Source organism: Cetorhinus maximus, unplaced genomic scaffold (genome assembly GCF_964194155.1).
Source record: "Cetorhinus maximus unplaced genomic scaffold, sCetMax3.hap1.1 HAP1_SCAFFOLD_305, whole genome shotgun sequence".
NCBI classification, from domain to species: Eukaryota; Metazoa; Chordata; class Chondrichthyes; order Lamniformes; family Cetorhinidae; genus Cetorhinus; species Cetorhinus maximus.
The window spans coordinates 1-120861 of NW_027596258.1; the positions used below are offsets into that span (position 1 = coordinate 1).

General features: G+C 44.3%; 1 protein-coding gene, 4 non-coding genes and 3 pseudogenes across 5 annotated transcripts; 3 read left to right on the forward strand and 5 right to left on the reverse strand.

The window, feature by feature from the left end:
* Window positions 1-12104: 12104 nt before the first annotated feature.
* On the reverse strand, window positions 12105-23827 carry LOC144673144 (uncharacterized; annotated as a pseudogene).
* Window positions 23828-45731: 21904 nt separating this feature from the next.
* Window positions 45732-108196, forward strand: LOC144673145 (uncharacterized; annotated as a pseudogene).
* trnav-uac (transfer RNA valine (anticodon UAC)) lies at window positions 58764-58836 on the reverse strand. The gene has a single exon. It is a non-coding gene; the product is annotated as a tRNA-Val (tRNA).
* Window positions 64674-64755, reverse strand: trnal-aag (transfer RNA leucine (anticodon AAG)). The gene has a single exon. It is a non-coding gene; the product is annotated as a tRNA-Leu (tRNA).
* On the forward strand, window positions 66797-66870 carry trnan-guu (transfer RNA asparagine (anticodon GUU)). The gene has a single exon. It is a non-coding gene; the product is annotated as a tRNA-Asn (tRNA).
* Window positions 74699-74773, forward strand: trnat-ugu (transfer RNA threonine (anticodon UGU)). The gene has a single exon. It is a non-coding gene; the product is annotated as a tRNA-Thr (tRNA).
* On the reverse strand, window positions 83885-91612 carry LOC144673141 (uncharacterized; annotated as a pseudogene).
* A 1324-nt stretch (window positions 108197-109520) lies between the features above and the next one.
* LOC144673150 (uncharacterized) lies at window positions 109521-114399 on the reverse strand. The gene is made up of 4 exons (XM_078535136.1): window positions 114252-114399; window positions 113786-113926; window positions 112205-112311; window positions 109521-110379 (listed from the first exon to the last, which is right to left on the reverse strand). Exon 4 carries the CDS (start codon window positions 110296-110298, stop codon window positions 109915-109917), a length of 384 nt encoding a protein of 127 aa, XP_078391262.1. The 5' UTR covers window positions 110299-110379; window positions 112205-112311; window positions 113786-113926; window positions 114252-114399; the 3' UTR covers window positions 109521-109914.
* Between the last annotated feature and the right edge of the window lie 6462 nt (window positions 114400-120861).

Below are 120861 nucleotides of genomic sequence, written 5' to 3' on the forward strand. Positions count from 1 at the left end.
TTTTTATTTTTATTTCCGACCCCTTTCACCAGAGACATGTTTCAAATGAACATAAGAACATGAGATAAAGGAACAGGAGTCGACCGCTCGGCCCCTCAAGCCTGCCCCGCCATTCAATAAGATGATGGATGATCTGCCCCAGGCCTCAACTCCTCTTTTGTGCCAGCTCCTCATAGCCCCAACTCCCCGATATTTCAAAAATCTATCTACCTCCTCTTTAAATACATTCAGTGATCTAGCCTCTACAACTCTCTGGGGTAGAGAATTCCAGACATTTACTACCCTCTGAGAGAAGAAATTCCTTCGCATCTCAGTTTTAAATGAGTGCTCCCTTATTCTGTAACTATGTTCCCTAGATCGAGTGGAAAGGCCTTCTCTACATGAACCTGTCAAGCCTCCTCAGAATCTTGTAGGTTTCAATAAGATCACCCCTCATTCTTCTAAACTCTAATGAATAAAGGCTTAACCTGTTTCGCTGTTTTTCATCCCAAAAATGAGCCTGTTGAATCTATTTTGAACTGCCTCCAATGCCAGTATATCCTTTCTTAAATACGGGGGCCAAAATTGTACACAGTACTCCAGATGCGGCCTCACCAACACCCTGCACAGTTGTAACAAGACTTCTCTATTTTTAAACTCCAACCACGAGCAAAACAGGCCAACATTCCATTTACCTTCTTAATGACTTGCTGCACCTGCATGCTAACCTATTGTGTTTAATGCACAAGAACACCCAGATCCCTCTGTGCTGCACTTTTTGGAGTCTCTCTCCATTTAAATAATAGTCTGCCTTTTGATTCTTCCGTCCAAAGTGCATCACCTCACACTTTCCTACATTCAAGTACATCTGCCAAGTTTTTTGCCCACTCACTCAACCTATCGATACCCCCTTGCAGATTCCTTATGTCCTCATCACAAAATTCACTCCCACCTATTTTTGTATCCTCAGAAAATTTGGATACATTACACTCTGCCCCCTCCTCCATGTTATTAATATAGATAGTAAATAATTGAGGCCCTAGGATTGATCCTTGTGGCACTCCGCTAGTTACGTCTTTCCAACCTGAAAAATCCCGACTCTCTGTCTTCTGTGTGTTAAATTGGGCACTTTACATTGCAGGGTTTGTGTAGGGTAATAGGGATCACGGTCTCTCACACACGGAAAGTTTCCCCGCTTGAAGCATTAACTGTATTAAATGTAGGGAAAGGTTGCATCGTTCCCGTTTGTTGTTAAATAGTAACTGGATGCATCATCTCAAAACAAAGTGACATTTATACTTGTCCAGGTTTTGAATGATCTTCTGAAAAATGCATCGCTCGGAAATTAGAGGGAAAGATGGGGGCGGATTTGCTGTAAGGTTGTTCGCACATGTGTGAGGTGTTGAATGAGCTGCTGATGTGCTCTGTCACCTCATGATTCTAATGTTAGATCAATTTCTCTGCCGCATGGCTAAGGTTTTCCGCCGAATTATACTTCCACAAAACAAGGTCCTGCAGTGCAATAAGATAGCACAGTTTGATATTCTGCAAGGAGCTGCATGTTGCTTTCGTAGCCTAGTAGTTATCACATTTCCTTTACACGGGGAAGATTCTCTGGTTGGAAACTCACATTAGAACTGGCAACATTTGTGGAAAACTTTCCTGCCGCCATTGACAACCCGGATCCGTATGACAATGAGTGTTGATGGGGAAAAAAAAACATCGGAAGTTTCGTCCCCGAGTGGTTTTGAACCACCAAACTTTCAGTTGGAAGAACACGCTAATCAATTTTGCTGCAGGAACTGATACAACTTCCTGTCTTCCTTGTACAAGCACAGCCAAATCTCTTTGTAAATCAATGCACACGTTCTCACCTTTTGAAACATGTCCTGCTTTGTTGCTTTTTAAAAATTACTTTTACGACCAAGTGAGTTACTTCAGTCTTTGCTACATTTTCCTCCGTCTGCCGTCTTGTTAGCCAAGCACCTCTTATATATTATAAAAACAGGAAATTCTGGGAAAACTCAGCTGGTCTGACAGCATCTGTGGAGAGGGAAACAGTGTTAACTTTTCGATTCCATGTGACCCCTCTTCAGAGCTGAAGAGAAGTAAAAAGTGATGGGGTTTATACTGTTCAAGTGGGGCAGGGTGGGGAGGGGGCGGGGAGGGTAGAGCAGGTGAAGCTTGGTGGAAGGTCAGCGAGAGGTGGGAGCTAAGGAGAGACTGACAAACGTATCATGGACACAAGAAAAAGGGAGTGTTAATGGCTGTGGTGAGGGCTGAATAAGGTGCTGATAGTTGCATAAAAGTACGAAAGCAGAATGTGTGAATAGCAGAACAAGGGTCAGCACTCTGTGAAAGAACAACGTGGAACAAGTAACAGATGGTGCTTTTGGAGTTGGGGTTGGATGGAGTGAGAGGGAAGTAGTTGGGAAAAAATGATTAAAAAGGGGATAAAAAGGGGTATGAAATAACGAATAAATGAATAAAAAATAAGTAAATAAAATACATTTTTATAAAGGGATTTTAAAAAGTGTGAAAATGGAGGAGAGAGTTCATGGTCTGAAGTTGTTCAACTAAATGTTAAGTCCAGAAGGCTGCAAAGTGTCTAAGCGGAAGATGAGGTGCTGTTCCTCCAGTTTGTGTTGAGCTTCACTGGAACATTGCAGCAGGCCAAGGACAGACATGTGGGCATGAGAGCAGGATGGGGTGTTGAAATGGTAACCGACAGGAAGGCCTGGGTCATGCTTGTGGACAGACTGAAGGTGTTCTGCAAAGTGGTCACCCAGTCTCCGTTTGGTCTCCTCAATGTAATAGTTGCAGATGTACAACTTGCTATTTCCAAAACCCACCAACTTAATCAATGCGGCTTCTCTGAAACTTTCAATGCAAATATTGATCCTTTATAAGGTGCCATTCCCAGAACTATACACAGTCCTCCAGTTGTGACCTAACCAGGGCTTTGTATAGCTGTAGCAAACCTTTCCCTCTTTTCTATAACAGCCTCTGCAACAGGTTGTACAGCAAGAGGAATAAGAATATATATGTCGACTGAGAAAATGAGGAGATGCTTGATCGGAATAAATTTTGTTAAAAAAATTAAATCCAAATCAACAGTTTAAGTACTTTTTTTGTTCAAAAACTATGTAATAATCATAAGTGCAATTCTTGGTGTCATTGGGTGAAGGAAACTTTGGTAACGCTTCAGAATTTAGCAGACTGGGCACTGTAGAAGCTCCTTCTCATCTTTCAATATCATTTTTATTAAATCAGTATTTTCCAAGTGAAATTGGAGAATGAGTTGAGAGGGGGAAATCGGGATTATGCAGAGATGGAAGGAAAATCGGATGAATGAGGAGGCTCTTTGTAAAAAGCTTAGGCATGGAAAGGATGAGTGGGAGGATCTCTTACTGCGCTGTGCCATTTGATGATGACATTGTTGATCAGTCTGTCTCCAGCATTCCTAATGAGAACAGCCGAATTCCATTTCTTCAAAACAAAGACCCAAAGTGCTGCTGAATGACGTCACCGTTTAACATTCCATCCAGGTGCCTGCGCAGTTCAGAGGAGAAAAGTAACATCCGAGGTTTATCTGTAACTCAGGAAATTGAAGCGAGGGAAACTCAAGAAAATTACAATTGCCAGGGAAGTGATACCGAGTAAATTGTTGGAGGTGCGGGTTCACAAACCTTCGGGTCCTGATGGGATTTATCGTAGCATCTTAAAAGAAGTGCCAAGTAAGATATTTGATGTATTCGTTTTAATTTTCCAAATTCAATATATTTGGGCAAGATTCCATGAGATTGGAAAACAACAAATGTAATACGTTGGCTCAAAAAGTGAGAGAGACAGGAAACAGGAAACTGCAGGGCAGTCAGTTTAACATCTGTCAGAAGGAAAAGGTTCGATGCTATTTTTAGTGACGTTATGGCAGGACACATTAAAAAATTCAAGGTAATCAGGCAGAGTCAACATGGTTTTGTTAAAGGAAAATTGTCTTTGACCAATTTGTTAGAGTTCTTTGAACTAGCATATATTATGGATAATGGAGAATTGGTGGATGTGCTGTACTTAGGTTTCCAGAAGGCATTTGATAAAGTGACACATCAAGTGTTTTTTGCGGAAAGTAAAAGTTCATAGTGGAGGGGGTAATAGATTGGAATGGATAGAAGATTGGCTAGCTAACAGGAAGCAGAAATTAAGAAAAATGGCTCACTGTCTTGTTGGCAGGATCAGTGGTATGTCAAAGGGATCGGTGTTGGGGCCTCGGCTTTTTACAATGTGTATAAATGAGTTGGATGAATGGCCCAAGGAATGGTTGGTAAATATGCTGACGACAGAAAGATAGTTGGAAAAGTAATTTGTGGAGTTGACATAAGGACCTGAAAAGGGACATAGATAGATTAAGTGAATGGATAAAGATCTGGTAAATGGAATATAATGTGGGCAAATGTGAAATTGTCCATTTTGGCAGGAAGAATGAAAAAGCATATTATCTAAATGGTGAAAGATTTCCGGGCTCTGAGATGTAATGGTTAGCATGCAAACATAGCAAGTAATTAGGAAAGCTAATAAAATTATATTGTCGCTGGACTAATAGTCAAGGGAGCCAGGGTTACACTCCGGGTTCGAATCCCAAACAGCCCTTCTCTTCCTCTTTCATTCCCACACTGCCTCTGTGTTTGTTATCGACTGTGATATTTCCACTGTAATTGGTGAAACGAGTGTGGATTGCTGTGAAAAACCGTCTGGTTCACTAATGACCTTTAGGGAAAGAAATCTTACCTTGTCTGGCCACACGTGACTCCAGGCCCACAGCACTGTGGTTGACTCTTAAAATAGCCCCTGAAATGACCACTCAATTGTAACAAAGACACATAAAAGGATTGAACGGACTACCCAATATTTGACTAAGGCACTGGAAGCGACAATGGCAATTTCAGCCCTGTCGACCCTGCAAAGTACTCCTTACCAACATCTGCCTAACAGACTAGTCAAGCAAACAGCCTGACATATGGAATCGTGCCTTACAGATAATGCCTCAGACACCACCATCTCTGGGTATATCCTGTTCCACCGAGGACAGGCCCAGCAGAGGTGCCGGCACAGTCGGGAGGGAGTTGCCCTGGGAGTCCTCAATATTGATTCCGGACCCCATGAAGTCTCCAGGAAACAGGTCAAATGTGGGAAAGGAAAGCCTCGTGTTGATTAGCATGTATAATCTTCCCTCGGCTGATGAATCAGTGCTCCTCCATGTTGAACATCACTTGGAGGTGGCAAGGACGCACAATGTATTCTGGGTGGGAGACTTCAATGTCCATCGCCAAGCATGGCTCGGTAGTGCCACTACTGACCTAGCTGGCTTAGTCCTAAATAACATAGCTGCTAGACTGGGTCTACAGCAAGTGGTGAGCGAAAAACATACTTGACCTCATCCTCACCAACCTGCCTGCCTCAGATGCATCTGTCCATAACAGTATTGACAGGGGTAACTGCTGCACAGTCATTGCGGAGATGAAGTTCCGTCTTCACCTTAACAATGTCCTCCATCGTGTTGTGTGGCACGACCACCATGCTAAATGGGTTAGATTTCGAATAGATCTAGACTTGGCATCCAGGAGACGCTGTGGGCCATTGTACTTGAACATAATCTGTAACCTCATGGCCCTGCATATCCCCCACTGTAGCATCCCCAGCAAACCAGGGGATCAACCCTGGTTCAGTGAAGAGTGCAGGAGGCCATGTCAGGAGCGGCACCAGGCATACCTAAACATGAGGTGTCAACCTGGTGAAGATACAACAAAGGATTACTTGCATGCCAAAAAGCATAAGCAGCAAATGATGGACAGAGCTAAGTGATCCCACAACCAATGAATCGGATCTAAGCTCTGAATTCCTGTGACAATCAGTCGAGAATGGTGGTGGACAATTAAACGACTCACTGGAAATGGAGGTTCCACAAATATTCCCAAACTCAATGATGGGGGAGCCCAGTACATCAGTGGAAAAGATAAAGCATTTGCTACAATTTTCAGCCAGAAGTGCCGAGTGGATGGTCCATCTCGGCATCCCCCAGAGGTCCCCAGCATCACAGATGCCAGTCTTCAGCCAATTCGATTCACCCCACATGATGTAAAGAAGCGACTGAAGGCACTGGGTACTTCAAAGGCTATGGACCCTGACAATATTCTGGCAATAGTACTGAAAACTTGTTCTCCAGAGCTTACCGCGCCCTTAGCCAAGCTCTTCTTGTACAGCTATAACACTGGCATTTATCCGGCTATGTGGAAAATTGCCCAGGAATGTCCTGTACACAAAAAGCAAGACAAATCTGACTCAGCCAATTACCGCCCCATCAGTCTACTCTCTGCCATCAGTAAAGTAATGGAAGGGGTCACTGACAGTGCTATCAAGCAGCACTTACTTAGCCATAACCTGCTCACTGATGCCCGGTTTGGGTTCTGCCAGGGCCACTCAGCTCCTGATCTCATTACAGCCTTAGTTCAAACATGGACAAAAGAGCTGAACTCCAGAGGTGAGGTGAGAGTGACTGCCCTTGACATCAATGCAACATTTGGCCGAGTGTGGCATCAAGGAGCCCTAGCAAAACTGGAGTCAATGGGATCTGGGGGGAATACTCTCCACTGGTTGGAGTCATGCCGAGCACAAAGGAAAATGGTTGTGTTTGATCGAGGTCAGTCATCTCAGCTCCAGGTCATCACTGCAGGAGTTCCTCAGGGTACTGTCCTCAGCCCAACCATCTTCAGCTACTCCATCAATGATTTTCCACCCATCATAAGGTCAGAAGTGGGGATGTTCGCTGATGATTGCATAATGTTTAGTACCATTCACGACTCCTCAGATACTGAAGGAGTCTATGTCCAAATGCAGCAAGGCCTGGATAGTATCCAGGCTTGGGATGACAAGAGGCAGATAACATTCGTGCCACACAATTATCAGGCAATGACCATCTCCATCAAGAGAGAATCCATTCATCGCCCCTTGATGTTCAAGGCATTACCATCACTGAATCCCCCAGTGTCAATATCCTTGTTGTTACCATTGACCAGAAACCGAACTGGACTAGCCATATAAATACTGTGGCTACAAGAACAGGTCAGAGGCTAGGAGTCATGTGATGCGTAACTCATCTCCTGACTCTCCCAAAGCCATCTACAAGGCACAGGTCAGGTGTGTGATGGAATACTCTGCACTTGCTTTGCTGAGTGCAGCACCCACAACACTCAAGGAGCTTGAGACCATCCAGGACAAAGCAGCCCAATTGATTGCCACCGCATCCACAAACAATCACTCCCTCCACCACCGACGCACCGTAGCAGCATTCTAGATGCACTGCAGGAATTCACCAATGCTCCTTAGGCAGCACCTTCCAAACCCACGACCGTAACCATCTATAAGGACAAGGGCAGCAGGTAGATGGGAATGCCACCGCCTGGAAGTTCTCCTCCAAGTCACTCACCATCCTGCCTTGCAAATATATTGCCATTCCTTCACTGTCGCTGGGTCAAAATCCTGGAACTCCTTTTCTAACAGCACTGTGGGTGTACCTACACTACACAGACTGCAGCGGTTTAAGAAAGCAGTTCACCACTACCTTCTCAAGGACAACTAGGGACGGGCAATAAATGCTGGCCTAGCCAGCGATGCCCACACCCCGAGAATGGATAAAACAAAGAAAACTATCAGCATGAGAGATATAATAAGAGATTGGCCCTTTCTATGTATATCCTACAACAACAACTTATATTTATAAAGCGCCTTTAACCAAATGAAACGTCACGAGGCGCTCCCCAGGAGCATTATATAACAAAGTGTGACACTGAGCCACACATTCAGTCAGATGACTAAAATCTCGGTCAAAGGGGGAGACTTTAAGAACTGTCTTAATGTAGGAAAGTATCGACTTCATGTTCCAGCTAACAGCAATGGTGCTTCTCATTCGTGAAGAAGTCACTTGTGTTCAAGTTTAACAAGACATTTAGTCGGAGAAAGTTTTCTCTGGTGAAGAGATCGGGAATGAAACAAAAGCCAAATGTCCAGTTTATTGGTAGTTTCCCTGATGACAACTGACCAGGAATCGACGCTTCCATTGGACCAACAGCGAATAGGGTGGAGGGTTTTGGAAATTGAAAGTTACACGAATGTTGGTCCCACTGCACCAGGAGAACTCTCCTGTGGACAGGATGTGGAGTTGTTCAGCTCTCCTGAGCTGAGAGTGGAGCTGATTGAGCTGCCGGGCCTGCAGTGTACCTTGAAGAACCGCTGTCTGGGATATTTCCTCTTAATTCACTGGCTCCCAGCTGAAGTAGTTTCTGCAGTTAAATAGTTAACTTTGAATATCAATCGCAATTTAACCTTTGGAGCAAAATCTGCAACTTTAAATCAGCTGTAAAACAGAAAGCAAATTCATGCTAATGCATTTGGAGAGGGCAAACAAAGCTGGAGAATACACAATAAACAGGAGAATATTGGGAGGGGTAGAAAAAGTGAGAGACCTCGGAGTCCATGTCCACAGGTCCCTGAAGGTGGCAGGACAGGTGGATCAGGTGGTAAAGAAAGCATATATTTATCAGAACTCACCATACACCAGCACATTCACACTGGGGAGAGGCCATTCACCTGTACAGAGTGTGGGAAGGGATTCACTCAGTTATCCAGCCTGCTGAGACACGAACAAACTCACACTGAGGGGAGGCCATTCAGCTGCTCCATGTGTGGGAAAATATTCACCCATTCAAACAACCTTGTGAGACACCAACGAGTTCACACTGGAGAGAAGTTGTTCAGCTGCTCCGAGTGTGGCAAGAGATTTACTCAGTCATCCCACCTACAGACACATCAACAAATTCACACTGCCGAGTGGCCTTTTAAATGCCCAGACTGTGAGAAGTGCTTTAAAATTCCAGTGAACTGATGTCCCATCAACGTGTTCACACTGACGAGAGACCGTTCAGGTGCTCTCACTGTGGGACTGGGTTCAGGTGGTCATCTCAACTCACTGGACACCAATGAATTCACTCTGGAGAGAGGCCGTTCAGCTTTTCCGAGTGTGGGAAGGGATTCACTCAGTCGCTAACCTGCAGAGACACCAGCGAGTTCACAATTAACAAGTGATTGGATTTTGCTGTGAATCACATCATAATGTGATGTACATTCTGAACCATGTACATTAGGGTCTGTTTCTGCTGATGGTAATAAACTCCAGCCCAGTTATAGGGGTTATATTCTGTATGACAATCAGATTTGTGTTACACACATGGTGTATTAAGTCTTTTTAATATTTCTAACACAAATTAGTTCCTTTTGAACATAGGAACATGTCTCAGGACATTGGGACAGCAATGAACAAACTCAGGGGAATATTGGATACAGAGTCAAAACAACATTATATTCTTTCACCATGTGACCTATCTCAGAATTCTCTCATCAAACAGACCATCAACATGAGAGGAATTGACTTTTTCAGTCATTCCAAGAGGAAATTAGTGGCTGTAATTATCCAGGAATGTTGTTCTGAAATTTACACTACCTCCCACTGTCACCAAAGCTGGCAATAGACAGCTCATTGTTCTAATTGTGTTGTAGCCTCTGTCCCAGATGTTCTTCAATGTAGATTTAATGTTCAGAGAAAGGGGTGAGATTGGATGGTCAAAACCGCTCACAGGCTATGGAGGGTGATATTGACTTGAATGTGCCAAAAACAGTGTTCTTCACAGGCACTGATACTTTATCCCCAGTATTAGTCACTTTGGTTGGTGTTGTCCACCTGATAGGACAGGATGTGTCCTCATGTGTCTGGTTGTATGAGTGCGGGTGTGTCCCTGAGTGTGGAAGTGTGTGTAAATGTGTGGTGGATGTGGAGAGGATGTCTGAGTGTGTGTCAGACAGACAGAGAATGTGTGTGTGGGTCTCTGTGTGTGGTTGTCTGTGCTGCTTCTCATTAGCTATAACACAAACCTTCCTCTCCAAGCAGACAACAAGGCTCCTGAGAATCCCATCCAGTGATGTGAATGGTACGATTCGGAGTTCCTTCATCCAGGGTGAAACCACAGTCTGACTGTGTGCTGTGTTAAACCTGACATCTACACAACCAGGCCCCACTTCTCCTGGAGCAACATGAAGTATCTGCTGCTTTCCAGATCCATTCCTTTCCCCTCACCATTATCCTCAGGTAATTCACAAATTCCTTGTGTACATCATCCTCCAACACGCCTATGGTTTCCACTTGAAATATTTCCATTGGTCTTTTTCACAGAGAGCAATGGGATTGCTGCTATCACAGGAATCAGTTCTGAAATACTGTCCCTCTGATCTTCAGACTTCCTGGAGTAATACACTGATCCAGATCTTCCCACCTAACACAAATCCATATCCCCACCTGAGTTCCAGATTTTAATGTGATGTCATTTCACCCCTTTAAACCTGATTCAGCACACCCTCTCCACACGTCTCCAAGATCAGTTGTTCCTTTGTAACCTGGGTTGTTCTGAATGATGACAACATGAACCTTCCTCCTAACCTGTCCTAAACCTTAAAAGGGGGGAATGTGCCTTTAACACATATATGCTTCAAGTTAGTAATTCTGCTTAGCCTGACTGACATAATTAATTTAGGACTAACAGAAGGATTAGGGAATGGTCGAATGGACAGATGTCCAACGGAGACATAAGGGGACTTCTTGCTAATGTCGGGATTACAAGGTTAGACATTATTTTTACGTTGTTTTTTTTAACAATTTGCTGATTTTTGACGGATGGTGAGACACTGAGAAGGAGCTAGAAAGTCGAGGAAGTCAGAGGAAGTGCACTTGTGGTGTGAGGTTGGGAGGGGAATAACAGAGGAACCAGGTATGGGTGCAGACCATTTCTACATAGGCATGAACATATAGGATCGAAATTATAAACAAGGGCACACGGTTCATTCTGTAATCATGATCAATGCTGTAATGTCTACAAAATACTCCAAACGGACGGGAGAAACTTGTATCGATGAGATGTCTTTGGAGCTCTCCTGTATCCCCATATTTGTCGTTAATGTTGCTTTTCCATCACACAGCTGACTCATGTCGAGTGTCTTAGATTCTCCACAACACCCGTCTGTCGGTTCATTCACTGAAACCACGGACTCTCCTCGTTCTAACGGTGACATTCCCTGTCTGCCCGGTTATTTCTTGAAGTCAGTCAGCCTTTGAATTGTTTGTACATTGTTTCATCATGTCCCACCCAGCTGGCCACCAGTGTAGAGGCATTGGAGGAGGACGGTTTGGACAATGTTGTTAGAGGCTGCAGACAGGCCGAGAAGGACAATGAGGGAGTTTTCCTCAGTCACATTCACATCGGGTGTCATTGGTGACTTTGGGAAGAGCTATTTCGATACCGTGACAGGGACAGAGATCTTATTGGAGAGATTTAAACATGGAGTTCTGGGAAATGTGGACATGGATTTGGGAGGTGATCAGGACTTTGAAGAGCGAAAGGAGGTTGGAGCTGGAGCGGGAGTTTAATAGGATAGTGGGGTCAAGTGTTGGTTTTATTGAGGACAGGTGATGATGGCAGATTTGAAGGAGAGATGGGCAATACCAGGAGAGAGAGAACCGTTAATATCAGTGAACATGGGGAAATTGGGTGATCAGCAGTTTAGCGGGAATAGGGTCGATGGAACAGGAGGTGGGTCTCATGGACAAAGTGAGCTCTGAGAGGGCAAGAAGGGGAGATGGGAGAGAAACTGGAGAAAGATGTGGGTTCAGAGCTCGGACGTGGGGGATCTTTAGAGAAAGTTTGTCCCGATGGGCTAGTGGAAGGGAAGAAAGCAGCAGAGGCAGCTGATCGGATTGTCTCAATCTTAGTGACAAAGAAGCTCCATGAGCTCCTCACACTTGTTGCTGGAGGTGAGGATGGAGGAGACAGGGGAGAGGGAGAGCCCTTCAAAAGGAACTAATGTCTTAGGGATAGTAAAAAGATTCAACATCATCTATTTAATAGAAAGCTTAATGATTTTATTTTTATCCAGGACATTAACACCTATAACTGGGCTGGAGTTTGCTAACATCAGCAGAAACAGACCCCAGTGAAACATGGTTCAGTTGCAAAACTCAATCACTGTAGTTACTCATGAACCTGCTGGTGTCTCAGCAGGTTGGATGACTGAGTGAATCCTTTCCCAGACTCAAAGCAGGTGAAAGGTCTCTCCCCAGTGTGAACTCACTGGTGTGAAATCAGATTAGCTGATCGCCTGAACCCAGTCCCACAGTGAGAGCACCTGAACGGTCTCTCGTCAGAGTGAACACGTTGATGGGACATCAGGTCCCCGGAACTTTTATAGCACTTCCCGCAGTTTGGACATTGAAAAGGTCTCTCCTCACTGTGAACTCGCTGGTGCGTCAACAGATGGGATGAATCAGTGAATCTCTTCCCACATTCTGAACAGGTGAAATGCCTCTCTCCAGTGTGACCATGCTGGTGTCTCAGCAGGTTGGATGACTGAGTGTGTCCCTTCCCACACTTGGAACAGATAAATGGCTTCTCCCCAGTGTGAATTCGTTGGTGCACAGTCAGATGAGATGATCGCCTGAACCCAGTCCCACAGTAAGAGCAGCTGAACAGTCTCTCGTCAGTGTGAACACGTTGATGGGACATCAGTTCCCAGGAACTTTTGTAGCACTTCCCACAGTCCAAGCATTTAAAAGGTCTCTCATCAGTGTGAACTCGCTGGTGTTTCAGTAGGTAGGATGAACGAGTGAATCCCTTCCCACACTCGGAGCAGATGAACGGTCTCTCTGCTGTTTGACTGCACCGATGTCTTTCCATGTAATTGAATCCCTTCCCACAGTCCCCACATTTCCACGGTTTCTCCCTGTTGGGACTGCATTTATGTCCTGCCAGATTAGATGATTGGCTGAAGCCTTGTCCACACACACAACACGTGTACAGTTGCTCCCCACTGTGGACGGTGCTTTTTCCTTCCATGTTCAAAATCCGATGATATTCAGACTACGATAAACTGTGCAACTCCATCAGATCCTGATGTGATGTTTGGTTTCAGTTTCCTGACTGCAAATCCTCTCCTTCTAATATCCTGTGGAATTGATTTAAAACAGAAAGAGGGAGTGAGAGAGAACCCACAAAAACACAAAGGCAGGTTGTGAAACTGAGCTGAATGAATCTGGGAAATTGTGGGGCCGGCACGAGGAAAAAGTAACCACGAAAGATGCTGGATTGTCACAAAAACTCAACTGGTTCACTAAGGTCCACCAGAGAAAGGACCTTCTACACAGTCTGTGCCCATAAATTTCAAACTTGTGCCTGAACACTAAGGTCTAGGTCATAGGAGCAGGAGTCCTAACACTGACTCCTGGGGAAATCCACTTTCAACCTTCCTCCATTCTGAAAAATCATTACTCTCTGTTTCCTGTCACTCAGTCAATTTTGTACCCATGTTGCTGCTGCCCATTTTGTTCTATGAGCTATAACTTTGCTCACAAGTCTGTTATGTGGCACTTTACCTAATGCCATTTGGAAGACCATGTACACCACATTAACAGCATTACCCTCATCAACCACACTGTTAACTCTTGAAAAACCTTAAGCAAGTTAGTTTAACATGATTTTCCCTTAATAAACTTGTGCTGGGTTTCCTGAATTAGTCCACATTTGCTTAAGTGACTATTAATTTTGTCCAGAAATATCACTCCCAAGGCTAAACTGACTGGTCTGGTAGTTGCTGGGCTGATCATTACACCCTTTTTGAACAAAGGTGTATGATTTGCAATTCTCCTGTCCTCTGTCACCACTCATGGGTCTGAAGAAGATTGGAATAATATGGTCAGTGCCTCCACAATTTCCACTCTGAATTCCCTCAGTGTCCTTGGATACATCTCATCCAATCCTGGTGCCTTGTCAACTTTATCAGACAGCCTATATAATACCTTCTCCTTATCAATATTAAACACCACAAGTGTTTGAACTACCTCCTCTTTAACCATGACCTGTGCAGCATCATCTTCTTTGGTAGAGACAGATGCCAAATATTCAATTATACTTCATCCATGCCCCCTGTGCCAATGGGTAAATCACCTTTTTTTTAACTCCCTAATCAGCCCCTGTCTCCTTTTACCGCCCTGTTACTAGGTATAAGCCAGAGAAAGCGTTTTGATTTCCTTCCATGTTAACTGCCAGTTTCTTCTCATACTCTCTCTTTGCTTCTCTTACTTTCTTTTTCCAATTTCTCTCTGAATCTTCTTTCTTTATCCTGTCTCTCGGTTGTATTAGCCACCTGATATCTCTGTTAGCAGACTTATTCATCTTCATCTTAATCTCTTCTCTTATTTAGTGAGCTGTGGATATGTTAGCCACACCTTCCTCATTTGTAAGAATATGTCATTACTATGTCTGATCTATTTCCTCTTTAAGGCAGCCCATTCCTCAATTACAGTTTCTCCTGCCAACCTTTGATTCCACTTTACTGGGTCAGATCCATTCCCACCCTATTGAAGTTGGCTTTGCCCAGTTAATTATTCTTTCTCCTACAAGTAACCTTTGCCCACAGACAGACAGGCCAACTGTTTACCTTCCAGATTTAAAGGCCGATGATATTCAGATCCTCACGAATCGAGTGACTCTGCCAGATCTGAATTGATATTTGATTTGAGTTTCCCATCTGTCAACCCTTAACTTCTTAGATCCAGTATCAGAAATTTACAGAAACACTAACCGTCAGTACAAGATAGAAATTAAGAGACAAACATTTCTCCTGGTTTGAGTTTGCTGTGTGTAAATCCTCCCCTTCTAACCCCCTGTAAAAGGAGTTTCCAAAATCCATCCCTGTCAGTCCAGGATAGAAATTTACAACATCCTCTCCTCCTGCTACCTGCACCAGGATGGCCGCGCATGCGCCCTGCTGCACATTGCCCCTGTGAAGATGGCGGTTGTTAACTCGGGCCTGTCTCCGAGAGGAGACGCGGGTCAGAGTTGTCGCCTCTCCGTTCGGTGTACCCGCAGGACCGGTAGCTTCTTATTCAAGATTTCAGACCTTCGCAGGGTCTTCATGAAGCCTCCCCGCCCACTCCGCCGCCTCCATCCCTCCCCCACTCACCGGCTCCTTTTACTCGCCTGTGTTCGCCATTTTTCCGCGTCTTCCAACAGCTCCAGGTACAGATGGTACTGCGCATGCTCCAGTCAGAGATCGCAATGCGCATGTACCAGTCACTGCCAGCTACTGCGCCTGCGCGAGGACCGCCTGTCGTCAGGATAGAGCACATTCTGCCCCCCACTGAATGCTGGGTAAACGTACCGCCATTGAAAGGCCTTTTCTGATAAGATAATTATGTTTTATGATCCGATGATGATTGGCGCCATAGGGCCAATATATAAAATTATTAATATTGATATGGCAACCATAGTGCACGGCCCCTCCACCATAGTTCTGTCCTGGGTGTAATTAACAACAGATCAAACCCTGACAGTTAGATCTGAACTCACTGGAGTCTCAGCAGCGGCGCAGACAAGTGATTTTTCTTCCCATATTCTGACTACTGAAACTCTGTTTTGTCAGTTGGCATGTAGCAATTGTGGATCTAATCCTTTGACCTTCTCAAATTGGAGTGTTAGCAGGTGGGCAGTGAGCAAAGGGTTGCACACATGAAGTATCTGAATGGTCTCCCACAGGTATGACTGTGCTGCTGTGTCAGAAAATGGAATAACGAGGTGAATCCATTTCCACATTCAGCTGGTGTGATTTCATGGTGTGATTTTGCAACATGAGTTTCAGCTCACACTGGGATCTCAAACCCTTCTAAGAATGTGCTCTACATTCTCAACCACAGTTAGAGAAAGGTGGTGCTGTAAATCTGAAATAAAAAAACAAAATATTGGAATTTTCAGCAGATCTGGCAGTGTCTGTGGATAGTGAAAGATGTATTTAAATTTCAGGGCTGTGACTTTCCATCAGAACTGCACTGCATCAGTGAGCAGACTTGAAAACTTAACTCTATTTCTCAATTCACAGATTCTCCTGCATGTGCAGAGTATTTCCATGATTTTCTGCTTTTATCTCTGATTGAAGAAGTTGCATATGAATTGTGCATTAGATTTATTGATGACTAACGTATATTTATTCTCAACCATCTACGAGTGGAAAACTCTTCCACTTGTCTACCCTGTCAAACTCATTCATTATCTTAAAGGCCTTAGTCAAGTCATCCCTCACTTTCTTTTCCAGAGGAAAACTTTTCAATCTGTTAAATCTTTGTGAATTTGACATATTTTCCAATTCTGGCATCATTCCAGTAAATCATTTTTGCACCATACCCAGTGCTTCACTCCGTCCTATAATATGGAGGCAGAGCTAATCTGAGCATCAAAGTCACATTGTCCCAAATTCCTGTATGTTGTAAGGATCATTCTGGCAGTGGGAGAGGGAATGTGGTTTCGAGCTGTTATTCACCATCCCCTGTTTCAGCCATTCTCCCACGAGCTGAAAATAAGATTAGTTGAAATGAGCCAGTCTGTGACATGATCCATCAATTACAAAGTTGTCTCTCAGCCTTACAGTGAAGCAGAGGGTATTTTTCATTCTAAATTTGCTAATTATACCATTAAGAATACCTGTCAGAGAATGACTAGATTTCAGCATGGGGCCAGTGTAAATCTCATTTAACATGATTACCAAGCAGTGAAGAGGTGAATTTGTAATTCACATGCACCTTGTTTGTGCATTTCCCAGATTAATAGTTGCACTGAGTCTGTTGTTCTCCATCTTGATTTGTTCAAGATGAAAATCCATAAATATTTGGGCACTAAGGGATATGGTGATAGGATGGGAAAGTGGAGTTGAGCTGGAAGAACATTTAATGGTGGAGCAGGCTCAAGGGGCCTTTTGGTCCAACCCTGCTCCTATTTCTTCTGTTCTTATGAACATCAGTGTGTATCATTTCCATTCAAGCACAGCAGATGCAGCAGCACCCGTCCACCTCCTCCCTTCCCACATTCCAGGGCCCAAAACACTTTCCAAGGGGCACAGTGATTTACTTGTACTTCTTGCTATTCAGTATTGTCTATTCACTGACCACAGTGCGGTGTTCTCTACATTGAGGAGATTAAATCCCAATTGGGTAACTGCTTTGTGGAACATCGCCTTTCAGTCTCCAAGTGTGACCCTGAGGTCCTGGTCATTTACCAGTTTATTCTCCACCCACTCCCACTCTGACCTCGGCCTCCTGCACTGTTCCAATGAAGCTCAATGGAAGATCGAGGAACAGCAGCCCATCTTTCATTGGGCACTTTACATCCTTCTGGACTCAACATTCATTTTGACAATTTCAGATCATAACCACTGCTCCCATTTTTTCTGACAGTAGGTGCTGGTAATGGTTCTTCTTTTACCATTTATCCCTCCTCTGGGCCTGTGTTGTTTCTCCACTTGTCCCATTAGTTTATTTCCTTGTCTCATTATCACCCAATGCTGCCTTGCACCATCAACCCCTTCATCATTTAATCACGAGTTCAGGCTCGGACAAGGGGGATCTTTAGAGATAGTTTGTCCCGGTGGGCTAGTGGAAGGGAGGGAAGCAGCAGAGGCAGCTGATCAGATTGTCTCAATCTTAGTGACAAAGAAGCTCCATGAGCTCCTCACACTTGTTGCTGGAGGTGGGGATGGAGGAGACAGGGGAGAGGGAGAGCCCTTCAAAAGGAACTAACTTGTGCTAGAAATAGCAAAACGACTCAACTGTTCATCGCAAAGCTGGTTTATTCCAATTTTATACAGAATCTGTAACTGGGCTGGAGTTTATTAACATCAAAAAGGAACTAACTTGTTAAAAATAGTAAAAAGGTTCAACACATTGTGTTTTACACAATGCTGATTTATTTGACTTTTATCTAAGTGGGCTGGAGTTTATTAATGTCTACAGAAACACACTATTAATGAACATAATTCAGTCCTGAATGTTATTAAGAGCAAAATCCCATCACGACAGCTACTTGTGAACTTGCTGGTGTCTCAGCAGGTCGGATGACTGAATGAATCCCTTCCCACATTCGGAGCAGGTAAATGGCCTCTCTCCAGTGTGAACTCTCTGGTGCAACAGCAGGTTGGATGACTGACTGAATCCCTTCCCACATTTGGAGCAGGTAAATGGCCTCTCTCCAGTGTGAACTCTGTGGTGTCTCAGCAGGTGGGATGACTGAATGAATCCCTTCCCACATTCGGAGCAGGTAAATGGCCTCTCTCCAGTGTGAACTCTCTGGTGCAGCAGCAGGCTGGATGACTGAATGAATCCCTTCCCACACCTGGAACAGGTGAACGGTCTCTCTCCAGTGTGGACTCGCTGGTGTGCGATGAGTTGAGATGATCGTCTGAACCCAGTCCCACAGTGAGAGCACCTGAACGGTCTCTCATCAGTGTGAACACGTTGATGGGACTTTAGTTCCACAGAACTTTTGAAGCACGTCTCACACTGTGGGCATCTAAAAGGTCTCTCATCTGTGTTAACTCGCTGGTGTCCCATGAGGTTGGCTAATTGAGTGAATCCCTTCCCACGTTCAGAGCAAGTGAATGGTCTTTCCCCAGTGTGAGTGCACCAATGAGTTCCCAGTTCCAATGGGGATTTGAATCTCTTCCCACAGTCCCCACATTTCCACGGTTTCTCTCCATTGTGACAGCATTTATGTTCCATCAGGTCAGATGATCGGCTGAAGCCTCGTCCACACACAGAACACGTGTACGGTTTCTCCCCACTGTGAACGGTGCTTTTTCCTTCCATGTTCAAAATCTGAAGATACTCAGTTTAAGATAAATTAGGCGACTCCATCAGATCCTGATGTGATGTTTGGTTTCAGTTTCCCAACTGCAAATCCTCCCCCTCTAATACCCTGTGGAATTGATTTAAAACAGGAAAAAGGGAGTGAGAGAGAACTCACAAAAACACAAAGGCAGGTTGTGAAATTGAGCTGAATGAATCTGGGAATTTGTGGGGCCGGCACGAGGAAAAAGTGACCATGAAAACTGCTGGATTGTCATAAAAACCCAACTGGTTCACTAATGTCTATCAGGGAAGGGAACCTGCCACCCGGTCTGGGCCTACACAAGACTCTGGCCTCCATAAGAACATACAAAATAGGAACAAGAGAAGTCCTAACATCCTGTCGAGCCTGCTCCACCATTCAATACGATCGTGGCTGATCTTGGGCTTCAACACCACTTTCACACCCAATCCCCATATCCCTCGACTCCCTGAGAGACCAAAAATCTCCCCATCTCAGCCAGAAATATATTCAATGATGGAGCATCCACAACCCACTGGGCTGGAAAATTCAATGTGACAGAGAGAGAAAGAGAGAGGAGTGGGAGAGACAGAGAGAGAAGGTTACTAAACAAAGCACAGGCTGTCAGTAAACAGAATTCAAGTGCATGGGATTGGGGTAATATCCTGTTTTAGATTGAGAATTGGTGAACAGACAGAAAACAGAGGGTCGGAATAAATGTCTCATTCTCAGGATGACAGGCAGTTATTTGTGTGATACTGCAAGGATCGGTGCTTGGCCCACAGCCATTCACAAACTATACAAATGATTTGAAGGCACTCATTTAACGAAAACCTAAATTTTCACATTCTCATCCTTGTTTTCCTCCATGGTTGTGATCATTCCTATCTCTGTAACCTCCTCCAGCCTCACAATCACCCCGAGATATCTGCTCTTCTCGAATTCGAGAATTACTGATTTTAATAATTCCATCACTGGTTGCCATTCTGTCAGTTTCCAAGACTCTAGAATTCCCTCCCTAAACCACTCCGCCTCTCTACCTCATTTGCATCCTTTAAGATATTCCTTCAGACCGACCTCTTTGACCAAATTATTGGCCACTTGCCCGAGTATCTCACTGGTTTCTAACATTTCTGTGAAATGTCTTGGTAAACTATATAACAATAAATGTGTGATGTAAACACAAATTGTTGTTGTTGATTTGGAGATATATCAATGTCCCTTCCTCATTGCTGTGTGAATAACCTGTAGCTCCTTACCTAACAGCATTGTGCGAGCACCTTCGCCACACAGACTTAATTAGTAATGGGTTGAAAGGTTATGGGGAGAGGGAGGGAAATTGGAGTTGAGGCCAAAATGAGATCAGCCATGATCGTAATGAATGGCGGGGCAGGCTCGAGGGGCTGAATTGCCCACTCCTGCTCCTAGTTCTTTTGTTCTTATGTTCAAGGATCTATGGACACGCACACCAAGGGTCTGTACTTCCTCGGGTCCTACCATTCATCATGTACTCCCTTGCCCAGTTAGTCCTCCCAAAATGCATCACCTCACACTTTTTGGGATTAAATTCCATTTTCCACTGTGCTGCCCATCTGACCAGCCTGTCTATATCGTCCTGTTGTCTAAGGGTTTCCTCCTCGCTATTTACCACACTAGTGATTTTTTTGTGTTACCTGTGAACTTACTGATCATACCTCCTACATTCATGTCTACATCATTAATGTCCACTAAAAAAGGGACCCAACACCAAACCCTGCAGTACGCCACTGGACACAGGCTTCCAGTCACAAAAACAACCTTTGACCATCACCCTCTGCCTCCTGACACTGAGCTAATTCTGGATCCAATTTGCCAAATTGCCCTGGATCACATGGGCTCTTACCTTCTGGACCTGTCTCCCATGCCAGACCTTGTCAAAAGCCTTAGAGAATTCCATGTGGACTACATCAATTGAACTACCCTCATCTACAAACGTCGTCACCTCCTCCAAAAATTCAATCAAATTTGTTAGACATGATCTCTCACTGACAAAGCCATGCTGACTATCCTTGATTAATTCTTGCCTCTCCAGGTGGGGATTAATTCTGTCCCTCAATGTTACCAAAAGTTTTCCCTCCACTGATGTTTGACTCTCTGGCCTATAGTTCCCTGGTTTATCCTTACCATTCTTCTTTAATGGTACCACATTAGCTGTGCTCCAGTCCTCTGGCACACCTCCTGTGGCCAGAGAGGATTTGAAAATTAATGTCAGGGCCCCTGAAAGCTCCTCCCTTGCCTCCCACAGCACCTGGGATACATCTCATCTGGGCCTGGGGATTAATACACTTTTAAGGCCCAATAAAACCGCTAATACCTCCTCCCTCTCAATACTCATTTGTTCAAGTGTATCACAGTCCCCCTCCCTGATTTCTATACCTACATCGTCCTTCTGTGTAGTTAATACAGATGCAAAGTACTCATTTAAAACCTCACCTACATCTTCCAGCTCCTCACACAGATTGCCATTTTGGTCCCTGATGGGCCCTAATCTTTCCCTGGTTATCCTCTTGCCCTGAATATACTTATAAAATGCCTTTGGATTTTAATTTATTTCCCCCAGCTGTGTTTTTCATGCCCCCTCCTCGCCTTCCTAATTTCTTTTTTAAGTAACCCCCTGCACTTTCTCTACCCCTCAAGGGCTCCTGCTGTTTTGAGCCCTCGGTATGTACCATAAGCTTCCCTTCCCGCCCCCACCACCCCCCCCCCACCCACCCACCCCATCTAATCCTGTCAATTCCTCAACATTCCGGTTTCTCTGGACTTGTTGGTCCTTTGTGGGAAAACGTTGGCCCTGCACTCTCACTATTTCCTTTTTGAATGACTCCCACTGCTCCGATGTTGATTTTCCTACAAGTAGCTGCTCCCAGTCCACTTTGGCCAGGTCCTGTCTTCTCATATTGAAATTGGCCTTCCCCCAATTCAAAACCCTTAGTTTTGATCCATCTTCGTCCTTTTCCATAACTACTTAAATCTTACCGAGTTATGGTCATTATCACTGAACTGCTCCCCCACTGACACTTCTACAACTTGCCCAGCTTTGTTCTCTAAAAGGTCAAGCACCTCTCTTGTAGGACTTTCTATGTGCTGGCTTCAAAATCTCTCCTGGATACATTTGAAGAATTCAGCCCCCTCAAAGTCTTTCATACTTTGTCTATCCCAGTTAATATTGGGGAAGTTGAAATCCCCGACTATTATTACCCTATTATTTTAACACTTCTGAGATTTGCCTACGTATCTGCCCTTCTATCTCTCCCTGACTGTTTAGGGGTCTATAGTATGCTCCCAACAATGTGATTGTGCCCTTTTTGTTTTTTAGTTCTACCTATGCAGCCTGATTTAAGGAACCTTCTAAGATACCATCCCTCCTTACTGCAGTAATTGACTCCTTGATCAATATTGTGACACCACCATCTCTTTTTCAACCTCTGTCCCCTTCCTGTCTCACCTGAAGGTTCTATACCTCAGAATATTGAGCTGCCAGTCCTGCCCCTCCCTCAGCCATGTCACCGTGATAGCAATGATATCATATCCCCATGTGTTAATCAGCATCTGCAACTCATCTGCCTTACTCACAACACTCCTTACATTAAAATAAATGTCATCCAGCCTTGCCATGTTGCCTTGTGCCTTAACTTGACTATGTACACTCTGCCTTCCAGACTGACTTGTTTTTTCTTATATACTTGTATGTACATCACCCCCTACTATACCTCCACTCAGTATCCCACCCCCATGCCAAATTAGTTTAAGAGCCCACCGACAGCACTAGCAAATCTCCCCGCAAGGTTCCCCACACCTTTTAAAGGACTTCTCACACTTAAATTAAAAGGTCTCTTGTCAGTGTGAATGTGCTGGTGGCCCAGCAGGTAGGATGATGTCCTGAACCTTTACCACACTGTGAACAACTGAACAGCCCCTCGCCAGTGTTAATTCAATGTGTTTCAGCAGGTCAGTCCATGGAGACAAACATTTCTCTGGGTTGGAGTTTGCTGTGTGTAAATCCTCCCCTTCTAACCCCCTGTAAAAGGAGTTTCCAAACTCGGTGTAAACTGGGCTCCGGGAGTTTCTGATCCGGGTTTGGAGTCCTACACCGGGTGTTTGTGAACCCTCCCAGTCCACCCTCCGGCTCCATTCCTCTCCTGCACTCGGCCCTTTCTCACCCGCTGGACTTTAAATTCCACCGCAACAAAAACAAAAATACCTGGAAAAACTCAGCAGGTCTGACAGCATCTGCTGAGAGGAACACAATTAACGTCTCGAGTCCATATGACTCTTAAACAGAACTAAGTAAAAATAGAAGAGAGGTGAAATATAAGCTGGTTTAAAGAGGGTGGGACAAGTAGAGCTGGATAGAGGGCCAGTGATAGGTGGAGATAACCAAAAGATGTCACAGACAAAAGGTCAAAGAGGTGTTGAAGGTGGTGATATTATCTAAGGAATGTGCTAATTAAGGGTAGAAAGCAGGACGAGCAAGGTACAGATAGCCCTAGTGGGGGTGGGGTGGGGGGAAGGGATCGAAATAGGCTAAAAGGTAGAGATAAAACAATGGATGGAAATACATTTAAAAATAATGGAAATAGGCGGGAAAAGAAAAATCTATATCAATTATTGGGAAAAATCCACCGCCTTCGTCCCGGTCCCCCGCCCACACTGCGCATGCTCCACTCCCAGCAGGCTCCGCCCCTCTCACTCCAATTGGCTGGAGGACCAGTTGCTCCCGCTCTGTCCTCCAACCACGCCCTTTCTTGCTATTGGTCCGGAGCTGCCGCCAATCATTTGGAGTCGGAACATGCGCAGTCCGTGGAGACAGACGGTAAATGAACTCGAGCGAGCGGATTTAAAATGCGGGGTTTACAAAGACCGAGTGCAGATCCAGAACCGAAAATAAAAGCGTGAACAGAGATAGGGCCGGCGGATGAATTTGGAAGCTTCATAAACTCACGGTACCGGCCCCAATCCCTCAATAAGAAGCCACCATCCCCGGGTTTGCTCGGCGCTGCGGGAGAAAAGCCCGAGTTAACGGCCGCCATCTTTATAGGGGCAATGTGGAGACTGGCGCATGCGCGGCCGCCATCTTGATGGGTCAATGTGCTACAGGGCGCATGCGCAGCCGCCATCCTCACGGGGACAATGAGCAACAACCCGAGGGAGACGTCCATAAAATGTGTGTTCACCAGGAGTTTTAGATCAGCAACAATAGAATTATAAACCCATAGTCACTCAGCAGTACAGAATTTAAGTATTGCTGAAAAAGGGAGACATATTGCTGATATTTCATGTTGCACTCCTCTGGACAGATGCAAAAAAAACAAATTTCTGAGCGAATAACAATTTATGCTGCACAAGGAAAGGGTGTTGACTGGTTGGCCAGTCAGCTCTGATTGGTCAAGGCATTACCATGGAGAATTCACCAAAGAGCTATCATCCTCCATGCTTTTGTTTAATTCAACAAACGGCCCCATCCCTGGACATGCACCTTCTGTCTGCAGTGGACAGTTCCCTGTGTATGAATATATGCAGCTTCTAGCAAGCAAAAGTGAGCCACATTTTGAGCCCGACTTATAATCTTTGAAATTTGATGTTCTTGCGCCTGTCCTGATGAGTACAAGAGAAAAGGTTTCAACAGAATGTCTCTTTTTTTAGCAATACTCAAGTGTTTTCAAGGGGGAAAATGTGGTAGACAGAGGGAGAGGTGTAGGGAGAGAATTTCAGAATTTGGGAACGAGGGAACTTAAGGCAAGGTCATTAATGCTGGAGCGATTAAAATGGAGAATGTACAAGCTATCAGAATTCGAGCAGTGCAGATATCTCAGAGGGTTGTAGGGCTGGAGGAGATTACAGAGATAAGGAAGGGCGAGGCTATGGAGGGATTTGAAAAAAAGGATGAGAATTTTAAAATCAAGTTGTTGCTTGACCGGGATCCAAGACAGGTCAGGAAGCAAATGGGTGACAGAGGAACAGGACTTGCTACGAGTGACGACGTGGACAGCAGACTTTTGGATGGCTTCACATTTACGGAGAGTAGAATGTGGGAGACCAGCCAGGAGTGTGTTGGGATAGTCGTTCAAGTCTGGAGGTAACAACAGCAGTGATGAGGGTTTCAGCAGCAGATGCACTGAGACGGGGTGAGGGCGGGTGATGTTGCAGAGGTGATCTTAGTGACGGCACCGATATGAGGTCAGAACCTGATCTTGAGATCAAATGTAACACCGAGGTTATCAACAGACTGGTTTAATCTCAGACTGTTCCCAGGGAGAAGGATGGAGTTGGTATCTAGGGAATGGAGATTGGAGCAGGGACTGAAAACAGTGTCTTCAGTCTTCTCAGTGTTTAATTGGAGTTAATTAGTTATCAGGAAGAGAAGCAGTAACCAGAATGGACCATGAGACTGATCCCAGGTTTAACTTAGTTACAGAGGGAGAGAAGGAAGGAAGGAAACCCAGGGAGGTTTGGAGAAACCATCTTTACAATCACTCATTAAATCTCCACACAGTAAGTTTTGGACATAAGGTTAATGTCTGCTATTCTGTAAGGTCGGTCAGGGGGTTTCAGATTAATGTTTTGTCACGAGTAATGAGTGAAGTGAATGATGAAACATACTGTTATCTTCAGTTGGACAAATTTGTAACAAAGATACAGGAAGAATTATCCAAAATTCTGTTTGGCTTCAGCACAGGGAGGAGGGAGAGTGTGGGACGGGGATTTGCAGCTTTGGGAGAAGAAGACAGGAAATAATGTTCCATAGAAATGAGAATTGTCTGCTCTGAATTTCTATCCTGTTCTTATAGTGATCACTTTTGTAAACTCCTTTTACAGGGTATCGGAAGGGGAGGATTTACAGAGGGGAACTCAAACCAAACATCACATCAAGATCTGACAGAGTCACTTGATTCATCAGGACCTGAATATTATTGTCTTTGAATGTCGAAGGAGAAATATTTGTCTGTTCTGTCTGTGGGAAAAGATTTCAAACATCAGTGAGTCTGTAAAAGCACCGAGACACATACACCCCTGAATGAGAGTGTTCCAGTGAACTGACAGTGGAAAGAGCTTTAACCAGTTACACAGCCTGAAATAACATCACACCATTCACAGCAGGGGGACATTGTACACGTGTTCTATGTGTGGACAAGGATTCAACTGATCATCAAACCTGGAGAGACACAGGGACATCTGCACCATGGAGAAACCGTGGAAATGTGAGGACTGTGGGAAAGGATTCAATTACCCATCCCAGCTGGAAATCCATCGACGCAGTCACACTGGGGAGAGGCCGTTCATCTGCTCCGAGTGTGGGAAGGGATTCACTCTGTCAGCCAACCTTCTGAAACACCAGCGAATTCACACTGAGGAGAGACCATTCACCTGCTCTGAGTGTGGGAAGGGATTCAGTCAGTCGTCTGAGCTGCTGAGACACCAGCAGCTACACACTGGAGAGAGGCTGTTCACCGGCTCAGAGTGTGGGAAGAGTTTCAATCAGTCATCCCAACTGCTGATACACCAGCAGCTTCACAATGGGGAGAGGCCATTCACCTGCTCTGAGTGTGGGAAGGGTTCCACTCAGCCATCCCACTTGCAAACACACCAGCGGTTTCACAATGGGGAGAAATCATTCACCTGTTCTGAGTGTGGAAAGGAATTCACTCAGTCATTCCACCTGCGAATACACCTGCAGTTTCACACTAGAGAGAGACCATTCACTTGCTCTGAGTGTGGGAAGGGATTCACTCAGCCATCCGGCCTGCTGAGACACCAATGGTTTCATACTGGGGAAAGACCATTCACCTGCTCCGTGTGTGGGAAGGGATTCACTCAGTCATCCCACTTGCGAATACACCAGCGAATTCACACTGGAGAGAGACCATAAGAACATATGGAATAGGAACGGGAGCAGACCATTTGGCCTCTCAAGTTTGCTGTACCATTCAATAAGATCATGGCTGATCTTCTTGTCTTTGAATTTCCACATTCCCATCTAACCTCGATAACTTTTGATTCCCTTGCCGAACAAGAATCTATCTATCTCTGTCCTAAAAATATTCAATGACCCCGCCATCTGAGGCAGAGAGTTCCCATTTGCACATCCCTCTGAGAGAAAAATTTCTCCTTATCTCTGTCCTAAAAGGGCGACCCCCTAATTTTGAAACGGTGCCCCCCTAGTTCTGGACTCACCCACAAAAGGAAACATCCTTTCCACATCCACCTTGTCAAGGCCATTCAGGATCCTGTATACTTCAGTCAAATCACTCCTCCCTCTTCTAAACTCCAGTGGAAAAAAGCCCAGTCTGTCCAACCTTTCCTCATAAGACAGCCCGCTCATTCCAGGTAACAATCTAGTGAACATCCTTTGAACCACCTCCAATACATTTATATCCTTCCTTAAATAAGGAGACCAAAACTGCACACAGTATTCAAGGTGCAGTCCTGTATAACTGAAGCATAACATCCTTACTTTTATGTTCAACCCCTCTCGTAACAAAGGATAGCATTCCATTAGCCTTATTAATTACTTGCTGTACCTGCATACAAACTTTTTGTGACTCATTTACTCGAACACCTAGGTCCCCCTGCACCTCAAAATTATGCAGCCATTCTCCATTTAATCAGTACTCTGCTTTTTTGTTCTTCCTGCCAAAGTGACTAACTTCACATTTTCCCACATTTCACTCCATTTGCCAGATCTTTGGCCACTCATTCAACCTATCTACATCCATCTGCAACCTCCTCGTGTCCTCTTCACAACTTACTTTTCTACCTACCTTTGTGCCATCTGCCAATTTCGCTACCACGTCTTCACTCCCCTCAAATAAGTCATTGATGTAAATCATAAAAAGTTGAGGCCCCAGCACAGATCCCTGTGGGACTCCATTCATCACATCCTGCCAATCAGAAAAAGACCCATTTACACATACTCCCTGCTTTCAGCCATCCAGCCAATCTCCTATCCAGGCTAATAAGTTACCCCCTACACCATGCGCTTTTATTTTCCATAATAATCTTTGATGTGGCACCTTATCAAACGTCTTCTGGAAATCCAAGTCCAGTACATCTATAGGCTCTCCTTTATCCATTGCGCATGTTACTCCTTCAAAAAAACTCCAATCAGTTGATTAAACATGATTTTCCTTTCACAAAACCATGCTGACTCTTCCCGATTGCCTTGAGCTCTTCTAAGTGCCCAGCTATAACCTCCTTAATGATTGATTCTGATAACTTCCCCCCGACAGACGTCAAGCTAACTGGCCTATAGTTTCCTGTTTTCTGCCTCCCTCCCTTCTTGAATAGAGGGGTTATATTTGCTACTTTCCAATCTGATGGAACCTTTCCAGAATCTAGCGAATTTTGGAAAATTAACACCAGCGCACCAACTACCGCATTAGCCGCCTCTTTTAAGACCCTAGGATGTAGTTCATTGGGTCCCAGAGATTTGACATCAGCAGCTCCTTCAATTTGCTCAATACCATTTCCCCAGTGATTTCAATTTCAACAAGTTCCTTTCTCCTGTCACCTTCTGATTTGCAGCTATTACTGGAATGTTTTTTGTATCCTTTATATTGAACCCAGAAGCAAAATATTATTCATTTCTTCCACCATTTCCTTATCTACTATTAACTCCCCACTGTCACCCTCTAGAGGACCAACATTCACTTTGCTCACTCTTTTCCTTTTTAAGCACCTGTAGAAACACTTGCTATCCATATTTACATTTCTAGCAAACTTCCTCTCACACTCTAATTTCTTTCTCCTGATTAACCTTTTATGCATTTTCGACTGTTCTTTATATTCTGTCCAATCATCTGTCCTGCTGCTCATCTTTGTGGAGTCGTATGCTTTTTCCTTAAGCTTGATGCTTTTCTTAACTTCTTTAGTTAACCACAGATGGTGGGTCCTCCCCTTATAATTTTTCTTTATGGTCGGGATGTACTCATTCTGAATACTTTGAAATATCCCCTTAAATGTCTGCCACTGCTTCTCTAGTCATCTCTCCTCTAGCCTAGTTTCTCAGTTCACTTCGGCTAGCTCAGCTTTCATCCCCACATAGTTGCCCTTATTTAAGTTTAAGATACTAGTCTTTGACCCACTCTTCTCCCTTTCAAACTGGATGTAAAATTGAACCATATTGTGCTCGCTGCTACCTAGTAGTGCCCTTACTCTGAGGTCATTAATTAATCCTGTTACATTACACAATACCAAGTCAAATATAACCTGCTCTCTGATTGGCTCCTGAACATGCTGCTTCAAGAAACTATCTCAAAAGCATTCTAAGAACTCCTCATCCAGGCTATTACTGCCAATCTGATTTTTCCAGTTAATGTGTAGATTAAAATCACCCATGATTATTGCCGTCCCTTTATCACAAGCACATAATATTTTCTCTTGAGTACTTTGCCCTCCACTATGGCTGCTGTTAGGGGCCTGTCAACCACTCCCACTAATGACTATTTTTCCCCTACTAATCCTCATCCTGATCTCCTGATCCAAGGTCATCTCTAACTATTGCACCAATGCCCTCTTTGATTAACAATGCAACCCCTCCACCTTTACCGAGCTTCCTATTCTCCTTGAATGTCATGCACCCCTCAATATTAAGGACCCAATCTTAGTTGTCCTGCAGCCACGTCTCCATAATTACTATCAGATCATATGTGGGTCATCAATTCATTTACTTTGTTTTGAATGCTATGTGCATTCAGATAGAGAGCCTTCAGTCTTGTCTTATTGTTACCGTTGTAACATCTAGTCTTGACTGTTGATTTATTCTTAGGTTTTTTCTCTCAGTCCTTTCCTGCCTTTCTCTGACCTCATTTCTCATATTACTATTTTGCTCTCCTGTCTTGACTCTACACCTTGAATTGCTACCTCTACCCAAGCTTGATCCCTCACCGCTCTTGTTTAGTTTAAAGCCTTCTCTACTTCCCTAGCTATGCGATTTGCGAGGACACCCATCCCAGCACGGTTCAGGTGTAAACCGTCCCAACGGTACAGCCCCCACTGTCCCCAGCACTGATACCAGTGCCCCACAAACCGGAACCAAGTTCTCCCACCCCAGTCTTTGAGCCACGCATTGGTCTCGCTAATCTTATTTGCCCGATGCCAGTTTTGACTTGGCTCAGGTAATAATCCAGAGATTATTACCTTTGAGTTTCTGCTACATAATTTGGTACCTAGCTCCTTATACTGACTTTACAGAACCTGTTTCCTAGTTCTACCTATGTCATTGGTACGTACATGGACTATGACAACTGGATTCTCCCCCTCCCATTGCAAGTCCCTCTCCAGCACTGAGCAGATGTCCCGAACCCTGGCACTGGGCAGGCAACACAGCCGTCTGGACTCTCACTTTTTGCTGCAGAAAACAGTGTCAATGCCCTCACTATACTATCCCTTACTACCACTACATTCCTTTTTGCTCCCCCTGCGTGAATTGCTTCCTGTACCACAGTGTCATGGCCAGTCAGCTCATCCACCTTGCACATTTCACTTTCATCCACACAGGTTGTGAGCACCTCAAACCTGTTTGACACTTGCAAAGTCTGAGACCCCTCCACTACTGCCTGCTCAGTCCCATTACCTGCCTCACTGACAGTCACACCGTCCTGTCCCTCACTGCTGATCAAACAGATGACCCCCTTCTCAGAGGTGTGACTGTCTTCTGGAACAAAGTATCCAGGTATTTCTCCCCATCCCTTATGTTGCACAGTGTCTGCATTTCGGTTTCCAGATCAATAATCCTGATCCGGAATTCCTCAAGCTGCTTACACTTCCTGCAGACGTGTTTGTCATGGATCGCCTTGGCATCCAAAAGCTCCCACATCTCACAGCTGCAACAGAACCCCTGTCCTACCATTCTAACTTATGTTATTTAGTTAATTTACTTTAATTACTTTCTTCCTATGCATGCTACAATTTACTGTGTTTACTGAATGCTAGTACCACTGACAACTAAAGATTACATGCTTCTTAACAACAAGGTATGTGTATTAGATGTTTATTTAAGTAACTCTATTTTATTGCTTGTTTAAAATCTTTGTTGTTTTATTTGAATTTTAAAGTTTTCAAATTTTGGTTTATTATTGTAAAGTTATTTTTATTTATAGATCTACCTGAACTCGCCTGTCCTAAGCTGGTTTCTCACACACTGTCCCTTAGACTGAACACTTATCGACCAATCAACGTACCAGCTTCCTGTGACATCACAGTTGCCTCTTTCCCTCCCACTCCTGCTGCCTCACAGCAGCTGCAACAGTGAAACAGCCCATTCCTCACTGAAATATCCCGTCTGTATTTATAGACGTTCCTCACTCAAATCCCCCGTCTGTATTTATAGACGTTCCTCACTCAAATCCCTGGTCAGTATTTATAGACGTTCCTCACTCAATTACCCCATCTGTATTTATAAGCGTTCCTCTCTCAAATCCCCAATTGGTATTTATAGGCGTTCCTCACTCAAATACCCCATCTGTATTTATAGACGTTCCTCACTCAAACCCCCAATCTGTATTTATAGATGTTCCTCACTCAAATCCCCGGTCTGTATTTATAGACGTTCCTCACTCAAATCCCCCGTCTGTATTTATACACATTCCTCACTCCTCACTCAAATACCCCGTCTGTATTTATAGACGTTCCTCACTCAAACCCCCGTCTGTATTTATAGACGTTCCTCACTCAAAATCCCCATCTGTAGTTACGCTCCACACTCAAATCCCGGTCTGTATTTATAGGCATTCCTCACTCAAATCCCTGGCCTGTATTTATAGACACTCCTCACTCAAATCCCCGGTCTGTATTTATAGACGCTCCTCACTCAAATCCCCGGTCTGTATTTATAGGCGTTCCTCACTCAAATCCCTGGCCTGTATTTATAGACACTCCTCACTCAAATCCCCGGTCTGTATTTATAGACGCTCCTCACTCAAATCCCCGGTCTGTATTGATAGACGTTCCTCACTCAAATCCCCGACCTGTATTTATAGGCACTTCTCATCTCCCGAGTATCTCCCACAGGTCCGCTCCGCTCCAACTCCCAGCAAGGTAGAGGGATGGAGCCAGTGACTATGGAGTGGAGTTTGTAGCGAGGACTGAAGACAATGGCTTTAGTCTTCTCAATATTTAAATGGAGGAAATTTCTGTTAATCCAGTTCTCCCAGGATACTTGGGTGCATCTCATTTGGCTCAGGTGACTTCACAACTTTAAAGTCAAAGCAAAATACTGCGGATGTTGGAATTCTGAAACAAAAGCAGAAAATGCTGGAAAAACTCAGTAGGTCTAACAGCATCTGTGGAGTGAGAACAAAACAGTGAGTCACACGGACTCGAAACATTAATTGTTTCTTTTCATTCCACAGATGATGTCAGATCTGCTGAGTTTTTCCAGCAGTGACGGAGGAGTGGGCGGGGCTGGATGACCGAATGGGAGCAGCTGCTCCTCCAGCCAATCAGACTGAATGGGGGGCGGGGCTGATCTCGGTTCTCCCTCATTGGCTGAAACTCTGCATCATTCTGAAAACTGATTTGTCTCAAACTCCAGGAGAAAACTGGACCTTTCTGTTTGTGACTTTAAACAGATGAAACCCTGTGGATGTGGAGCAGACATTTCAACATTTGTTACTGAAATGTGGGAACATGATAAAACAACGTACAAATAATTCAAGGGCTCACTTCAAGGAATGACTGGCCAAGCAGGGAAAGTCACCATTAGAACAAGTAGAATCCCTGGTTTCAATAAATGACAGGGCAGAAGGGTTAGGACAGGTTACGGAGAAGGTTAATCCTGTCATCATTCAGAACATCACATGGAAGCCCAAGCCTGGAAGAGGGGGATCCACAGCAGACATAGGAACAGGGGAACAAAAACAAAAAATGCCGGAAAAACACAGCAGGTCTGAAAGCATCTGCGGAGAGAGAGACAGAGACAATGTTTCGAGTCCGTAAAACCCTTCTTCAGATCTAAAAGGAGGTGGAGATGTGGTGAAATATGTACTGATTAAGGTGGGTGAATTTGCCCAATCTCTCTTCATAAGACAGTCCCACCATCCCCGGAACAAGCCTGTGAACTTACATTGCACTCCCTCTATGGCAATAATATCCTTCTGAGGCAAGGTGACCAAAACTGCACACACTACTCCAGGTGCGGTCTAAACAAGATTCTAAACAATTGAAGCAAGACTTCACTCCTCCTGTACTCAAATCCTCTTGTGGCAAAAGCTAACATTGCACTAGCCTTCCGAATAGCTTGCTGCATCTGCATATTAGCCTTCAGCGACTTATGGACAAGGACACCCAGGTCCCTTTGTGCATCTACATTTTCTCATCTCTTATCATTTAGGAAATACTCTGAACGTTAGTTCCTTCTGCCATTTTTCCACAATATATTCCATCTGCCATGTTCTTGCCCACTCACTAAGTCAAATCCTCCCATAGCTGCTTTACATCTACCTCACAACACATTCCCACCTCGCTTTGTATCATTTGCGAACTTGGAAGGATTACATTTGGTCCCCACATCCATATCGTTAATATATATTGTGATCAACTGGGACCCAAGTACTGATCCTTGTGGTACCCCACTAATCACAGCTTACCAACACGAGAATTACCCATTTATTCCTACTCTCTGTTTTCTGCCTGTTCGCCAATCCTTAATCCATGTCAGTGTATTGCCTCCTATCCCATGTGGGTTTATTTTGCTAATTAATATGTCAGGTCCCAGTGACTTACCAACTTTCAATCCCATTCTTACTGATATTAATTTCCTTCAACTCCTTATTCTCCCTACTCCCTTGGATCTCTAAACCTGGGAGATTTCTTATATCTTCCCCGGTGAAGGCAGCCTCAGAATTATCATTTAGCTTCTCTGCCATTTCTCTACTTCCACGACTCTGCATGCAATAGACCCACATTTGCCTAATGCAGCTTTTAGAGTCTGTTTTTGTCTTTTCTCTAGATTGCATTCATATGCTATTCTCTCTTTCTTTACCAGTTTCCTGGTCTTCTTTTGTTGTGTTCTAAAAGCCTCCCAATCCTCAGGTTTACTACCACTTCTGACAACTTTATGAGCCTTATCTTTAAATCTTATACCATCCTTAACTTCATTTGTCAGCCACGGTTGACTGACATTTTGGGGCTTCTGCACCTTGATCGAAGGTGTATGTGCTGTAAGCTATGTAATAATTCTTTGAAGACTACCCATTGCCTCTGTACATTTTAATGTATTTTCACATTCTATCTCAGCCAATTTCTCCCACACGCCTTCATAATTTCCTTTATTCAACTTTAACACCCTTGCTTCAGAGTGAACTACCTCATTTTCAAACATAATATAAAATACTATAATATTGTGTTCACTCGCCCCTCAAGGTTCTTTTACAACAAGATTATTAATTAGTCCTTTTACATTACATAATGCTAGATCTAAAATAGCCTGTCCTCGAGTCAGCTCCTCAACATACTGCTGTAGAAAACCATTCCCAACATACTCCAGAAATTAATCTTCCACAGCATCAGTGCTCAATTGGTTTACCCAGTATACATGTAGATTGAAGTCATCCATGATCAATGTATAGCCTATGCTACATGCTTCTATTATCTTTTGTTTAATACATTACCATTACCCTTACTATTTGGTAGGCTATGAATAACTCCAACAAATGTCTGCTGTCTTTTGCTAATTCTTAGCTCCACCCAGATTCCACATTGTTCTTCCAAACTGAGATCCCCTTTACTAATGCACTGATCTCATCCCTTATTATGAGCACAACTCCACCTCCTTTTCTTCCTTTACTAAACTTCCAGTAACCATGAATATTCAGTTCCCAGTTTGTGTCACCATGCAGCCATGTTTCCATAATGGCAATAATATCTTACCCCGATAGTATCTTACTATTTGTGCCTTTTGATCATCGATTGCGAATGCTTTGTGCAGTCAGGGAGAGCACCTTTAATTTTGTCTTTTTAACATAATTCTGCATTCGAAGCAGACTCAATGCCCTGCTTTGTTTCTCCTGCCTTGTAGCCTCAGTACTACTTCCTGTTACCCATTTTACTTCCTTCTAATTTTACACTTAAAGTAAGGAGGATTAGTAAGAATAAATTAACAGTAACTTCACTTTGCGACACTTCTCCTAACTTTACCTTACTTTGGTTTACTTTATGACTCTATTTCACTTTGACTTGATTTAACGTTACTTCCCTATTGTTGGTGTTCCTTACTGAAATCCAGGCAGCTACCTCTTTATAAATGTTATGCTTTTTTTTTCTAGTTTTTAGCTATTTAAACACACTCCCTAACAGCAACGTCTCACCAACCAAGTTTTCCTGCGATGTCGCCCTTGGGTTTATTTTCAAACTCAGCCCGCTGCCCGATTGGAGGTGTTCCTCACAGGTCTGGCTGTCTCCTCTCCAAGAAGGTGAGACACGTCGGGAAGGACCAGAAGAGAAAGTATACCTGTGTCGCAGCCACATAGGATCTCACTTGTGGCTTTGATAAGAACTGTTTTTGAACAGAGGCAGGGCAGAAACCTGATTGGAGGGATTCAAACAGAGAGTTCTCAGAAAAATGGACACAGTTTTGGGAGATTACAAAATGTTTAAGGATTTTTGAAAGGAAAGAGAGGCTGGAGATGGGGCAGCAGCATGCAAAGATAGAAGAGTGAAGGGCTTGTTTTTATTTAAGGATGTTATAATGATGGAAGGTTTAAAGGAGAGCAGAACAGTATCTGAAAAGAGAGAACCATTGACAATGACGGTAAACATGGGGAAGTTGGATGGTCAGTAGTTTAGTGGGAATAGGGTCGATGGAGCAGGTGGTGCACACAGAGGGCATGAGAGGAGATGGGAGAGAAACTGGAAAAAGATGTGTTCACGGCTCAGACATTGGGGGAAATTTAGAGACAGTTTGTCCCGGTGGGTTAGTGGAAGGGAGGGAAGCAGCAGAGGCAGCTGATCGGATTGTCTCAATCTTAGTGACAAAGAAGCTCCATGAGCTCCTCACAATTGTTGTTGGGGCTGAGGATGGAGGAGACAGGGCAGAGGGAGAGCCCTTCAAAAGGAACTAACTTGTGCTAGAGATTTCAAAACGACTCAACACACTGTTTATCGCAAAGCTGATTTATTCCAATTTTATACAGAATCTGTAACTGGGCTGGAGTTTATTAACCTCAGCAGAAACACACTCTTATGAATATGCTTCAGACAAGAATATCATTGGGAACGAAATCCAACCACAGCAGTTACTTGTGAACCCACTGGTGTCTCAGCATATTGGATAACTGTATGAATCCCTTCCCACACTCTGAGCAGGTAAATGGCCTCTCCCCAGTGTGAACTCTCTGGTGTCTCAGTAGATGGAATGACCGAGTGAATCCCTTCCCACACTTGGAGCAGGTGAACGGTCTCTCCCCAGTGTGAACTCGCTGATGAAATGAAAGATGGAATGACCGAGTGAATCCCTTCCCACATTTGGAGCAGGTGAATGGTCTTTCCCCAGTGTGAACTCGCTGGTGTTCCAGGAGGTTGGATGGATCAGCAAATCCCTTTCCACATGTGGAGCAGGTAAATGGTCTCTCTCCAGTGTGAACTCTCTGGTGTCTCAGCAGGCTGGATGAATCAGTGAATCCCTTCCCACAATCAGAACAGGTAAATGGTCTTTCCCCAGTATGAACTCTCTGGTGTCTCAGCAGGGTGCATGAATCAGTGAATCCCTTCCCACAATCAGAACAGGTAAATGGTCTCTCCCCAGTATGAACTCGTTGGTGTCTCAGCAGGGTGCATGAATCAATGAATCCCTTCCCACAATCAGAACAAGTAAATGGTCTCTCCCCAGTGTGAACTCGCTGGTGTTTCAGTCGGTTGGATGAATCAGCAAATCCCTTTTTACACACAGTGCAGGTAAATGGTCTTTCCCCAGTGTGAACTCGCTTATGTTTCATTAGGGAGGATGAATCAGCAAATCCCTTCTTACACACAGAACAGGTAAACAGTCTCTCCCTAGTGTGAACTTGCTGGTGTCTCAGCAGGTGGAATGACTGAGTGAATCCCTTCCCACACTCGGAGCAGGTGAACGGCCTCTCCCTAGTGTGAACTCGCTGGTGTTTCAGTCGGTTGGATGAATCAGAAAATCCCTTTCCACACACTGAACATATGAATGGCCTCTCTCCAGTGCTTGTACACTGATGGATTTCCAGCTGGGATGGGTCATTGAATCCCTTCCCACAGTCCCCACATTTCCATGGATTCTCTCCATTGTGGCTGTGTTTCAATAGGTCAGATGACTGGCTGAAGCCTCGCCCACGCACAGAACATGCGTGTGGTTTCTCCCCACTGTGAACAGGGCTCTTAATCACCATATTCAAAATCCAATGGTATTTGGGTTACGATAAATTGGACAACACCGTCAGATCCTGATGTGATGTCGGGTATGTGATTCTGGACTGCAAACCCTGTGAAAATAGTACAAAACAAACAAAGGTGAATGAGGGAGAACTCACAAAGACACAAAGGCTGGGTGTGAAATTGAGCTCAACGTGTGGGACTGGCATTAGGAAAAAGTGACCATGAAATTTGCTGGATTATCCTAAAAACCCAACTGGTTCACTAATGTCCTTCAGGGAAGGGAACCTGCCTGCCAGTCTGGGCCTACACAACTCTACCAGAACTTTGGCAGCATTTCCCAATCCCTTATCCTCCAACCTCCATAAGGACCAGGGTAGCAGGTGAATGTGAACACCATCACCTCCAAGTCACACTCCACCCTGATTTGTCTGACATCCATTACTAGATGGACAGAAACTTCCTCCATTTAAATTTTGGGAAGACTGAAGCCATTGTTTTCATTCCTCGCTACAAACTCCACTCCCCAACCTTCAACGCCTTTCTGACAACTCTGAGGCCGAACCAGACTGTTCACAATCTTGGTGTCATATTTCACCCCAAACTGAGCTTCTGACTACATACCACTAAGGCCGTCCATTTCCACATCAGTCATTTTGCCAAATTTCATTCCTGCCTCAGCTCAGCTGCTGCTGAAACGCATCCATTCCTTTGCTACCTCTAAACTGGAATCTTCGTAGCCTGCCACAGAAACAATGGAGTCATTTAAAACTCCACTTCCCGTGTCTTTACTCGCACTTTGTCTCGTTCATCCAACGCCCCTGTTCTCATTGAGCTACATAGGCTCCTCGTTAAGCTGCGCCTCAATGTTCAAATTCTTATCCTTGTTTTGAAATCCTTCAGTGACTACGCCCCTTACTATCTCTATCATATCCTCCAATCTACATCCCTCCCAGATATCTGGACTCATTTCATTCAGGCCGATTGAGCATCCCTGGTTTTAATTGACTCACCATTGGTGACCGTGTCTTCAGCTGCTCAGGCTATAAGCTCTAGAATTCCCTATTTAGGCCTCTCTTTCTCATCCTTTAAGACTCTCCTTAAAACTTGCCTCTTTGACCAAGCTGTTGATCATGTGCCCCAATATCTCCTCATGTGCTTCAGTGTTAAATATTCCGGTATAATATTCCTGTGAAATACTTTGGAACGTTCTATTCTAATCAGTGTGCTACATAAATGCAACTTGTTGTTGTTGATTTGGACATTTATCATCGCTGAGTGAAAATCCTGTAACTCCTTACCAAACAGCATTGTTGGAACACCTTCACCACAGAGACTGCAGCGATTCAGGAAGAAGGCCCACCAACACCTGACCAACAGACAACTGGGGATTGACAATATCTGCTGCTCTTGTTAGTGACACCAAATACCAAGAATCGAGTTAACAAAAAATCTCGGAAAAAAAGGCACCGTGGAAATAGTTGTTACTAAAACAACACTCTTAAATTGAATGGACGTTTGTCACTCTGTTCTCCCCCAGGATCTAACTCCTTTAACAGCCTCACACTGGAAATTGCTGGGCCCGACTGGGTTGCAAAGTCCTCGGGGGTAATCCCAGCAGCTCCTCCTCCAATTCCACTCCAGCTCAAAACAGATGCAACAAAAAAGACCCCCATTCAACACCCACCCTAATTCAAACCGGCTCCTAATTGGTCTGTCTGTGTTTCCAGACTCGGCTGCATGAAACAATAAAATGAAAGCAAAGCTCTGCAAGACTGGAACTGAAGTTAAGACATAAAATATTTTAAATATCCAGCAGGTCAGGCAGCATGAACAGATTAAGGAACAGAAGTAGGGGCTCAGGTCGCTGACCTGCCTTCAGACTGCACGATAACTCTCGGCGATGGCGGCCGACTAATGGCGGGCAATATTCCCACAATGCAATGCGCTCCAGAAACCGCTCTATCTAAAAGTTGTTAACTTCCTGTTGGAAGGTCGGTTGCCGCAATCGGCAGGTGGCAACTATGGCGCCGGGAGAGTCAAGGAGGTGAAGAACTGCAGCAAAATACAGGAGGACGGTCACCCGCCATTATTACAGAACAATAAGCCGCGCATCTGCGCTTGCGCACCCACACCAGGGCCGGGACTAACAACTGTCCCGCATCCAGAATCACCGGGACCTGCAGCCTGGAACTGGGAGTGGGAGAAGCGGGAAGAATGAGGAGAAATAATATAATCCAACACTCACAACAACCTCCATTCCCGGGATAGTGAGACAGAGTTTAGAAACACTCACCAACACGATTCCAGTGAAACTTCCACGAGGAAAGGGGGAGCAGTGCCTGTGCCTGCTCTGACCTGTCACTCAAACACCTCAACTCCGCCCAGTTCACAGCTCAGCCTACCAGCTTGCAGCTTCCTGCACATTGACCCCGCCCGGCCCAGGTGTGGGACAGTCCAAGGTGAGTCCTTCGTGTAACCAGGACAGTGGGGGAGGGGTGACCTCCCACCCTGTGCTTTGTCCCAAATGGTTCCATCCCCCAAGGCCCACTATACACTGCATGCAGACGGCTGATGGACCTTGGATATCCTCACTGACCTGCACAGTTACACTATGCTGCTCCCCACCCCCGATACGCGTAAACATCTTGTTTCATACAAGTTTTGTTTAAGACTTGTTCAATCTTGTTTAATTGCAGGGCTATGGGGCAAAGGCAGGGACGTGGCATTAGGTAAATTGTCCCTTCAGGGGGCTAATACAGACACGACTGGCTGAACGGCCTCCTTCTTTGCTGCAACCATTCTATGATTCTTTGAATTGTCCCTATCCCGCTGCTCCATTCAAAGTGATTCCCAACTTCTGCTATTGTCCCTGGATCCCTGTTTAATCAAGTAATTCCTCCCCTTTCCCCTGCTCACCCTGTACAGTGTGTGTCAGACTTCCTCCGGACACCTCCCCCCACCACCATCCCGGCGCTATCAACCATCAGCCGATTTCTGCATGTCTGGTTTTAGTTTAAATTTACAGAATTCCTGGATTTAGCTTCAAACTCGCCTTAATTGAATCCAGTAAAACTGAAAAATTTTGTCCCACACAACAGGATAGATTCTTTTGTTTAAAGTCAGAGCGAAAAATGCAGTTACTGTCCTCAATTAAAGTGGCTCTTCATTTCATTCCGCACCAGACCAGCATCTAAAACAGTGAACATTATCCCCCAGACCCTAATATAAAACAGTAAACATTATCCCCCAGACCGGAATACAATACAGTGAACATTATTCCCCAGACCCGAATATAAAACAGAGAACATTATCCCCCAGACCTGAATATAAAACAGTGAACATTATCCCCCCAGTCCCGAATATAAAACAGAGAACATTATCCCCCAGACCCGAATTTAAAACAGTGAACATTATCATCCCAGGACCGAATATAAAACAGTGAACATTATCCCCCAGACCCGAATATAAAACAGCGAACATTCTCCCTCAGACCCAAATATAAAACAATGAGACTGGAGTTTCATGAGACCGAGACTTCTGTTATCGATGTGGCAAATTAATTTGGGACAATCTCTATCTTTACAAACTCTCACAGTCTACAATCCCGACATGAATCTGAAAATGCTGGAATTCCTCAGCAGGTCAGGCCTTCATCTGTGGCAAGAGAAACAGAGTTAACGTGACAGCTCTGTGACCATTCATCTGACCTGAGAATATATAGAAATGTTCATTACCAGATCAAAAGGAGATGCTTTACAGACTTCGGGGATCAAAATTTGAGTTCAACAATTTTCTATCCTAATCTCTGCCCTCATTTGTTCCTTATTTCTTTGAGTCCTAGTTTTCCTTTCTTATTTCTCTCATTTTCTTCACATTGCAATCAGACTGTTGTTATCGTGCCATTCACACCTAATCTAGAAGCAGCTTTTGTGTTTTTAACTGTCCCATTACCACTCCCTTTGACCTTGCATCATGAAACCTTTTGTCAGTTAATCTTTCCCGCCCTACAGCCTTTCATAGACCTTTCTTTCTGTTCCTCTTCCACCGCCCCCTTTCAATGGCTCACAGACCTGAAACGTTAATTCTCTTTCTCTCTCTGCAGATTCTTCCAGACCTGCTGAGTGTTTCCAGTTTTTACACTTTTCATTTCATGTTTTAAGCATTGCAGTAATTTTCGTTTCTCCATTCCAAGCACTCTACCTGACATTGTTAATAATTCAATTCAGTTATTTATAAATTAATTTATCTGTACTTTATGTCTTGAAAACTGATTATTTATTGAGCTATTTATCAGTTATCAGTGTCTTTAAATGTTCCAATTTCACAACTCCTCACGTTTTCCTCACACTTCCTGGCACTAATATTAATCTTTAGTAATCTTAAATGGAAGGGTCAGCCCAGCATTGACAGACCAGTCAGTTTAACCTCTTGTGTGTGAAAGCATTTAGAAGCGGCAATTCAGGTCAAAATTAGGTCACTTGTACAATTTGTTCAGGACAATCGTGTTGAACTAAATTTCTTGAGTTTTTGATCAGGCAACAGAGAATGTTGATGAGGGTAACACGGTTGATGTGCACATGAACTGCTAAACGGCATTTGATACAGTGCCAAGTAACAGGCTTGTCAGCAGAGTTAAAATTCATGGGGCAGAGGCAGCATTGGCTGTATGACAGGCAACAACATGCATGGTGAACGGTTGCTTTTTCAAATTGAGGAAAAGTATACAGTGGGATCAGCAGGGGTCGGTGGTCAGACCACTGACTTCTTGATATATATTAATGATTTAGACTTGTGTGTGCAGGGCTGCATTTCAAAATTTGCAAACGACACCAAAGTTTCAAGATGTGTTCACAGTAGGGAGGACGGTGATAAACCTCAAGAGGACATAGACACGATGGTGGAATAGGCAGACAGGTGGCAGATAAAATTTCATTCACAGAGGTGTGAAGTGATTCATTTCGGTAGGAAGTACAAGGAGAGGCATTATAAAATAAAGGATACAAGTGTAAAAAGGTGCAGGAGCAGCGTAATCTGGGGCTTTATGTGCACAAATCATTGAAGATGGCGGGGCAGGCTGAGAAAGCAGTGAATAAAGCATGTGGAATCCTGAGCTTTATGAATATGGGAATAAAGTACAAAATCAACCAAGTTAGAATAAACCTGAATAAAACACTGCTTTGGACACAACTGCAGTATTATGTCCAATTCTGAGCTTTAGGAAGAATGTGAGAGTGTGGAGGAAAGATTCACGAGAGATCGGAACTTCAATTAGGCGAGGTGAAGTTGGTTTGTTATCCTTGGAAGGGGAACTGTTTTCTTGCATCTTTTCTGGACCCTCTGTCTTCACTTCCTTCCGAAATTGTAGCCATTCAGTGGCGGTGGTGTTAAAAACTTTCTTTCATGGAATGTGGGCAGGGCCAGCATTTGTTGCCCTTGAAGCAAGTGCTTGCCACACCATTTCAGAGGGTATTTAACAGTAGCCACATTTCAATGTGGATCTGGAGTCACATGTAAGACCAGGTAAGGACGGCAGATTTCCTTCCCAAAAGGGCATTAGTGAACCAGGTGGGTTTTTATGACAATCGACAATGGCTGAATCGTCGCCCTTATTGAGACTCGCTTACAATTCCAGATTTAATAATTGATTTTTAATCCCGCCAGCTGTTGTGGTGGGATTTGAACCCCTGTCCCCAGAGCATCAAGCTGGTTTTCTGGATTATTATTCCAGTAATATTCTCACTGTGGCACCGTCTCCCCCAATATATATTTTTATTTATTTGTAGCCAACAGTTGAGTATTTGTCAGTATTTTGTTCCATGTGGTTTCTATTCTGAGTTTCAGACAGTTTCTGTGCCAAGTGGACGAGGTGTTTAAAGTTCATTCATTTGCCCCTTTTCCATCTCCAGGTCCGGGAAAGACACAGAGAATAATGTCCCCTCATTAAGTATCTATTGACGAGACTGAGATGGACAATTCCCGCTCCCCATCTTTCCGGTGGATAATGGATGTTCTGTTACATTCAGGTTTCTCTATCATTTCATCTCTAATTTTATTGAGTTTTTTTATTTTTATCCCCGAGACCCAGACCCAGGATAACGGCCGCCATCTTGTTTCAGTAGGTAGTAGGGCGCATGCGCGGCCTTGTTGCTGCAACAGTGAGTGGGCGGGGCTTCACGCTCCCGTTTCCCAACAGGGTCCTTGTACCCGGGATAGGCAAACATTTGGCGGAGGGACAGGGTTTGAAGCAGCTTTACCCACTCCCAGGCTGCAGGTGATGTTTGCGGCCTAGAGGAGTCCATGGGCCATGTATATGTTCAGAGTGAGAGGCTGCAGCCCCTATGGGGCTGATTCGCAGCCTTTGGTGACACTTCAGCCCCACAATCCTAATCTCTGGTTGCCCAGTGTAGGAGGGGTGGGGAGAGGGGCTGTGGTAAGACAGCAAATCTTTTCCTGTAACTGTTCATTGGCGTGTTTAAAACAGGAATTTGTAGATACAGTATGGGTGACACACATGGGGGTGGTCACACTGGCTGCTGATCTCTCTTCCGTGGTCCTGTCCATGTCCAGGTGTCCCTGGTGAGGGAACATGTGGTGTCCACCGGTACGCTTGATACATCCCACATCCAGTGGGCATCTCAGGGTACAGAGTGTCTCATAGACACTGGAAACAACATTCTGGTTTAGTTAGGAATGTTCCCTTTGCTTTTATTGGGACCTTGTTGCTGATTGGAACTTCTTTCTGTTTGATTGGACCACATGTTTGGGGAAAGAATGTTCCAAAGAAACTCGAATTGTCTGTTTTGAATTTCTATCCTGTACTTACGATGAAGATTTTTGTAAACTCCTTTTACCGGGTACAAGAGGGAGATGATTTGCAGATAGGAAACTAAAACCAAATATCACATCAAGATCTGACAGTGTCACTCGATTCACTAGGAAACATAGACATATAGAAACATAGAAATAGGAGCAGGAGTAGGTCATTCGGCCCTTCGAGTCTGCTTCTCCATTAATTATGATCATGGCTGATCATCCAACTCAATAGCCTGCTCCCGCTTTCTCCCCATATCCTTTGATCCCTTTCGCCCCAAGAGCTATATCGAACTCCTTCTTGAAAACATACACTGTTTTGGCCTCAGCTACGTTCTGTGGTACCGAATTCCACAGGCTCACCATTCTCTGGGTGAAGACATTTCTCCTAATCTCAGTCCTAAATGTATCCTGTATCCTCAGGCTGTGACCCCTGATTCTGGACTCCCCCACCAACTTCTTCCTGCATCTACCCTGTCTAGTCCTGATAGAATTTTATAAGTTTCCATGAGATCCCTCCTCATTCTTCTGAACTCCAGTGAATATAATCCTAAACGACTCAATCTCTCCTCATATGTCAGTCCCGCCATCCCAGGAATCAGTCTGGTAAACCTTCACTGCACTCCCTCTATAGTAACAACATCCTTCCTCGGACAAGGAGACCAAAACAGCACACAATATTCCAGGTGTGGTCTCACCAAGGCCCTGTATAACTGCAGCAAGACACCCACACCAAATCCTCTCACTATTGAAGGCCAACATACCATTTACCTCCTTTACCGCCTTCAGCACCTGCATGCTTACCTTCAGCGACTGGTGTACAAGGACACCCAGGTCTCGTTGCACATTCCCCTCACTCAATTTATAGCCATCCAGAGAATAATCTGCCTTACTGTTTTTGCTGCCAAAGTGGATAACTTCACATTTATCCACATTATACTGCATCTGCCATGCATCTGCCCACTCACCCAGCTTGTCCAAATCACACTGAAGCATCTCTGCATCCTCCTCACAGCTCATCCTCCCACCCAGCTTTGTGTCATCAGCAAATTTGGAGATATTACATTTAGTTCCCTCACCTAAATCATTAATATATATTGTGAAAGCTGGGACCCCAGCACAGAACCCTGTGGTACCCCACGAGTCACTGCCTGCCATTCGGAAAAAGACGTGTTTATTCCTACTCTTGTTTCCTGTCTGCCAATCAGTTTTCTATCCATCTCAATACACCATCCCCAATCCTATGTGCTCTAATTTTACACGCTAATCTCTTATGTGGGACTTTGTCAAAAGCTATCTGAAAGTACAAATAAACCACATCCACTGGCTCCCCCTCATCAACACTACAAGTTACATCCTCGAAAAATTCCAGTAGATTTGTCAAGCATGATTTCCCTTTCGTAAATCCATGTGGACTCTATCCCATTCTGCCACTGTTTTCCAAGTGCTCAGCTATTAAATCTTTTATAATGGACTCTAGAATTTTCCCTAAGACCGACGTCAGGCTGACTGGTCTATAATTCCCGACATGGGACCTGAATAACATTGATCTTTGACTGTGGAAGGAGAAATATTTGTCTGTTCTGTCTGTGGGAAAAGATTTCAAACATCAGTGTGACTGGAAAAGCACCGAGACACAGACACACCCAAGTGAAAGTGCTCCAGTGAACTGACTGTGGAAGGAGCTTTAACCTGTTACACCATCTGAAAAAAAAACATCTCACCATGCACAACGGGGAGAAACTGTGCAAGTGTTCTGTGTGTGGACAAGGATTCAACTGATCGTCCAACATGGAGAGACATGGGGACACTGACACCATGGCGAGACCATGGAAATGCTGGGACTGTGGTGGTGGGGGGGGATTCAGATCCTCATCTGAGCTGGAAACTCATCAGCGCAGTCACACTGGGGAGAGGCCGTTCACCTGCACTGACTGTGGGAAGGGATTCACTCAGATAAGTACCCTCACTTCATATCAACTTGTTCATTCTGACAACAGACCTTTTAAATGTTCTGACTGTGAAAAGTGCTTTAAAAGCAGAAAAATTCTGCTGACATATCAACGAGTTCACACTGGGTAGAAACCATTCAACTGCTCCAAGTGTGGGAAGAGATTCACTCAACTAACCCAGCTCACATCACATCAACGTGTTCACTCTGAAAAGAGACCTTTTAATTATGCCGACTGTGTGAAAAGCTATAAAAGCAAAATGGATCTGCTGACACACCAGCGAGTTCACACTGGAGAAAGACCATTGAACTGCTCCGTGTGGGAAGGGGTTCATTCACCCATCCCTCCAGCTGAAACACCAGCGAGTTCACACTGGAGAGAGACTGTTCACTTGCTCCGTGTGTGGGAAGGGATTCAATCATTCATCCACCCTGCAGACCCACCAGTGTATTCACAAGTGACTCCCAGGGTTGGATTCTGCTGTTATTGCTGCTGTTAATCACATCCAGGACTGAACCATGCTCTTTCTGAGAGTTGGGGTTTGTTTCTGCTGATGTTAATTATCCCTGTAACTGAGCTGGAGTTTAATATTCTGGATAAAGGTTAAATATACCAGCTTAGTGTCAGACATTGTCGACATATTAGTCGAGGCATTGAATGCAAGAGCAGGGACGTTATGATGGAGCAGTATAAAGAATTAGTTAGGCCACATCTGGAGTACTCTGTGCAGTTCTGTTTGCCACACTACAGGAAGGATGTGATTGCACTGGAGAGGGTGCAGAGGACATTCACTCAGGATGTTGCCTGGGCTGGAGAGTTTCAGCTATGAAGAGAGATTAGATAGGCTGGGGTTGTTTTCCTCAGAGCAGAGAAGGCTGAGGGGGGACCTGATAGAGGTGCACAAAATAATGAGGGGCATAGATAGGATGGATAGGTAGACATTTTTCTCTTTAGTGGAGGGGTCAATACTCAGGGGGCATAGATTTAAGTTAAGGGGCAGAAGGTTTAGAGGGGATTTGAGGATTTTCTTTTCACCCAGAGGGTGGGGGCTATCTGGAAAGTGCCAGCAAAGCCGATATCCCGTGAATGAATTTTAAAAGAAAGACAGCGCTTTCATCCAAGAAATCAACCGAATGTACCTTCCCTGAAATGCTTCTAATACAACTCTATCCATCCTCAAGATTATCCCATAACTATGTTATCATGAGGTGCGAATAGTACGAGCTGGAACTAGGTCTTTCTTATTTTTCAATCCATTTGCTAACAGAATCTGCCCCTCCCTTCCCCAGATTCAGACAATGATTAACTGAGACTCAGTCTCTAATGGCGGCCTTAAAAGTGGATAAATCCCCAGGCCCAGGTGAAATGTGGGACTCAGTGCCTGAGGGAGTGGTAGAGGCAGGAACCCTCACAACATTTATGAAGTATTTAGATGAACAGTTGAAACACCACAGCTTACAGGGCTACGGGCCAAGTGCTGGAAAATGGATGAGAGGAGATGGAGCTTGATGACAGGCACTGCAGGAATTCACCAAGGCTCCTTCGACAGCACCATCCAAACCCACGATCACTACCATCTAGAAGGACAAGGGCAGCAGATAGATGGGAACACCACCACCTGGAAATTCTCCTCCAAGTCACTCACCATCCTGATATGGAAATATATTGCCATTCCTTCACTGTCGTTGGGTCAAAATCCTGGAAGTCCCTTCCTAACAGCACTATGGGTGTACCTACACCACATGGACTGCAGCGGTTCAAGAAGGCAGCTCATCACACCCTTCTCATGTGCAACTAGGGTTGGGAAATTAATGCTGGCCCAGCCAGCGAAGCCCATATCCCATGAATGAATAAAAAAAAACAGAACATGAGTGATTATTGTGGCCAGTAGAATGAAACAACGCTTTAAATTATCAATACAGTAAGACCTATTCCAGATAAAAATTGTCTCTCAAACATTCAGGAAAGAATTAAACACATTGAACATATCAAAGTGAGTCAAATTAATTTGAAGAAGGAAATAGAATCTGGATTTAGAAAATATCCACAAAATGGTTGCAGGTGAACAGAGCTGGAGAATCTATAAAATCTGTGCATGAACTTTTCTTTGAACCAGATGTAATTACAACATGTCTATAGTTTAGAATTGTGTCAGATGATCAGCAGATGGGGAGGATGAATCTAAGTCGATAGTTATTATATTTTAGTGGGAAAGTTTTGACATTTATTCTTGGTGGCAGCTCAAGGGTTTGTGTTGCTGATTCTGATCATTCTAGTAGCTTTAGTATGTTATCTACAGTTTGTCATCAAGAAATTAGGAAAACAAGCTCGTAGCTTAGAAATAGTGAGGTTAGTCAGAAATCAGTTGTGAGAAATCAATAAGAATATTCCCTTCTCAAGGTGGGGAGATCTGTGCGAAATCACTGTCTAATAACCTTATAAAATCTTCAGAAATTTATTGAACATTACAGAAATAGCTCTCTCTCTCCCTTGTTTAGGAAGAAAGATTCCTGGCTTGATAAACATCGGACAATGTATCCCTTTGATAACTCATAGGGATGGTCTCAGTTGTTACAGGATGGAATTTGTAGTAGTTATTGAAGGCAATGGCTTTTGTCTTCAATTTTTAATTGGAGGAATTTTATGCTCATCCAGTACTGGGTGTGGGATAAGCAGTTTGATAATTTAGTAACAGTGGAGGAATGGAGAGGGATGGTGGTGAGGTAGAGCTGGGTGTTGTCAGTGTACATTGAAAACTAACACGGTGCTTTTGGATGATGTCACCTAGTGGTAGCATGTAGATGAGAAATAGGAGGGGCCTAAGATAGATCCCATTTTTAGGATGGGTCAGGGCAGTGGATTTAAAGGTGAAAGGGACAGTACCAGAAGAGAGAAAGACAAAACTGTGAATAATATCAGCTAACATGGAGAAGTTGGGTGATCAGTAGTTCAGTGAGAGTGGGGTCAGTACAGCAGAAAGTGGGTCTCATGGACAAGATGAGCAGCGAGAGGGCACGAGGGGAGGTGGGAGAGAAACTGGAGAAAGATGTGGGTTCAGGTCTCAGACAAGGGGGAATTTTAAAGGCAGTTTGTCCCGGTGGGTTAGTGGAAGGGAGGGAAGCAGCAGAGGCAGCTGATCGGATTGTCTCAATCTTAGTGACAAGGAAGCTCCATGGGCAGAATTTTGCCCTTGGTGTGCGGGCTTGGCGGGGGCGAGTGGGGCAGTCGGGAAGCTGACCACTGCCTGCAATCAGGCCCGGAAGGCAATTTCATGCTGGGGGCCAAGTAAGGCCTGCGCCACGTGAAACGTGAGCAGCAGTGCTCAGCGCTGCCTGTGCGGGAGGGGGGAGGAGTGCGAGCTGGGCAAGTGTGACCTTTGTACATGCACGCGAGAGCGAGCTACATAATCTCCCTGAGGCAGAGAGCTGTCTCAGGGAGGTGGAATGATTTGAAAAAATATATATTAAAGATTTTATACATGTTATGAAACATGTCCCCTCATGTCACTCTGTCACATGAGCAGGGAGATGTTTTTAATTAATAAGATAAAAGCAAAATACTGCAGAGCAGTACTTCTTCAAGGTCAGCACTCCTGGAAGAGAAGTGGCAGTGAATTAAATAAGATAAAAGCAAAATACTGCAGGGCAGTACTGCATCAAGGTCGGCATTCCTGGAAGAGAAGTGGCAGTGAATTAAATAAGATAAAAGCAAAATACTGCAGGGCAGTACTGCATCAAGGTCGGCATTCCAGGAAGAGAAGTGGCAGTGAATTAAATAAGATAAAAGCAAAATACTGCAGGGCAGTACTGCATCAAGGTAGGCATTCCTGGAAGAGAAGTGGCAGTGAATTAAATACGATAAAAGCAAAATACTGCAAAATAATTTTGCAAAGAAGCAAAACTCTGTTTGTCTCTCCAGAGATGCTGTCAGACCTGCTAAGTTTTTCCAGCATTTTCTGTTTTTGTTTCATGCTTTTAATTCAAGTGTAAAATTTGATTTGCTTCAGGTGACCTCATCCCGCCCGTGGATGAGGTTTCCTGAAAAAGGTAAAGGCCGCATGGCCTTTTCGCCCGCCCACCAACCATTAGGTTCGATGGGCAGCGTAAATTTGAATTTAATTAACTTCTTAGTGGCCTTAGAGGCTCCTTAATGGTTGGTGAAATATTGCGGGACTGTGCGATGACGTCGGGACTGACCTGATAACTGACCTGGAGTTTCTTAACATCAGCAGAAACAGACCCCAATAAATATGATTCAGTCCTGGATGTTATTAACAGCAAAATCCAATCACTGTAGTTACTTGTGAACTTGCTAGTGTCTCTGTAAATGGTATAAGTGAGTGAATCCCTTCCCACACACGGAACAGGTGAACGGCCTCTCCCCAGTGTGAACCCGCTGGTGTGTCAGCAGACGGGATGACTGAGTGAATCCCTTTCCACACTTGGAGCAGATGAATGGCCTTTCCCCAGTGTGAATTCGCTGGTGTTCAGTGAGTTGAGATGATTCCCTGAACCCAGTCCCACAGTGAGAGCACCTGAACGGTCTCTGATCAGTGTGAACAAGTTGATGGTGCATCAGTTCCCCAGAACTTTTATAGCACTTCCCACAGTCTGGACATTGAAAAGGCCTCTCCCCAGTGTGAACTCACTGGTGCATCAGTAGGTTGGATGAGGTAGTGAAACCCTTCCCACACACAAATGCAGGTGAACGGCCTCTCCCCAGTGTGAATTCGCTGGTGTACAGTGAGATGAGATGAACGTCTGAACCCAGTCCCACAGTGAGAGCCACCTCTAACATTCAATCTGATCAAAATATTTTTTCCACACTATCCGCATATCCCTGTATGTAATTGCTCAATCTGTCATCCATTCCATTCCTTTGTTCCCTCTGGACGTAACTATCCTAACGCACTCCCGGCTGACCTCCCACATTCAGCCTCCCTGTAATCCAAAACTCTGCTCACTTGAACCAAGTCTTATTCACTCCTGTACTCACCGACTTACAAGAGCTCTGGGTTAAGGAGAACCTCAATTTTAAATTTCTCATCCTCGTTTTCAAATCTCTCCATGGTCTCTCCCTCCCTACCTCTGTAATCTCCTCCAGCCTCACAGCCCTCCGAGATATCTACACTTCTCTAATTCCGACCTGCTCAGCATTCCTGATTTTAACTGCTCCACCTTTGGCGTCTCCCCCAATAGCTGCCAAGGCCACAAGCTCTGGGATTTCCCCCCTAAACCGCTCCACCTCACTTTCCTCCTTTAAGATAATACATAAAGCCTACCTCTTTGAGTAAACTTTTGTTCATCTGCCCTGATATCTCTTCATGTGGCTCAGTGTCAAATGTTGTTTTCTAACACTCCTGTACATTTCATTACACAATAGAATTAATTAATTTCCGTTTCAGGGTGGGCAGAATTTGATGGTCAACATAGGCACCAAAGTGAATGAGAAATGGACTATAGCTCAGGAAAAACAATTCCTGAAAGATACTGTGGGAAGATAAAGCTGGGAAGCCAGCAGCACATAGTCAGGGGATGGGCAGCAGTGGAAACCTCTTTTAGACACAGTTGGCAGAAGGAACATTAAAATCCTAAACATAATTAAAATACACCTATTATTAGAGACAGAGAAAGTTAGACAATGGCAGAGAGGTGATCAGGAAGGGCAGAGGTGAAACAGAGTAATAGATGGACATGGATTCAGATCCACAGTAAAGGAGTCACACCAGCCCCAGAGCCATGAAACCTCTCACAGATAACAGAGCACAGCACTAAAAGCTCTAAACTGTGGATGAATAGTCAAAAATACTCAACTCTGAAACAATTTCAGTTTTTAAATGTAAACTCTCCTGCTGGAGCCTGCAGCTGGAAAGATATCAGAAGCACTGGAGTCAGAGAAAAATCTCCCAGTTGAGGAAATACCCAGGGAGCGGGGTGATGTCACTGTGTAATTGTCGATGTGTGATGATGTCACAGTGTAATTGTCAATGTGTGATGATGTCACAGACATGGCCACAGAACATCTGGGTCTGTGCAAACCAATGATCACCACACATTATGAAGGATGGGAGGGTCCTTGAGAGGGTGCAGAGGAGATTTACCAGATTGGGTCGAGGGATGAGGGATTTTAGTTGTAAGGTTAGTTTGGAGAAACTGGTGTTGTTCTCCTTGGAGCAAAGTAGGTTGAGGGGAGATTTTATGGAGGTGTATAAGTTTATGATAGGTTGAGATAAGGTAGATAAAGATGTTCACATTAGTTGATCATAAAAGGATTACAGACACAGGTTTAAAATTTGAGGCAAGATCAACAGGACGGGTGTGAGGAAAGGAATTTACAGAGTGAGTGGTTGAATGAGCTGGAACACAATGCTTACAGTCAGAGGCCAATAATATTCAGATCCTGATGAATCGAGTGACATTGTGGTGATGTTTGGTTTGAGTTTCCCCTTTGCAAATCCTTCCCATTTTACATCCTGTAAAAAGAGTATTAAAAAAATCCATCACTGTCAGCCCAGGATAGAAATTGCGAAGAGACAAACATTGGTTTGAGCTTACTGTGTGTAAATCTTCCCCTTCTAACCCACTGTAAACGGAGTTTGCAAAATCCATCCCTGTCAATCCAGGATAGAAATGCATAATATTCTCTCCTCCTGCTACCTGGACCAGGATCACCGCGCATGCGCCTTGCTGCACAGCCGCTCCCCCGGGCCGATCAGAGGGATATTCAGCTATTTCCGGTCTGTTTGCTACAAACACGGGACCGGTAGTTTCCTATTAAGCGTCTGGGGCCTGCACCAAGTGTTTATGAAGCCTCCCTGCCCACTCCACTAGCTCCATTCCTCCTGCTCACCCACCCACATCTTTGTTATTCTGCTGCAGTCGCCATTTTCTCACCCACTGCCGCTCTGGTCACAGGATAGCACTGCGCGTGCTCAGACAGGAAATAGCAATGCGCAGGTGCCAACTACACACTGCAATGCGCATGCTCATATCTCTGGGGCTCTGGATAGGGCACATTCTCTGCCGCTGTGAATGCTGGGTGACAGGTCCGCCATTAGAAGCCGATGCTGTTGCATCTAAAATTATTTTTGATGATCCGATGATGACTAAAGATTTAGTGTCAAGGTATAAAATTATTAAATCAATTGAGGCAACAAGGTGCACACGCCTGTACCGTACTTCTGTCTTTGGTGTAATTAACAGCAGAACAAACCCCTACAGTTAGATGTCAATTCACTGGATTCATAGCAGGTGAGGTGAAGAAGTTATTTTTCTTTCCACACACTGAACATTTAAACTCTGTCTTGCCAGTAAGAATGTGCCTATTGCGGATTTAATCTTTGAACTTTTAAAGCCTCTGGTGACTGGTGACCAAACTTTGTACACATGAACTACTTGAATTTTCTCCATCAGATCTGACTGCTGCTGTGTCAACTCATCAGATGATCGAGTGAATCATTTCCACATTCAGCTGGTGAATGATGTTTTCACTGTGTGACTTTACCCAGGAGTGTGCAGCTCAGACTTGGATCTCAAATCCTTCTTGAAATGAGTTCTACATTCTCATCCAAGGAAAAGAGAAAAGCGATGCTGTAAATCTGAAATAGAAATAGAACATTTTGGAATTCGAAACAGGCCTGGTAGCGTCAGTGGAGAGAGACATATTTTTCCTTTCAGGCCTGTGACTTTTCAGCAGAACTGTACTGAGTCAGTGCACAGACCTGAAAACATAACTCTGAATCTCAATCCAAAGAAATTTCCAGATATGCCAAGTATTTCTATCATTTTCAGCCTTTCTCTCTGGTCAAAGACGTTGCTTCTGAAATGGACATTGGATTTATTGATGACTAAGTTATATTGATTCTTGTCTGTCTGCAAGTGGAAACATCTTCCAAACACTTTTCTAACATTCACAGCTTCGATCAAGTCATCCCTCACACTGTTTTCCAGAGAACACCTGTTGTACCTGTTCAATCGTTCTTGAAAGTTATAACTTTTCAGTTCTGGCATCACTCCAGTAAATATTTCTTGCACCTTTAACAGGGCTTCTGGATAAACATAATGATATGGAGATGGAGCATCCTTTTCAAAACAGGCACTTTTATCATGAGCCTGTTGTGTACCTTCTTGCAGTACATCGACTGAACACATTGAAATCCAGTGTGAAAATATTAACAATTTCAAAGCTTAACAAGCTGCACAAGACTGGAAGGAGAGTGTGGCTGTGGATAATTGATACTGTGCACTGTAATCAGTATCTCAGACAATTAGGAAAATGAGCTCCTGTAAACCCATCCCAACTCAAAGCCTCGTGTCTTACATTTCCTGTCCCTGCTTTCCAGGGAAAAATTGGATTTGCTAACTAATTTTTCCTGCATCAAGCAACCAATTGACATGGGAGCTTGACGGGCAGAGGGAGCTGGAGGCGAGGCAGGGACAGAAGCAGAAACAGCTGCAGCATGGAAGTGTTTAGAATTTGATGTGTTTAACTTACTTTCAGTGATGAATTTCTGCCGTGTGTTCCCTTGTCAGCTTCACAGGAGCCACAGTGATGAGGTTTGTGAGCTTTGGAAATTGAAAGTTGTACATGAGCAGTTTGAACAGCAGGTCGAACAAGTGCCAGCTCAAATTTTATTTTGGGGTATGTGTGCGGTCATTCATTTTAACAGGAAGGACGTGGAGGGACAGAATTGATATATATTGCTGTGGGTGAAAAGGTGGGATTATGTAATTAGTTAAATGGCTCTTCCAGATATCCGACACGGACACGATGGGCCGAATGTGCTCCTTTTCTGCTGTAGGCATTTATGATTTCATACCAACAACATTAAACTGTGCAGAGGGTCAGTTGTCGTGGCCGAGTGGTTAAGGCTTTGGAGTTCAAATCCCTTGGGGTTTTCCGCTTCCCATTTTCCCTGGTTTTAACTCTCTGTCTGCAGAGTTAATTATCAGTTAAATTGAATCTAATCCATTCAAACACTCGAGAATTTTCGAATTTCCGTTCATTCAGGAAAACATTCACGAAACCTGCACTGGGAAATAGAACAAAAACAGAACCAGGCTGGTGTCATTCTTGCTTCCCTAAATGACATTAGTGAAGCAGATGGGTTCTTATGACAGTCGTTCCATGGTCACCATTAGACTTTCAATTCTAGGTGGGATTCCAACCCTGGCCCCCAAAGGATTACCCTGTGTCTCTGGATTACTAGCCCAGTGACAATACCACTAAGCCACCACCTCCCAGAGTCTTCACTCTTTCTCAAAATAAAATTCAGCAAAATAATAATAGTTTTAAAGGATGTTTCTTCTGGCAGCGGCTGATTGGAGAGTGTTGGGCTGGATAATTGGTGCATTTCCCTGTCTCACTCGCTGTGGAGCTGAGGAAGAGAGAAAAATTGATGCGTTTGTTTGATCCAATAACTTCATAGATTTCTACTGGGCTAGATGGAGGTACATGATCGTTTATTTTCTTTAAAATGAATATTCAGAATATTCTTTGAAATGAAAGTTCAGAAATGAAGGTTGTTGTCGGAACTCAGAGGGCAAAAGTCGAGCTTGCAACGTTGGGCGATATTTTCCTGTAGTTTCAGATCCACAGAGCCAGCCAGACCTGTGTGGTAATGAATGTTGATGGGGAGAAAACGACGAGGGATTCGCCCCTGGGTGTCCTCAAACCACCGATTTTTTTCAGTTCTCAGCTGAATGCACTGATAAATTGTACAACAAAGACTGATGAAAGTTGACTCTTCGAGATACCCTAAAGCAGGGGGTCAGTGAGTTAAAGCTTCAGATTGCTGCTACCAGAATGACAATTGTTCCCTATCAGTTTCATTCTCCCAAAATTAAATTCGGGACATTCATCGTGGATACATGGAAACTGCCTGATCCCACCCACTGCAGACACATCCATGTCACCGGGAACCAGCTCTCCTACAACAATTGCCTTCTCCCTTTGAAACTTTCAGTGTTTTGTCTGTTACCAAATATTCTGATTGTCCTGAGGCCAATAATTCTAAAGGGGTTTCTCTGTTACACAGCGAGTGGTTAGGATCTGGAATGCACTACCTGAGAGTGTGGGGGAGGCAGATCTAATCATGGATTTCAAAAGAGGATTGGACAGAAAATCCAGGTCTCCGGGGAAAAGGCGAGGGAGTGGGACCAGGCGAGTTGGTTTCCAGAAGAGTAAGAGGTCTCCCTTTTCAGACGGAGATGAGAAGATTTTTTTTTCTCTCTCGGGGGGTTGTTAGTCTGTGGAATTATTTTTCCCAGAAAGCATTGGAGGCTGAGTCATTGAATTTATTCAAGGCAGACTTAGACAGATTTTTGATAGACAAGGGAGTCAAGGGTTATGGCGGGCTGACAGGAAATTAGAGTTGAGCCCACAACAAGATCAGCCATGACCTTATTGAACAGCAGAACAGACTCAAAGGGCTGAATGGCCTATTCCTGCTTCTGTTCCTGAGCCCTATGTTGCTATGACACGGGCTGAATGGCCTCTATCTGTGGGGTAACTTTGGAGCTGATACTATGAGGGGCTCAGGAGGTAAAATGGACTATCTTGGTTATGTTGGAATTCAGTGCAAACACCACTCAAGGCAATGGTTAGTGTGCATTGAGTGGAGATAGCATGGCCGAACGGTCTCAGGGGGTTGGGTTTAGACTCCAGTCTCCTGTGTGTGTTGCCCTTTCAGTCACATCATCTCAGAATCGGCTCGAAGTCGGTGTCCTTTTAAGATCTTCATTTTGGTAGGAAGAACAAGGAGAGTCAGTGTAAATTGTAGGGTGACCGGGAAGGTGTGGAGCCGAATACTCTCTGTCGCTGCTAGAACCGTTCTGGGATGTTATATGAACAACATTAAAATCACCATAAGGCCTGTAGTTGGGGCCAAGTGTTTAAAGTAATGGGCTTGAAATCCATTGGGGTATCCTGAAGCAGGTTTGAGTCTGGCTGACTGCACATCTTCCTTTAGATGCCTCCAGGGTTAGTTATTGGTTAAATTGAATAAAAACCTTCCAACACTCCCGTGTGCTTTATCTGTTTCCCTTCCGCGTTTCTTCATTTCCATTCATCTGCAAACATTTACTCAATTTGGAGTCTGGAAAGGAACAATAATTGGCCAAGTTGGTGTCGCCCTTGCTTTCTTGGTGTTTGCCTCTCCTTTGGTCTCTGTCACTCTCAGTGTAAATGTCTATCTGTAATCAACTGTTTGTGTCAATGTACTTCGGTTCCCTGAGGGGATGAAAACATTTTTATCATCACAAGCTTTATTCACATGAGTTAAACTCAGAACAAGCTGAAACACCAACTTGAAATCAGGATTTCTACTGATATATTTTGGAATATGAACGGCTTTAAATGCTAGTCCGGTTAGCTTAATCGATACAGCATGAAGCTCTAAATTCCGGGGCCATGTATTTGAGCCCCACGCTAGGCGCCATTTTTCCTGAAAACTTTGCAGCTTCCATGGGTGATTCCCAACTCTCCATTGCTCCAGCAGTATCACCGCTCAAACTGAGTCTTTCTCCGTCCCACTTTGTGAAAAATCGATTTGGTTGTTTCTGAGTTAAAATTGCCCTCTGCTTCACTGGAAGTTGTGACTGTTCAGTGCTGAGGATTTGGTGCTTTCACTGGCAATTCCCGGTCAAGGAAATCCTTTTCCTTACCACTGTGTGAACTGTCACAATGAACAGAAATTCCTGATTAAATGAAACCAGGTTTGGCAGCGTCTGTGGAGTGAGAAACTGAGTTAATCTTCCAGCTGGATGATCTTTCATCAGAGCTGGAAAAGTCACAGATGTAACAGGTGGAAAACAAGTCCAGAGGCGAAGGGGAGTGAAAGGACAAAAGGGAAGGACTGTGATAGGTTACAAGGCCTGAGACAGAAACTGACGAAAGGGATGATGGTGCAAAATGTGGGTGGAAATGGGACAGATTTATCTTCCTGCTGTTCAAACTGACAAAAATATCACTCTTGATCAACCAATCACAACTACCCTTTCAAAGTAACTTTCTATAATTGTTTCATTTCCATCCCCACTGCTGCTGCCTTCACAGTCATTCCATCATCTTCAACCCATTCTAGCAAAATCCACCTTCTTCCCTTGTGTTCAGCTCTTCTGACTGAGTAAATTCAGTGAGAATTTTTTTGTCATTTGGCACAAGATTCGGAACCAGACCTGGGAGAGGTTTGTGTCGGTGTAAACAGTGAAATCTCCCCTATTACCGCTATATTTAGCCGTGAACCACCGTCTCTATAGTCAGTGATCTGCAGCCTGCCATGCCCTTCTCTCATTCCTTATCTTCACCTCTGAATTTGTTCGCTACCTGTTGCACGGGTGACATTTCCGGCGCTGATGCAATACTCCAGCTCTCACTCCACTGATTCAGGTGGAACTGATATGCGTTTTCAGTTTTCAATCAAGAAGTAATGCATATTTATATTAATCATTCTCATGACATTTATAAGCGCCGAACCCTAACCACTAGACCCCCAGATTTGCAGCTTTACAGCCCGGCTTATCCATGCTTTCTGTGCCTTTTATTTTCATTTCAAACCTCTTTCAACAGAGACACTTTTCTCCGACAAAATGACACGTTTCTCTAGAACACAACCGACTTCTTCAGCCAATGACAACAGCGATTGCTGTTAGCTGGAGCAGCATTCATTGTCTCACAGTCCCGGATTGTCATTGGATCATTAAACAACAAAAAAAGACAGATATCGCCAACTCTCCTGTTACCCGGCGAGTTCCAACAGATAAGGCGAAAAGCAAGTGCAATACGGCTGTGAGACACTGCATTAAGCTAACATTCAACAACAAGAAGGAGCAACGCAGCTTTTCCTGTTACTTAAATGTGAAAGTTGCGGTAAAGTTTCTGCCCGGTTTCGAACCGAGGACCTTTCGCGTGTAAGGCGAACGGGATAACCACTACACTACAGAAACTCCACTGATAAGTGCATCTGACTACAATGCAGTTCCGCAATAGCATTTTTGGGTCTTTGTTTTGAAGAAATGGAATTCGGCTGTTCTCATTAGGAATGCTGGAGACAGACTGATCAACAATGTCATCATCAAATGGTACAGCAGGTTGGATGGCCATTAGATCATCTCTTCTGTGCCAGCTTCTTTTTTAAAGAGGAACCAATTCGTCTCAATATAATTCTCTCTCTCCATAAGACTAATTTTTCTCTATTTCAAGTAACTGTCTAATTCACATTTGAAGAAGGAGTTTCTGCAGAATCCATGCACAGTTTCCCTTAATTAACAAAGTTTTCCCGACCAAGTAACATGAAGATTTGGACTTGGGTTTCTTCCAGTCCCTCGAGGGGTGGATCTGAATCCCAGCGCTGCCACAGTTTAAGTCACATTGCCACTTTGGGGAACTTTAGGAATTCCCTTTCAGAGAATAAGAGGAGATTCTAGATTACTATAGGGCGGGTTGTGAACTTTATTTTGTTTGGAAAAACGCGGAGAGTCAACACAAATATAAATTGTTGTGGGGGGAAGGCAGGTGTGTGGAATTGGTTGAGTTGTTCTTCCAGAGATCCAGCACAGGCACGACGGGCCGAGTGACTTATTTTGCAGCCATTTCTGATTGGACAAGAACACATTTGAGCTCGAAAGCTGTTGTTAGTCGTGGCTGAATGTTTAAGGTGATGGATTTCAAATCCATTGGTCCCTCCCGCTGTAGGTTTGAATCCTGCTGACTACGGTTCTCATTCCTCATTTTAACCAGGTGTCACCAACCTCATCCCTGCGGCTCCTGTGAAACTGACAAGGCGACACGCGGCAGAAATTCATCACTGAAAGTAACTGACACACATCAAATTCTGCCGCTTTCATGTCGCATCTTTTAATTTCCTGTTCTCCCTCTCAGACATTTCCAGGTCTATCAAATGTCATCCACCTGGAACTTCAGCCTCCACCTCGTTTTACTGAATATGGTCGATTTTCCGTTAGCTTAAGTTAATAGGTGGCTCCATAGCTCAGTGGTTACAGCACTTGCCTTGTAAGTCAAGGGGCGCGAGTTCAATCCTTTCTAGAACCTATGGGTAACCTTCAGCTGAAATGGCAAAATTATGTGGAAAGCTGAGAGACTGCAGACCAATGTCGAAGAAGCAATTTAATAAGTTAAAATACTGTGGATGCTGGAAATCTGTATTAAAAACAGAAAATGCTGCAAAAACCCACCATCTGACAGCATCTGTGGAGAGAGAAACAGAGTCAATGTCTCGAGTCCTTGTGACTCTTCAGAGAAGCATAAATGTTATGGCATTTGTACTGTTGTACGAGGGGTTGAGTGGAGCAGGTGGGAAGGTCAGCGATAGGTGGGGGCTCAGGAAGGGTTGACAAAGGAGTGAGGGACACAAGACAAAGGGAGTGTTAATGATAGCGGTAAGGGCGAAAAAAGATACTGATTGTGGCATAAAGGCAAGAAAGCAGAATGTGTGAATAGCAGAACAAGGTTCAGCACTCTGTGAAAGAACAGCTGACAGTTGGCCCTTTAGGGGCCTTCCTCCTCACTTTCCAAGGGCCGAAACGCTTCTTTCAGGTGAAGCAGTGCTTCACTTGCACCCCCTTTAATTTGGTCCAGTGCATTCGCTGTTCCCAATGCGGTCTCCTCTACATTGGAGAGACAAAACACAGACTGGGTGACCACTTTGTGGAACACCTTCGGTCTGTCTGCAAGTATGACCCAGACCTTCCTGTCGCTTGCCATTTCAGCACTCCACCCTGCCCTCAAGTCCACATGTCCGTCCTTGGCCTGCTGCAATGTTCCAGTGAAGCTCAACGCCAACTGGAGGAACAACAACACATCTTCCGATTAGGCACTTTACAGCCTTCCAGACTTAACGTTGATTTCAATAGCTTCAGACCGCGAACTCTCTCCTCTAATTTCACCCTTATTAAAATCTCGCTATAAAAATGTATTTTTATTTTTATTTACTTATTTTTATTAGTTTATTCATTATTTTATCCCCCCTTTTATCCCCTTTTCTATCCTTTTTTCCCAACCACCGCACTTCCCCCCACCCCAGCCCAAAATAGAGCCATCTGTTACTTGTTCCATGTTGCTCTTTCACAAAGTGCTGACCCTTGTTCTTCTATTAACACATTCTGCTTCCTGACTTTTATGCCACTATCCGCACCTTCTTCAGCCCTGACCACTGCCATTAACACTCCCTTTGTCTTGTGTCCATGACACATTTGTCAATCTCTCCTCAGCCCCCACCTATCACTGACCTTCTATCCAATCTCGCCTGCTCTACCCTCCTCACACCGCCCCCCTCCCCGCCCCCTCCCCGCCCCGCTTGAATAGCATAAAGTCTATCACTTTCTATTTCTTTTCACTTCTGTAGGAGAGTCATACGGACTCGAAACGTTAACTCGGATTCCCTCTCCACAGATTATGTCAGACCTGCTGAGTTTTGCCAGAATTTTCTGTTTTTATAATATATAAGAGGTGATTGGCTAACAAAATGACAGACGGAGAAAAATGTAGCAAATTCTGAAGTTACTCACTTGGTCGTAAAAATAGTTTTAAAAAAACGACAAAGCAGAACATGTTTGAAGAGGTGAGAAAGTTGTGCTGATGTTCAAAAAGACTTGGCTGTACCTGTACAAAGAACACAGAAAGTTGCATCAGTCTCTGTAGCACAATTGGTCAGCGCGTTCGGCTGTTAACTGTAAAGTTTGGTGGTTCAGAGGCGAAGCTGTTAATATTTTTCTCCTATCAACATTCAGTGTCACTCAGATCCGGGTTGTCAATGGCGGTAAGAACATTTCCCACAAATGTTGCCAGTTCTACTGTTCTTCAATGAGTTTCGATTCAGGAAATCTTCGGCGGGTAAAGCAAATGTGAGAATCACTAGACGACAAAAACAACACGCAGCTCCTTGCAGAACGACCTAGAATGTCAAACTGTGCTGTCTTATTGCACTTCTGAACCTTGTTTTGTGGAAGTACAATTTGGCTGAAAACCTTAGCCATGCGGCAGAGAAATTGATCTAACATTAGAATCATCAGATGACACAACACATCAGCAGCTCATTCAACACCTCACACATGTGCGAACGGCCTTACAGCAAATCCGTCCCCATCTTTCTCTTTTTCTTCCAAGCCATGCATTTTTCAGAATATCATTCGAAACCTGGAGAGGTATAAATGTCACATGGTTTTGAGATGATGCATCCAGTTACTATTTAACAACAAACGCGAAAGATGCAACCTTTCATCACACTTAATTCTGTTAATGCTTCTACCCCTTTTCGAGCGGGGAAACTTTCCGTGTGTGAGAGACTGTGATCCCTATTACCCTACACAAACCCTGCAATGTAGCGGGGAAACTTTCTGTGTGTGAGAGAACGTGATCCCTATTACCCTACACAAACCCTGCAATGTAAAGAGCCCAATTTAACACATAAAAGGCAGAGAGCCGGGAATTTTCAGATTGGAAAGCCGTAAGTAGTGGAGTGCCACAAGGATCAGACCCAGGGACTCAATTATTTACTATCTATATTAATGACACGGAGGAGGGGACAGAGTGTAATGTATCCAAATTTTCTGACGATACAAAATAGGTGGGAGGTCAAGTTGTGATGAGGACCTGAGGAATCTTCAAAGGGTTATAGATAAGTTGAGTGAGTGGGCGAAAGTTGGCAGATGGAGTTTAATGTAGGAAAGTTTGAGATCATACACATTGTTAGGAAGAATCAAAAGGCAGAATATTATTTTAATGGAGGGAGACTCCAAAAAAGTGCAGCACAGAGGGATCTGGGTGTTCCTATGCATGAAACACAAAAATGGCATGTAGGTGCAGCAAGTAATTAAGAAGGCAAATGGAATTTTGGCCTGTTTTGCTCGTGGTCGGAGTTTAAAAATCGGGAAGTCTTGTTACAGCTGTACAGAGTGTTGGTGAGGTCGCACCTGGAGTCGTGTGTACAGTTTTGTTCCCCATATTTAGGGAAGCATATATTGCCATTGCCGGCAGTTCAAAAGAGATTCACTAGGCTGATTCCTGGGATGAACGGGTCGACTAATCAAGAACTGTGAAGCAGGTGAAGCCTTTATTCAATAGAGTTTAGAATATTGAGGGGTGATCTTATTGAAACGTGCAAGATTCTGAGGGGGTTGACAGGGTGGATGTTGAGAAGATGTTTCCACTCATGGGGGAACCTACAACTAGGGGACATAGTTACAGAATAAGGGGCCACTCATTTAAAACTGAGATGCGAAGGAATTTCTTCTTCCAGAGGGTACTGAATGTTTGGAATTCTGTAACCAAGAGAGTTGTGGAGGGTAGCTCACAGAGTATTTAAAGAGGAGGTAGATAGATTTTTGAAATATTGGGGATTGAGGGCTATGAGGAGCTGGCAGGAAAGAGGAGTTGAGGCCTGGGGCAGAGTAGCCATGATAATATTGAACAGCAGGGCAGGCTTGAGGGGCCGAATGGACGACTCCTGCTCCTATTTATAATGTTCTTCTGTTCTTATGAAACGTGTCTCTGGTGAAAGAGGTCTGAAACAAAACTAAAAGGCCCAGGTAGCATAGATAAGCCACGTGGTGAGGTTTCTGAGCAGCTTTCTTGGTGGCCTAGTGGTCAGGATTCAGCGCTTTCACTGCTGTGGTCCAGGTTTAATTCCCAGTCAGGGAATGAAGATTTACTGACCTCGTGAAAAGTGTTACAATGAGTCTGGGTTGTTTCTTGATGAAAAACAGAAGACGCTCATCTCTGCCAGAATCAGTGGAGTGAGAGCTGGAGATCTGCCTCAGAGCTGGAAATGTCACCCGTGCAACAGGTCGGGAACAAATATAGAGGTGAAGATAGGGAATGAGAGAAGGGCTGCGATAGGTTACAAAACCCTAACCAGAGAGATGTTTGTGCAAGACAAAATATAGCGGAAATAAGGGAGGTTTTACTGTTTACACCGACACAAATACCTCCCAGATCTGGTTCCAAATCTCGTGTTAAATGAGAACAAAACTTCTCGCTGAATTTTCCACTTTTTAGCTGCACCTCCTTACAAATATTGCAAACTCCTCATGCATCTTCCATCTTGATATTTTTCTCTGTGACAATTTGATATGAAACTGCACAACCAATGTGAATAAAGTTTGTGATGGGAAAAAGATGTTCATGCCCTTGGAGAACTGAACCACAATGACACACACAGAGGAACAAACACAGACATATAGACCGAGAGTGACAAAGAGCAAGGGAATGTCTCTTAGGAGAGACAAACACCCAGAAATCAAGCCTGACACCAACCTGTTTCCGTTTTTGTTCCATTTCTCGCTGCAACTTTTGTGAATGTTTGCAGGCGAATAGACATTCGAGAACGCTGGAGGTTTTAGATGGTTTTATTCAACTTATTCGGACAATTAATTGTGCAGGTACACTGTAAAATTCAGGAATGATAAGAAGCGTAATTGGCAGGATTCCAGCATACCTGTGGAGATCCCAATGCATTCAAAACATGCCGCCTTAAACACTCAGTCACAAATCCAAGCCCCAGATTTGTATTAATAATGTTTGTATAAATTCATAGACGGCTACATCTGACGGTCATTCAGCATGTCGACACTCTGGAAGAGCAACTCAACTACTGTAATTCCGCACCCCGCCTTTTCCCTACAGCAATTCATATTTATATTGCCTCTCCTCGTTCTTCCGATCAAAATAAAACACCGCACACTCCACTGGTGTGAAGTGGTATCTGTTGACCTGTTGGTTTGAAAGGGGCTGCTGCAGATCACAAAAGGTAGATCATCTGACCGCTTGGCAGTGGTGGGGTTCGAACCCACGCCTCCATAGAGACTGAAGCCTTAATCAAGCGCCTTAGACCGCTCGGCCACACTACCACGTTACCTATGGGCGCTCCTAATTCCCTTCACTGGTATTATCATCGAAATAGAACAGAAGCAAAGGAGCAGGGACAGGTCATTGGGAAACTCGAACCAGCTCCGCCAGTTAATCAGATCATTCTGCACTTTGTAACATACAGAAATCATCTCCACTATTAACTTCATTATTTCAGTGTTTCACTATTTCAATGTTTCAAATGATGTGTTTTTTGCCCCTGTGGTGACTGTGCGTGTTTGCTCAATGAAATGCTGGTAAAAGGTATCGACTGAGAAAAATGAGGAGATGATTGGTCAGAATAAACATTTGTTTTCTGAAAATTCGATTTGAAATCAACTATTTTTAAAATTTGAATAATTGTAAAAGAATTCCGAGTCCAACCCTTCATCTCAATGAGTCAGGGAATCTTTGTTAATTTTCACACATTGAGCATGGACACGGCAGCAGCTCCTGCACCTCTTTCAATATTGTTTCTCTTAACTCAGAGTTTTCAAAAGGGAATTGGACAATGAGTTGAAAGAGGAAAATAAATCATAGTTATGGAAAGAGACAAAGAAATTGAGATTAAGTCGAAAGCTCTTTGTGGAAATCTGATATCGATACTATGGGCCCCTTGTTGATCTGTGCCCTTTGATGATGACATTATTGGATCAGTCTGTCTCCCAGCATTCCCAAAGAGAGCAGCCGAATTCCATTTCTTCAAAATAAAGACTCAAAGTTTTGCTGCATGATGTCACCACTTAACATTTTAGTGAGGCCCATTGAGCTTTTCTCCTGTCCCCTGTTTCTGCAGGGCAGTGGTTATCATGTTTACCAAAGATGTGAAGAGTTAACTCGTTCGAAACTGGCCAGAACCATCATCATAACTTGCAGATTGAAGTTTGCTGAAGACAGCAGGATGTAGATATGTGTCCTGGTCACTGTTTATCCTTCAACCAAGATTATAAGATCTGCGTATTGTAAAGTCTCTCGCTTTGTGTGTTTGTTGAGCAGCGATTGGCTGCCGTGTTCCCTGCATGAAAACAATGACTCTCCTTCAGAAAGTACTTCAATAAAACCAAAATACTGGAAATCTGAAATAAAAACATTAAATGCAGGTAGAACTCAGCAGGTCTGACAACTTCCGTGGAAAGCGAAACCTGCTGAGTTTCTCCAGTATTTTCTGTTTTAATTTCAAAAAGTGCTTAGTTGGCTTGAAAGTGGTTTCAGACATCCGCTGGTCAGGAAAAGCGCTGTTTAAATGCAAGTCTGTCTTTCCTTAACTATCTTTAAATCACAGTCCTCTGGTTACTGACCCCCGTCAGTGGAAACAGTTTCTCCCTATCGGCACCATCAAGCCGCCCGTCCCCACTGCCCTCACCCACATTATTTCGAATAGCTCCATGAAATCTCCACTTAAACGTCTTTGCTCTAAAAAGAACAATCCCGGTCTCTATAATCTCTCCACAAAACTGAATTTCCTCATCCCTGGACAGGATGCGCCTTGCATTGAGGGATTGAGATGAGATTTTGGAAAATATTGTCAGTTAGCAGGTGGGAAAATGGAGAAGGAACCAAAACAGAAAACGCAGTCTCCAGCTTTGTGAATCTTTAGAAACTCTTTGGGAACCGGAATCAGAGGAGAATGAAGGGTGAACTGTCCGACTGACCAGAGACAGTCAAGGCACCTTTCCCTTCTTTAAGACGCTGGAACATTGACTCTGATGTTATCAGTGAAATTAACTGATCTGAGACTTTGAAAGGATTCTCGTTACTGCACATCAGGAATTCAAACCTAATTTCGGCTTCGGGACAATCAGAATACTTGGTAACAGACAAGACACGCAAAGGCTCGAAGGGAGACGGCACCGGTTGTAGGAGAGCTGGTTCCCGGTGGCAGGAATGTGTCTGCATGTGGGTGGGATCGGACTGTTTCCTTGTATCCACAATGAATGTCCCACCCTTTATTTTGGAAGAGTAAAACTGATAGAAACAATTGACATTGCGGTAGCAGCAATCTGACGATTTAACTCACTGATATCCTGGATAAAAACTTCATCAGTCTCTGTGGCGCAATTGGTCAGCGCGTTCGGCTGTTAACCGAAAGGTTGGTGGTTCGGGACCACCCAGGGACGAAGCTGCCCTTTTTTTTCCCCCATCAGCCTTCATTGTCACTCAGTTCCCGGTTGTCATTGGCTACTTGAGCTGAATGTCAAGACCCCGGAAATGTTGCCGGCTCCACTGTTATTAAGTGAGCTCCCAGGTAAGCGGCTTTTTTTCGAATATTCATTTCAAATATAATGAGAAAACATTTAGACCTACCATGCACTGATATCCAACACACTGGAAATTTATGAAGTTATTGGATTCAAACAAACCCATCAATGATCCCCTCTTCCTCAGCTCCACAGTGAGTGAGACAGAGAAAAGCAGACAAGCAGCAATATTCCATCCCCGCACTCTCCAATCACCCGCTGCCAGCAGAAAGCGGCGACTGCAGCTTCAATCAGCGGGTTACTGCCCATCCCTGGGACGCAAGATACTCCAACTCGGTCCAAACCTCCCAATACACCGAGCACAGGCTCAGGAAAACACAGGTAGATTATATCCTGGTCACAAAACCTCCGAGCAGCATTTACAGAATACCCGAGTGAGCGAGTCACAAATAAAAGTCACAGAAACTTTCTAAATCGTTTCACTCTAAAATTCCTTCATTTTATTGAAAAGCTAACTGTTGTTAATCTGAAAATGAGCACCATGGGATTTGTGTTACCGAGTGACATTTTTCCATTGTTTATCCATTAGGTTTGTAATTCAAATTGTGTTGGATATTGAAGCGAATCTGATTTCAAAATGAGGTCACAAAGCAGCTAAACATTAAATCCAGGAGAAAATCCTGAGGAAAATGGATCACAATGTTTGGAAGGAGGTGCAGCTGAGAAGCGGAAGCTGTGAATGTTGTTATTGATGATTGAGTGGAAAGCACTGGGGCCCTTGGTCAATCAGCGTGTCCCAGTGGTGAAAACGATTCTTTTAAAATCCACTGGGGTTTCCCCAGGAAAGTTCCAATCTTACCGACTGTGCTTATTATTGCTGATTTCAACCAGGTGTCCACTGAACTCCTGGATCAATGGAAGAAAAAACATCCAAAAATTCTCCTGATTTTTGGACTCTGAGGGAATGAATGGCTATCGGGATCGGGTGGGAAATTGGTGTTGAGGCTGGAGATTCGCCATGATCTTGTTAAGTGATGGAAGAGGCTTGTGGGGCCTTATGAAGTATTTCTGCTGTTTTGCTCCTGTTCTATTTGAGTAGCCATACCAGTCAAGGTGATGGGCACTAATAGTCTGAGCTCGGTAGAGTGGCTATAGGTGTTTGAAGGTGTCACTCTTCTTTGAATGGTGAAAACGATGCCTTTAAAATCCACTGGGGTTTCCCCAGGAAAGTTCCAATCTTACCGACTGTGCTTCTTATTAATGCTTATTTCAACCAGGTGTCCACAGAACTCTCGGATCAATGGAAGAAAAAACATCCAAAAATTCTCCTGATTTTTGAACTCTAAGGAACGAAGGGCAATCGGGATCGGGTGGGAAATTGGTGTTGAGGTTGGGGATCCGCCATGATCTTATTAAGTGACGGAGGAGGCTTGTGGGTCCTTATGACGTATTGTTGCCGCTTTGGTTCTGTTCTGTTTCAGTAACAGCATCAGATAAAGCAATGGGCAGTAGCATCCTGAGCTCGGTAATTCAGCTGAGTTGTTGTATGTGCTGGTTTAAGGTTTCACTCTTTATTGAGGCGTGGTTTCTAATCCCACTGCTGCTAAATTGTCCTCTTGGTCGAAAAGATGCCAGCTCACAGTTAAAGCAGGTATGTGCGGTGTTTCACTTTAATGGGAAGAACGAGGAGACACAATAAAAATATAAATGACTGTGGAGAAAATGTGGGGTTGTCGAATGAGCTGAATTCCTCTTCCATAAGCTGGCATGGACAGACTGGGCCGAATTTCCTCCTCCTTTGCTATAGCCATCTATAATTTTATACCAACAACACTAACCTATCCATGGGACCGGTCATCGTGGCCGAGTGGTTCAGGCCATGGAGTCCAGATCCAGTCAAGGCGATGTGGAATAGCATCATGAGCTTGGTAGCGCAGCTGTTGTTGTTGTCTATGGTTTAAGGTCTCATTCTTAATTGAGGCGTGATTTCAAATTCCACTGCTGCTAAAATTGCCCTGTTAGTCGAAAAGGTGCCAGCTGACAGTTAAAGCAGGTGTATGCCATGTTTCACTTTAACAGTAATACTGAGGAGAGACAATAAAAATAAAAATGGCTGTGGAGAAAAGGCGGGATTGTTGAATTACCTAAATTCCTTTTCCATGAGCTGGCACGGACACAATGGGCCGAATGTACTCCTTCCCTGCTGTGGCCGCCTATAATTTTATAACAACAAAATTACCCTGTGCATAGGGGCAGTCATCGTAGTCGAGTGGTTTAGGCGATGGAGTCCAAATCCATTGGGGATTCCTGCATCTCATTATTCCTGGTTTTAACTCTGTGTCTACGGAGTTAATTATCGGTTACATTGAATAAAACCCATCAAAACAAGCGGGCGTTTTCCTCTTTCTGTTCATTCACAAAACCTACCATGGAAACGAAGCAAAACTTGGTGTCATGTTTGCTTTCTGGGCGCTTGTCTCTCCTTAGAGACAAACCCTTGCCCTCTGTCAGTCTCGGTGTATATCCCTGTGTGGGTTCCTTTGTGTGTGTCAAAGTGATTCAGTTTCCCGAGGAGGTGAACACATTTTTACCATCACAAACTTTATTCACATTAGTTGTGCAGCTTCAGATGAAAATGTTACAGAGAAAAATATCAGGATGAAAGATGCAAGAGGAGTTTGCGATGTTTGGAAGGAGGTGCAGCTAAGAAGAGGAAGATGTGAATGATGTTATTGATGATTGAGAGGAAAATATTGCAACCTTGGGACTTGTGTAGTTCGATACCTTCCACACTTTGAAATTCAGAACAAGCTGAGGCTGCAGGTGGAAAGCAACAGTTGTCTCCATGAATGTTGGGATATGGGATACATATGTCATGTGTGCCCGGCTACTTCAACTGGTACATCAAAGGATCTTCATCTCAGGGTCGTGGGTTCGGCGCACGTTGAGTGCAGCTTCTTTCAAACAAATAACCACCAACCTATTTTCCTTTGAAACTGGACGACGGATATTCACCACTGATTCAAAGCACTTCCATGTCCCATCTCTTTCTGTCTCACCTCCAGCTCTCTCCGCCCTTCCAGGAGCTGTTTGACCACACACAGTCAGTTAGTGCGAACGTTAAACAGAACGTGGTCGGTTTATAGGTAACAGGCTAAAGAGACACCAGGATCTTCCTGATTCCCCCCAGGTATTGATTACAGGAATGTGCACAGTGCCGATTATCCACAGTCACACGCTCCTTCCAGTCTTGTCTACGTTGCTCAGCTTTGAAATTTCTCGTATTTTCGCACTGGATTTCAATGTGAAGAAAGCAGAGCTGTGATAAGCTTATATTGTTCAGCAGATATACTGCAAGAAGTTACATAACAGGCTAAAGATAACAGTGCTCTTTAGTCGCGGTGAGCTCCAGTGAAGGATTGGAACCATTAATGTGTCGTTCAATTAGTCTCGTGACAAATCTCGTGCTATAAATGACAACTCGCTGAATTTGCTGCATGTTTTGGTTTCAAAAGAGCCGAATACAAGGTAAGAAAGTACATCTTGCTAGAGTGGGTTATGAAATGGCAGAATGACTGTGAAAGAAGCACCCGTGCTGTTGGGCAACATAAAATTATAGAACGTTACAGCATAGAAAAAGGCCATTCAGCCTCAATGAGCTAATGAGCTGCTTTTCAAGAGTAGTTGTGATTGGTTGATCCATCAGGAGTGATATGTTTGTCAATGCAAACAGTAGGCACCAGAATTTGCCCTTCTCTCACCCATATTTTTCTTGGCACCAGCATCCCTATGGTCAGTGCTTTTCAAACAGCCCTTCTCTTGTCCTTCTTTCACTCCGCTCCTGTCTTTGTCCCCGACCTCTTCCAAGTGTGATATTTCCAGCTCTGAGGCGAAACTTCAACTGATTATGGTGGAGCTGATAAATGTTATCAATCAATAAGTAATTAACACTCACTTTAACAATTTCACAAGATCAATAAATTTGCATTCCCTGACCGGGAATCGAACTCGGGCCGCGGCGGTGAAAGCGCTGAATCCTGACCACTATACCACCAGGGAAACTGGCTAGTTCGTTTCAGTTTGCTTTATTGACGCTGCTTTTATCCATGTTTCCATTTTAAATGGAATGAATTCTTCAGTCAATTACAACAACGGTTTCTGTGAGCTGGAACATGAAATTGACAGTGAGGTGAAATAGCCCCACAAGCTGCTCATGTGTAACTGTCAATTTCCAAAACCCACCAACCTCATCACTGCGGCTCCTGTGAAACTGACAAGGGAACACACGGCAGACATTCATCACTGAAAGTAACGGAGACACATCCAATTCAAAACACTGTCATTTCGCATCTGTTTCTGCTTCTGTCCCTGCCTCACCTCCAGCTCCCTCTGCCCGTCCAGCTCCCAGGTCAATTAGCTGCTTGATGCAGACACAGTCAGTTCATGAACCCAAGCTTTCCCTGGAAATCAGAGACAGAGAATGTGGGACCCAAGGATTTTCGAAAGAATGCGTTTGCAGATTACATGGTAAAGATAATCTGGGATCTCATCTTCCTGATTCTCCCATATACGGATTACAGGAATGTGCACAGGGCCGATTATCCACAGTCGCAGGTTCCTTCCAGTCTTGTGCACGTAGTTGAGCTTTGAACCCACTCGCAAGAGTGGATTATAAAATGGCAGAATGAGTGTGAAAGAAGTGGTGTTGTGAAATATCAAAGTATAGAGAAGCAAAGAAAGAGGCCATTCGGCCCTGTGTGCTGCTTTCAAAGAACTCTGAAGAGTTATATGGAATCGAAATATTAACTCTCTTCCTTTCTCCAGAGATGCTGCCAGATATGCTGAAATTTTTTTACAGCGTTTTGTGTTTTTTTTTGTTCAGATTTCCAGCATCCATAGTATTTTGCTTTTATCCCTGGATTCCTAGCCCAGCAACAATACCACTGCGCCAATGCTGACCACTGAATAAGAAAATACGGACATGTTTGATCGTGTTTTCTCCTATTTAAATGATATGTCCTTCGACGGCAGGATTCGAACCCTTGTGTTCATTATTAACAACAAATGTAAATGATTGAACATTCACTCACACTTAAATGAGCAAGCTTGGATAATGTTGTTGCCCAGTTTCAAACCGCTGCTCTGCCACATGTGAAATGACCGTGAACCCCACTGCCCTGCACAAACCCTGAGCTGTAAAGATCCCAATGGAGCTGTCTGGAATGTTAAGCGGTGACGTCATGCAGCAGCACTTTGGGTCTTTGTTTTGAAGAAATGAAATTCGGCTGTTCTCATTAGGAATGCTGGAGACAGACTGATCAACAATGTCCTCATCAAATGGCACAGCGCAGCAAGAGGCCCTAAGATGGAAGCAAAATAATGTAGATACTGGAAATCTGAAATAAAAACAGAAAGTGCTGGGAAAAATTCATCAGGCCTGGCAACATCTGTGGGGAGAGAAGCTGAGTTAACGTTCTGAGTCCGTATGTCTCTTCTTCAGATTCAGGCCGACTCGAAGCATTAACTCTGCTTCTCTCTCCACAGGTGTTGTCAGACCTGTTGAGTTTTTCCAGCATTTCCTGTTTTTACTACAACGTGAAGCCCTTCACCCCATCGTATCTGTGCCAGCTATTTTTAAAGAGCTAACCAATTCGTCTCAAATTCCTTCTCTCTTTCCTTAAACCTGAGTATTCTCCCTTTCAATCATTGTCCATTTCTCGCTTGAAGAAGGAGTTTCTGCAGAATCCATGCACAGTTTGCCTTAGTTAACAAAGTTTCCCTGACCCAATGACATGAAGAGTTGGTCTAAGATTCCTTATACAGTTTTTGATACAAACATTATTTATTTATGCAATTGATTTCATATCGAATTACAAAAGAACTTTACCCTGATCAAACAGGTCATTACTATTTCTGAGCTGATATCTACAATCTAATTCCATTTGCTCTACAAACGGGAGAGCTGGATTCAGGTTCCAGTCTCTGGAGGAGTGGGTCCGAATCCCACCGCTCCCAAATTTTCAGTTGCTTCCCACTTTCGGGCACATTAGGAATTCCCTTTGGGTGAGCAAGAGACAACTCCAGTTTAATACGGGGGGTGGGGGTTGGGGCGGGTTGTGGTCCTTTATTTTGACAGGGTGAACGAGGAGAGACAATGTCAATAGAAATTGCTGTGGGAGAAAGGCGTGTGAGTGGAATTGGTTTAGTCGCTCTTCCTGAGAGCCAGCACAGATACGACGGGCCGTACGACTTACTTCATAGTCATCTCTGATTTGATATGAACATGTTTTCCCTCAGGAAGTGCTGTTAGTCGCGGTCGAATGTTGAGGGCGATGGTACTGACATCCATCGGGGTTTCCCCAATGTTGGTTTGCTGACTGCGGTTCTCGTTATTCCCGATTTTAACCAGGTGCCAACAGAATTAGTTGTCGGATAAATGGAATCAAACAAAAACTCCCGCGTTTTCATCTGCAAGGATTTGCAAAATCTGCATATGGAAATGGAACAAAACTGAGCCGGTTTGATGACATCCTTTCTTTCTGGCTGTTTGTCTCTCCTTAGCCCTCTGTCACTCTCGGTTTATATGTGTGTGTGTGTTCCTGTGTGTGTCAATGTGCTTCAGTTCCTCATTTTTACCGATCCACACTTTATTCACCTTAGTTGTGTGGCTTCATATTAAAATCGTAGAGAGAAAATAAAAACAGGTTTAAAAGGTTCAGGAGGAATTTTCTTTCTGTATTTCTGAGTGGAGACTGTTGAGTTATTAAGTGTCCGTATGTTACAAAGCGGAGGGCGATTGAAATTTTCACATTTAAACAGACACCGAGTCCTTGTGGTCGAGTGGTTAAGGCAATGGACACATCGAGAGAATGAATTTGTAAATACAAACAGTCCAAACTGAAATCCCTCGGACACTAGGGACTGTATTTCTTCTCGAAGCTGTTCCACGTGTGATATTTGCAGCTCTGATGTGAAACTTCAACTCTCACTCCACTGATTCGGGCGGAGCTGTTTTCTGTTTTCAATCAATAAGTAAATCAGGCCTGTTTTAACAGTTTGTACCAGATCAATAAACCTTCATTGCCTGGCCGGGAATCGAGTCCGGGCCACGGCGGCGAAAGGGCCGAATCCTCACCTCGAAATCACGAGGAAAGCTGTCTATAACTCTTGCAACGTGCTTTGTCTGGGCCACGTTTGCCATTTTTCAGACACTTTCACCAGAGGTGTTTTTAAGGGGTAGCTGTAGTGAAGGATTGGCACCAATACAGTGTCGTTCACCTGGTCTGGTTCCAAATCCTGCTCAGGAATTCAAGAAAAACTTTGAGTTTGCTCAGTGTCTTGACTTCAAAAGCGAGGATGTAAGAAAGTACATTCCCCCAAGCGTGTAATAAAATGTCGGAATGACTGGGAAATTATGCTGGGAAACATCAAATTGTAGACAGTTACAGCAAAGAAAGAGGCCATTCGGCCTGGCGCGCTGCTTTCAAAGAGCAGTTGTGATTGATTGGTCAGGAGTGATATTTGTGTCAGTGTAAACAGTCGGCAGTAAAATCTCTCACATTACCACGGCAGACATTCATCACTGAAAGCAACTGACACACGTCAAATTCTGCCGCTTTCATGTCGCATCTTTAACTTCCTGTTCTCCCTTTCAGGCATTTCCAGATCTATCAAATATTATCCATGCAGAACGTTGTCCTGTTCCTCGTTCCACTAGGAGACTTACTGTGAGCGGGATAGAGCAAGTGGCTCCATAGCTCAGTGGTTTAGAGCTCTGGTCTTGTAAACCAGGGGTCGTGAGTTCAATTCTCACTTGGAGCCTGCGATTAATGTTTATGAAATTTGGTAACAAGGTAACCTTTGAGCAGAGCACTGTAAAAAGATAAAAGCTGGAAATCCGAAACAAAAAAAAAAATACCTGGAAAAACTCAGCAGGTCCGACAGCATCTGCGGAGAGGAACATAGTTAACGTTTCGAGTCCGTATGGCAACAAGATGGCAGATGGATTATAATGTCGGCAGGTGCGATTATGTTCACTTGGTTATAAAAATGAGAATAACAGAATGCTTTTAAAATGTGAGAAATTTGTTAGCATGCAGGATCAGCATGTTGGCCTTTATTGCAAGGGGATTGGAGAGCAAGAATAAAGAAGTCTTGCTACAGGGTTTTGTGAGACGGCATCTGGAATCCCATGTGCTGTTTTCATCTCCACATTTATAAAAGCATTGGGGACGGTGCAGGGAAGGTTCACTAAATTGGTCTCTGGAATGTGCTGGTTGTCCTAAGATGAAAGGCTTTTATTCTCTGGAGTTTAGAAGAATGAAAGCCAATCTGATTGAAACCTGTAAAATTCTGAGGGGGCTTGATAGGGTGGACACAGGGATTGTTTCCGCTGGTCAGGGAATCTAAAACACTGGGGCACAGTCTCAGGGTAAAGGGTCGATAATTTCGGGCTGAGATGAGTAGAAATTACTTCATCCAAAGGGTTGTGAATCTTTGAATTCTCTACCCAGAGGGTTGTGGATGTTCCATCATTGAATACATTTAAGGCCGGGATGGATATATGTTTGGTCTCTCGGGGAATTAAGGGATATGGGGAATGGGCAGGATAATGGAGTTGAAGCCAAAGATCAGCCATGATCGAATTGAATGATGTGACAAGCTCGATGAGCCGTGTGGTCTACTCCTGCTTCTATTTCTTGTGATCATATGTATAATAAAGACAGTAATTCATGTTATAATAAAAACAGAAAGTATTGGAAGTTCTCAGCAGGTCTGACAACAAATATGAAGGGAGAAACAGAGTGAAGGTTTCGAGTCTAATTTGACACCTTTTCAAACCATAAATTGGCTGCTAGTTACGATATTTTGAACAACATCAAGACAGAATTGAACCCAGGCGGTGAAAGCACCGAGGCTGAACCACTAGAGTGTTAGCTTCCAACTGAAGGTTTAATGGTTTAAGAAAACCTAGGGTCAAGTAGACTCCCTCTCTTCCTGCTTCTACTCATATTACTGACATAATTTTGCTTTGTGTCATTTGGCTACAAGGAAATGTTGTCCAAACTTTGCCAACCCTGCTGTTATTCGGTAAATTCTCACATAAGTATTGCATGTCTCCAAATATTGCGTGCAGTTCTGGAATCCGCATCATAAGAAGGGTGTGATTGCACTGGAGAGAGTGCAGAGGAGATTTACCAAGTTGTTGCCTGGACTGGAGAGTTTTAGTTATGAGGAGAGATTAGATAGGCTGGGGTTATTTTCCTTGGAGCAGTGGAGATTGAGTGGGGGCAAGATTGAGGTGTATAAAATTATGAGGGGCATAGATAGAGTAGACAGGAAGGAACATTTCCCCTTGGTGGAGGGATCAATAACCAGGGAGCATATATTTAAGATAAGGGGAAGGAGGTTTAGCGGGGATGTGAGGAAGATTTATTTCACCCAGAGATTAGTGGAAATATGGAACTCACTGCCTGAAATGGTGGTAGAGGCAGAAACCCTCATAACATTCGAAAAGTATTTGAATGTGCACTTGCAATGCCATGGCATAGAAGACTATGGGCCTAGTGCTGGAAAATGGGATTAGAACAGTTAGGAACTTGTTTGACGGCGCAGATTCGATGGGCTGAAGGGCCTCTTTCTGTGCTGTAGACCTCTATGACTCTATGACTAAATATATTTATGAATATTCATTTCAAATAACGCGAGAAACTGAAACAAACATGTGCATAACATCCAACCTATTAGAAAGATTGGGTTCAAAGCAATGAATAGAAATTGACTGTCAAATTGCATATATAGAACTGGAATACACCATCACAATGAATGAATCCATTGTCTGTTAAAATGTTGCTCAGTGAAAATTTCAATCATCCTCCCCTGTGTAACATACAGGCACTGAGTCAATAAGCAGTCTCCACTCAAATAAACACAAAGGGTCAATCTCCTCTTGCAACTTTTCAACCTGTTGTTATTCTCTGTACCATTTACCATGAAGATATATAACGAAAGTGAATAAGGTTTGCGATGGTAAAAAATGTGTTCACCCCTCGGGGAACTGAACCAAATTGACACAGACAGAAATATACAATGTGAGTGGTAGCGAGCAAGGATTTGTCTCTAAGGACAGAAAAACTCTCAGAAAGCAAGTATGGCACAAATTAGTTCAGTTTTGTATCATTTCTGACTGCAAATTCCGTGAATTCATATGGACCAACAGAAATGAAGCAACACGGAAGTGAAGCAGGAAAACCAGACGGGAGTGTTTGGAAGCTGCTGATTCCATTTAACCAATAGTTCATTCTGGAGGCAGCAAAACGAAGGAACAGCGAGAAGTACAGTCAGCAGGACTCTAACCCACGTGGGGAGGCCACAATGGATTTTAAATCCATCCCTTGAACCACAGAGTCGCGGCTGCAGGCCTTATACTAGCGTCATTGTTGTTCCTGTAAAATCCTGGAATGGTTACAGCAGAGAATGAGGGCATTCTATTCCCAGTCACCCTGAAATTCCTACAGCCTCCCTTGTTCTACCTACCAAGACGAACCACGTCATATGTCAAATACCCCGAGCCTATTCTAAGGGATTTGATGAAACGTCTGAAAGACAAACCAACTGAAATTTGGCAAAAGTGGGATTAAAATCCATGACTTAATGGGAACTGGTGCTTAAATCCAGAGCCTGAGACCACTTGCATACGCTACTGCTGGCAATATGATAGTAACCATCGCCTTGATTGGTAACGGTACTGAATTAGAACATAACAAATAGCAACAGGAATAGACCATTTTGTCTTTCGAGCCCCTCACTGTACCATAAAATCAGACCCCAAAACAACATATAGAGACCATTCAGCCGGGTCAGAGGAACATAGGCCATTCAGGCCTTTGACACTGCTCCACCATTCAATAAGATCAAGGCTGATCTTGTGGTCTCAACTCCACTTTCCTGTCTGTCTGTCCGTACCCACCTCCACCCTCACCGCCCCCCATAACCCTTGACTCCCTTGACCATCAAAAATCTGTCTAAATCAGCCTTGAATAAATTCAGTGACCCAGCCTCCACTGCTTTCTGGAGAAAATTCCTGAGACTGACGACCCTCTGAAAAAAGAGAAAAAAACTCTTCATCTGAGTCAGTAAAGGGAGACCTCTTACTCTTCTGGAATTTACTCACCTGGCCCCTCTCCCCTACCTTTTCCCTGGACATGTTGCAGTATTTGGTCCAATTCCCTTTTGAATTCCGCTGCTGAATCTGCCATCCCCACACTCTCTATCTAACCCAGCCGCCGGATCCATCCCTCCCAGGTCGCCATGTGGAAATGCATGGTTACCCTGCACTGAAGAACAGGTCCCAGGCACACTCAGCTACTTGACAACAGAACAACATAAAGTGACTATTGTGGAAAATTGAATGAGACAACATTTTAAATCATTCAGATATTGACACACACTCCATAGAGAAACTGGCTTTCAAACTATCAGGATAGAATTAGACACACCAGTACCTATCAGAGGGAGTAAAATTAAAGTGAAGAGGGAAACAAACTCTAGATTTAGAAAATATCCACAAGGTGAATGAAGGCGAATACTGAGCTAGAGAATCTTAAAAGTCCGTGCATGAACTTCTGTTTGAACCAGATGTATTTACCACATGTCAATAATTTAAAATTGTGTGAGATGATCTGCAGGTGGGGAGGATGAATCTCTGTCGATAGTTATCACATTTAGTGGATAAAGTTTTCACATTTACTCTTGGTGGCAGCTCAAGGGTTTGTGTTGCTGATTCTGATCATTCTAGTAGCTTTAGTATGTTATCCACGGTTTGTCATAAAGAAATTAGGAAAACAAGCTCGTAGCTTAGAAATAGTGAGGTTAGTCAGAAATCAGTTGTGAGAAATCAATAAGGATATTCCCTTCTCAAGGTGGGGAGATCTGTAAGAAATCACTGTCAAATATTCTTATAAAATCTTCAGAAGTGTATTGAATATTGTACGAATGGCTCTCCCTCCCCCTCTCTCTCGCTTAGGAACAAAGATTGCTGGCTTGACAAACATCGGAAAACATATCCCAATGTTACCTCATAGGGATGGACTCGGGAGTTAAGGAACGGAATTTGTACTGGTGACTGATGACAATGGCTTTGATCTACCCAATTCTTCAAAGGAGCACATTTATGCTCATCCTGTATGGAATGTTGGATAAGCAGTTTGATAATTTAGTAACAGTGGAGGAATGGAAAGGGATGGTGGTGAGGTAGAGCTGGGTGTTGTCAGTGTACATGTGAAAACTAACATGGTGCTTTTGGATGATGTCACCCAGTGGCAGCATGTAGATGAGAAATAGGAGGTATCAAGGATAGATTCTTTTTTTAGGATGGATGATGACGGTGGATTTAAAGGTGAGAGGGACAGTACCAGAAGAGAGGGAAAAAAACATGAACAATATCAGCCAACATGCAGAAGTTGAATGGTCAGCAGTTCAGTGGGAATAGGGTCACTGGAGCAGAAGGCGAGTCTCATGGACAAGATGAACACTGAAAGGTTATGAAGGGAAATAGGAAACTGGAGAAAGATCTGAGTTCAGAGCTCGGGCATGGGGGATCTTTATAGACAGTTGACCCGGTGAACTAGTGGAAGGGAGGGAAGCAGCAGAGGCAACTGATCGGATTGACTCAACCTTAGGGACAAAGAAGCTCCATGAGCTCCTCACACTTGCTGTTGGAGGTGAGAACAGAACAGGCAGGGGAGAGAGAGAGAGCACTTCAAAATGAACTAACTTCTGTAGAGAAATGAAAAAAGACTCGACACACGGTGTGTTTGACACAAAGCTAGTTTATCTGACTTTTATCCAGAATTTTAACCCCTATAACTGGGTTGGAGTTCATTAACATCAGCAGAAACAGACCCCATAGAACATGGTTCAGTCTCAAATGTGATTAACAGCAAAATCCAATCACTGTAGTTACTTGTCATCTTGAGTTAATGTTTCGAGTCCATGTGACTCTTCTGAAGAAGAGTCTATGTGGACTCAAAACGTAAACTTTGTTTTTCTGTTCACAGATGCTGCCAGACCTGCCGAGTCTTTCTACAATTTGTTTTATTTCAGATTTCCAGCATCTGCAGTATTTTGTCTTTATACTTGTGAACTGGTTGTTATTTCTGCAGTGTGGATGAACACCCAAATGACTTGCCACACTCGGAGCGTGAGAACAGCCTCTCCCCAGTGTAAATTCACTGGTGTACAGTGAGGTCAGAGGATTGCCTGAACCCAGGCCCATTTAGGAGAGCACCTCAACGGTCTTTCGTCAGTCTGAACATGTTAATAAGGCACCAGTTGCCTGGAACATTTCAAGCACTTCCCACAGTCCGGGCATTTAAAAGGCCTCATCAGTGTGAACTCACTAGTGTGTCTGCAGATGGGATAACTGAGTGAATCCCTTTCCACAGTTGGAGCAGTTGAATGGTCTCTCGTCAGTGTGAACATGTTGATGGGAACCACTCTCCACTCTCACAATCCGCCGCTTTCGGCTTCTCTCCGGTACCAACCTCAAGCAAAGAGAGCAGGAGACTCCGAGCATGCGCCATCCACCCGGACAACCCGCGGCAGATAGAGCTGTTTCTGAGGCGCAGGGAATTGTGGGTAATCCGACCGCCATTAGAGACCGCGTCTCAGTTTAATTTTGCCTGAAACTGGGAAAGCAAGGGGAAGGTTCTGTTCACATAGGGATAGAAAATAAGAAAGATCAAGTTACAACTCCTGCCATTCGGGAATGAGATGATAAGGGACGAAAAGGCGGATTTACACATGGGGGCAAATGGCATAGCCGAGAGTCTAAATGAATACTTTGCAACTGCCTTTACAAAGAAAGAAAATGCTACCCAGAACATGGTGAAAGAGGAGGTGATTCAGATTCAAAAAGGTTTAAAATTGAATTCGAGGAGATATTAGATAGGTTATCAATACTTAAAGTTGTGAAACAAAAACAGGGCATTCTGGAAAAACTCAGCCGGTCTTAAAGCATATTTGGAATGAAAAAATAAACAATTAATGTTTCGAGTCCGAATGACTTACTGTTTTGTTCTCCCTCCACAGATGCTGTTAGACCTACTAAGTTTTTCCAGCATTTTCTGCTTTTGTTTCAGAATTCCAGCATCCACAGTATTTTGCTTTTGCTTTAAAGTTGTGAAATCACCTGAGCCAAATGAGATGCACCCAAGGATCCTGGGAGAAATAAGAGTGAAATTAACAGAGGCGGTGGCCATAATATTTAATTGTGCCTTGGACTCAGGTGCCAAAGGACTCGAAAGTTGCAAAAGTTACACCCTTGTTCCAGAATAGGTGTAAGTATAAGCCCAGCAACTGCAGGCCAATTACTTTAACTTCAGTGGTGAGAAACTTCCAGAAACTATAATTTGGACGAAGTGAGCAGTCACATGGACAAATGCAGGTTAATAAAGGAAAAACAACATGGACTTCTTAAGAGAAAATCATGTTTAACTTCCTGGAGTTTTTTGAAGAGGTAACAGAGAGGTTTGATGAGGGCAATGCTCTTGATGTGGTGTACATGGTCTTTCAAAAGGCATTTGGTACAGGGCTGCTCAACAGACTTTTAAGCAAAGTTATAGCTCGTGGAATAAATGGGACAGTAGCCACATGGATACGGAATTGGCTCAGTGGAAGGAAACAGAAAGTAGTTAATGGATTTTTTCAGGCTGGTGGAAAGTTTGTAATGGGGTTCCCCAGGGGTCAGTGTTGGGACTCGAGCTTTTCCTGATATATATTAATGACCTAAATCTTGATGTAAAGGGAAAAATTTCAAAGTTTGCAGAAGATACAAAAGGGGTTGAAGGAGAAAGGGACCTGGGTGTATATGTCCATAAGTCATTGAATGTGGCAGGAGAGTGATTGAGAGAGTGGTTAATAAAATATACAGTATCCTGGGTTTTATTAATAGGGGAATAGAGTAGAAGAGCAAGGAGGTCATGTATAAGTCACTCGCTTGGCCTCAGGTGGCTTATTGCATCCATTTCTGGGCACCACACTTCAGGAAGGATGTGAAGGCATTGGAGAGGGTGCAGAAAAGATTCACAAGCTTGATTCCAGGGAGGAAGGACAGCACATCAGAAGATAAATTGGAAAAATTAGGACAGTTTTTATTAGAGAAAAGGAGGCTGGGAGGATATTTGGCAGAGTTATTCAAAATCAAGTGGGGGCTGCACAGAGTAGATTAGGAAAAGCTGTTCCCACTCATCAAAGGATTGAGAACAGGAGGGCATAGTTTTAAAGTGATCAGTAAAATAATCAACAATGATATGAGAAAAATCCTTTCATGCAGTATCTGGTTAGGGTCTGGAATGCTTTGTGTGGGAATGTGGTGGAGGCAGGTCCAATTGAAGCATTCAGGCAGGAATTAGGCTGTTATCTGAAAAGGAAGAATATACAGGTTTATGGGGAAAAGGCAGAAGAATAGGACTGGTTGAGTTGCTCATTCAGAGAGCCAGTGCAGACACGATGGGCCAAATGGCCTCCTTCAGCCCCAAACCAAATCTATAATGTGGTAGAAATTATTGGTTCATTCTGACAGTCAATCTCTATCCCCATGTTTGTAACAGAGCAACATCCCATTGTTCTCCCATTCTAACAGGAACTTCCAGGTGTTTGTAGCACTGTATTGTCCACACCACAAGATCACACATCAATCTTGTGGAAAGGGTCTGATACATCCAGAGTGATGTGGTCTGCAAAATACAATCTGTGTGAGTCATTGGAATATGATTGTGTAATAGTTCAATGATATCTGACCACTCACTGAGTCCGTATAAGTGTAACATAGATACACACAGCTTGTGTCATAGTTCAGTGAGATCTGACTACTTAATGAGTGAGTCTGTATGAGGGTGAGATTCTGCGAATATAGGCATTGCAAATTAAGAATGACAAGGTCCATCTCCTACCATTTGCATCCTGCAATAATGGACCTGTTGGCAAATTCTTGGTACTGAATCTGTTTCAATAAGTCTGTCACAAACTAACACCCTGTTGTTCTGCTGTGCTTTATATTTTAATGGGCATTAGCAGACATTTTTATTGCTATGAGCTTGGATAGTGGCTATGTCTTCACTCTTCTCTGTTGATCTTATCAAGAAGGGCTACTGCAGAAAGAAGGACTTGGTCTGTCAGAATGTGATAATGTAACATCTATGTGTCAAAGTTCATTGACACCTGATCACTTTATGAAAATGTAACTCAAATAATCTCAGCTCCTGCAGGTGATTCTCTGGCTACAATGACATAAATAAGAAAGGAATCAGGAGCATGTAGTCCCACCCAGTTGGACACCAGTGGAGAGGCATTGGGGGAGGATGGTTCAATCAGTGGTGCCAAAGACCACAGACAGGCCAAGAAGGACAATGAGGGAGAATTTACCTTTGTTACATTGACAGAGGATGTAATTTTTGACTTTGATGAGAGCTGTTTCAATATTGTGGCAGGGGCAGTTTTCTTATTGGAGGGATTGAACCATGGAGTTTCATAACAGATTGGCATGGATTTTGGAGGTGACCAGGATTTTGGAGAGAAAAGGGTGGATAAAAATGGGGAGATAGTTTGCAAGGGCATTGGGGTCAAGAATTGGTTTTATTGAGGAGGGAGTGATGATGGCAGATTTGAAGGAGAGGGAAAGTGCTTCAAAGGAACTAACTTGTGTTCGAGATATTAAAAAGACTCAACGCACTGTGTTTAACACAAAACTGATTTATTTGATTTTTATACAGAATATTAACCAGAATGACAGGGCTGGGGTTTATTAACATCAGCAGAAACAGACCCCAATGAACATGTCCTGGATGTGATTAACAGCAAAATCCAATCACTGCAGTTACTTATGAAATCACTGGTGTTTCACCCGGTTAGCTGGCCGAGTGTTGGAAGTGATTCACTCAGAGTAGGTGAACAGTCCCTCCCCAGTGTGAATTCGCTGGTGCGTCAGCAGGTGGGATGACTGAGTGAATCCTTTCCCACACATGGAGCATCTGAATGGCCACTCCCCAGTGTGAACTCACTGGTGTACAGCGAGTTGAGAGGATCACCTAAACCCAGGCCCACAGTGAAAGCACCTAAGCGGTCTCTCATCAGTGTGAACCAGTTGATGTGACACCAGTTCCCCAGAACTTTTAAAGCACTTCTTGCAGTCTGGACATTTAAAAGGTCTCTCATCAGTGTGAATTTATTGATGTGTCTTTAGGTGGGATGATCGAGTAAATCTCTTCCCACACTCGGAGCAGCTGAACAACTTCTCCCCAGTGTGAACTCGCTGGTGTCTCACCAGGTTGTTTGAATGGGTGAATCTTTTCCCACACTCATAGCAGCTGAATGACCTCCCCTCAGTGTGAGTTTGTTCATGTCTCAGCAGGGTGGATAACTGAGTGAATCCCTTCCCACACTCCGTACAGGTGAATAGTCTCTCCCCAGTGTGAATTTACTGGTGCCTCAGCAGGATGGATAATTGAGTGAATCCCTTCCCACACTCCGTACCGGTGAATAGTCTCCCCAGTGTGAATTTACTGGTGCCTCAGCAGGGCGGATAACTGAGTAAATCCCATCCCACGTACAGGTGAATGGCCTCTCCCCAGTGTGGACTCGCTGGTGTATGGTGAGCTCAGAAAAATGCCTGAACCCAGTCCCACAGTGAGAGCACCTGTACGGTCTCTTGTCAGTGTGAAGATGCTGGTGCGCCAGCAGGTTTGATGAGTCAGTTAATCCTCTCTCACACTCGGAGCAGGAGAACGGCTTTTCCCCAGTGTGGACACATTGGTGTATCACCTGGCTGGATGATTGAGTGAATCCTTTCCCACAAATGGAGCAAGTGAACGGTCTCTCCCCCGTGTGAACTCTCTGGTGCCTCAGCAGGTTGGATGTATTAATGAATCCCTTCCCACACTCTGGGCAGGAGAACAGCCTTTCCCCAGTGTGACTGTCTCGATGTGTTTCCAGCTGAACTGCATAAGTGAATCCCTTCCTACAATCTGCACATTTCCACAGCCTCTCCCTGTTGTGACTGTATTTATGTTCTGACAGGCCAGACGATTGGCTGAAGTCTCGTCCACACACAGAACACGTGTACGGTTTCTCCCCACTGTGAACGGTGCTTTTTCCTTCCATGTTCAAAATCCAATGATATTCAGGTTACCACAAATTTGGCAAGTCCATCAGACCCTGATGTGATGTTTTATTTCACTTCCCCAAATTAAAATCCTCCCCTTCTAATACCCTGTGAAATTGATTTAAAACAGAAAAAAGGGAGTGAGAGAGAACCCACAAAAACACAAAGGCAGGTTGTGAAATTGAGCTGAATGAATCTGGGAATTTGTGGGGCCGGCACGAGGAAAAAGTGACCATGAAAACTGCTGGATTGTCATAAAAACCCAACTGGTTCACTAATGTCCTTCAGGGAAGGGAACCTGCCACTCGGTCTGGGCCTACACAAGACTCTGGACTCCATCAGAGCAAATAGAGAGAGAGGTTGGAGAGGCATTGGATAAAACAGAGGGATAAACTCTAAATCGCCATCCCTAGAAGGACCAGGGTAACAGGTGTAGGTGAACACCATCACCTCCAAGTTCCCCTCCAAGTCACACACCGTCCTGACTTGTCTGACATCCAGTACTGGATTAACAGAAATTTCCTCCATTTAATTATTGAGAAGACGAAAGCCATTGTCTTCAGTCCTCGCTACAAACTCCACTCCATAGTCACTGGCTCCATCCCTCTACCTTGCTGGGAGTTGGAGTAGAGCCGACCTGTGGGAGATACTCGGGAGATGAGAAGCGCCTAGAAACACAGGTCGGGGATTCGAGTGAGGCCTACCTTGCTGGGAGTCAGAGCAGAGCAGACCTGCAGGAGACAGTGGAGAGCTGAGGAGCCCCTATAAATACAGACCGAGGATTCGAGTGAGGAGTGTCTATAAATACAGACAGGATATTTGAGTGAGGAACACATATAAATACAGGCTGGGGATTTGAGTGAGGAACGCCTAAAAATACAGACCGGGGATTTGAGTGAGGAGCGTCTATAAATACAGAGTGAGGATTTGAGTGAGAAGTGTCTATAAATACAGATCGGGGATTTGAGTGAGGAACGTCTATAAACACAGATGGGGTATTTGAGTGAGGAACATCTATAAATACAGACGGGGGATTTGAGTGAGGAGCATCTATAAATACAGATGGGGTATTTGAGTGAGGAATGTGTATAAATACAGACGGGGGATTTGAGTGAGGAATGGGCTGTTTCACTGTTGCAGCTGCTGTGAGGCAGCAGGAGTGGGGGGGAAAGAGGCAACTGTGATGTCACAGGAAGCTGGTACGTTGATTGGTCGGTAAATGCTCAGTCTAAGGGACAGTGTGTGAGAAACCAGCTTAGGACAGGCGAGTTCGGGTAGATCTATAAATAAAAATAACTAAAACTTTACAAACATAAACCAAAATTTGAACACTTTAAAATTCAAATAAAACAACAAAGATTTTAAACAAGCAATAAAATAGAGTAACTTAAATAAACATCTAATACACATCCATTGTAGTTAAGAAGCATCTTTAGTTGTCAGTGATACTAGCATTCAGTAAACACAGTAAATTGTAGCATACATAGGAAGAAAGTAATTAAAGTAAATTAACTAAATAACATAAGTTAGAATGGTGGGACAGGGGTTATGTTGCAGCTGTGAGATGTGGGATCTTTTGGACGCCAACGCGATCCATGACAAACACGTTTGCAGGAAGTGTAAGCAGCTTGAGGAATTCTGGATCAGGATTATTGATCTGGAAACCGAAATGCAGACACTGTGCAACATAAGGGATGGGGAGAAATACCTGGATACTTTGTTCCAGAAGACAGTCACACCTCTTAGAAGAGGGTCATCTGTTTTGATCAGCAGTGAGGGACAGGAGGATGTGACTGTCAGTGAGGCAGGTAATGGGACTGAGCAGGCAGTAGTGGAGGAGCCTCAGACTTTGCAAGTGTCAAACAGGTTTGAGGTGCTCACAACCTGTGTGGATGAAAGTGAAATGTGCAAGGTGGATGAGCTGGCTGGCCATGACACTGTGGTACAGGAAGCCATTCACGCAGGGGGAACAAAAAGGAATGTAGTGGTAGTAAGGGATAGTATAGTGAGGGCATTGACACTGTTTTCTGCAGCAAAAAGTGAGAGTCCAGACGGCTATGTTGCCTGCCCAGTGCCAGGGTTCCGGACATCTGCTCAGGGCTGGAGAGGGACTTGCAATGGGAGGGGGAGAATCCAGTTGTTGTGGTCCATGTACGTACCAATGACAAAGGTAGAACTAGGAAAGAGGTTCTGTAAAGTCAGTATAGGGAGCTAGGTACCAAATTATGTAGCAGAAACTCAAAGGTAATAATCTCTGGATTATTACCTGAGCCACGTGCAAATTGGCATCGGGCAAATAAGATTAGCGAGACCAATGCGTGGCTCAAAGATTGGTGTGGGAGAACTGAGTTCCAGTTTGTGGGGCACTGGTATCAGTGCTGGGGACAGTGGGGGCTGTACCGTTGGGACGGTTTACACCTGAACCGTGCTGGGATGAGTGTCCTCGCAAATCGCATAGCTAGGGAAGTAGAGAGGGCTTTAAACTAAACAAGAGCAGTGAGGGATTAAGCTTGGGTAGAGGTAGCAATTCAAGGTGTAGAGTCAAGACAGGAGAGCAAAATATTAACATGAGAAATGATGGTCAGAGAAAGGCAGGAAAGGACTGAGAGAAAAAACGTAAGAATGCATCAACAGTCAAGACTAGATGTTACAACGGTAACAAAAAGACAAGACTGAAGGCTCTCTATCTGAATGCACATAGCATTCAAAACAAAGTAAATGAATTGATGACCCAAACAGAAGTAAATAAATGTGATCTGATAGTAATTATGGAGGCGTGGCTGCAGGACAACTAAGATTGGGTCCTTAATATTGAGAGGTACATGACATTCAAGGAAAATAGGAAGCTCGGTAAAGGTGGAGGGGTAGCATTGTTAATCAAAGAGGGCATTTGGTGCAATAGTTAGAGATGACCTTGGATCAGGAGATCAGGATGAGGATTAGTAGGGGAAAAATAGTCATTAGTGGGAGTGGTTGACAGGTCCCTAACAGCAGCCATAGTGTAGGGCAAAGTACTCAAGAGAAAATATTATGTGCTTGTGATAAAGGGATGGCAATAATCATGGGTGATTTTAATCTACACATTAACTAGAAAAATCAGATTGGCAGTAATAGCCTGGATGAGGAGTTCTTAGAATGCTTTTGAGATAGTTTCTTAGAGCAGCATGTTCAGGAGCCAATCAGAGAGCAGGCTATATTTGACTTGGTATTGTGTAATGTAGCAGGATTAATTAATGACCTCAGAGTAAGGGCACTACTAGGTAGCAGCGAGCACAATATGGTTGAATTTTACATCCAGTTTGAAAGGGAGAAGAGTGGGTCAAAGACTAGAATCTTAAACTTAAATAGAGGCAACTATGTGGGGATGAAAGCTGAACTAGCTGAAGTGAAATGGGAAACTAGGCTAGAGGATAGATGAATAGAGAAGTGGTGGCAGACATTTAAGGGGATATTTCAGAGTATTCAGAATGAGTACATCCCGACCATAAAGAAAAATTATAAGGGGAGGACCCACCATCTGTGGTTAACTAAAGAAGTTAAAGAAAGCATCAGCTTAAGGAAAAAGCATACAACTCCGCAAACATGAGCAGCAGGACAGATGATTGGACAGAATATAAAGAACAGTCGAAAATGGCTAAAAGGTTAATCAGGAGAAAGAAATTAGAGTGTGAGAGGAAGTTTGCTAGAAATGTAAAAATGGAAAGCAAGTGTTTCTACAGGTGCTTAAAAAGGAAAAGAGTGAGCAAAGTGAGTGTTGGTCCTCTAGAGGGTGACAGTGGGGAGTTAATAGTAGATAAGGAAATGGTGGAAGAAATGAATAATATTTTGCTTCTGTGTTCAATATAGAGGATACAAAAAACATTCCAGTAATAGCTGCAAATCAGAAGGTGACAGGAGAAAGGAACTTGGTGAAATTGAAATCACTGGGGAAATGGGACTGAGCAAATTGAAGGAGCTGCCGATGTCAAGTCTCTGGGACCCAATGAACTACATCCTTGGGTCTTAAAAGAGGCGGCTAATGCGGCAGTTGGTGCGCTGGTGTTAATTTTCCAAAATTCGCTCGATTCTGGAAAGGTTCCATCAGATTGGAAAGCAGCAAATATAACCCCTCTATTCAAGAAGGGAGGGAGGCAGAAAACAGGAAACTATAGGCCAGTTAGCTTGATGTCTGTCGTGGGGAAGTTATGAGGATCAATCATTAAGGAGGCTATAGCTGGGCACTTAGAAGAGTTCAAGGAAATTGGGAAGAGTCAGCATGGTTTTGTGAAAGGAAAATCATGTTTAACCAACTGATTGGAGTTTTTTGAAGGAGTAACATGCGCAATGGATAAAGGGGAGCCTGTAGACGTACTCTACTTGGATTTCCAGAAGGCATTTGAGAAGGTGCCACATCAAAGATTATTATGGAAAATAAAAGCGCATGGTGTAGGGGGTAACTTATTAGCATGGATAGGGGATTGGCTGGCTGGCAGAAAGCAGAGAGTATGTGTAAATGGGTCTTTTTCTGATTGGCAGGATGTGACGAGTGGAGTCCCACAGGGGTCTGTGCTGGGGCCTCAACTTTTTATGATTTACATCAATGACTTAGATGAGGGGAGTGAAGACATGGTCGCTAAATTGGCACTTGGCACAAAGATAGGTAGGAAAGTATGTTGTGAAGAGGACATGAGGAGGTTGCAGATGGATATAGATAGGTTGAACGAGTGGCCAAAGATCTGGCAAATGGAGTGAAATGTGGGAAAATGTGAAGTTGGTCACTTTGGCAGGAAGAACAAAAAAGCAGAGTATTGCTTAAATGGAGAATGGTTGCTTAATTCTGAGGTCCAGAGGGACCTAGGTGTTCTAGTAAATGAGTCACAAAAAGTTTGTATGCAGGTACAGCAAGTAATTAATAAGGCTAATGGAATGCTATCCTTTGTTACGAGAGGGGTTGAACATAAAAGTAAGGATGTTATGCTTCAGTTGTACAGGACCGCATCTTGACTACTGTGTGCAGTTTTGGTCTCCTTATTTAAGGAAGGATATAAATGCATTGGAGGCAGTTCAAAGGATGTTCACTAGATTGATACCTGGAATGAGCGGGCTGTCTTATGAGGAAAGGTTGGACAGACTGGGCTTGTTTCCACTGGAGTTTAGAAGAGTGAGGGGTGATTTGATTGAAGTATACAAGATCCTGAATGGCCTTGACAAGGTGGACATGGAAAGGATGTTTCCTCTTGTGGGTGAGTCCAGAACTAGGGGGCACTGTTTCAAAATTAGGGGGTCGCCCTTTTAGGACAGAGACAAAGAGAATTTTTTTCTCTCAGAGGGATGTGCAGCTTTGGAATTCTCTGCCTCAGAAGGTGGTGGAGGCGCGATCATTGAATATTTTTAAGACACAGGTAGATAGATTCTTGTTAGGCAAGGGAATCAAAGGTTATTGAGGTTAGATGGGAATGTGGAAATTCAAACACAAGATGATCAGCCATGATCTTATTGAATGGCACAGCAAACTTGAGAGGCCAAATGGTCCGTTCCTATTCCATATGTTCTTATGGTCTCTCTCCAGTGTGAATTCGCTGGTGTGTTTGCAAGTGGGATGACTGAGTGAAACCCTTCCCACATTCGGAGCAGGTGAATGGTCTTTCCCCAGTATGAAACCGCTGGTGTATTCACATGTGGGATGGCTGAGTGAAACCCTTCCCACACTCGGAGCAGGTGAGTGGCCTTTCCCCATTGTGAAACCGCTGGTGTATCAGCAGTTGGGATGACTGAGTGAAACCTTTCCCATACTCGGAGCAGGTGAACGGCCTCTCTCCAGTCTGTAGCTGCTGGTGTCTCAGCAGGCTGGATAACTGAGGGAATCCCTTCCCACACTCAGAGCAGGTGAGTGGCTTCTTCCCATTGTGAACTCGCTTTTATCTCAGCAGCTCAGATGACTGAGTGAATCCCTTCCCACATTCAGAGCAAGTGAATGGTCTCTCCTCAGTGTGAATTCGCTGGTGTGTTCGCAGGTTGGCTGACAGAGTGAATCCCTTCCCACACTCGGAGCAGGTGAACGGCCTCTCCCCGGTGTGACTGCGTCGATGGATTTCCAGCTGGGATGGGTAATTGAATCCTTTCCCACAGTCCTCACATTTCCACGGTTTCTCCATGGTTCAAGTGTCCCTGTGTCTCTCCAGGTTTGATGATCAATTGAATCCTTGTCCAAACAGAGAACATTTGTACAGTCTCCCCCACTGTGAATGGTGTGATGTTATTTCAGGCTGTGTAACTGGTTAAAGCTCTTTCCACAGTCAGTTCACTGGAACACTCTCACTCGGGTGTGTGTGTGTCTCGGTGCTTTTCCAGTCACACTGATGTTTGAAATCTTTTCCCACAGACAGAATAGACAAACATTTCTCCTTCCACATTCAAAGACTGATGATATTCAGGTCCTGATGAATCGAGTGACTCTGTCAGATCTTGATGTGATGTTTGGTTTGAGTTCCCCCTCTGTAAATCCTCCCCTTCCGATACCCTGTAAAAGGAGTTTACAAAAGTCATCACTGTAAGAACAGGATAGAAATTCAGAGCAGACAATTCTCATTTCTATGGAACATTATTTCCTGTCTTCTTCTCCCAAAGCTGCAAATCCCTGTCCCACACACTCTCCCTCCTCCCTGTGCTGAATCCAAACAGCGTTTTGGATAATTCTTCCTGTATCTTTTTAACAAATTTGTCCAACTGAAGATAACAAAATGTTTGATCATTCACTCCAGTACTCGTGACAAAACATTAATCTGAAACCCCCTGACCGACCACACAGAATAGCAGATGTTAACCTTGTGTCCAAACCTTACTGTGTGGAGATTTAATGGGTGACTGTGAAGGTGGTTTCTCCAAACCTCCAAGGGTTTCCTTCCTTCCTTCTCTCCCTCTCTAACTAAGTTAAACCATGGGATCAGTCTCATGGCCCATTCTGGTTACTGCTTCTCTTCCTGATGACTAATTAACTCCAGTTAAATACTGAGAAGACTGAAGACACTGTTTTAAATCCCTGCTTCAATCTCCATTTCCCAGGTACAAACTCCATCTCTCTCCCTGGGAACAGTCTGAGATTAAACCAGTCTGTTCACAACCTCGGTGTTACATTTGATCTCGAGATGAGCTTCTGACCTCATATCTGTGCCATCACTAAGACGGCCTGTTTCCACTTGACCTCACCCTGTCTCAATGCTTCTGCTGCTGAAACCCTCACCCCTGCCGTTGTTACCTCCAGACCTGAATGACTATCCCAACACATTCCTGGCTGGTCTCCCACATTCTACGCTCCGTAAACATGAAGCCATCCAAAGATCTGCTGTCCATGTCTTCACTCGTAGCAAGTCCTGTTTCACTATCACCCCTCTGCTTCCTGACCTGCCTTGGCTCCCAGTCAAACAACAACTTGACTTTAAAATTCTCATCCTTGTTTTCAAATCCCTCCATGGCCTCGCCCCTCCCTTTCTCTGTAATCTCCTCCAGCCCCATTACCCTCTGAGATATCTGCACTGCTCGAATTCTGGCCTTGAACATTCCCTATTTTAATCACTCCAACATTAATGACCATGCCTGAAGTTCCCTTGTTCACAAACTCTGAAATTCTCTCCCTAAACAGTGCAGCAGATGTCGGGATGCTGAATAAATTTGAGGAGATAGACAGATTTTTAATTAGTAATGGATTGAAAGGTTATGGGGAGAGGGTGGGAAATTGGATTTGAGGCCGAAATGAGATCAGCCATGATCGTATTGAATGGTGGGGCAGCCTCGAGGGGCTGAATTGCCTATTTCTGCTCCTAGTTCTTTTGTACATCTCTCCCTCTGTCTGCCACATTTCCCCGCCTTTAAGTAACTTGAGTATTGCTTAAAAAAAAGACATTCTGTCAAAACTTTTATCTTGTACTCATCAGGACAGACGCAAGGACACTGAATTTCAAAGATTATCAGTCGGGCTCAAAATGTGGTTCACTTTTGCTTGTTAGAAGCTACATCTATTCATACACAGGGACCTGTCCACTGTAGGCAGAAGGTGCATGTCCAGGGATGGGGCCGTTTGTTGAATTAAACAAAAGCATGGAGGATGATAGCTCTTTGGTGCATTCTCCATGCTAATGCCTTGACCAATCAGAGCTGACTTGCCAAACCAAGTCAACACCCTTTCCTTGTGCAGCATAAATTGCTGTTCGCTGAGAAATTTGGTTTTTTTGCATCTGTCCAGAGGAGTGCAACATGAAATATCAGCAATATGTCTCCCTTTTTCAGCAATACTTAAATTCTGTGCTGCTGAGTGACTGTGGGTTTATAATTCTATTGCTGCTGATCTAAAACTCCTGGTGAACACACATTTTATTAATGTTTCCCTCGGGCTGTTGTTCATTGTCCCCGTGAGGTTGGCAGCCGCGCATGCGCCAGTGCCGTCTTTGCCCCTATAAAGATGGCGGCCGCGCATGCGCCCGTCCCGACATTACCCTATAAAGATGGCGGCCGTTAATTCGGGCCTACCTCTCGCAGCGCCGAGCAAACCCGAGACCGGTGGTTTCTTATTGAGGGTTTGGGGCCGGTACCGTAAGTTTATGAAATTTCCAAACTCACCCGCCGGCCCTATCTCTGTTCACAGGTTTATTTTCGGCCCTGGATCCTAACTCGGTATTTGTCAAACCCGGATTTTAAATCCGTTCGTTCCAGCTCTCTTCCCGTCTGTCTCCACGGACTGCGCATGCTCCGACTCCCAATGATAGGTGGCAGCCCCGGACCAATAGGGACAGGGGGCGGAATTGGAGGACCGAGCGGGAGCAGCTGGTCCTCCAGCCAATCGGAATGAATGAGGGACGGAGCCTGTTGGGCTTGAATTGGAGCATGCGCAGCGCGGGTGGGGATCGGGATGAAGGCGGTCGGGTTGAAAGTCCAGCGGGTGAGAAAGGGCCGAGTGCAGGAGAGGAATGGAGCCGGAGGGTGGACTGGGAGGATTCACAAACACCCGGTGTAGGACTCCAAACCCGGATTAGAAACTCCCGGAGCCCAGTTTACACCCAGTGTTTGGAAACTCCTTTTACAGGGGGTTAGAAGGGGAGGATTTACACACAGCAAACTCAAACCCAGAGAAATGTTTGTCCCTTTGGATTGACCTGCTGAAACACATTGAATTCACACTGGCGAGAGGCTGTTCAGTTGCTCACAGTGTGGTAAGAGGTTCAGGACATCATCCCACCTGCTGAGACACTAGCGCATTCACACTGACAAGAGACCTTTTAAATGTCCAGAGTATGAGAAGTGCTTTAAAAGGTGTGGGGAACCTTGCGGGGAGATTTGCTCGTGCTGTCGGTGGGCTCTTAAACTAATTTGGCATGGGGGTGGGATACTGAGTGGAGGTATAGTAGGGGGTGATGTACAGACAAGTATATAAGAAAAAACAAGTCAGTCTGGAAGGCAGGGTGTACATAGTCAAGTTAAGGCACAAGGCAACATGGCAAGGCTGGATGACATTTATTTTAATGTAAGGAGGGTTGTGAGTAAGGCAGATGAGTTGCAGATGCTGATTAACATATGGGGATATGATATCATTGCTATCACGGCGACATGGCTGAGGGAGGGGCAGGACTGACAGCTCAATATTCCAAGGTATAGAATCTTCAGGTGAGACAGGAAGGGGGCGGAGGTTGTAAAAGAGATGGTGGTGTCACAATATTGATCAAGGAGTCAATTACTGCAGTAAGGAGGGATGGTATCTTAGAAGGTTCCTTAAATCAGGCCGTATAGGTCGAACTTAAAAACAAAAAGGGGGCAATCACATTGTTGGGAGCATACTATAGATGCCCAAACAGTCAGGGAGAGATAGAAGGGCAGATATGTAGGCAAATCTCAGAAGTGTCAAAATAATAGGGTAATAATAGTCGGGTATTTCAACCTCCACAATATTAGCTAGGATAGACAAAGTGTGAAAGACTTTGAGGGGGCTGAATTCTTCAAATGTATCCAGGAGAGATTTTCAAGCAAGCACATAAAAAGTCCTACAAGAGAGGTGCTGGACCTTCTTTTAGAGAACAAAGCTGGGCAAGTTGTAGAAGTGTCAGTGGGGGAGCAGTTCAGGGTTTGGTGCTGGGTCCCTTGTTTTTAGTGGACATTAATGATGTAGACATAAATGTAGGAGGTATGATCAGTAAGTTCACAGGTAACACAAAAAAATCACTATTGTGGTAAATAGCGAGGAGGAAACCTTTAGACAACGGGACGGACTGGTCAGATGGGCAGAACACTGGAAAATGGAATTTAATCCCAAAAAAGTGTGAGGTGATGCATTTCGGGAGGACTAACTAGGCAAGGGAGTACATGATGAATGGTAGGACCCGGGAAGTACAAACCCTTGGTGTGCATGTCCATAGATCCTTGAACATAAGAACTAGGAGCAGGAGTGGGCAATTCAGCCCCTCAACCCTGCCCCGCCATTCATTACAATCATGGCTGATCTCATTTTGGCCTCAACTCCAATTTCTCTCCCTCTCCACATAACCTTTCAACCCATTACTAATTAAGTCCATGTGGTGAAGATGCTCGCACAATGCTGGTAGGTAAGGAGTTACAGGTTATTCACCCAGTGATGAGGAAGGGACATTGATATATCTCCAAATCAACAACAACCATTTGTGTTTATATCACACATTTATTGTTATTTAGTTTACCAAGACATTTCACAGAAATGTTAGAAACCATGGAGATACTCGTGCAGGTGGCCAATAATTTGGTCAAAGAGGTCGGTCTGAAGGAATATCTTAAAGGATGCAAATGAGGTAGAGAGGCGGAGAGGTTTAGGGAGGGAATTCTAGAGTCTTGGAAACTGACAGAATGGCAACCAGTGATGGAATTATTAAAATCAGTAATTCTCGAATTCGAGAAGAGCAGATATCTCGGGGGGATTGTGAGGCTGGAGGAGGTTACAGAGATAGGAATGATCACAACCATGGAGGAAAACAAGGATGAGAATGTGAAAATTTAGGTGCTGCTTAAATGAGTGCCTTCAAATCATTTGTATAGTTTGTGAATGGCTGTGGGCCAAGCACTGATCCTTGCAGTATCCCACAAATAACAGCCTGTCATCCTGAGAATGAGACATTTATTCCGACTCTCTGTTTTCTCTCTGTTCATCAATTCTCAATCTATAACAGGATATTATCCCAATCCCATGCACTTGAATTCTGTTTATTGACATCCTGTGCTTTGTTTAGTAACCTTCTCTCTCTGTCTCTCCCACTCCTCTCTCTCTTACTCTCTCTGTCACATTGAATTCTCCAGCCCAGTGAGTTGTGGATGCTCCATCATTGAATATATTTCCGGCTGATGTGGAGAGATTTTTGGTCTCTCAGGGAGTTGAGGGATATGGGGAGTGGGCGGGAAAGTGGAGTTGAAGCCCAAGATCAGCCACGATCGTATTGAATGATGGAGCAGGCTCGACGGGGTGTTAGGACTTCTCTTGTTCCTATTTCGTATGTTCTTATAGAGGCCAGAGTCTTGTGTTGGCCCAGACCGGGTGGCAGGTTCCCTTCCCTGTTGGACATTAGTGAACCAGTTAGGTTTTTATCACGATCCAGCAATTTTCATGGTCACTTTTTCCCAGTGCCGGCCCCACAAATTCCCAGATTGATTCAGCTCAATTTCACAACCTGCCTTTGTGTTTTTGTAGGTTCTCTCTCACTCCCTTTTTTCTGTTTTAAATCAATTTCACAGGGTATTAGAAGGGGAGGATTTGCATTCGGGAAACTGAAACCAAACATCACATCAGGATCTGACGGAGTCGCCCAATTTATCTTAAACTGAGTATCTTCAGATTTTGAACATGGAAGGAAAAAGCACCTCTCACAGTGGGGAGACACCGTACACGTGTTCTGTGTGTGGACGAGGCTTCAGCCAATCATCTGACCTGACGGAGCATAAATGCAGTCACAATGGAGAGAAACCGTGGAAATGTGGGGACTGTGGGAAGAGATTCAAATCCCCATTGGAACTGGGAACTCATTGGTGCACTCACACTGGGGAGAGACCATTCACTTGCTCTGAGCGTGGGAAGGGATTCACTCAATTAGCCAACCTCATGGGACATCAACGTGTTCACACTGATGAGAGACCATTCAGGTGCTCTCACTGTGGGACTGAGTTCAGACGATCATCTGAACTCATTGCACACCAGCGAGTTCACACTGGAGATAGACCGTTCACATGCTCCGAATGTGGGAAGGGATTCAGTCAGTCATCCCACCGTCTAAGACACCAGAGAGTTCACACTGGAGAGAGGCCATTTACCTGCTCTGAATGTGGGAAGGGATTCACTCAGTCATCCAACCTGCTGCTGCACCAGAGAGTTCACACTGGAGAGAGGCCATTTACCTGCTCCGAATGTGGGAAGGGATTCAGTCAGTCATCCGGCCTGCTGAGACACCAGAGAGTTCACACTGGAGAGAGGCCATTTACCTGCTCTGAATGTGGGAAGGGATTCACTCAGTCATCCAACCTGCTGCTGCACCAGAGAGTTCACACTGGAGAGAGGCCATTTACCTGCTCCGAATGTGGGAAGGGATTCACTCAGTCGTCCATCCTGCTGAGACACCAGAGAGTTCACACTGGAGAGAGGCCATTTACCTGCTCCGAATGTGGGAAGGGATTCACTCAGTCATCCAGCCTGCTGCTGCACCAGAGAGTTCACACTGGAGAGAGGCCATTTACCTGCTCCGAATGTGGGAAGGGATTCAGTCAGTCATCCAACCTGCTGCTGCACCAGAGAGTTCACACTGGAGAGAGGCCATTTACCTGCTCCGAATGTGGGAAGGGATTCAGTCAGTCATCCAACCTGCTGATACACCAGAGAGTTCACACTGGAGAGAGGCCATTTACCTGCTCTGAATGTGGGAAGGGATTCAGTCAGTCATCCAGCCTGCTGAGACACCAGAGAGTTCACAAGTAACTGTCGTGATGGGATTTTGCTCTTAATAACATTCAGGACTGAAGTATGTTCATTATAGTGTGTTTCTGTAGACACTAATAAACTCCAGCCCACTTAGATAAAAGTCAAATTAATCAGCATTGTGTTATACACAATGTGTTGAACCTTTTTACTATTTTTAACACGTTAGTTCCTTTTTGACGTTAATAAACTCCAGCTCTGTATAAAATTGGAATAAATCAGCTTTGCGATGAACAGTTGAGTCGTTTTGATATTTCTAGCACCAGTTAGTTCCTTTTGAAGGGCTCTCCCTCTCCCCTGTCTCCTCCATCCTCACCTCTAGCAACAAGTGTGAGGAGCTCACGGAGCATCTTTGTCACTAAGATTGAGACAATCTGATCAGCTGCCTCTGCTGTTTCCCTCCCTTTCACTAGCCCACCGGGATAAACTATCTCTAAAGATCCCCCTTGTCCGAGCCTGAACTCGTGATTAAATGACAAAGGGGATGATGGTGCAAGGCAGCATTGCGTGATAATGAGACAAGGAAATCAACTAATGGGACAAGTGGAGAAACAACACAGGCCCAGAGGAGGGATAAATGGTAAAAGAAGAACCATTACCAGCATCTACTGTCAGAAAAAATGGGAGCAGTGGTTATGATCTGAAATTGTCAAAAGGAATGTTGAGTCCAGAAGGATGTAAAGTGTCCAATGAAAGATGGGCTGCTGTTCCTCGAGCTTCCATTGAGCTTCATTGGAACAGTGCAGGAGGCCGAGGTCAAAATGGGAGTGGGTGGAGATTAAACTGGTAAATGACCAGAACCTCAAGGTCACACTTGGAGACTGCAAGGTGATGTTCCACACAGCAGTTACCCAATTGGGATTTAATCTCCTCAATGTAGAGAAAACCGCACTGCGAATAGACAATACTGAATAGCAAGAAGTACAAGTAAATCACTGTGCCCCTTGGAAAGTGTTTGGGGCCTTGGAATGTGGGAAGGGAGGAGGTGGATGGGTGCTGCTGCATCTGCTGTGCATGAATGGAAATAATTCACAGTGATGTTCATAAGAACACAAGAAATAGGAGCAGGGTTGGACCAAAAGGCCCCTTGAGCCTGCTCCACCATTAAATTTTCTTCCAGCTCAACTCCACTTTCCCATCCTATTACCATATCCCTTAGTGCCCAAATATTTATGGATTTCCATCTTGAACATATCAAGATGGAGAACAACAGACTCAGTGCAACTATTAATCTGGGAAATGCACAGACAAGGTGCATGTGTATTACAAATTCACCTCTTCACTGCTTGGTAATCATGTTAAATGAGCTTTACACTGACCCCATGCTGAAATCTAGTCATTCTCTGACAGGTATTCTTAATGGCATAATTAGCAAATTTAGAATGAAAAATACCCTCTGCTTCACTGTGAGAATGAGAGACAACTTTGTAATTGATTCATAATGTCACAGACTGGCTCATTAGATCTGCTCATTTCATCTAATCTTACTTTCAGCTAATGGGAGAATGGCTGAAACAGGGGGTGGTGAATAACAGCTCGAAACCACAGTCCCCTCTCCCACTGCCATAATGATCCTTACAACATACAGGAATTTGGGACAATGTGACTTTGATGCTCAGATTAGCTCTGCCTCCATATTATAGGAAGGAGCGAAGCACTGGGGATGGTGCAAAAAAGATTTACTGGAATGATGCCAGAATTGGAAAATATGTCAAATTCAGAAAGATTTAACAGATTGAAAAGTTTTTCTCTGGAAAAGAAAGTGAGGGATGACTTGACTAAGGCCTTTAAGATAATGAAAGTGGTTGACAGGGTAGACAAGTGGAAGAGTTTTCCACTTGTAGATGGTTGAGAATAAATATACGTTAGTCATCAATAAATCTAATGCACAATTCATTTGCAACTTCTTCAATCAGAGATAAAAGCAGAAAATCATGGAAATACTCAGCACATCCAGGAGAATCTGTGAATTGAGAAATAGAGTTCAGTTTTCACGTCTACTCACTGATGCAGTGCAGTTCTGATGGAAAGTCACAGCCCTGAAATTTAAATACATCTTTCACTCTCCACAGACACTGCCAGATCTGCTGAAAATTCCAATATTTTGTTTTTTTATTTCAGATTTGCAGCACCACCTTTCTCTAACTGTGGTTGAGAATGTACGGCTCATTCTCAGAAGGGTTTGAGATCCCAGTGTGAGCTGAACACTTATGTTGCAAAATCACACCATGAAATCACACCACCTGAATGTGGAAATGGATTCACCTCGTTATTCCATTTTCTGACACAGCAGCACAGTCATACCTGTGGGAGACCATTCAGATACTTCATGTGTGCAACCCTTTGCTCACTGCCCACCAGCTAACACTCCAGTTTTAGAAGGTCAAAGGATTAGATCCACAATTGCTACATTCCAACTGACAAGACAGAGTTTCAGTCGTCAGAATATGGGGAGAAAAATCACTTGTCTGCGCCGCTGCTGAGACTCCAGTGAGTTCATATCTAACTGTCAGGGTTTGATCTGTTGTTAATTACACCCAGGACAGAACTATGGTGGAGGTGCCGTGCACTATGGTTGCCATATCAATATTAATAATTTTATATATTGGCCCTATGGCGCCAATCATCATCGGATCATTAAACATAATTATCTTTACAGAAAAGGCCTTTCAATGGCGGTACGTTTACCCAGGATTCAGTGGGGGGCAGAATGTGCTCTATCCTCACGACAGGCGGTCCTTGCGCAGGCGCAGTAGCTGGCAGTGACTGGTACATGCGCATTGCGATCTCTGACTGAAGCATGCGCAGTCCCATCTGGAGCTGGTGGAAGACGTTGAGAAATGGCGAACACAGGCGAGTAAAAGGAGTCGGTGAGTGGGGAGAGATGGAGGCGGCGGAGTGGGCGGGGAGGCTTCATGAAGACCCTGCGAGGGTCTGAAATCTTGAATAAGAAGCTACTGGTCCTGCGGTTACACCGGACGGAGAGGAGACAATTCCGACCCGCGTCTCCTCTCGGAGACAGGCCCGAGTTAACAACCGCCATCTTCACAGGGGCAATGTGCAGCAGGGCGCATGCGTGGCCATCCTGGTCCAGGTAGCAGGAAGAGAGGATGTTGCGCATTTCTATCCTGGACTGACAGGGATGGATTTTGGAAACTCCTTTTACAGGGGTTTAGAAGGGGAGGATTTACACACAGCAAACTCAAACCAGGAGAAATGTTTGTCTCTTAATTTCTATCTTGGACTGACGGTTAGTGTTTCTGTAAATTTCTGATACTGGATCTTAGAAGTGGAGGGTTGACAGATGGGAAACTCAAATCAAATATCAATTCAGATCTGGCAGAGTCACTCGATTCGTGAGGATCTGAATATCATCGGCCTTTAAATCTGGAAGGTAAACAGTTGGCCTGTCTGTCTGTGGGCAAAGGTTACTTGTAGGAGAAAGAATAATTAACTAGGGAAAGCCAACTTCAATAGGGTGAGAATGGATCTGACGCAGTAAAGTGGAATCAAAGGTTGGCAGGAGAAACTGTAATTGAGGAATGGGCTGCCTTAAAGAGGAAATAGATCAGACATAGTAATGACATATTCTTACAAATGAGGAAGGTATGGCTAACATATCCACAGCTCACTAAATAAGAGAAGAGATTAAGATGAAGATGAATAAGTCTGCTAACAGAGATATCAGGTGGCTAATACAACCGAGAGACAGGATAAAGAAAGAATATTCAGAGAGAAATTGGAAAAAGAAAGTAAGAGAAGCAAAGAGAGAGTATGAGAAGAAACTGGCAGCTAACATGGAAGGAAATCAAAACGCTTTCTCTGGCTTATACCTAGTAACAGGCCGGTAAAAGGAGACAGGGGCTGATAAGGGATTTAAAAAAAGGTGATTTACCCATTGGCACAGGGGGCATGGATGAGGTATAAATGAATATTTGGCATCTGTCTTTACCAAAGAAGATGATGCTGCACAGGTCATGGTTAAAGAGGAGGTAGTTCAAACACTTGTGATGTTTAATATCGATAAGGAGAAGGTATTATATAGGTTGTCTGATAAAGTTGACAAGGCACCAGGATTGGATGAGATGTATCCAAGGATACTGAGGGAATTCAGAGTGGAAATTGTGGAGGCACTGACCATATTATTCCAATCTTCTTCAGACCCATGAGTGGTGACAGAGGACAGGAGAATTGCAAATCATACACCTTTGTTCAAAAAGGGTGTAATGATCAGCCCAGCAATTACCAGACCAGTCAGTTTATCCTTGGGAGTGATATTTCTGGACAAAATTAATAGTCACTTAAGCAAATGTGGGCTAATTCAGGAAAGCCAGCACAAGTTTATTAAGGGAAAATCATGTTAAACTAACTTGCTTAAGGTTTTTCAAGAGTTAACAGTGTGGTTGATGAGGGTAATGCTGTTAATGTGGTGTACATGTTCTTCCAAATGGCATTAGGTAAAGTGCCACATAACAGACTTGTGAGCAAAGTTATAGCTCACAGAACAAAATGGGCAGCAGCAACAATGGTACAAAATTAACTGAGTGACAGGAAACAGAGAGTAATGATTTTTCAGAATGGAGGAAGGTTGAAAGTGGATTTCCACAGGAGTCAGTGTTAGGACTCCTGCTCCTATGACCTAGACCTTAGTGTTCAGGCAGAATTTTGAAATTTATGGGCACAGACTGTGTAGAAGGTCCTTTCTCTGGTGGACCTTAGTGAACCAGTTGAGTTTTTGTGACAATCCAGCATCTTTCGTGATCACTTTTTCCTCGTGCCGGCCCCACAAATTCCCAGATTCATTCAGCTCAGTTTCACAACCTGCCTTTGTGTTTTTGTGGGTGTTCTCTCACTGCCTCTTTCTGTTTTAAATCAATTCCACAGGATATTAGAAGGAGAGGATTTGCAGTCAGGAAACTGAAACCAAACATCACATCAGGATCTCGTGGAGTTCCACAGTTTATCGTAACCTGAATGTCATCGGATTTTGAACATGGAAGGAAAAAGCACCGTTCACAGCGGGGAGAAACCGTACGTGTTCTGTGTGTGGACGCGGCTTCAGCCAATCATCTAATCTGGCAGGACATAAATGCATTCCCAACAGGGAGAAACCGTGGAAGTGTGGGGACTGTGGGAAGGGATTCAATTGAATGGAAAGACATCAGTGCAGTCAAACAGCAGAGAGACCGTTCATCTGCTCCGACTGTGGGAAGGGATTCACTCGTTCATCCTACCTACTGAAACACCAGCGAGTTCACACTGACGAGAGACCTTTTAAATGCTTGGACTGTGGGAAGTGCTACAAAAGTTCCTGGGAACTGATGTCCCATCAACGTGTTCACACTGACGAGAGACTGTTCAGCTGCTCTCACTGTGGGACTGGGTTCAGGCGATCAACTCATCTGACTGTGCACCAACGAATTCACACTGGGGAGAAGCCATTTATCTGTTCCAAGTGTGGGAAGGGATTCACTCAGTTATCCAACCTGCTGAGACACCAGCATGGTCACACTGGAGAGAGGCATTTCACCTGTTCAGAATGTGGGAAGGGATTCACTGATTCATCCCATCTGTTGACGCACCAGCGAGTTCACAGTGACGAGAGACCATTCAGGTGCTCTCACTGTGGGACTGGGTTCAGGCGATCAGCTAATCTTATTTCACACCAGCGAGTTCACACTGGGGAGAGGCCTTTCACCTGCTCTGTGTGTGGGAAGGGATTTACTCAATCATCCAACCCTCTGAGACACCAGCAAGTTCACACTGGGGAGAGACCGTTCACCTGCTTTGAGTGTGGGAAAGGTTTCACTCAGTCATCCAACCTTCTGAGACACCAGCGAGTTCACGAGTAACTACAGTGATTGAGTTTTGCAACTGAACCATGTTTCACTGGGGTCTGTTTCTGCTGATGTTCGTAAACTCCAGCCCAGTTATAGGTGTTAATGTTCTGGATAAAAATAAAATCAATAAGCTTTCTATTAAATAGATGATGTTGAATCTTTTTACTATCCCTAAGACATTAGTTCCTTTTGAAGGGCTCTCCCTCTCCCCTATCTCCTCCATCCTCCCCTCCAGCAACAAGTGTGAGGAGCTCATGGAGCTTCTTTGTCACTAAGATTGAGACAATCCGATCAGCTGCCTCTGCTGCTTTCTTCCCTTCCACTAGCCCATCGGGACAAACTTTCTCTAAAGATCCCCCATGTCTGAGCTCTGAACCCATATCTTTCTCCAGTTTCTCTCCCATCTCCCCTTCCTGCCCTCTCAGAGCTCACTTTGCCCATGAGACCCACCTCCTGCTCCATCAACCCTATTCCCACTGAACTGCTGATCACCCATTTTCCCCATGTTCACTGATATTAACGGTTCTCTCCTGGTACTGCCCATCTCTCCTTCAAATCTGCCATCATCACCTGTCCTCAATAAAACCAACACTTGACCCCACGATCCTATTAACTCCCGCTCCAGCTCCCACCTCCTTTCGCTCTCCAAAATCCTGATCACCTCCCAAACCCATACTCACATTTCCCAGAACTCCATGTTTAAATCCCTCCAATAAGATCTCTGTCTCTGTCACGGGATCGAAACAGCTCTTCCCAAAGTCACCAATGACACCCGATGTGAATGTGACAAAGGAAAACTCCCTCATTGTCCTTCTCGGCCTGTCTGCAGCCTCGAACAACGTGGACCAAACCGTCCTCCTCCAACGCCTCTGCACTGGTGGCCAGCTGGGTGGGACATGATGAAACAATGTACAAACTATTCAAGGGCTGACTGACTTCAAGAAATAACCGGTCAGACAGAGAATGTCACCGTTAAACAAGGAGAGTCCGTGGTTTCAGTGAATGAACCGACAGAAGGGTGTTGTGGAGAATCTAAAACACTCGACATGAGTCAGCTGTGTGATGGAAAAGCAACATTAACGACAAATATGGGGATACAGGAGAGCTCCAAAGACATCTCATCGATACAAGTTTCTCCCGTACGTTTGGAGTATTTTGTAGACATTACAGCATTGATCATGATTACAGAATGAACCGTGTGCCCTTGTTTATAATTTCGATCCTGTACGTTCATGCCTATGTAGAAATGGTCTGCACCCATAGCTGGTTCCTCTGTTACTCCCCTCCCACCCCACACCACAAGTGCACTTCCTCTGACCTTTTTGACTTTCTAGTTCCTTCTCACTGTCTCCCTTTCCATCAAAAATCAGCAAATTGTTAAAAAAATCAATGTAAAAATAATGTCCAACCTTGTAATCCTGACATTAGCAAGAAGTCACCTTATGTCCCCGTTGGACATCTGTCCATTCGACCATACCCTAATCCTTCTGTTAGTCCTAAATTAATTATGTCAGCCAGGCTAAGCAGAATTAATAACTTGAAGCATGTATGTGTTAATGACGCATTCCCCCCTTTCAAGGGTTAGGACAGGTTAGGAAGAAGGTTCATATTGTCATCATTCAGAACAACCCAGATTACAAAGGAACAGCTGATCTCAAAGACAACCTCTTGTAGTGTGTGTGGAGGAGGTGTGCTGAATCGGGTTTAAATGGGTTAAATGATATATGTTTTCTATATTAGACAATCACATTAAAATCTGGAACTCAGATGGGGATATGGATTTGTGTTAGGTGGGAAGAACTGGATCAGTGTATTACTCCAGGAAGCCTAATGATCAGAGGGACAGTATTTCAGAACTGATTCCTGTGATAGCAGCAATCCCATTGCTCTCTGTGAAAAAGACCAATGGAAATATTTAAAGTGCAAACCATAGGCGTGTTGGAGGATGTTGTACACAAGGAATTTGTGAACTATCTGAGGATAATAGTGAGGGGAAAGGAATGGATCTGGAAAGCAGCAGACACTTCATGTTGCTCCAGGAGAAGTGGGGCCTGGTTGTATAGGTGTCAGGCTTTACACAGCACATGGTCAGCCTGTGGTTTCACCCTGGATGTAAGATCTCCGAATCGTACCATTCACACCACTGGATGGGATTCTCAGGAGCCATGTTGTCTGCTTGGAGAGGAAGGTTTGTGTTATAGCTAATGAGAAGTAGCACAGACAACCACACACAGAGACCTACACACACTCAGACAACCTCTCCACACCCATACACTTTTACACACACTTCCACACTCAGGGATACACCCGCACCCATTCAAACAGACACATGAGGACACATTCTATCTTATCAGGTGGACAACACCGACCAAAGTGACTAATACTGGGGATAAAGTATTGGTGCCTGTGAAGAACACTGTTTTTGGCACATTCAAGTCAACATCACCCTCCATAGCCCGTGAGCGGTTTTGACCATCCAATCTCACCCCTTTCTCTGAACATTAAATCTACATTGAACAACATCTGGGACAGAGGCTACAACACAATTAGAACAATGAGCTGTCTTTTGCCAGTGACAGTGGGAGGTAGTGTAAATTTCAGAACAACATCCTGGATAATTACAGCCTCTAATTTCCTCTTGGAATGACTTATAATGTCAATTCCTCTCATGTTGATGGTCTGTTTGATGAGAGAATTCTGAGACAGGTCACATGGGGAAAGAATATAATGTTGTTTTGACTCTGTATCCAATATTCCCCTGAGTTTGTTCATTGCTGCCCCAATGTCCTGAGACATGTTCCTATGTTCAAAAAGAACTAATTTGTATCAGCAATATTAAAAAAGACTCAATACACCATGTGTTTAACACAAATCTGATTCATCTGATCGTTTTCCAAGATAGAAACCCCTATAACTGGGCTGGAGTTTATTAACATCAGCAGAAACAGACCCCAATGAACATGGTTCAAGCCTGCATGTGATTCACAGCAAAATCCAATCACTTGTTAATTGTGAACTCGCTGGTGTTTCAGCAGGTTAGTGACTGAGTGAATCCTTTCCCACACTCGGAGCAGCTGAACGGCCTCTCTCCAGTGTGAACTCGCTGATGTATAGTGAGTTGAGATGACCATCTGAACCCAGTCCCACAGTGAGAGCACCTGAACGGTCTCTCGTCAGTGTGAACACGTTCATGGTGCATCAGTTCACTGGAACTTTTAAAGCACTTTTCACAGTCTGGGCATTTAAGAGGTCTTTCATCAGTGTGAATTCGTTGATGTGTCTGTAGGTGGGATGACTGAGTAAATCTCTTCCCACACTCAGAGCAGCTGAACAACTTCTCTCCAGTGTGAACCTGCTGGTGTCTCACCAGGTTGTTTGAAGGGGTGAATCTTTTCCCACACTCGGAGCAGCTGAATGGCCTCCCCTCAGTGTGAGTTTGTTTGTGTCTCAGCAGGGTGGATAACTGAGTGAATCCCTTCCCACACTCCGTACAGGTGAATGGCCTCTCCCTAGTGTGAATGTGCTGGTGTATTGTGAGTTCTGATAAATATATGCTTTCTTTACCACCTGATCCACCTGTCCTGCCACCTTCAGGCACCAGTGGACATGGACTCCGAGGTCTCTCACTTTTTCTACCCCTCCCAATATTCTCCTGTTTATTGTGTATTCTCCAGCTTTGTTTGCCCTCTCCAAATGCATTAGCATGAATTATCTTTCTCTTTTACAGCTGATTTAAAGTTGCAGATTTTGCTAAAAGTTTAAATTGGGGTTGATATTCAAAGTTAACTATTTAACTGCAGCAACAACTTCAGCTGGGAGCCAGTGAATTAAGAGGAAAGATCCCAGACAGCGGTTCTTCAAGGTACACTGCAGGCCTGACAGCTCAATCAGCTCCACTCTCAGCTCAGGAGAGCTCAACAACTCCACATCCTGTCCACAGGGGAGATCTCCTGGTGCAGTGGGACCAACATTCGTGCTTTAACTAACACCCCACCAAAAAAACTAGTTTAATCAGTTAATCTGATTGCTGTTTGTGGAATCTTACTGTGCACAAACTGGCTGTCAAGAAACAGGAACAACTAAAATAAAACATCCCAAGGTGCTTCAGAGGAGTTTCATAAAGAAAAAACTGACAAGTCACATAGGGAGATATTAGGGCCAATGGACAAAGCCGTGATTGAAGAGGTAGATTTTAACCAACATCTTTAATCAGCAGAGGGAGGTGGAGGGGTGGAGAAGTTGAGGGAGAGAATTTCAAAGCTTCACACCTAGGCACGGCCATCAGTGGTGGAGTAATTAAAATCAGGGATGCCAAAGAGGCCAGGAGGATGAGTGCTGAAATCTAGGAGGGTTGTAGTACTGCAGATTAGACAGATAGAGAGGTATGAGGCCATGGAGGGATTTGAAACAAGTATGCAATTTTAAAATGGAGACATTGCTTGACCAGGAGCCAATGTGGGTCAATGAGCACAGGGGTGATGGGTGAACGTAATTTGAGGTGAGAACACACAGGCACAGAGTTTTTGATGATCTCATGATTCCGTGTGGGACAGGGTGAATGTGAGAGCCTGGCCAGGAACGTATTGGAATCATCAGGTCTAAAGGTAACACAGACATGGATGAGAGTTTGAGCAGCAGATGAGCTGGGGGTGGGGTGGAGACAGGCGATGTTATGGAGATTGAAATATCTGGTGTTAGTGATGGTGTGGATATGTGGTCAGAAACTCATCTTGGAGTCAAATATGACACCAAGATTGTGAACAGTGTGGTTCAGCCTCAGACAGTTCCCAGGGAGAGGGATGGACTCGGTAGTTAGGGAACGGAATTTGTAGTGGTGACCGAAGACAATGGCTTTGGTCTTCCCAATTTTTAATTGGTGGAAATTTCTGCTTATCCAGTACTGGATGTGAGATAAGCAGTTGGATAATTTAGTAACAGTGGAGGAATGGAGAGGGATGTTGGTGAGGTAGAGCTGGGTGTTGTCAGTGTACATGTGAAAACTAACACGGTGCTTCTGGATGATGTCACCGAGTGGCAGCATGTAGATGGGAAATAGGAGGGGCCAAGGATAGATCCTTGGAGGACACCAAGTACAAGGACATTGGAGAGGAAAGGGAGGTTGGAGATGGGGCAGTAGTTTGTGAAGACAATGGGGGATCAGAGGTTTTTTTAGGATGGGTGATGACGATGCATTGAAAGGTGAAGAGGGACAGTCCCAGGAGAGAGAGAGAGAACCATTAACAATATCAGCTACATGGAGAAATTAGATAATCAGCAGTTTAGTGGGAACAGGATCGATGGGGCAGGAGCTGGGTCTCATGGACAAGATGAGCGCTGAGAGGGCAGGAGGGGAGATGAGAGAGAAACTGGAGGAAGATGCGAGTTCAGGGTTCAGACAAGGGGGATCTTTACAGACAGTTTGTCCCGGTGGGCTAGTGAAAGGGAGATAAGCAGCAGAGGCAGCTGATCGGATTGTCTCAATCTGAGTGACAAAGAAGCTCCATGAGCTCCTCACACTTGTTGTTGGAGGTGAGGGTGGAGAAGGCAGGAGAGAGGGAGGGTCCTTCAACATGAACTAACTTGTGTTAGAGCCACTAAAAAGATACAACTCACTGTATTTCATACAAAGCTGATTTATTTGACTTAATCATATGATATACTTTTTTAATATTAACACCTATAACTGGGCTGAAATTTACTAACATCAGCAGAAACAGACCCCAATGTACATGGTTCAGTCCTGGATGTGACTAACAGCAAAATCTAATCAATGTTCTGAGTTACTTGTGAACTTGCTGGTGTCTCAGCAGGCTGGATCACCGAGTGAATCCCTTCACACACTTGGAGCAGGTGAACGGTCTCTCCCCAGTGTGAGTTCACTGGTGTACAGTGAGTTGAGATGATTCCCTGAACCCAGTCCCACAGTGAGAGCAACTGAATGGTCTCTCGTCAGTGTGAACACGTTGATGGTCTGTCAGGTTCCCGGAGCTTTTGTAGCATTTCCCACAGCCTGGTCATTTAAAAGGTCTCTTGTCAGTGCGAACTCGCTGATGTCTCAGCAGATGCGATAATTGAATGAATCCCTTCCCACACTGGGAGCAGGTGAACGGTCTCTCCCCTGTGTGAAGTTGCTGGTGTTGATGCAGCCCTGATGATCGGGTGAACTCCTGCCCACACTCGGGACAGGTGAACGGCTTCTCCCCAGTGTGAACTCGCTGGTGTCTCAGCAGGCTGGACGATCGAGCGAATCCCTTCCCACATAAGGAACAGGTGAACGGCCTCTCCCCAGTGTGACTGTGTCGATGAGTTTCCAGCTCAGACGGGAATCTGAATCCCATTCCACAATCCCCACATTTCCACGGTGTCTCCCCACTGTGAACGGTGCTTTGTCCGTCCATGTTCAATAGGGCGACTCCGTCAGATCCTGATGTGATGTTTGGTTTCAGTTTCCCGACTGCAAATCCTCCCCTTCGAATCCCCTGTGAAATTGATTTAAAACAGAAAAAGGGAGTGAGAGAGAACCCACAAAAACACAAAGGCAGGTTGTGAAATTGAGCTGAATGAATCTGGTCATTTGTGGGGCCGGCACGAGGAAAAAGTGACCATGAAAACTGCTGGATTGTCATAAAAACCCAACTGGTTCACTAATGTCCTTCAGCGAAGGGAACCTGCCACCCAGTCTGGGCCTACGCAAGACTCTGGTCTCTTTTAGGAGCATAAGTAGTGATCAAGAGAAGCCCTGACACCCAGTCGAGCCTGCTCCACCATTCAATACGATCGTGGCTGAATTTGGGCTTCAACTGCACTCTCCCGCCCACTCCCCATATCCCTCGACTCCCTGAGAGACCAAAAATCTCCCCATCTCAGCCTGAAATATATTCAATGATGGAGCATCCACAACTCGCTGGGCTGGAGAATTCTATGCGACAGAGAGAGAAAGAGAGAGAAGGGGAGTGGGAGAGGCAGAGAGAGAAGGGGAGTGGGAGATGTAGGGAGAGAAGGGGAGTGGGAGAGGCAGAGAGAGAAGGGGAGTGGGAGAGGCAGGGAGAGAAGGGGAGTGGGAGAGGCAGAGAGAGAATGGGAGTGGGAGAGGCAGGGAGAGAAGGGGAGTGGGAGAGGCAGAGAGAGAAGGGGAGTGGGAGGGGCAGAGAGAGAAGGGGAGTGGGTGAGGTAGGGTGAGAAGGGGAGTGGGAGAGGCAGAGAGAGAAGGGGAGTGGGAAAGGTAGGGGATGAGGAGAGGGTTGTTATAGATCTACAACTAAACCAGAACTTTGACAAAACTTCCCAAACCCTCAACCTCCACCACCTAGAATGACCAGAGTAACAGGTGTTTGTGAACACCATCACCTCCAAGTTCCCCTCCAAGTCACACACCGTCCTGGCTTGTCTGACATCCAGTACTGGATGTACAGAAATTTCCTCTGTTCAAATATTGGGAAGACTGAAGTCATTGTCTTCAGTTCCCACTACAAACTCCACTTCCTATCCACCAACTCCATCCCTCTCCCTGACAACTGTCTGAGGCTGAACCAGACTGTTCACAACCATGGCGAAATATTTCATCCCAAGATGAGCTTCCAACCACATATCCACATCATCATCAAGACTGCCTATTTCCGCCTCAGTAACATCGCCCGACTCCAGCCCAGTCTCAGCTCATCTGCTGCTGAAACTCTCATCCATTCCTTTGTTATCGCTAGACTTAACTTTCCTAACACACTCCCGGCCGGCCTCCCACATTCAACCTCCCTGTAATCTTGAGGTCATCCAAAACTCTGCTACCCATGCGCTTACTCGCACCAAGTCTTGTTCACCCATCACCCCTGTGCTCACTGGCCTACAAAGGCTCCAGGATAAGAAGCAAAATTTTTAATTTCTCATCCGTATTTTCAAATCCCTCCAGGGTCTCACCCTCCCTATCTCTGTAATCCAGCCTCACAACCCTCTGAGGTATCTCAGCTCCTCTAATTCCGGCCTCCTCAGAATTCCTGATTTTAATCGCTCCACCATTGGTGACCATTCTTTCATTTGCCTTGGCCACAAGCTCTGGAATTTCCTCCCTAAACTTCTCCACCTCTTTTTCTCCCCTTTCAGATGCTCCTTAAAACCGACCCATTTGACCAAGCTTTTGGTCACCTGCTGTAATATCTCCTCATGTGGCTCAGTGTCAAACCTTGTTTTGCAACATTTCTGTGAAATGCCTTGGAATATTGTCTTACATTGAAAGTGCGACATAAATACAATAATTTGTCATATATCACTGTTCCTTCAATATCACTGCGTGAATAACCTGTAACTCCTTACCTAACAGCATTGTGGGAGCACCTTCACCACACGGACTGCAGCGGTTCAAGAAGATCAAACATCATCTTCTCCACAGGCAACTGGGGATTGGCAATATTTGGTGGTATCTGTGGAGAGAGAAACAGAGTTAACATTTCAGGCCATGCAGAATGAATTACAGAGAATAAAAATTACACAGAATTTGATGGTCAATATAAGCTCAGAGGTGGAAGAGAAATGGACTATAGCACAGGAAAAACAATTCCTGACTATGAAAGATGGGAATGTAAAGCTGGGAAGTCATCAGCACATGGTCAGGGTTGGGGAGCGATGTAAACTTCATTTAGACACTGTCCGCAGAAGTAACAGTAAAATCCCAAATGGAGCTAAAATACACCCATTATTAGAGACAGAGGAAGTTAGACAATGGCAGAGAGGTGATCAGGGAGGGCAGAGGTGAAACAGAGGAATGGATGAACATGGATTTGGATCCACAGTAAAGAAGTCACACCAGCCCCTGAGGCATGAAACCTCTTACAGATAACAGAGCACAGCACGAAAGGTCTCGATTGTAGATGAATGGTCAAAAACATGCAGCTCTGAAATAAGTTCAGAGTTTGCAATGTTAAACTCTCCTGCTGGATCCTGCAGCTAGAAATATATCAGAAGCACTGGAGTCAGAGAAAAATCTCCCAGTTGAGGAAATACCTGGGGAGCGGGTTGATGTCACCATGTAATTGTCGATGTGTGATGATGTCACAGTGTAACTGTCAAAGTGTGATGATGTCACAGACACAGAACATCTGGATCTGTGCAAACCAGTGATCACCACACATTATGGAGGATGTGGAGGGTCCTTGAGAGGGGGAAGAGGAGATTTACCAGAATGGGTCGAGGGATGAGGAACGTTGTAAGGTTAGTTTGGAGAAACTGGGGTTGTTCTCCTTGGAAGAAAGTAGATTGAGGGAAGATTTGATAGAGGTGTACCAGTTTACAATTGGCTTACATAACGTAGTTAAAGCAAAGCTGTTCACAGTATCTGATTGTAAAAGGATTACAGGACTACAAATTTAAGAGATTACAGATTTAAGATTTGGGCAAGATCTACAGGGAGCATGTGAGGAAAAATTTTTACACAGTGAGTGGCAATGACCTGGAACTCAATGCTTATCCTGAGAGGCCGATAACATCAAGTTCCAATGAATCAAGTAATTCTGTCAGATTTTAATGTGATGTTTGGTTTCTGTTTCCAATCTGCAAATCCTTCCCATTTATTATACCAGGATGTTGCCTGGGATGAAACATTTAAGTTGTGAAGAGAGGTTGGATAGACTTGGGTTGTTTTTGTTGGAGCAGAGAAGACTGAGTGGCGACCTGATCGAGGTGAACAAGATTATGAGGGGCATGGACAGGGTGGATAGGGAGCAACTGTTCCCCTTAGTTGAAGGGTCAGTCACAAGGGGACATAAATTCAAAGTGAGGGGCAGGAGGTTTAGGGGGACTGTGAGGAAAAACCTTTTTACCCAGAGGGTGGTGACGGTCTGGAATGAGCTGCCTGCGAGGGTGGTGGAGGCAGGTTGCCTGACATCCTTTAAAAAGTACCTGGATGAGCAGTTGGCACGTCAGAACATTCAAGGCTATGGGCCAAGTGCTGGTAAATGCGATTAGGTAGGTAGGTCAGGTGCTTCTCACGTGTCGGTGCAGACTCGATGGGCCGAATGGCCTCTTCAGCACTGTGTGATTCTGTGAAAAAGTAGTTTACAAACAATCCATCACTGTTAATCCCCGACATAAATTGAGAAGAGACAAACATTTCTCTTGGCTTGAGTTTGCTGTGTGTGAATCATCCCCTTCTAACCCCCTGTAAAAGGAGTTTTCAAAATCTATCCCTGTCAGTTCAGGGCAGAAATGCACAATATTCTCTCCTCCTGCGACCTGGACCAGGATGACCGCGCATGCGCCCTGCTGCACATTGCCCCCTATAAAGATGGCGGCCGTTACCTCGGGCCTGGCGAGGGGAGAAATCCAGACTTTTCCGGCCCGTTCTCTGCAAACACAAGACTGGTACCTTGTTATTTGGGGTCTGCGGCCTGCACTGTGTCTTTATGAAGCCTCCCTGCCCACTCCGTTGGCTCCATTCCTTCTCACATACCCACTAACTATGTTAGTTTGCTCCAGTCGACATTCTCCCAGCCGCTCTGAGCAGGTTCAGTCACAAACCAGCACTGCGCATGCTCCTGAAACTGACCGCATTGCGCACGCTCCAAGCACATACAACAATGCGCATGTGCGAGGAACTGTTGTTGTGCGAATAGGGCACATTCTGTCCCGCAACGAATGCTGGGTGACCGCTCCGCCATTGAAGGGCGAAAATGTAGGATCGAAACCTATGTCCTGTAATCAGATACGATGGGTGCCATTGGGGAAAGGCATAAAATTATTGAATCAATTGATACAGCGACCAAATTGCTCTGGGCTCCACCATAATTCTCTCCTGGGTGTAATGAACAGCTGAACAAGCCCCTAGAGTTAGATCTGAACTCAGCGGAATCTCAGCAGATGGGATGAGTTGGTGGCTTTCAAACTGTCTGTTGCCAGTAGCAATCCTCTGATTGAGGATCAAATCCTTTGATCCTTTAAAGATGAAGTGTTTACATGTGAGCAAACTGAATAAAGCCCTTTGCACACGCGAAGTATCTGAATGGCCTCCCACCGGTGTAATGGAGCTATTAATGTACTTAATATTTTGGAAAATACTTTTCTTTTAAAATAGAGGTTTAGTCTGTGGGTGTGTCTTATTTGGATTAAAGCCAGCTAGCCTGGGTGCTTTGATTTGTGCTAGTTTTGAAATGTAAGAGGAATAATGTGCATTTGCATTTTTTAATAGAGCATTCAAGAAGTAGAGTGAAAACGGACACCTGCCTAGCAGCTATCAAGCAATATATTTATATTTTTTAATAAAATTGGTATTATGAAAGGACTTTCATTGTTTAAATGTGGTGTTCAAAGAGGCTGGTGGGAAAATGAGAATTTGCATTCAATCAGTGATAGTAGGTATAACCAGACAATCATTTTGGGTGTGCAGAACAGAGGTAACGTGAGATCAAAAGGCAGCTGCAAGCCTCCAATTGACTCCACAAGGAACAAATGAAAGGAACCTCATTTTGAATTCGTATGGTGAAAATGCTTTGCCTGGTGTCTGGTTAAGTCTATGGGTTGCTGTTGCCTTAATGGAGATTAGTTTGGGAATTTGTTAAAAGTTCTGAGAGTAATAATTTGTAGACATGTGTATATATATTTTCATCTGTGTAAATTAATAAAATGTTTCATTTTGTTTAATTTAACACTTCGAGAGCGGATTCCTGAATTTAGGGTCGCATCTCAAACATAGCACTTAAAATGATAGGTTGTGACAGTTGTTTAAGGTTTCCCTCTGGGAATTTTAAATAACTCCGCTTTACCAACTGCATCAGTCATAACACCAGCGAGACTGTGTTGCTGTGTCAGTAATTGGGATGATAGGGCGAATCCCTTTCCATTTCCACCTGGTGAACAATCTGTTTACAATGTGAGCTTACCTGCACGTTTTCAGCTCAGACATGGATCTCGAAATCTGCTGGTAATGGGTTCCACATCCTTATCACTACATAAGAACTCGGAGCAGGAGTAGGCCATTAGGCCCCTCAAGCCTGCTCCGTCATTTAATAAGGTCATGGCTGACCTGACAGTAACCTGAAATCTGTACCCCGTCTACCCCCGATAACCTATCACCCCCTTGCTTACCAAGAATATATCCATCTCTGCCTTTAAAATATTCAAAGACTCTGCTTCCATAGTCTTTTCAGGACGAGAGTTCCAAAGACTTGACTCTCTGAGAGGAAAAAAACTTTGCCTCTCTGTTTTAACTGGGTGACTGCTTATTTTTAAACAGTGACCCCTAGTTCTAGATTCTCCCACAAGAGGTAACATCCTCTCAACATCCGCACTGCCAGGTACCCTCAGAATCTTATATGTTTCACTAATCAGGTAAAGAAAAGCAACATATTGCAGATGTTGGTCATCTGAAATAAAAACAGAAAATACTGGAATTCTCAGCAGACCTGGTAGCCTCTATGGAGAGATAAACATAGTTATTATTTCAGGTCTGTAACCTTTCATCGGAACTGCATTACATCTGAACTATAAATTATGCCTTTCGAATCAAAGATGCTGCCAGATGTAATCAGGGAACTCAAGGAGAAAATGAAAATCCGCTTTGGGGAATGGAATCAGTGAATGAAGGGTGAACAGTCCGACTGACCAGAGACAGTCAAGGTACCTTTCCCTTCTTTAAGGCGATGGAACATTGACTCTGATGGTATCAGTGAAATTGACTGATCTGAGACATTTAAATGATTCTCGTTACTGCACATCAGGAATTCAAACCTAATATCGGCTTTGACAATCAGAATACTTGGTAACAGACAAGACACCGAGAGGCTTGAAGGGAGACGGCACCGGTTGTAGGAGAGCTGGTTCCCGGTGACATGGATGTGCCTGCAGTGGGCGGGATCAAACCGTTTCCATGTATTCACAATGAATAACCCAACTTTTATTTTGGAAGTGCAAAACTGATAGAGAGCGATAGTCATCTGGGTAGTGGCAATTTGAAGATTTGACTCACTGACAGCCTGGTTAGGATACCTTGTAGACTGAACTTGTATAAGTCTCTGAGGCTCAATTGGTCAGTGTGTTTTCTTGTTAACTGAAAGGTTGGTGATTCAAGACCATCCCGGAGTAAAGCTTTTACTGTTTTCCCCCATCAACATTCATTGTCATGCAGTTCCGGGTTGTCATTGGGTACTTGGGCTACAAGATAATATCCCCAAAACGGTGACAGATCTACTGTTGTTCAGTGAGCTCCCACACAAACAGCTTTTTAAAAAATATTACTTTTTCTGTCAAATATAGTAAGGAAAGTTTTGTACGAACTATGTACCTTCATCTAACCCAGTAGAAATGTAAGAAATTATTGGATTCAGACAAACCCCATCAATGATTCGCTCATCCTGAGCTGGTGAGTGAGACAGGGAAAAGCAGCAATATTCCGGCCCCGCACTCTCCAATCATCCGCTTCCAGCAGAAAGTGGCGACTGCAGCTTCAATCAGCGGGTTACTGCCAATCGCTGGAACGCAAGATACTCCAACCCGAAACCTCCGAATACACCGAGCGCAGGCTCAGGAAAACGCAGGTAAATTATATCCCTGTCACTAAACCTCCAAGCAGCATTTACAAAATACCCGAGTGAGTGAGTCACAAATAAAAATCGCACCACCTTTCCAAGTCTTTTCACTATAAAATTCCTTCATTTTATTGAAAATCTGACTGTTGAGAATATGAAAAAGAGCACCATGGGATTTGTGTTACTGAGTCACTTGTTTTCCATTGTTTGTCCGTCAGGTTTGCCATTCAATTTGTGTGGATGTTGAAAAGAATCTGATTTCAAAATGAGTTCATAAAGCAGATAAATATTAAATCCAGGAACAAATCCTGAGGAAAATGGATCATCATGTTTGGAAGGAGGTACAGCTAAGAAGTGAAAGATGTGAATGATGTTATTGATGATTGAGAGGAATGCATTGCAACCTTGGGGCTTTTGTAGGGTGATTACCTTATACACTTTGACATTCGGAACAAGCTGAGGTATCAGGTTGAAAGCAACAAGTGTCTCCATGTATGTTGGGATATGGAATAGACATCGGTCACTTTCCCAGTTAGCTCAGTCGGCAGAACACTCTTAATATCAAAGTTGTGGTTTCGAGCCCTATGCTGTTCGCTGTGGTACTTTTAAAATCTTGCTGCTTTCAAAAAGGAGGAAAAAAACAACTAATCGCTGCAAGGCAGACATTCACCATTGAAAGCAACTGGCAGACATCAAATTCAAAGCACTTTCTTGTCGCATCTCTTTCTGCGTCTGTCCCTGTCTCGTGTCCAGCTCCCAGGTCAATTAGCTGCTTGATGCAGACAGAGTCAGGTCGTAAGACACAAGGCGATAATTTGCAGACAATAGGGTAAAGAGACCTCAGGATCTTCCTGATTCTCCCAGATTCTGATTACAGGAATGTGCACAGTGCCTATTATCCATAGTCACACTCTCCTTCTAGTCCGTTTGTACGTTGTATGAGCACGTTCTAGTACGTTGTTCAGCTTTGAAAATGTTTATATTTTCACACTGGGTTTCAATGTGAAGGAAGTAGAGCTGCAATAAGCTTACATTGTTCAGCAGATGCACTGCAAGAAGTTACATAACAGGCTGATGATAACAGTGCACTTTGGACGTGGTGAGCTCCAGTGAAGGATTGGCACCATTAATGTGTCTCTCAATTAGTCTCGTGACAAATCTCGTGCTGGAAATGACAAGAAAATTCGCTGAATTTTCTCCGTGTTTTGGTTTGTTAAGAGCCAAATACAAGGTAAGAAAGTACATCTCGCTCGAGTGGGTTAATGAATGGCAGAATGACCCGTGTTGTTGGAAAATATAAAATTATAAAACGTTAGAGCAAAGAAAGAGGTCATTCGTGCTGCTTTCAAAGAGCAGGGTGATTGATCAGGAGTGGTAGTTGTGACGGTACAATCAGTCGAGAGCAACATTTGTCCTTCTCCCACACATATTTTGCCTCGCACCAACATCTCTGGTCAGTGCTTTACAACCAGCCCTACTCTTCAGCCATTCCCTCACTCCGCTTCTGTGTTCTCCACTTGTTCCAAGTGTGATTTTTCCAGCTCCGAGGCGATACTCTCACTCTTCTGCTTCTGGCAAAGCTGCTAAATATTTTCAATCAGTAAGTTATCAATACTTGTTTAAACAATTTCTCAAAATCCACAAACCTTTATCCTTTGACCGGGAATCGAACCCAGGCCGCAGCAGTGAAAGTGCTAAATTCTAACCACTAGATCATCAGGGAAACGACCAAGTCGTTTCTCGAGCTGGCTTATCTATGCTGCTTTTGCCTCTTTTTGTTCCATCTCAAATCTTTTAAACCACAAAACTGCCTGTTTAGGTTCAACACAAACGACTTCTTCAGCCAATGAAAATAACGGTAGCTGTGAGCTGGAATATGAAATTGACAGTGAGGTGAAATAGCCCCACAAGCTGCTCATGAGTAACTTTCAATTTCCCAAAACCCTCCACCCTATTCGCTGTAGGTCCAGTGGAAGCGCCGATTCCTGGTCAGTTGTCATCAGGGAAACTACCAATAAACTGGACATTTGGCTTTTTTTTTCATTCCCGATCTCTTCACCAGAGAAAACTTTCTCCGACTAAATGTCTTGTTAAACTTGAACACAAGTGACTTCTTCACTAATGAGAAGCACCATTGCTGTTAGCTGGAACATGAAGTCGATACTTTCCTACTTTAAGACAGTTCTTAAAGTCTCCCCCTTTGACCGAGCTTTTAGTCATCTGACTGAATTTGTGGCTCGGTGTCACACTTTGTTATATAATGCTCCTGGGTAGCGCCTTGTGACGTTTGATTTGGTTAAAGGCGCTTTATAAATATAAGTTGTTGTTGTAGGATATACATAGAAAGGACCAATCTCTTATATCTTTCATGCTGATATTTTTCTTTGTTTTATCCATTCTCGGGATGTGGGCATCGCTGGCTAGGCCGGCATTTATTGCCCATCCCTAGTTGTCCTTGAGAAGGTAGTGGTGAACTGCCTTCTTAAACCGCTGCAGTCCGTGTAGTGTAGGTACACCCACAGTGCTGTTAGAAAAGGAGTTCCAGGATTTTGATCTAGCGACAGTGAAGGAATGGCAATATATTTGCAGGTCCGGATGGTGAGTGACTTGGAGGAGAACTTCCAGGCGGTGGCGTTCCCATCTACATGCTGCCCCTGTCCTTATAGATGGTTACGGTCGTGGGTTTGGAAAGTGCTGCCTAAGGAGCCTTGGTGAATTCCTGCAGTGCATCTACAACGCTGCTACGGTGCGTCGGTGGTGGAGGGAGTGAATGTTTGTGGATGCGGTGTCAATCAATTGGGCTGCTTTGTCCTGGATGGTGTCAAGCTCCTTAAGTGTTGTGGGTGCTGCACTCAACAAGGCAAGTAGAGAGTATTCCATCACACACCTGACTTGTGCCTTGTAGATAGCTTTGGGAGAGTCAGGAGATGAGTTACACATCGCATGATTCCTAGCCTCTGACCTGTTCTTGTAGCCACAGCATTTATATGGCTAGTCCAGTTCAGTTCCTGGTCAATGGTAACAACGAGGATATTGACACTGGGGGATTCAGTGATTGTAATGCCTTTAACATCAAGGGGCGATGAATGGATTCTCTCTTGATGGAGATGGTCATTGCCTGATACATGTGTGGTACGAATGTTATCTGCCTCTTGTCATCCCAAGCCTGTGTACTATCCAGGCCTTGCTGCATTTGGACATAGACTGCTTCAGTAACTGAGGAGTCGTGAATGGTGCTAAACATTGTGCAATCATCCGTGAACATCCCCAGTTCTGACCTTATGATGGGCGGAAAGTCATTGATGGAGTAGCTGAAGATGGTTGGGCTGAGGACACTATCCTGAGGAACTCCTGCAGTGATGTCCTGAAGCTGAGATGACTGACCTCGAACAAGCACAACCATCTTCCCTTGTGCTCGGCATGACTCCAACCAGTGGAGAGTATTCCCCCCTGATT

Excerpts from the sequence above, each read along its gene's own strand:
- LOC144673150 (XM_078535136.1), bottom strand. The coding sequence starts at position 110,298 with ATGGACGGACAAAGCACCGTTCACAGTGGGGAGACACCGTGGAAATGT.